The 141,460-nt window shown below is 48.3% G+C and overlaps 4 protein-coding genes across 4 annotated transcripts; 3 read left to right on the top strand and 1 right to left on the bottom strand.

Moving 5' to 3' along the window:
* Positions 1–14,208: 14,208 nt before the first annotated feature.
* On the top strand, positions 14,209–29,852 carry LOC148214529 (ceramide synthase 4-like). The gene is given in 12 exon segments (XM_088151041.1): positions 14,209–15,799; positions 16,957–17,130; positions 20,474–20,591; positions 22,258–22,376; positions 23,229–23,286; positions 23,527–23,577; positions 25,769–25,861; positions 26,197–26,325; positions 26,932–27,038; positions 27,688–27,844; positions 29,397–29,549; positions 29,551–29,852. Coding segments are annotated over 12 exon segments (1,248 nt in total). The 5' UTR covers positions 14,209–15,749; the 3' UTR covers positions 29,590–29,852.
* Positions 29,853–46,401: 16,549 nt separating this feature from the next.
* Positions 46,402–80,799, top strand: LOC148214528 (ceramide synthase 4-like). The gene is made up of 12 exons (XM_088151045.1): positions 46,402–46,688; positions 48,317–48,492; positions 58,079–58,252; positions 59,097–59,214; positions 60,919–61,037; positions 61,892–61,949; positions 62,260–62,310; positions 76,435–76,527; positions 76,859–76,987; positions 77,586–77,692; positions 78,858–79,014; positions 80,587–80,799. Exons 1-12 carry the CDS (start codon positions 46,614–46,616, stop codon positions 80,797–80,799), a joined length of 1,470 nt encoding a protein of 489 aa, XP_088007171.1. The 5' UTR covers positions 46,402–46,613.
* An 18,954-nt stretch (positions 80,800–99,753) lies between these two features.
* Positions 99,754–109,149, top strand: LOC148214527 (ceramide synthase 4-like). The gene is made up of 9 exons (XM_088151043.1): positions 99,754–100,223; positions 101,823–101,996; positions 102,867–102,984; positions 103,401–103,519; positions 105,029–105,086; positions 105,397–105,447; positions 107,840–108,034; positions 108,267–108,395; positions 109,003–109,149. Exons 2-9 carry the CDS (start codon positions 101,827–101,829, stop codon positions 109,147–109,149), a joined length of 987 nt encoding a protein of 328 aa, XP_088007169.1. The 5' UTR covers positions 99,754–100,223; positions 101,823–101,826.
* Positions 109,150–130,893: 21,744 nt separating this feature from the next.
* LOC148214526 (ceramide synthase 4-like) lies at positions 130,894–140,499 on the bottom strand. Its single transcript, XM_088151044.1, has 10 exons — positions 140,304–140,499; positions 139,317–139,434; positions 138,781–138,899; positions 137,870–137,927; positions 137,509–137,559; positions 135,438–135,530; positions 134,974–135,102; positions 134,261–134,367; positions 132,939–133,095; positions 130,894–131,367 (listed from the first exon to the last, which is right to left on the bottom strand). Exons 1-10 carry the CDS (start codon positions 140,471–140,473, stop codon positions 131,152–131,154), a joined length of 1,218 nt encoding a protein of 405 aa, XP_088007170.1. The 5' UTR covers positions 140,474–140,499; the 3' UTR covers positions 130,894–131,151.
* Between the last annotated feature and the right edge of the window lie 961 nt (positions 140,500–141,460).

Raw genomic sequence — 141,460 nt, 5'->3', positions numbered from 1 at the left:
ACTAAGTCTATGCTACTGCAAATAGTGGATATACCCTGGGAGATGCCATGGAGTGGCTACCCTGAACCTCTTCTGCTTCCCACGCTCCATCTCCGGACTGTGTTGTCTTCTGTCTCCTTGCCCTTCCTGGAATGCAGCCCTCCTTCCGACTGCAAGACACCACACTTGGCGACTTAGATCTACTGAGAATTTGGGCTGGTGTTGAACTGGGGGACGAGCGCAGCCCCCGCTTCTCCCTGGAGGACCCGTGATTGGTGCTGGACCTCTGTTTGGCCAATTCCCCACGTGGCGATTGGGAAGAGGCATCTGGCCGGTTGGGGCCTCCGGGGCAGGCGTGTGCATAGGCGGAAGGATGCGCTGCCACTTCGGCTTGATGGCAGAGGCCTGTGGCAAACGGCACGCTCGTGTTTCAGCCGCCAGGCGGCTGGCCGTCGCCAGGGCCTCTGCGTCGACCGCGGTCCCTCGCTGAGCTTCGGGTGGCCGCCATGTCTCGTTTTGCGGAGAGAGACAGGTGGTGGTGGGGCCGAGCCGGGACCTGCACCCGCGCCTCTCCTTGCCTTTCCTGCGGAAGGAAAAAGGGGAAGGAGCATTTCCGAGCGCAAGCAGAGCAGCTGCGCTGGGTGCTGAAGGCGCGTCAGCCGGGCCGGCGTGTTGCGCTGGGGCTCGGAGCCAGACGGGCTGGGAGCATCAGCCCTTTCGCGGCAGGGAGCCTTTTCTTCCAATGCTAGCGCTCCTCCTTTTGTCTAAAGATATTTTTATGGTTAGGATAACGAAACACAGAGGGAAAAACAGGTCAACACTGGATAGCAATGGTGGCATAACGCAACAGAAACAACTACGAAGCATAGTTAAGAGAGAAGTAAAAGCACGACAGGAAACCTTTGTGAGGCAGGTTCTTCCTGTTCCCTTCTGTTTATTTTCCCCAACACTGAGCAGACTTAGCTATTTGCACTTGACATTAAACATCAAAGATTGTGGCTGGTTGATTGATTATGTGCCAGAAGCCATTGTTGACTCTTAGCAACCACATAAATAGGCTTCAGTAGAAAAGAACACATGTAGCTCAGGGTTGAACTGTGGAGTCCTTGGGGTTCTCTGAGCTTGGTGGTTTGATTGCAGACGTTTTGTTACCCAGCTAGGTCACATCATCAGTGCTAGAAGGGAGTCTTGTTTGCTCCCTGTTTCTATACAGTCGCTTGCCCTGCCCGGGTGGGGGGGGGAGTTGTGTTTTCCTTGGCAGTTCCTAGATTGGGGTATTCTTTCCTGCTTGACTGATTGTCTGGTGTTGATCCCTGCTTATCTGGGTGGTGATTGCTGGCAAGGAGGTGTTCTGGTCTTTTCGTTTCCTTTTTAGCTTTTTATTGTCTCTATTGAACGACGTGTAAATGTTCTTTATCTCTGTGTGCCCGTTGATGGCTGATTTGTCTGAATGCTAAGTTTCCAGGAATTCCCTCCCAATTCTGGATTTGGCTTGGTCTAAGATGCTGGCGGTTTCCCAGCTGAAACGATGGTTGAGTCTGTCCGTGTGTGGTGACATGAGGGAGTTTTCATCGTGTCTTCTGACTGCCAGTTGGGGCTCGTGGATGCGCTCTGCCAGCCTTCTGCCTGTCGGCCCTACGTAGTCTTTGTTACAGTCCTTGCACCGTAGGTTGTAGATGGCTCCTCTTTTTCCTTCTTGGGCTACTGGGTCTTTTGGTTTGCTTCAGATGTTTGGGAGGGCCGTCGTTGGTTTGTGTGCTGCGGAGATGCCGTGTGGTTGTAATAGTCTGTCGGTGGTTTCTGAGACGTTTCTGATGTATGGCAGTGTGATCCTTTTCGTAGCTTGTGTTGGTTGTGCTGTAGTGGGTTGAGGGTCAGGCACTTTCTGACAAAGTCGCGTGGGTATCCATCTTGTTGGAAGATGTTGTATAGGTGGTCTGTTTCTTTTTCTGCTGCTCTGGGTTGCTGCGGCGCGTTGGTGCTCGTCTGAATAACGTTGCTACCCAGCTGTTCTTGTGGGAGGTTGGTTGTTACTCTGGTAATGGAGCGCTTGGTTAGTGTGGGTTGTTTTTCGATAGACCTGGGTTTCTAATTTGCTGTCGTTTCCCCTGCTGATGAGGATATCCAGGAAGGGTAGTGTGTTGTTGTTTTCTTCTTCCTTTGTGAATTTTATTCCTCTGAAGATGCTATTGATTCTTTCATGAGTCTTCTCTAGTTGTTCCTTTTTTATTATGACATCTTCGTGGTTGTTATCTGCGACCTTCCCTGCCAGCTTCCCACAAGCCATGTCAGTGGGGAAGCTGGCAGGAAGTCACAAGTTGTGGTCACATGAGGTCCTCGCTTAACAATGGCAACCAGGCCTGCCAGAATTGCCGTTGCTAAGCAACGTGGTCACGTGACACCGTGCTTTACAACCATGTCGCCTAGCAACAGAGTTGCCGGTCCCAATTGCTGTTGTTAAGCAAGGACTCCCTGTATTCCAAATGTCTCAATGTGCTTTGCTGTGCAATGTGTAATGCGGTGTATAGGGGAGCCATTCTTGCTGAAGTTTGGTTAGACTTGTGTTTTGGATCTATCCTGTCCATTTTGCCGTTGCTGCATTTTCTCCAACTTTGGTCTCCCCGTCTGAGACTGTCGGCAAATACCAAGGCCTTCATGGCTGCTCTGCCAAGTGCCAGTCTGTGGCGTATTTCTTGACTACTTTACTGTTGATGGTTAATCTTAAAAGGCAGAAGTTCTCCATCGTCTCAGTATCTTCATTATCAGTTCTGACGCTGGTGGTGTTCACAAATTGGTTATCTGCAGAACTCCAGATTACATCTGGTGCCAGCGCCTGACCAGCCAGGGGTTTGGCAGAGTGCTCCGGGCACCTCTTCTTTTCCAGAGCCTGAAAGGTGGGAAATGGGGTGGGGGCACGTGGATGGGTCCGTCTGGGGTCCCAAGCTCCAGAAGATCTCCCTCCGCTTCAGTTAGTTGTCCCATTCCTGAGACAAAGTGCAAAGTGAAGAAGGAGCCTCGTGTCTCGATGGGGACACAAAAGCCCCCTTGTGCATGGTGGGCGCACCTCCTCTTTGCAACGGGCTGCTTTTGGACACGTTCTCCTGAATCCTGATGGGGCTTCCCCCACCAGAGCGACCGGCTGAAGCCTCCTCGTCTTCTTGGCTTTGAAAGAAGCACCCTTTCCAGCTCCTCTGCATTTGTGGAGCTCAGCCAGGGAAGAAGCTACTTGGCTGCTGCTGACTGAACGTCATTAAATCGATGCTTTCTTCAAAGGAGATGTTATGGGTTGGCTGCTCGGAGGAAGAAAAAGTTGGCCAGGAGAACATCAAGCGGTTCAATCAAACATCCATCTGCAGAGGCATTTCAGCAGCTGCTGTTATACCCAACTGACATGGTCTAATCCAGCCTTGAAATGCTTAGTCCTCGCAAGGGCCCGGCCCTGTGTTGAGGACACCAGAAATATGGCCATCAGTTTAAGTCCCCGACTCCTCTCTTACAAAGGGCTCAACTGATCCCAGTGTTTGGCGTCTGGCAGCTGCAAGAAAGGAGGGTCCACTTTCTGGCTTGCAGGAATAGGACTGAGGGCGAGGAGGGGGAATGAAATGATCTTCTACCACACCCCCTCTTTTGATTTCGGTTCCAGTATTTTGGCTTCCGTCCATCAGTTGTGGCACCAAAAGGTCTCTAGCATCTCTTTCTTGCCCAATGTTTTGCTTCTCATAAAGGGACATTACTTTTTTGGGGGGAGGGGGAAGGTTCCATAGAAAGGATTTTGGTATGAAACTGTCCAGTCCTACGGACAGGATTAAACCAGGGAGAGGGCATTATAAACATTGCCGTCTTCTCTCTGTGATTGTCTCGGCTTCCCCATATTGATACCCTCTTGATGCATGGAGATCCAGTCCCAGCATTCCCAGCTTGCGTAGCCATAGCTGAGAATCCTGGGAGCTGGAATCCCTACACCTTGAGAGGGTCCTAACTTGGGCTTAAATCTAGGGAGGTGTGAAGTAGTCTTGACATGATCTTGAAGGAAGAGTGCAAGGCTGTCAAGGAACTCTCAGTTTAGCCCCGGGAAGGAAGAGCGGGTGAGAAAGAAACTCAAGATAATTCCTCCTTGATTCTCTTTGGTAGAAGAGGGGGTGGAGGGAAACTCTGGCAGGCTTTCAAGATTATGTTATACATGGTCACAGAAGAGTCCAGGAGTCCTTGCGCTGTCTATTCCCTGACCTGGCCTACCTCCAAGAGCTGCTGGGAGGTGGGGAAGATGGAGGAGCGCTGCTCCCCTGAGCCTCGGCTTGGAAGGGCTGAGAGAGGACCCTCCTTCCGGAAACACTTGTGCAGTGCTCCATCTCACCCCCTGTCTTTCTTCTCTCCTCCCCAGGGAGATGGCGCAGCTTTGGAGACAGGAGTACTGGCTACCCCCAGGGATCACCTGGGAGGACATGCAGGAGACGGAGGACGTCCACTATCCCCAACCCCGACACATCCTGCTCGGCCTCCCCTTCACTCTCCTGCTGGTCGCCCTCCGTTTGTTCTTCGAAAGGCAAGCTCTTGGCCAATGGAAACCAAGTCAGATCTGAAGATGGGAACCCCAACCATTTGGAGGGAGCTTCAAAAGCCCGGTGTCTCTTGAAACAGTGGAAGGTCCCCTTTTTATACCTTTAGCAACCATTTTTCACAAACTGAACTTGACAATTTGACAATAATGAGAAGCAAGGGAAATTGAAAATGTTGTTGTTGTTGTTTGACATTCCTTATTGATCCTATTCACCTCCTAGTCCAGGAAGGGCACTCAGCACCGGAGGTTTGGAACAGGTTTGAGCTGCTGGAGACTAAGACAGGCTTGTAAGCTAACCTATGGCCATGTTTCTCTTGGGCATTTACATATTCCCCAAACTACAATTCCCAGAATCCTTCGTGGGAGAGAGAAGATGGGCGCTGCAGTCTAAATGTAGAGAAAATTGTCCCCTGAATCCTGAAAGTCAAGTCCTTTCACAATAGGAACCTCAGCCGCTCAACAATTTCTGCTTTTTTCTTTCTCTTTTTCCCCAGTTCGCGAAGATGTTTAACTACCTGAAGTGGCAGAAGACTTGCAACACCCTCTTTTTCATATTCACAGCAGTATACCTGTTCTCTTTCCTGGTGATTTTTCCATTCAAGTACGTTTCGGGAATGCATGCAGAAAGGGGGGCGGGGTTTGATGGCACAGTTGCAGCGCCATCTTGACTTTTTTGACACCCCCACACACCTTGGGACACCTCAGCTTGTCATTGCTCTCTACAAGTAGCAGTTTGAACCTCCATGTAGCCCATCAAACCACCAGAAGTGGGAGGTGACATCAAGGCCAGGAAAACTCCTCAGGTTGCAGGAGTAGCAGTGATAATTTTCGGGAAATAAAAAGTCGGTGGTTGAGGGAGGGAGGGGGACTGAGGGACTAAACGGCCACAGAATGTCTCGTTTTGCAACTGCCTTGTTTCGCAACCATTCGCAGTTACGGTGGTGCACAACACGAAGTTGAGCAAAGGCTCTCCGAGCCACGATTGCCCCCTGCTCCTTCAGCAGCAGTCGTGAGTCCAGGAGGACCCCCAGATTGCGCATTGGGTCTGTCTGGGGTAGTGCAATCCCGTCCAGAACCAAAGACGGTAAAACCCCAGATACGGACGAGCCCCCAGCTCACAGCCACTCCGTCTTACCAGGGTTCAGCTGGAGCCTGTGGTGCCCCATCGAGACCCCCACAGCCTGCAGGCGCCGCAAAGGAACATCCACAGCATCACTTAATTCACCTGGGACAGAGACGTAGAATTATCACCGGCGTGCCGAGGATACCTCATCCCACAAAACTGCCCCCTGCCACCGACCCAAAAGGATACCATGATTATCCTGCCGCTGAGAGGTCAAGAAGAGCCAGGATGCAGGCGCTACCCCATCCCGGTCCCGCCGGAGATCATCTAGAGGTGCAATCAATGCCATTTGGGTTCCATATCCGGGCCTGAAACCCGACTCGAAGGCGTCCAGATAATCCGTTTCATCCAGGACGCCCGGGAGCCGCAGTGCCATCACAGGCTCAACCACCTTTCCCAAAAAGGGGAGGTGAGAGACTGGACAATATTTGTCCAGAACAGGGGGGTCAAGCAACGGCTTCCTGAGGAGAGGACGAACCAGCCCCTCTTTAAAAGGGGCTGGGAACACCCTTCTCAAGGATGAATGAACGATCTCTCGATTATCCCAGCCTTAAACAGTGCTGAGCAGCAACACAAGCGTAACCCTTTTCCTCCTCCTTTTTGCACCCCCAAAGGATTCTCTGCAACACGTGTTACTATTCCACGGAGCTCACCCAGACTTTTTTCGGCTACTACTTCTTCAATTGTTGTTGTTCAGTCGTTAAGTCGTGTCCGACTCTTCGTGACCCCATGAACCATATTGCACCAGGCCTTCTTGCCCTTCACTGCCTCCCTGAGTTTGCTCAGTTTCATGCTCAACATCTTCAATACCTTTCTGATAGTCCTGCAGCTCCTTGATCTCTTCTGGCTGTCCTTGATCATTGGCATGGTTTATAAGTTCCTGATCCATGGCAAGGTAAGGGCAGGAATTGGGGGCTGGGGAGGTGGGGGCTAAAGGCCCATGTTGGGGAGGGGGGAGAAGACCAGAAATTGCTTTCCTTTTACCCTGCTGCACTTTCAGTTCCTCTCCGCTGTCGCGCTGGATGCCCGATTCTTTGGTTCTGCAGATCCTCGCTCTGCCCGGCCTCACGTGCCTCTCCTCCTTGTCACCTCTCATTTCTCCCAGTCTGAACTGTAGATTGTAAGCTCTGCGGGGCAGAGATTTGCTCTGCTCTGCTCTGCAAAATGCCCGCTGCCCAGATGCTGATCATGCAGTCAGTTAAGAGGGGGGATGGGAGAGGGAAATTCAGTGGGGGGTTCCTGTGCTGTCGATCATCCGTCCTGATGCTTGTGCAAGGCTGGTGATGCTTGTGCAAGGCTGGTCTTCAGTGTACCTGGGGCTGTCCAAGGATGGCACCTTTCAGCGCGGATGGCCCTCCCGGCCAGGACAGGCATCTGTTTGGCTGCCCCATGAGCTTGGGAGACCCAGGTCAGCTCCCCCACCCCTCCCACCCCCGTTTGGGCCCTGAGGAAGCAACAGGAGGCTGGATACCCCTATCACTGTCCCTGCGAGATGTCTGAGGAGGCCACACGTGGCAGCACCCACCCACATGCAAGTGGCGTCGGAAAGGAGGCAACATTCTGCCAAACGTTTTCCACAACCTGCTTGACCTGCATTGCTGAATCAAATAATTTCTTCTTGTCTTCACAAGACATGGAATTGTGAACTAACCCAATTTTGCCATCAAAACACAATGAGAAATAAAGCTGACCACAAGTGACATTAATTCAGCTCCGCACACTGTGGGAATACAGCAATGAAGTTCATAACTGACCTGGCTTGGCATGTGGGGTGAAGAGAACCGATCCTAGCCGAACAAGATCGGAGGGAGACCACAGCTCTGTTCGTCTCTTGCAGCTGGAAAAGGATGCGCGGAGTGACTCAGAGGGCAGCGAGGATGAGGACGAGGACGAGGACAAGGCGGGCCAGAAGGCAGAGCAGAAAAACAGTGCCGTCGATCCCCAGTCCAACCGGCATCTCCCCTTCATCATCAAGCAAGCACCTTGCAGCTGAACAGGGGGGCTCCCCCTCCAGCGGCCACACCAAAGCCAGATAGCCCAGCCAGCTGAGTCCCTGATCACTGCTCCCTCCTGCCCTTCCCTGTAATGCTATGTGGGAATGACCTTGGGAGGCAGAGGAAGAGATGCTGCCTACCAAATCATCAGATAAGAGGGGGCATAGCCCACAGCTACATAAGGGGCTGAGAAAGAAAGGAACCTCCCTCACTGACCAGGCTGTAAATGAGACAGCAGGAGAACTGTACTTCCAGACTTGCAAGATTCTGTTAATGTAGCCTTACAATAAAGTAGAATTAGCTGATCTGGTCGTGGTTCCTGTCTGGTCTACCTGGGAAGGCTGACGTTCCCTCTGCTTGCCTGAGCTCCTCCTAGGCCTGGAAGGGCATCACTCGAGCCCCTGGCCGAAGCTGTGCGCCTGGTTCAGTCACTCTTGCTTGATCTTCTGAATGCCCCGAGAAGGCCCCACATCTAAGACAGGCTTCCGCCATTTGCCCCCCCCCCCCACAACCCTCAGGACAGCCCCGGTGAATCCCCCTCCCCCTCCCCCGCGCAACCGCCTGCCACTTTGCTGGGGGGAGGGGAGCCAAGGGAGCCGCGGGCTGTGAGGAGAACTGGCTTGTGGACCCCAGAACAGCAACGGGATATGGCCCTTGAGATGCGAAGTAACTCCGGCTCCGCATGGCCTCGGCTGGCCGCTGAGAGGCCCAGGCTCCCCATGCTGCGGCCTCGGCACGCTGGGCTGCGTCCCCCTGGACCGGTGACCCTGGCTGGCGAGGCTTCTCTCGGGGCACAGGGCAGGGGGCTAATGCTGCACGCCGGGCTTTGAGGCTTACGCGGGGCAGCCATGGCCAAGCCGGGGCTGGAGGGCCATTCGCAACCTAGGGCAGCGCCCCCCTTGTGGGCTGGCCAGGTGCTGAAGCAGGGCCGTCCGAAGCTCTGGAAGCAGCCGGGGACTTAGCCTGGACCAAGAAAAGACGGGGCTGGGCACTCGGGTGCCTTCGATCTAGCGGGCCATCGGTTGGGACTCAGCAGCACGCTTTCTCTGCCGCGGCACTGCCCTCTGGAGGGAAGCACCCCTGAGATCCGTACGCTTCCCACCCTGACGGCCTTCCAGAGGGCCCGGAAGACCTGACTGGCCTCCCGGGCCCTGGGGCAAGGTGGAGGGAGCACCTCCCCATCCTGTTCTTTATTTCCTATGTTTCTTTCTAATCCTGCTTGTCTTGGACTTTCTACCTGTTGGGTTTTTTCGTGAGCCACCTGGAGTCAGGCTGCTTCTCCAGCTCTTGCCCGCAGTGGGTCTCGCAAGGAAGGCTGCCGTGCCCCCACCGGTCCAGCCCTGCCCTTTTCCACGGTGCTCCGCCCCTTCCCTGGCAGATTCTCAGGGCCTGCAAGAAACAAGCGTGCTGGAGCCCTTTCAGAGCCCACCCAGGGTTTCCTCCCTTTCCACCAGTGTTGTTCCGACTTGGCCGCTTTAAGAGGTGTGGACTTCAACTCCCAGCAGTTTTCATGGCAAAACCCTCTATTTTTTAACAAATGAAAAGAGTGACATGGTTTTCAGGTTTTGCGAATATCTTGAATATCTGGCGAATAATTTTGATTTTGCGGACCGCTGGGAGGGCTTTGGGGGGCCCCGGGGGGCCCTCGGACCACACTAAGAAACGCTGCACCGCACCAATGAGCTCACTGGCTTTGATTGGGGGGAACATACGTATCAGTAACAAGCAGGTCCCTCGGCATTTCAGGAGGAGCCGCGTCTGCAGAACAACCAAAGCGTGATCAGCCACGTATACCAGCGTTTCTCCGACTTGGCAACTTTGAGATGTGTGGTTCCCCAGGCTGGCTGGGGAATTCTGGGAGCTGAAGGCTACCCGTGTTAATGCTGCCAAGTTTGAGAACCACCGAGCTAGACTCTGTGAACGTAGCCAAGCGTGTTGTGCACACCACTTTGTGGCTGTGTGTCTTGGGCAAATCCAAAAAACAGGTCAATGCAGTAGCCAAATTGAGGGGTGGGCACTGGATGTCGCACACCCATTTACATGCGCTGCACACACAAGGGCTGCACATCTGTGCTGCCAAAATCCAGACCACCGTCCGAAGGCAGGACAAATTTCCCGCCCCCTGGGCTGCCACCCAGGGATGGTCTGTTCTTCCTGACACATCGAAGGGCCCGTTCCCACACGACCCGGCAAACGCTGCTGTCGATGTGCTTTCCGTGGCTGGGGCTTTCTTGTTTTCACCTCAGGTGTCAGGAGTCATTGCTCGTGGCTGTGCTGTCAGACGGGCAGCCGTATCCCTCACTTAAAGGCATCCCTAAGGGAGAAACCACAGGGCCGTTGGGAGAGAGCAGAGACTCAGCCAGGCACTGCCCGCAATCCCATCGCAATCCCATCCTCGGGGCAGCGGGGAACGGCCATCTCTTCCCCACCGGCTGCTGCTGATCCGCTCCCTGGGGCAGCAAAGTTTGGGGAGGCGTGTAGCTGCGGGCGAGGGACGGGCGAGCCAGGGATCTGTCAAGAACCAGGAGATCATGAAAGGGAAACTGGATGCCTGGTGGGGCCATGGACACAACACCTTCTTGGCAGCAACACACAAGTGGTGTGTCTTCCTCTGCTCCAGGGACGTTTATGGGACTTCCCAGACTAGCCTCTGGCCCTGAGATCTCCTGCTGGTCTTCCATCCGAGCACTTGGCTGGCTGGACCCTGCTTGCCTTTTCTGAGATTGGCTGCGGCCCACACAGGTGCAGCAGGAAGAAATCGAAGACCTTTAGAGAAAGGGTGACATTCAGATGGAGCCAAGAAATCTCTGGAGCAGATGGGCAAGGGGCAACCCTCTGCCGTGCGCAGAAAGTTCAGCAACCCACCCTTGCCAGAAATCAGCGTCTTCCCTGGAACAGTGCCTCTGCGCAAGGGCAGAGTGCATCCCGCGTGGCCCAAGGCAGACAAAGGGTGGACCCAGGGCGGATTCTGGCCGAGGCTGGCCAGAGCCTGTGGCCGCCCTGCAGAGCATGGCCTAGGACTCGGGGCCTCTGTGAATCTGGGGTCTACGATTTCTGCTCAAGGGCCCCCCTTCGACCCCCCGCCTATAAGAGCCTGGAGCTGAGGGAGCTCTGATTGGCAGGAACCCCAGCCACTCTTCGTGTTCACACAACACAATGAGCTAGACAGACGCGATTGACGATCCTGAGTTGTATGAACAGAGTCCTTTTCTTGTGCCAACCCACTTGAGAGAATCAGGCCTATGGATGTTTTCTGAACACTCTCAGAACGACTGGCGCCTCAACTTACAGCTGCCCCACTTTACATCTTCCAGATCAAGTGCTCCAAAGGATGGACTATTTACAGGCCCTTGTTACTATATGAAAATCCTCCTGCACATGCCCAGGGGCACCTTTCAGGACGTTACCATTCGCTGAATGCAGAGCTGACGGGGGAGCAGGTTTTGGGGTGAGCCACTGGCTGGTCCAAAGGGCAAGTTGTGTTTTCAGTGGGGCAGGCACTCTGCATATGCTCGGGAGCCTTGTGCAAAGCATCCCACCCAGGTGTGGGGAATAACTTCCAGGGTCGCGTCCTTAGATGAACCACAACCAGCAGCTCCTGTTTCTCAGTGAGGTTGTGGGAAAGGGCTCTGCATGTGCCCAGGGTCTTCTTGACACTTTCCAGGGCCCCCTTGGGGGCTGCAAATAAAGCCCCAAAGGGGACTCCCTCCCTTAAACCCTAACGCGAAAATGAGACCCCACCACAGCCTGGCAAGACTTTTGATTGACCGATCGTGTGTCATCAAGTCATTTTAAACTCTTGGTGACCACACAGAGAGATTCCCTCCATGATGACCTGTCCCCACCCTGGTCTTTCAGGCCTTCTGACGGTGCCCCCATCGCCCCTGTCATGGAGCCCACTCGCTGGCTGCTGGTCATCCTCTTCGCCTCTTTCCTTCCGCCTCTCCCAGCACCAGAGCCTCCTCCAGAGAGCGGCTGGGCCTGCGCATCATGTGCCCGAAGTCGGACAGTTTGCGCCTCATCACTTGCGCCCCATAATTCTGGGTTGATCTGTTTGATGATCCACCGCTGGTTTTCTCGGCTGTCCACGGTCTCCTCGGGCATCTTCCCCAACAGCAAAGTTCGAAAGCGTCCCTGCTCTTCCTCTCCTGCCTTCAGAGTCCAACTTTTGCTTCCTGAGGGGGTCACGGGGAATCCCGTGGCTTGCACAACTCTGGTCTCTGCAGACACAGGCGCATCCGGGCATCTGGATCTCTTTTCCAAGGCCTGCACGGCTGCTCCGCCGAGGATTTCTCGACGGCTGGTTCCTTGATGCCGATGGTTGATCCTAAAGGCAGAAATTCTCCACCGCTTCCATATCCTGGTTCCCTGTGCCCAGGCTGGCTGCTGCTCCTCTTGTCCTTCGCCTTCATATTTGATTTTAGTCCCATATTTTCACCGGGCTCCCTCATTTTTCGTACTAGGGCTGGCGGACCCTTTGTGTTTTCAGCTGTCGGGTTCTTGCCACCAGCATGGCACAGGTTGTCCTCCAGTTCCAAGGCCAGGCTCGCCTTCTTCCGACCCAGCTTCCCCAAACGCACCTTCCGCCCGGAGGCTGGGGAGATCCGGGGAGAGGGTGCAGCCTCGTCGCCCCCCTTTGCCAGCCCGGAGCCGTCTCTTTTGCCGTGTCCTGCCCGTTCTGGGGGTCCTGGCCTGGCAGCGGATTTTGCAGTGAGACCAGGAGACCTTCTGCGATTCCCATTTTTCTAAGCACATTCCACGATGTGACACGATCAACATGATCCGAGGCTTTTCTGTGATTGATGAAGCACATTCTGTACTGACTCTTTTTGGCCCTGGAAAAGGTGAAAAGTTCTGCTCTGTGTGTTTCTGTGTGTGTGAATGTTTTGTGCCGGGGGGGGGGGGTGGCCTCAGGGCCCCACCCACTTGACTTGCTGTGGGATGGGGGGACCCTGTCTTCTCCCGGGGGAAATGGAATGGGGAGGCCTCTGCACACGTTCAGGAGCACTGTCTCCGTTAGGCGAGACAAAGCTCCCTCCAACACCTCTGTATTCTTACTCTTGCCTTTCACCCTCTGCACGCTCTCAGAGGACACAGATGTCTGAGCCCCATTTTGCAGAATGCATCCCCCACCCCGTGGGGCTCCTTGGTGCTTTGCCCACGCTCAGAGGCAGACCCGGTTCAGCCCTGCCATAGCCCGCCCCTGCAGAGCTCCACCCGCCCAAAGCCGCCCGTTTCCCTCCCCGGCCACTAGCAGCCAACAAGCAGTCCGAGGAGAGGCAGCGGCAGCGGTGGCAGGTCTGGCATTGCGATGGGGGGACGGAGAAGGCAGGCAGGCGGGCAGGCGGGGGCCGCTTGGGTACCCTGGAGGTCATCCGTCCAGGCCCACCGGAGCGGCCGTTCCCTTTTCCTCCTGGGGACGGGGGGGGTGCCGCCTGGGGCCATGAGGTGGGGGGCGAAGGTCCGGGAGCCTCTCGCTTCAGGGGTTGGAAACGGGACCCCCCGGCGCATCCTGAGGTAGCCGGGCACAGTGTCAGTGCAAGCGGGGAAATGGGGGGGAAGAGGGGGTCCCCCAGCCCGGTACCCTCCTCCTGAGTGGAGCTTCAACTCCCAGTGCCGCCTTCCCGGAGGGCCGGCTGGGGGTGATGGGGAAGGGGTGCAGCAGCGTGGGAGTGCCCTTCCGGGGGGCATCAGCAGTGTGTGTGTGGGGGGAGACCCTGCCGCGTCCCCCCAGCGCGCCGGGGCAGAGGCGGCCAAGCGCCGGAGGAGCGTCTCCAGTCCAGGGCTGAGCTGCGCTTCTTCGTCGGCTTCGGGCTTTTGCGGCGGGGCGGAGTGGGCTGTGGGTCGCCCCAGTCGGGCTTGTTCAGGTTCAGGGCGCCATGTGAACCCGGGCGGGGGTCAGTTCAGCCCGCAGGTTCCCTCGGTGGTGGGAATGCAGTTGCGATCCGAACAGGAGGTGGCAGCGGAGGCTCCCCGAGATCACCCAGAGGTCCTGCAGAAGCTCGCAGTTCTTGGAGGGGCGGCTGGTGGGAAGTGGCTGAGCTGGCCGGTCAGTGGGAGCGGAGGGGAACTCTGGGGTGGCCTGCAGGGTCTGAGGGGGGGGCTGGAGCTGGGAGGACGCAGAGGCCCTCCCCTCCCTCCCCCCCTCCCTGCCTTCCTCCAGGCTGGTTCTCTGGGTGGGCAGGAGGCTCCCGAGGGCAGTGTGCGGCATTGGGCCAAGGGGCGCCCTGGAAGGGCAGTCTTGCCCCCACCGGCTCTGCCCCAGGGGCAACCTGATGTACTCTGGGGGGCCCGGACGGGGCTCCAGGCTGCTTTCAACCGTCTCGCCCCTCTTTTGCTCTCTGGCTGAGCGTTGAGTTGCAGCCTGAAATCCAGCCCGGGAAGGTGGGCAGGAGCAGAGCCAATAGCACGCCCCCCCCACCCCCAACCTGGAGCCTGAGCTCAACCGAGGCTGGGCAGCCTGCAGCTGCAAAGGCAGAGGAGCAGGGACCGGTGGCGACCCTCCCAAGGTTGCCAAATCGCGGTGTCGCTTTGCCACTTCCAAAGGGGTGAGTTCTAGTCCTGGTTGTTTCAACGCATTTTTGTAGGAAAGAAAAACTGTTTTTGATATTGGTGTCAGGTTTAGCCCAAAGAACTCCAAGAGGCAATACAAATCCAGTTCTACTGTGTTTATTAGCCCTAGCCGCTATACAGAAAATCTCCCCAGACTCAAACCTAGATCCCAAGCGAGCCAGCCGCGACACCCTGAATTCCTCAGGGAGGTGCCAGCCTCATCCTCTTGATCTTCCCACACTCCTCCGGTGAACTAAGAACACGCTTATCTCCCTGAGCCTGGCCTCCATAATTCCATTCCATCACAACTGGCGATCTAACAAAACAAGGAACTTACAACAGCGTTCAGAGATATCTTTGAGCAATGGCACCGGGAACTTCACCGGGACTTGTGCAGCTTTTCCAGCCGTGTGGGGTCTTTTTGAGAACAGGCTGTTCTTCCCAGAAGATGTTGCAGAAAATGGTGCACGACAAAATCCCCCTGAGAACAACATGAACCAGAATTTGCGTAAGAACATGTCATCGGCTATAAAGAAAAAAATTGGGTGAGGCTTTAAAATTAAGAAGGAAAGAAAAATGAGAATCCCAGGGAGCAGTTGGAACAATTTCTTTTTGCTGGACTTACAAAAGAGGCTGCATAAAGTATTGAAGAACTTTGAAACAAGGATCAACCATCATCTGACTGGATGAAAGAGGAAGATGGTTTGGTGCAATAGGAAGGAAGCCAAAATCCATCTATTAGACTAGGGCTAAAATGGGAGAAGTTTCTTTTTGGATTTGTTAATATCTGGACTAGAAAAATGATGGATTTGCTTACATGTAACATGGTGTTTATACTTTTTTCCCCTATAGTTACTTTATCCTAATCTGTATTTAACTGTCTTTTTACTTAAAGTCTGGAAGGTTTTATCGTTTTTTTAGATATTTATCTCGCCTTTTTTCCCCATACCTAATACTCCTTCCTCCTCCTATTTTCCCCACAACAACAACCCTGTGAGGTGGGTTGTGCTAAGAGAGAGGGACTGGCCCAAATCACCCAGCCCATTTTTTATGCCTCAAGCAGGTCTAGAACCCTCCATCTCTTGGTTTCTAGGCCACCACCTTAACCACTACACCAAACTGCCTCTTCAACACCAAACTGGCTCACTCTCTCTCTCTCTCTCTTGGTGAACTTGTTCTTCTTAAAGGAGAAATTATCCCTCTTTGTTACATTAAATTTTAGTCTTTTGTTTCTATTGGGATACTGGGATTACTTCATATGTGCTAAATGTGGATTTGCTTATAGTTAAGGGTTGAGATGCAGAACGTTTATTTGAATGGGATATGTTGCTCTTTGGGGTGGATCTCTTTGGAACTGTTGGCACTTGGAGTGGGAAAATGTTCTGTATTGGGTTTGCTTAGACTTAACAGGGTGTTTAAGCTTTTTTCCCTACAGTTATGGTAGAAAAAGGGATATTTGTGAATGAGAAATGGCCCCTCTTTGTCACGTCAGACTTCAGTGTTTTTGTTTCCCCTAGATACGGGACCACTTTATGCCCTTTAAATGTGGCTTTGCTTACAGCCAAGAGCTGAGAGGTGGATGTGGAGTTTTAGGTATGTTAATTAATGCTGTGATTTTAGGGCTCTGTTTGGACTTCTTGCTGACACCTGGATTGGAGAAGACGTTACTTACTGGATTTGCCTACAGTTAAGAGATGAGTTCTGGGATGCAGAGTTTTTTATCTGTTAATGAAGAGGGGGTGACGAGATCACAAATTTGTTTATACTGATGATGAGGGTGGGAAGTTGCTTTCTTAGGGTCTTTTTTCTTTTCTTTTTAATTTGTATTAATGTTTATTGTTGTATCTAAAGCTTTTAATAAAAGTTAGTATATAAAAAAAAAGACTTCTAGCATCTCTCACCCAACGTTTTGCTTCTCATAAAGCTGCATTCCTTTTTTGGGGGGGGGGAGATTCCCTAGAAAGGATTTTTGGTATGCAACTGTCCAGTCCTATGGACAGGATTTAACCAGGGAGAGGGCAGTATAAACATTGCCGTCTTCTCTGTCTAACCCAGTCTCGGCTTCCCCATCCTGACACCCTCTCAATGCATGAAGTTCCAGTCCTGGCATTCCCAGCTTGCATGCCCATGCCTGAGGATCCTGGGAGTTCTCTCCACTCCTGCAGACAGAATTTAACCAGGGAGAGGGCATTATAAAGATTGCCATCTTCTCTCTGTAATTCTCTCGGCTTCCCCATACTGATACCCTCTCGATGCATGGAGTTCTGGTCCCAGCATTCCCAGCTTGCATGGCCATGGCTGAGAATCCCGGGAGTTGGAATCCGTACACTTTGAGGGGGTGCAAACCTGGGCTTCAATCTAGGGAGTTATGGAGGAGTATGGCGATAATCTTGAAGGAGGAGTGCAGGGCCATCAAGGAACTCTCAACGTAGCCCCGGGAAGGAAGAGCGGGTGAGAAAGAAACTCAAGATAATTTTTCCTTGATTCTCTTTGGTATAAGAGGAAGCTGAGGGAAACTCTGGCAGGCTTTCAAGCTTATGCTATGATACTAGGTCACAGAAGAGTCCAGTAGTCCTTGCACTGTCTGTTCCCTGACCTGGCCTACCTCCAAGAGCTGCTGGGAGGTGGGGAAGATGGAGGAGCGCTGCTCCCCTGAGCCTTGGCTTGGAAGGGCTGAGAGAGGACCCTCCTTCTGGAAACACTCTTGCAGCGCCCCATCTTACCCCCTGTCTTTCTTCTCTCCTCCCCAGGGAGATGGCGGAGCTCACACAGTGGCTTTGGAGACAGGAGTACTGGCTACCTCCAGGGTTCACCTGGGAGGACATGCAAGAAACGGAGGACGTCCATTATCCCCAACCCCAACACCTCCTGCTCGGCCTCCCCATCACTCTCCTGCTGGTCGCCCTCCAGTTCTTCTTCGAAAGGCAAGTTCTAGGCCAGATGAAACCGAGCCAGAGCTCGGGGACCCAAACTGTATGGGGATGGGGACTCCAACCGTTTGGAGGGAGCTTTCATTCCCTCCCCACCCAAAATCCGGTGCCTGTTGAAACAGTGGAAGGTCCCTATTTTATACCTTGCTTTTAGCAATCGTTTTTCACAAACTGAATTTGACAGATTGACAAAAATCAGAATGAAGGGAAATTTTCAATTTCCTCAGTGATATCATCACGATCATCATCACCATCACCATCATCATCATCATCATCATCATGGTGGACTCCTTGGGGTTCTCTGAGCTGGGTTCTTTTCTTGCAAACGCTTCATTACCCGGCTAGATAACATCTTCAGTACTAGAATGGGTGAGGTTTGCTCTGTTTATGTGCTGTGGCCTGCCTTGCCAGTGCTGCTGGGGGTGCAGGTTTTGTTTTGCTCCTCTGGTAGTTCCTTGATTAGCGTCTTGTTCACTGCTTGATTGTGTGCCTGGTGGTGACCTTTGCTTATCTGGGTGATGATTGCTGGGGAGAAGATGTTCTGGTCTTTCTATTGTCTCTTTTGAATGGTATGTAGATGCTCTTTATCTCTATCTGCCTGCTAATGGCTGCCTTGTCTGAATGCCAGGCTTCCAGGAATTCCCTTGCATTTTTGGATTTGGCTTGATCTAAAATGCTGACAGTTTCCCAGTTAAAACTATGGCTAAGTCTGTCCATGTGTTGTGAGATTAAGGAGTTTTCATCATGTCTTCTGACTGCTAGTCGGTGCTCGTGGACGCGCTCTGCCAGCCTTCTGCCTGTCTGTCCTACGTAGTCTTTGTTGTAGTCCTTACACTGTATGTTGTAGATGACTCCTGTTTGTTCTTCTTGTGCTACTGAGCCTTTTGGTTTACTTACGATATTTTGGAGGGCTTTAGTTGGCTTGTCTGCTATGGAGATGCCATGTGGTTGTAATAGTCTGTTGGTGGTTTCTGAGGCGTTTCTGATGTATGGCAGTGTGATCCTTTTCAGAGCTTGTGTTGGTTGTGTTGCAGTAGGTTGAGTGGTCAGGCACTTTTTGATAAAGTTTTTTGGATATCCATTTTGTTGCAAGATGTTGTATAGGTGGTCTGTGTGATGGAATGGTGTTATGAAGGCAACGCTCAGGGAGATAAGTGTTTCCTTAGCCCCCAGCAGGAGCGTGGGAAGTTCAAGAAGAGGAGGCTAGCACCTCCCCTACTGTCTCTTATTTGGGCTGAAGCTGACATCAATCTCTCCAGACTCTTTGATGTCAGGTTCAGCCCAAAGAACTCCGCGAGGCAGTGCAATACAGTTCTGCTGCGTTTATTAGCTTCCACCTCAAGACAGAATCTCTCCAGACTGAACCCAAGTTCCCAAGCCAGCCAGCCACAACACCGTGAATTCCTTAGGGTGGTGCCAGTCTCAAGTTCTCAAACTTCCCACGCTCCTCCTGGGGGCTAAGTAAACCCTTATCTCCCTGAGTGTGGCCTTCATAACACCATTCCATCACAGTCTGTTTCCTTTTTCTGCTGTTCTGGGTTGCTGCAATGCGTTCGTGCTCCTCCTGTGCAGGGTTGGGTTGTTACTTTGGTAATGGAGTACTTGATTAGTGTGGGTTGTCTTCCAATAGACTTGGGTTTCTAATTTACTGTTGTTTCCTTTGCTGATGAGGATATCCAGGAAGGGTAGCCTGTTGCTGTTTTCTTCCTCTTTGGTGACTTTTATTCCTCTGAAGATGTTCTTGATGGTTTCATGTGTCTTCTCTAGTTGTTCCTTTTTTATTATAACGGAGGGGTCATCTACATACCGGATCCATACTTTAGGTTGTACGTGAGGAAGTACTATAGTTTCTAGGTATTGCGTTACAATGTTTGCTATGAGTCCTGACAGTGGTGATCCCATGGGTGTGCCTCTGATTTGTTGGTAAACAAAATATCTTAAGTAAACAAACTAAAGAAACTAAAGCCCTCCAAAATATCGTAAGTAAACCAAAAGGCTCAGTAGCACAAGAAGAACAAACAGGAGTCATCTACAACATACAGTGTAAGGACTACAACAAAGACTACGTAGGACAGACAGGCAGAAGGCTGGCAGAGCGCGTCCACGAGCACCGACTAGCAGTCAGAAGACATGATGAAAACTCCTTAATCTCACAACACATGGACAGACTTAGCCATAGTTTTAACTGGGAAACTGTCAGCATTTTAGATCAAGCCAAATCCAAAAATGCAAGGGAATTCCTGGAAGCCTGGCATTCAGACAAGGCAGCCATTAGCAGGCAGATAGAGATAAACAGCATCTACATACCATTCCAAAGAGACAATAGAAAGACCAGAACATCTTCTCCCCAGCAATCATCACCCAGATAAGCAAAGGTCACCACCAGGCACACAATCAAGCAGTGAACAAGACGCTAATCAAGGAACTACCAGAGGAGCAAAACAAAACCCGCACGCCCAGCAGCACTGGCAAGGCAGGCCACAGCACATAACCAGAGCAAACCTCACCCATTCTAGTACTGAAGATGTTATCTAGCCGGGTAATGAAGCGTTTGCAAGAAAAGAACCCAGCTCAGAGAACCCCAAGGACTCCGCAGTTCAACCCTACACATATTCGCTTCTATTGGTATCATCATCATCGTCATCATCATCATCATCATCATCATCATCATCGTCGTCATCATTCCTGACATTCCTTATTGATCCTAATCACCTCCTAGTCCAGAAAGGGCACAATTGGGGCACAATGTGAAACTCGGTCAAGCCCCCCCCCACTCTTGGCTGCTACCAGTTCCTTGAACAGGAGCCACAAGTCCGGGAGGACCCCCAAATTGCTCACTGGTCCTGTTTGGGGCAGTGCAGCCCCGTCCAGAACAAGAGACGGAGAATGGCCGGAACCAGGGGGACCCAGAACCCAAAGCCACTCAGTCTTGCTAGGGTTAATCTCACGCCTGATGTTAAAGAATGAATTCAGGAAATATGTTCTCTATCCGTTTTTGAAATGTCTTTATATTGTAAAAGGGAGAAGACAGCAATATGCTTCTGTATGGTCTAGATTTAATAATATGTTAAGGGACTGAGCTCCTGCTATGTTCACATTATACTCCCTTAAGTGTGATCTTAATCACTATTATTCAAATACTACTTTATTCTGTCGCAGCCGTTGTATTCCTTATTATAGTTCACCAATTTTTTTGACAAGCAGCTGATGCTCAGGAGCCTTGTTTCCCTTGCTTTGGTTTCACGTGCCTGTTCCTGAGCGGAGCGTGAAACGAGGAAGCCAAGGGCCGGCTAACGTTAGCCAGCGTTTGTCTGACCCAAGCCGTTCCCTTTCCCAGGCACATCGGCGCGCCCCTGAGCAGAAAACTGGGCCTGCGAGAAAAGGCGCGGCAGAAACCTTCTCCAAACCCCATCCTGGAAGCCTTTTACAGGAAGCGGAGGAAACGTCCCCAAAAGGTGAGTTTCTTCCCACGTCTTGGAAGGTGTGGCAAAAGGGGCTAAACCTCTGGCCTCACCTCTGGGGAAAACCGCAGTTGCTAGAGATGTAAAGGTGATATTGAACGATACTCCCAAAATATGGAAAATATGGATGCAAGAGATCCATTCTTGGTTGCTGTTTAAACTGTCTTTATGCAGTATAAATGTTATGGAACAGTATCTTTCTATTTCATCTAGATTTAATAGCACGTAAAAGGGCTGTGTGTGGGTGGGTGTATTTTCTTATTCTTTTTGAATGTACCGTCCCCGTTGAATCAGTCCGCGAAAGAGAAAATGGCACTCTGTTGTTACAGAGTTTGAGCCTCCTCATGTCCCTTTATTGTGTCTTTTGGTTCCTCCCCCTCCATGAACAGTTCATTTCCTAGGCTTTTGGTCTGCCTAAGCTTTTGGTGCCCCCAACCTGCTCAAGCCACCAATTTTGTTCCGGTTGGGCTGTTTGGGCTGCAAATAGGATCCCTGTTTCTGGCCTGAGCTGGAGAGCGGCAGTTCCCGCGGCTCAGCCCTGCACATTCTCTAAATCCGAAGAAGGGGGAAAAGCAAAAAAGAGAGAGGAAAGTTGGTGGCCTTGCAAGCGTCCTGTAGCAGTGAGTTCCCCAGGCCAACGCGGATCGTCTAAGGCGATTCTGCTTCTGCTGCTGGAAAGAGCAAAGAAGGACGTCTTTCTAAGGCTGATCCCAGAGAGATCTGCTCCGTTTTCCTCGCAGTCAATGTCTTTAAAGGGTTGTTAGGGCAGCAAATCTTCTTGAACTCTGAGGCGCACACCCTGAAGCACTGAACCCAGTTAAAGTGCGCCTGTGTGTGCTTTTGTGTGTGTGTGTGTGCGCGCATAGAAGTGTGACAACCATGAAAGACCAGCAGTGGGGTTGAGGTGTTTTCGGTTTGACTCCTTTTAGCAAGCGGCATGTATTGCAAGGGTGCAAGACCTGGAATTTCTACCCTGGAAATTGGAGTTAAAACCCCAACACCCGAGAGGGGATCAGAGGGAGACCAATGGGCTTAAGGGATGCTCTGCCTCCTGGGAGTTTTCTGATGAGATGCCATCTGATGCCGTAAAGATCCCTCCCTCTCCCTTTCTCTCTCTGCATATAGCCCTGCGTGTGTACAGAGACAGATATAGAGAAGTTTAGGAAAAATTTACAAACCATTCAGCTAGGTGGGCTTCTGCCCTGAGCACGTAGATCTGTATGTTCTAAAAGGGATGCACCTCAACTCCCAGAATTCCCCGGCCAGCACTGAAGTAGATGATGCGGCTGAGCGATCCGGATGGGCAAGTGGTAGCGATTTAGTTTTTCCCTCCATGCCCTGGCAGGGCTTTCTCGACCGACTGGGGCCCCTGCTGATGGTGGGACCAACATAACCTCCCTTAACTCAGGCCAAAATTGCTGCTGAAGCTGCAAGTCACAGATCTGCCATCTGCACAGCATCCCCATTTTCCAGCTGGGGGGGAGAGAAGGCGTCAGACCTTTTTGCTCCCCAATATTGGGGGGAAGCTGCAGGGAGATTCTGCAAAGCAAACTGCTTCAGTTTCCCTTTTTAAAAAGGGGGGCTGTGCCTTATCCCAGCAAGGGGGTCTCGGGGTCGGATCTACAGCTCCTCTGACCTGCTTCTGCGTCCTGCGTTCCAGGGGGAAGTCAGCAGCTTGGCCAAGCAGTGCGACCTCCAGGCAAGGCAAGTAGAAAGGTGGTTTCGATGCCGCCTGAATCAGGACCGGCCCAGCTTGACGAAGAAATTCTGTGAAGCCGGGTGAGTGGGAGCTGTTGGGGCTGGGTGGTCAACGGGCAGCCCGTGGGCACCGGTGCACCCCTTAGTGCCCAGCAGGATCTCTGTCCCATCGGACCCTCCAAGAGGATTGTGAATGATTCCAGAAGGAAGTTTGTGTGATGCAAAGGGAAGTGTTATAATATGTGCAGCAGTGCCTTTGGCCCCCCAAGCAGTTGAGGGCCCCATTGGGTTGTTAGAGAGCACATCTGGTGGGTGGTTTGTGACTGGCCGTGCCAAGGAGGGCGGGCAGTTTGTGGACAGACAGGCGTGTCTCCTACTGCAACTGCTGAAGAATCCACCCCCCGTATCCCCAGTGCTCCATGTGTGATCCCCAACTGAACCAGGTGTCTAGCCCTGTTAGGATGTGGGATTGGGTTCTCATTTGGAAGGTAAACAGGGTCAAACCTGGTTAATACTTGGATGGGAAGAAATCCCAGGTCTGTGGGCTAGAGTGGAAATGGGAAAGTATCCGAGAAAAGAGCAGTGCTAGCCAAAAAATGAAAATCTGTAGAAGCCTCCATGACTTCACCAGGAGTTGACGAAATCTTCATTTTCAGTGTTTATGTAACAATCAGATTCAGGGAAGGGAAGAGGAATTTTGGATTGTTCTAGAGGTCAGAATTTGGACCAAGCGGCTCAAGTACAAGAAAAGCTAAGCATTGGAAAACTTCTTCACCGCTTCAGAGGGTGGAATGAGGGCCGTCGGAGCAGGAGATGTCTTGCACCCAGTCAGATGGACTAGATGACCTTTGCGTTCCCTTCTAGCTCTGCAATCCCTGGATCTCCCGGATTGCTGTCCAATGTGCCCTGATGTATTTTCTGATTGTTTTCCAGCTGGAGAGACACCTACCATTTTATTTCCTTCTGCACGGGGTTGGCCATCCTTTACGATGTGAGTTCCAACGCTTTCCCCACCTGTTGGTTGTCATCAAAAAAGATACTTGAACGCGTGTAATGTAGCTGACTCTTCTCTGCCTCCCAGCCCCCAACATTTGTGCTTCCCTTTTGGATTAGAAAAAGTAGGGAGTTTGAGAAAAAAAGTGTCCATTTTTCAACCTTTTTCAAACTAGCTCCAGGGAAGTGTTGGTGGGCTGGTATGACGTGATCCCTAATGAATTGTGTCTTCTTGCAGAAACCCTGGTTCTGGGATCTCCAGCAATGTTGGGTTGGGTACCCACAGCAGGTAAGGAGTCAGGGAGACATTTGAACGAACATTTCAGTGGAAAAGCGTTCATCAATTTACACCCCCCTCCATAAAAATGGCATGAAACTGCAATGTATCCTGCCTTTCCATACACAGCATTTATTCATGCCTTAAAAATTCAATCCTTTCCATCTCTTACAGCTAAAAAGCAACCCACCTAAGGGATTAAATAGTTATACAACCTTGTTTTACGCCGCCTAGAGTCACTTGGATAAAGGGAGATGGGAGGCTAATAAATTGAGTAAACAAGCACACAAACAAACAAATAAATGGAATATTACATGAGAACAAGTTCTACCAACATGTTATCCTAGGCAAAATCATAGGATGGTGTGCTCAGGAGGGGGAGAGATGAAAAATAGTGTATACCAGCCACCCCGAATGAACCTAGAGTAATTTGCAAAAGGTTATAGATGTCAGTGAATCCCTAAGTGAACAACAGCTGACACAGGGGCTACATGGTAGAAAGTTGAACACCACACCTTTCTGCAAATGTGGATGCCTCCTTACTATTGCGGTGCAGTTGTGTACAGATTCAAAGTAAGAAAAGGGTGAATGTGGTAGATGCGGAATTTTGGATGCTCTTCGCACCAGGACTTTGTTACATCACCATTAGCAGAAATAAGAGCTTCCAAATGTTTTTTTCTAGCCACCAAAGAGTCTTTCTATTCCTGGGTTGGAATTTTCCTACTCTTCCTTTCAGAACTCTCCTAGCTGAGAAAGATTTTCCTTCCGTGTACTGCATATTTAAGGTCTCCCCCCATATGTTCAGTGATATTTAGGTTTAAGGACCAAGAAGGCCACTGAGAGGTTTTCCTCTGCACACGTGAGACCATGGTTTTGCAAAGACATTGGAGACATCTTTCCTTCTGCGCAGTTGTATGAACAATTCTGTGCTGTGGACCAGCAGATAACCACTCCAGTGTCAGCTAACTTTTCAACAGATTGTCCATAGGCTCTATTTCCCAATCTGACCAGTTTGGAGCCAGTTTTAGCAAAGGCTTTCTTGCTGTTCCAGGTGTTGCCATGATTTGATCAAGTCTGTGTAACTTCCATTTCTGAACAATGGTTCTCATGGCTGAAATGGCTCACTGGGGGGTTTAGTTTTCTAAGTCTCTCTCATCTCTCTCTCATCTATCATCTCCCTCCCTCCCTTCCCAGCTTTGTAAGAGTGAATTACCCTCATTTTCAAACACTCAGACAACTGCTTAGAAGAGCTCATGGTTCTTGAAAGCACAAAAAACAATTATAATTTGAGACGTGGGAAGGGGCAGAGTAGCTGCAAACAATTCCAAAAGCAAGATTAGAAAAGGTCTTAGGAAGATCCTACAGGAAATGTTTGGACCCTGTGGTTTCTGCTCAAAGAGGTGCTACAAACTACTGGGCGAAATTACAGAATCACAGAGCTGGAAAGACTTGGAGTTTGTCTAGTTCAGCCCCTGCTCAGTGCACGAGCAAACGCTTTTCCAATTTGACAACTTTAAGATGTGTGGACTCCAACTCCCAGAATTCCCCAGCCAGCATCTTAAAGTTGCCAGGTTGGAAAAACACTGTACAGTAGTAGAGCAACTCGGACAGACGACCCTCCAGCCTTTCCTCCCAACAAAGCAGAACCCGTTCCTTCACGTGGCAGCCCACTCCTCTGACCGACATCTGGCACAGTCGCGGCATTCCTCCTAACCTCTAGCACAAGCTGTGATTTGACCAGGGTTGGCTCAACTTTTGCATGCAGCTAGAAAGGAGAAACCCTGCAGGTCTGCTCTGACCTCACAGCTTGACCAATTCAGAACTCATCGTTGTGCATCTACAATGTACCCGTGTGGAAGGTCTGGCCGGTTGCGTTGTTATGACCTCTTCCCAACCTCATGTCACTGCCTCGGACCTCCATCCTCATCCCCATTGCCCCCTTTCCTCTCTAGAGCATTGCACAAAAAGCAGGGGGAAGGGGCTGAAAAGTAAAAGGGGGATAGAAATGAAATGTCAAGGGAAGACCCTGCTTGTAGGGGCTCTCGAGGACAGTGTTTCTCACACCTGGGACCTTTAAGATGTGTGGACTCCAACTCCAAAGAATTCCCCAGCCAGGCCTGCTTTATCTTAGCTTGGGAAGCTGAGAGCTGGGATTGCATGACACCGTTTCTCTTCCTTCCACCCGTCCCCTTGTGCGTTGCAGCGTCTCCAGGCCAGCATTTGTGGCTACTACCTCACGCAGTTCTCCTTCTACTGCTCCTTGGCCGTCATGCTGCCTTTTCAAGTGAAACGGACGGTGAGTGGTCTCTGGCGGAAGAGATCAGTCCGGCTGGTCAGGAAGCCCCGTTCGGATCCAGGAGGGAACACGGTTTCTCCTTTTGGCCCACAACCAGCATTTGTGCCTTTCAGTCGATTTAAGTGGCTGCCCATCTCGCCAAGGAGACTCTGCGCGGCTAATTTTAAAACTGCAGAATCAATCAAATGAAGAGAAAAAGTGAAAAACGAGGGCACTAGCTGGGTGCATCTGCAGATGAAAAACATTCCTCTCTAAACCCCTTCCCCATAACGGGGTTGTCTGGCCCCGACGAGCAGCCACAAAATCCATCAGTTGAATCCTCTCTCTTGTTGCAGGACTTTCGTGAGGAAATTGTCCACCATGGGGCCACCCTCTTCCTCATCAGCTTCTCATACTGCGTCAATTACATCCGTATCGGTTCGCTTGTCATGATTCTACACGATGTTCCGGATTGTTTCATGTATGTAAGTTAATGCTCAGGAACACTCCTCCTCTACCCCAAGAAGGAAGAACAGATTCTTCCCCTTCTCTTTTTGAAAAAAAACTCTTTCATGTTCTTTGGAAAAAGGAAATAAATCAAGAAAGGAATTTATACTAGCCTTCTCCTTCCTGCAGGCCGTCGGAAGTGTTGGGACTGGCTAAATTATGGGTGCTGTAGTCCCAGTTTAAGGCTTGTTTGAAGGAAGAGAAATAATACGCCTAAGCAATTCAGAGATAGCATCAGCATGCAAAGCGATTCAAGCTGGAATTGTTTCATATTTCAGATGCCCAGTTTTCAGTCTGAAACAATGACTTTGCCCTTGGTCTCCATTCAGCACCGGAGGTTTGGAACAGGTTTGAGCTGCTGGAGACTAAGACAGGCTTGTAAGCTAACCTATGGCCATGTTTCTCTTGGGCATTTACATATTCCCCAAACTACAATTCCCAGCATCCTTCGTGGGAGAGAGAAGATGGGCGCTGCAGTCTAAATGTAGAGAAACCTGAACCCGAATCCTGAAAGTCAAGTCCTTTCACAATAGGAACCTCAGCCGCTCAACAATTTCTGCTTCTTTCTTTCTCTTTTTCCTCAGGCCACAAAGATGTTTAACTACCTGAAGTGGCAGAAGACTTGCAACACACTCTTTGTCACGTTCTCCGTAGTGTTCCTGTTCACTCGCCTGGTGATTTTTCCTTACAAGTACGTTTTGGGAGTGCATGCAAAAAGGGCAGGGCTTTGATGGTACAGTCGCAGCGCCATCTTGACTTTTTTGACACCCCCACACACCTTGGGACACCTCAGCTTGTCATTGCTCTCTACAAGTAGCAGTTTGAACTCCATGTAGCCCATCAAACCACCAGAAGTGGGAGGTGACATCAAGGCCAGGAAAACTCCTCAGGTTGCAGGAGTAGCAGTGATAATTTTCGGGAAATAAAAGGTTGGTGGTTGAGGGAGGGACGGGGGGCTGAAGGATAAAATAGCCACAGAATGTCACTGGAGGTCATCCTCTTTTAGCGACTGCCTCATTTAGTGACCATTCACAGTTACGACAGTGATGAGAAAGTAACTTTGGGACCTGTCTTTCCATTAATGAGCTTTCTTTCTTTAACGACCTAGTTGCTGGTCCTGATTGTTGTCGCTAAAGGCAGAGCATCTATTCTTCTCCATTAAATTATTTCAACATCAATTTTGGTTGAAGCCATTCAGATCATCAGTTCTCATTTTTGAAGCCCTAATACATACCGCCCTGCCAGAATTCCTGACCCGATTGATTATCCCAGCCTTAAACAGTGCTGAGCAGCATTACAAGCGTAACCCTTTTCCTCCTCCTTTTTGCAATCCCCCCAAGGATTCTCTACAACACGTGTTACTATTTCACGGAGCTCTTCCAGCCTTTTTTCGGCTACTACTTCTTCAACGCCCTTCTGATAATCCTGCAGCTCCTTGATCTCTTCTGGCTGTCCTTGATCATTCGCATGGTTTATAGGTTCCTGATCCATGGAAAGGTAAGGGCAGAAATTGGGCACTTGGGGAGGTGGGAGACCAGAAATTGCTTTCCTTTTACCCTGCTGCACTTTCAGGTCCTCTCCGCTGTCGCGCTGGATGCCCGATTCTTTGGTTCTGCAGATCCTCGCTCTCCCCGGCCTCACGTGCCTCTCCTCCTTGTCACCTCTCATTTCTCCCAGTCTGAACTGTAGACTGTAAGCTCTGCGGGGCAGAGATTTGCTCTGCTCTGCTCTTCAAAATGCCCGCTGCCCAGATGCTGATCATGCAGTCAGTTAAGAGGGGGGATGGGAGAGGGAAATTCAGTGGGGGGTTCCTGTGCTGTCGATCATCCGTCCTGATGCTTGTGCAAGGCTGGTGATGCTTGTGCAAGGCTGGTGTTCAGTGTACCTGGGGCTGTCCAAGGATGGCACCTTTCAGCGCGGATGGCCCTCCCGGCCAGGACAGGCATCTGTTTGGCTGCCCCATGAGCTTGGGAGACCCAGGTCAGCTCCCCCACCCCTCCCACCCCCGTTTGGGCCCTGAGGAAGCAACAGGAGGCTGGATACCCCTATCACTGTCCCTGCGAGATGTCTGAGGAGGCCACACGTGGCAGCACCCACCCACATGCGAGTGGCGTCGGAAAGGAGGCAACATTCTGCCAAACATTTTCCACAACCTGCTTGACCTGCATTGCTGAATCAAATAATTTCTTCTTGTCTTCACAAGACATGGAATTGTGAACTAACCCAATTTTGCCATCAAAACACAATGAGAAATAAAGCTGACCACAAGTGACATTAATTCAGCTCCACACACTGTGGGAATACAGCAATGAAATCGTAGCTGGCCTGGCTTGGCATGTGGGGTGAAGAGAACCGATCCTAGCGCTCTTTCTATTGCCAGCAGCCAGGCAGGAGTGTTGTGCTTGTAAGGTCCCAACAGCACCATGTACACATAAAAGGTGAGCTCGGTGGGTGTGGAAGGACTGGAAACTCTGCAGAGATGCAAAATACCTTCAGGAAATAACTAAAAGTAGGGATCCTCTGCTCCCCCACGACACCCAAGCAAGCACACTAAAACTGCTAAGAAACAGAATGGAGTCGCTGAAAAGGTGGACTGAACCGCTCCATGCTGCAGCATCTCAGTTGCAGGTCCCTCTTGTAATTTTCTAAGGAGTGCCACCATCTTTGTTTTCATCATACCAAATGGGTCCAAAAATGTGGACCAGAGACCAGCTGAGGTCCAGCAGGATCCCTACTGTGTCCCTCAGCCCCAGAGCCTCAGGAGAGGGGGATGACCATGGTGGCATTTTTGAGGGTTTGGAGAGATGCCAGAGGTGAAATGGATGTCTTAGCCTTGCAGGTTGTTAAAGCCCCCATGCCCCCTTAAACTTGTGAACCCCTCGCCCCAAAGAGCCCTGGGCTTTCCTGCAAGCCACGCAATGCCTGGTGTGGCCCTTGGGTTGTACAAAAGTTGTGCATCCCCAATGGAAAAGGCCAGTTCTGTGTCCCCCAAATGGACTCCAGCCGAGCAGGACCGAAGGGCGGCTGCGGCTCTGTTTCTCTCTTGCAGATGGAAAAGGATGTGCGGAGTGACTCAGAGGGCAGCGAGGATGAGGAAGAGGAAGAGGCGGGCCAGAAGGCAGAGCAGAAAAACAGCACAGTCAATCCCCAGGCCAACCCCCACCTGCCCTTCATCACCAAGAGAGCGCACTTGGAACTGAACAGGGGGCTCCCCCTCCAGCGGCCACACCAAAGCCAGATAGCCCAGCCAGCCGAGCCCCTGATCATTGCTCCCTCCTGCCCTTCCCTGTAATGCTATGTGGGAATGACCTTGGGAGGCAGAGGAAGAGATGCTGCCTACCAAATGATCAGATAAAAGGGGGCATAGCCCACAGCTACATAAGAGGCTGAGAAAGAAAGGAACCTCCCTCACTTATCAGGCTGTAAATGAGACAGCAGGAGAACTGTACTTCCAGACTTGCAAGATTCTGTTAATGTAGCCTTACAATAAAGTAGAATTAGCTCATCTGGTCGTGGTTCCTGTCTGGCCTACTTGGGAAGGCTGACGTTCCCTCTGCTTGCCTGAGCTCTTCCTAGGCCTGGAAGGGCATCACTCGAGCCCCCTGGCCGAAGCTGTGTGCTGCTTCAGTCACTCTTGCTTGATCTTCTGAAGACCCCAAGAGCAGCAGCAAGAAGGAGCAAAGCCTATCCAGATGATCGGCAAGATCACTGGAGCGCCCCTCTTGGGTGGCTCAAAAGCTGGCAAGGCGCTGTAGATTCCTGGCTCAGAAACCTTGCGGATGGGGAGAGCAAGGAATATGTAGATAGCCCAGTCCCAAGAGGGAGATAATGATCACCCAAGCAGTGGTGGAGTCTCCCGAGAGCCAGGGCCACGTGTTGGGCAGGGCAACAAAGGCAAGGAGAAGGTCTGCATGGGGCGTTGGCATCTTGGATTGTAGGAGAAGGTCCAAAGCCCTTTGTTTTTGGAGGATGTGGGCAGCAGGAAAAGAAGGCAAGGGGAGAAGGTGGCAGTTTGGAGGCATCTCTGAGAAGGACCAGCTGGAGCAGGAGCCAGTATCTGTGTATGCCTTCACCAACTAGGTGCCCTCCGAGGATGGCCTTGAGTGCCCACAATCTCTTGGGCCTGCTAGCTAGGAGTTGATGGGACTTGTAGCTCAAGAGATTTGGAGGGCACCAGCCTGGAGAATAAACTAGAGGAGATGTGGTCGCTGGTGAGTTAGGGCACAGAAAAGGAAGCACAGCCACGGAAACCAGGACCAGAAATCAATAGGATGAGTTGCAGCTACCTGATTTCCTTTAAAGACAAGGTTTGATCCCCGAGTCCATCCTCTGCTCTGGGCAGGGAGCCTCATTAAAGCATCCCCAAGAAATGGCCGTCCGTCGACCGCCTGAACGCGTCCCGTGAAGGGAGCCCATCTTTTCCTTGGTCTCACCCTCCAGGAGTTGCTCAGATTCTGCCTTCCTGTAGCTTAAATCTGTACGCTGGATTACGGGAGGAGAGAGAACAAGGCTTGTCCATACCGCCCCCCCACGTCTTCTGCCCTCCCCTAAGTACCTTCCAGCGATATCTGTAGGGGAGGGGTCAAAAAGGTCAAGATGGCAATGGCAACACATGTAAAAAAGGGGGTGAAGATCCTATCACCCCGTCTCAACTCTCTGACCCCCTTTGCACTAAGACCGCTGACTTCTTCCAAATTTCTTTTTTTTTAAAGTTTTTTATTTTGTACAACACAAACATACATAAACAAACAAGAACATAAAAAACATAAAAACCATCTTCCATCTTAAACCGTGTGTCAGCCAGTTACCAATCATTTGTGCCATCCTTTCATAGTCTTCACTCACCATTTATATAGATTCTCATATTATTTATCCAACATATATTTATATATTTATCAGTTATCAATTATTAATCATTTGTGACTAGTCTATAACACCAGCTTTCATTATAAGATTTGTATCATTTTTGTCCATTGATTATATATATAGTAATTTATATCAGTTTATCGAGTTTCTATTATATAATTTCCTAATCTATTACATTACTATATCTTTTCGTCCAACCATTGATAAAACAAATCCCATATCATATAAAATTGTTTGTCTTCTTGCTCTCTAATTTCAAATGTCAATTTACTCATCTCAGCACATTCCATAATTTTCTTAATAACTTCCTCCTGCATAGGTACTTTTTCATTCTTCCAATTCTTAGCAAATACAATTCTAGCCACTGTCAAAACATTTACAATCAGATATTTCAATTCTTTACTGTATGTTTCCGGTATAATTCCCAGTAAAAATGTCTTTGGTTTAAAGTCTATGTGTTGTTTTGTCATTTTTTTCCAGCCATGTGTGGATTTTAATCCAATATCTTTTGGCTTCTGAACATGTCCACATATGGTAATATGAGCCGGGTATCTGATGACACTTCCAACATTTATCGGACTTGTTCTTAACATTCTCGCGATCCTTGCTGGGGGTAAATGCCACCTGTAAAACATCTTATACAAGTTTTCTTTATATGCAGTTGACATTGTCATTTTATAGTTTTGAGACCATCGTTTTTGCCACTTCTCTAAATCAATTCCATATCCAAAAATTTTCCCCCATGCAATCATTGTTTCTTTGACCTGTTCTTCCTCCATTTTAAATTCTAGTAAATGTCCATAAAGTTTTTTAATCACCTTTTCATCAGTACCCATGAAAATTTTATCTAAAACAGTCAGCTTATCATAGATACCTTCTGCTTTAAAATCTTTATCAAATCTAGATTGTATTTGCAAATATGAAAACCAATTCATTTTTCTACCTTGTTCTTCCAACGCTTGCATAGTTTTAAGTTCACCCTTTTCATTCAATATCTCAGTATATCTAACTGTTTGTTCCTTTTTATATGTTATTGGATAAGAGAAGGCTTCAGTAGTGGATATCCATCGTGGAACTTTTAAGTAATATTGTCTTCTTGTCTTCTCCCAGTTTAAAAACAATGTCTCTCGAATATAATGGCTTCTAAAATAGCCCTGTGTTTTCGTTCCCTTATACCATAGGAAAGCATGCCAGCCCAACAACAGGTCATGTCCCTCTAAGGTCAATAATCTGTTATTTCTTAAAGTTATCCAATCCTTTACCCACATCAAATTTGTCACCTGGTAATATAATTCCCAGTTAGGCAAGGCAAACCCACCTCTTACTCTTGCGTCTTGTAGTAGTTTAAGCTTTATTCTTGCTTTTTTACCCTGCCAAATGTATTTCAATACAATTTTATTTAGGTCATCAAAGAACTCTTTCCCTAGACGAGTAGGAATTGTCTGGAATAGATATAATATCCTAGGCAATATATTCATCTTAATGGTGGATATTCTCCCAATCATTGATAATTGTAGGTTCTCCCATTTTATCAAGTCTGTTGCGACCTGTCATTTGAGTTTAACATAATTATCCTCCTTCAATGTACTACATCTTGGTGTAATATATATCCCTAGGTACTTAACCCTGTTTGTGACCTGTATTTCTAGGACTTCTTCCAGTTCTTTCTTTCGCCTTGCTAACATATTCTTTGTTAATATCTTTGTTTTATCTATTTATTTTTAAACCTGCTACTTTTCCATATTCTTCTGTCTTTTCAATTAATTTGGGTGCTGTTTCCAATGGATCCTCTAGTATAAATACTAGGTCATCCGCAAAAGCTTGCAATTTGTACTCTTCCTTTTTGATTTTCATTCCTTTTATTTCTTTCTCTTCTCTTATATTCCTATTCAACACTTCTAATGTTAAAACAAACAACAGAGGCGATAGTGGACAGCCTTGTCTCGTCCCTTTTGTTATGTCTATCTGTTCTGTTAAATCTCCGTTTATCATGACCTTTGCAGTCTGCTTATGGTATATTGTTTCAATGGCTTGAGTAAAATTTTTGCCAAAGCCCATTTGTGCCAATTGCAATAACATAAATCGCCAACTCACATTGTCAAAGGCTTTCTGTACGTCTAAAAATATCAAGGCCATTTGCTTTTCAGGATGTGCCTCATAATACTCCAAAGTGTCCAGAATTACTCTCATATTGTCTTTAATTTGTCTCTTTGGCAGAAATCCGTTTTGATCGGCATGGATAAAATTATTTAAATATCTTTTCAGTCTCTCTGCCAAAATTGAAGCAAAAATTTTATAATCTGAATTTAATAGAGATTATAAGGTCTATAATTTTTAACCTGTTGTGGGTCAGTGTCCTCCTTCGGTATACGTGTAATGTATGCTTCAGTCCATGTTTTAGGTATCCTCTTCTTTGTCATAACTTCATTCATGACTTCCAATAGTTGGAGGCTCAATATGTCCTGAAAGGTTTTGTAGAATTCCACTGGCAGCCCATCTGGACCTGGGGCTTTCCCAACATTCTGCTTTTTAAAAGCTTCTGTTAGTTCCATCATAGTTATATTCCCCTCTAACATTATTTCAATGTCTTTAGGTATCTGGGGTAATTTCGCTTTCTGTAAATATTGTCTTACTTCTTCTTGAACATTCTCTTGGTAGTACAATTTTCCATAGTAATCTTGTATAATTTTTTTCTTGCCCTCATTACCAAAGCAGATCTGTTCTTCTTCATTTATCAATTGATTAATCCTTTTTGATTCTCTCTCCTTTCTCAGTGTGTAAGCTAGCCACCTGCCTGGTTTATTTGCATCTTCAAAGTAGTTCTGTTTAGCGCTTCTGATTTTTTGTGCTAGTTCCTCCTTTTCCATTAGTCCCATTTTATGTTTAATTAAATCCATTTTAGCGTTAATGTCTTTTTTTGGCGGGGATTTCTGAAACTCTTCTTCAAGTTTTTTATGGTCATCCTCCAATAATTTAAAGGTCTTTTTCTGCATTATGTTTCTTTTCCTTGTATAATCTATTATCAAACCTCTTGTATAGGCCTTCATTGTGTCCCAAAGATTCTGTAATGATGTATCCTCTTTTTTATTTTCATTAAAAAAGAAGGCAAGTTCTTTCTCTATTTTCTGTTTAAAATCTTTTTCTTCTAGTATCCTGTTATTTAAGGTCCATCTAGATCTCTTCCGTTGTCCTTTCCAGATAACTACCATTGGGTTGTGGTCGGCCCAAGTACTTGTTTGTATTTCAATTTCTCGAATGTTGGCAAATAAATCCGCTGACATCCATACCATATCAATTCTAGACCAAGATGCATGTCTATTTGAATAAAAAGTGTATTGCTTATTTGCCAGATTTCTTTCTCTCCATGCATCTTTCAAATTTATTTCTTCTATCATTCGAAGGAAGGATTTTGGCAGTGTCTTCCTAGTTCTCTTTGTCGATTTCTGTGTTTTGTAATCCAATTGATCATTGATTATTCCTTTGAAATCTCCCATCATACAAATATTAGCATAGTCCAAGTCAACTATTTTCATATGTAATTTCCTGTAAAATTCTTCTTGGTTGTCATTGGGAGCATAAATTGCAATTAAAAGAGTTTTAACATTATTATCTATTATTTCAACCATCAGAATCCTTCCATCATCATCTGCATAAATTTGTTCTGCCAACATTGAATCTCTAATATATAAGACCACACCTCTTTTTTTACACTGTGTCAAAGAAGTGAATAATTTACCTAATTTTTTTTGCTGCAGCAAGTATTCATGTTGTTTTTTGATATGTACTTCCTGCAGACAAATTATATCAAACTTTAACTTCTCTAATTTATGGAATACTTTCCTTCTTTTAGTAGCTAAATTGAGTCCATTTATATTGATCGTAATCAATTTTCTTTCCTCCATGTTAAGCTTTGTACGAGGGTTTAATTGCTCTAGTAGATCTTACTTCTCGTTGCTCTCTGGGAACACCATCTACCACACTTCCTTCTTTTTCTTTTTCAATTACTGCCACACATTCTTCTTGAAACTCAATTAACGATTCTTCCTTTTGTGTGTCTTCTTCTTTTCCTCTGAAGAATTCTGAATAAAATAGCTCTGCTTTTTGGACTGTATCAACTCTTTGTCTTTGTTCCTGCCAGGTAAACTGGAGACCTTCTGGAATCAGCCATCTGTAGTTTACTCCTCTTTTGAGTAGCTCTTTAGTCAAGAATGAGTATTGCCTTCTTATCTCTCTTACTCTTCTTGGCACCTGCTTCAGGACTACAATTTCTTTGTCTTTGTACTTTAGTGTTTTCTCTCTTGCCACCTGAAGTATCTGTGCCTTAGTGGTTTTTTTGGTAAATCTTATATGTACTTCTCTTGGTAGCTTATTTCTCATTGCATATCTTGTGTAAACACGAAAAATTTCATCCATCCCATCCATCATCTTCTCTTTAGTTATCTCCAATGCTTCTGCCAATATTTCTGTCATTGTTTCTGCAAGATTTTCACCTTTTTCTTCCTCTATATTTTGAAATCTCAAATAGTATTCTGATTTATCAGTTTCCCATCCTAGTAGTTCACTCCTGCCTTTTTCGACTTCACTCAATCGAGTATCGATATCTCCAATTTTCTTATCTCTTTGTATTTCTTCATCTTCGATTTTCTTGAATCTCTCCTCATATTTTATCATCATCTGTTGTATACTTTCATCTGTCTTTTCAATTCTATGCTCAATATTCTCCATCCTCTTTCCAATCTTCTGGATTTCTTGCATAATTGCCTGCAATGTCACTTCCTTCTCTTTTTCCTGTTGTATCATTGTCTGGATTGAGCGTTGTCTCCCAGGTGATGAGGAGGAAACTACTGATGTTGATGAAGTTGGGGCTATTATTTTCCTGCTCATCTTGATGCTTGAAACTGCAGAAAAGAGAAAAGGAGGAAAGAAAAAAGGCAAGAACCACAGCTACTACTCCAAAAGATAAAAATAAAAAACAATAAAAAGGGAAAAAGGAAACAGGAAACAGGAAAAGAAGGGAAAAGGGAAAAAATCTTCAGGCACTTGTCTACCTTAATCCAATAATATACAAATAAAAAAGTAAAAAAAAAAAGGAAGGAAAAAAAAGCTAAGTCTCTCTAAAAATCCAGCTGAAGAGAGGGTAGAAAAAACCCCCAAAACTTCTAGCAAGAAATGAGCTACTGCCACTAAGTGTCCAAGGCTCTTTTGACTAGATCAAGCTTCCCATCTTAAACATTTTCAAAATCCACTTTCAACTCCGCTTTCTTATTTATAGTTGTTCGGATGGCACCTGTATAAACAGTTTATCATGCACGTCCCACTATCTTTTTAGAAAGCTCAAAGTCCTTGAATATAGATAAAACAAGTCACAGTAGAGAAAACAATATATCCAAGCCTCTAGATGGCAGTGCTACTTTCTTTCCTTAACTTTCTCTCCACTCCACTTTCCCTATTTCCCAAAGCCAAACATATATATATGTTTCTTAAGGCAGTAAAAGAAATTAGTCCTGAAGAAGAAGCTTGAAATCGAAAATTGTTAAATATCGAAAAGAAAAGCCAATCCAGTTGAATTTTTTTTAAGAAAGAAAAAAAAAAACACTTTCCCAAATTCAAGTCCAATAAAAAGGGAAAGTTGAAAAACTAAAAAAATTTTTTTTTTTAAAGCTCAATCTCGCCGCTTAGTCCCACTTTTCTTCAATTTTAAAAATTCTCTTTAAATTACTTAGGGTGTTCTCTAAGAAAAGTTAGATAGTAAAAGTCCATCTCACCCGGTTGACACACTTTGTCTTTCTTCTTCCGTTTTGGAGCTGTCCCGGCTTTTGCAGTCTTGATGGCTGCCGCTCCGTCGCTGGTTTTAGGGGCTTCTCCTGGATCAACCCGGGACTTTTCGGTGTCCCTGGGATCTACAGGACGTGCCCTATATAGTCGCCGTCTCTACGGGATGGCTTGGGTCCTTCAGGACCGTCCAGCACCGGAGATATCGGCTGCGATCTTGAGAGCTCAAGATCACACACCGTACCGCCGCGACGCCAGCTTACGTCGGCGTAATTGCTATTGTGACTGTTGTTACTGTTGTGTAATAACATTAAGAGATGACATGAAATATAAATATCAACCTTTACATCTATTTCAAAAGATACAAAAGAGAAAAATTAGGCATCACACACATCTTCAACTATACATAAAAGTAACAACAAACAAATACATAATACAATACAAATATACCAAGACAGCAGGGAATTAAGCCATGAGCCTACAAGGAAAAAGCAGAAAAGCAGAGCAAGGAAGAAGAAAAAGACTTCTCTTCTACAGAGTTCGCCACCTGATTCAGTTCTGTTCACAGCCAAAAAGCAACCTCTTGTTCACTCTGCAGGTAACTCTATGAAAGCTGTAGACCTTGCAAATATCCAACCCCCCTCCTCAAGATCTTAGCAGCATAATCATTGTTAACTAGAATTAAACATATTCAACATTTCACGAAAATGTACAAACTTTTCTCTTGTCCATGGCTTGATTGAAATGTCAGCGACCATTTCATTAGTCGGACAATATACAATATCTATAAGTCCCTTCTGGTATAAATCCTTTACAAATCAACACCTTAATCCAATCGCTCTTCTTCTCGCCTTAATACGTTCTCCTTTACATATAGTAATATAGGCTTGGTTGTCTTCAAACATCACAACTGGTGTAGGTTCATTAATACCAAAGTCCTTTAACAAGTGAAGAATCCATTCCAAATCGTTGCACGCATTCGCTGCTGATCTACATTCTGCTTCCGCTGAGGATTGAGCCACAACCGTCTGTTTCCTACTAGTCCAGTCAACAAGATTATTTCCAAAATAAAACAGATATCCACTAGTTGACCTATATTCCACGGACTCTTCTCCCCAGCTAGCATCCCTGTATGCAACTAATCTGGGATTTTCACAAGATGATTTCTTCCGTCTTAAGTCCTCAGTTCCTTTCAAGTATCTCGCCACTCTCTTCATAGCATTCCAATCACGATGGTTTGGTGAACTCACTTTTCTACTTAAAAGATTAACGGCTGCTGCAATATCAGGTCTCGTGGTGTTACTCAAATAAAGAGGTTTACCTATAGCTTCTTGGTATTTACCATGATCTGTAAATAACTGTTCGTCCTTCAATTTTAAATAAGTTAATTCTAATGGAGTACTTACAGCTTTACAATTTTTCATGCCAATAAATTCTATAAAGACCATGATCTTTTGCTTCTGACTTAAGAGAAAACTTCCATCATTCAGTTTTTCAATTTCCATTCCTAAATAATATTTTACTTCTCCAAGCTGTTTAATTTCTATTTCAGTCTTTAATTTATTAGCTATTTCATTAATATCCTCCTTGTGTTGACGACATCTTAAGAAATCATCTACATAGGTCAGGATATATTGATATTGTCCATTCTTAAGTCTCATATAGAAGCAGGGATCAGCCTTTCCTTGTTTAAATTCTTGAGGATATAAAAGGTTTGTTAACTTATCCTACCAACTTTTGGCTGATTGTTTAAGCCCATACATACGCTTATTAAGTTTACAAAGAAGATTTTCTTGTCCAATGTTTTGAAATCCTTCAGGTTGCACCATATACATTTCTTCTAAAAGATCTCCATTCAGAAAAGCTGTTTTAACATATAGATGTTCTACAAACATATTTCTTGAACAAGCAACATGAAGAAATGTCCTAAATGTTGTATCATTGACCACTGGTGCAAATGTATCAAAATGGTCAACTCCATATTTCTGGGAAAAACCTTTCGCAACCAAACGTGCCTTATATTTATCTATACAGTGGTACCTCAAGTTACGAACGCCCCTCCTTATGAATTTTTTGAGATACGACCAGCTCCAGCCCCAAAAATTTACCTCGACTTGCGAACTCTGCCTCGAGTTATGAACCAGATCCGCGGCCATTTTCTCTGCTGCCACACGGTCGCAGCTTCCTGTGGGTGAGATTGCGGTAGCAAGGAGACGTTCGGTGAGGCTTGTGGTGTGTTTTGTGGCGTTAGAAGGTGTTTGGTGTGCTTGTCAGCATCGCTCCAAAGAAAATGCAGAGCAGGCTTGGCAAGAATAAGGCTTTGAAGAAAAAAGTGACGATCGAACTTAAGAAGGACATTATAGAAAAGCACGATCGTGGTATTCGTGTGACTGATCTGGCCTTGGAGTACAAGATGGCGAAGTCGACCATCTCGACTATTTTCATGTTTTTGTTGTTCAAAAATAAAATGCATATGTTTCAGAACTGTTTAACCGTATGTATTTACATTGAACCTTATGGGGGAAATTTGCCTCATGGTGCGACCCAATTCGGAGGGCGGATTAGCCGTATTTACATTGAACCTTATGGGGAAATTTGCCTCGTGGTGCGACCAAATTCAGAGGGCAGAACGGATTAATCGTATTTACATTGAACCTTATGGGAAAATTTAACTCGAGTTGCGACCAACTCGAGTTGCAACCAGAGTCACGGAACGGATTAAGTTCATAACTAGAGGTACCACTGTACTTCCATCTGAATTATATTTGATATTATATACCCATTTATTTCCAATAGCCTGTCTATTAGGAGGTAATTCAGTAAGGGTCCAAACATGATTTTGTTGTAAAGACTGATATTCCTCCTCCATAGCTTCTATCCATTTTTCTCTTTCTAAGATCAGTAACTTACTAATTTCTTCCCAATTTACTGGTTCTTGCAAATTTTCACAAAATCCGTATCTTTCCGGAGGTTTACCTTTATTACTTCTCTCTGATCGTCTTACGTTAGTTGTTTGTTCTGTTCCTGTTTCACATGGTTTAATTCTTACTTCCCCTTCTCTTATAAGAACATCTCCCAAAGATGGACCTACCGATTGATCAATGATCTCCATAGGTTACCCAGTGACTTACCTGCTTTCGTGCACGATTTTCAGGTCTCGGCCGTTTTTGGTGGGAAAAATGCCAGTCAGGAATTCAGCCTAGTCCACATGCCCTTCCGAACCACTATTTCCAATCCGGTCCGGGGCAACGGGATCCGAAGGTTTCAGCTCCCCTTCGGCTGCTGAAATCAGCAGGGCGCCTCCCAAGAGAGGGCCTGCAGCCCCAGACCTACCGAACGCCGCTTCAGGATCCCGGACGAGCCCCCAGTTGTGTGGAACAAAGCTGCAGAAATAATCCTCCTTGCATTTGGAAAGGCAACGTTTCTTTCCAAGCGTTTGCAAAGGCTGACACTTCTCAGCTCGCAGGCTGCAAGAAGCGCACCATGAGAAAGTTCGGCAAGGTTTTTATGCACCCCTTCACACGTCGCGTTGGTCCTGCCTCGTTTTTGCCCTGGGGGGGAAATCCGAGTTCACAACCTATCCGAGACGCCTAAAATGAACACATTATTATTCAAGGCCCAGGACCATCCTGTCTCCGCTAAATCTCTGTCCTTTGTGTGGTTATCTTCCTTCCTTCCCTGATTCACACATTCTTACCAACAAAAGGCAACACTTGTTTCATTCTCTCTCATTCCCAGGTCTCCCCTTGGCGTGACCCCTTCCTTTTTGTAAGCACATTCAAATCCAAGCCTGATCACTTGAACCCTTAAGTATCAGAAAGCCTTGTGACCAGGAGGTTTTGTTAAAAGGAAATTTCCACTCCTTACACAATGCCTCCTCGCTGCGAATCGGCATATCTTACGGGCAGCTGGCCAACCTTGGCTGAACCTGAAAAGCCAGTCAGGATCAAGCCTGGTTAGTGCTTAGATGGGAGGCCACTAAGAGATCCCAGGATCGTAGGGGAGACCTGGAAATCAGGAGGACATCCATGTTGAAGGCAGGGAGAATGGGGGGTTTCAGGAGGGGCTGTGATCAAGCAAGAGGGGACAGGGCGATATGGCCGCATGATAATGAACGGGAATCAGATGCAAAACTGAGTAACCGGTACAAAAGGAAACCAGGATATGAAGAAGAGCGAACGGGTGGAGAGGAAGACGGAAAAAGCTGCCGGTGTGAGACTAGGCTGAAGCTGCCATAACCTAAAGTTGACGCAGGCATGTAAGCAGAGAGGACAAAAGCCAGGAAACTTATCTATGGGATCCCTTCGGGGAGGTAGATAAGAAGGAAGCAAGTCGTTAAGAAAAAAAACAAAGGACCTGAACCAGACAAAAGAAGTTGGGCCTGAGCACATGGAAACCCTCACTCCAATCCGATCCACTTGTAAATCAACCAAGCAAGGACTTTTGGGGATAAAAGGGGTCCCCTGCCCACTCTGAGTCGTCTGAGTCATCTGAGCTGAGTCATCTTTGGATCCAGACTTGGTGGCTTCCGTCCCTCTAGCTAGTGCCTGGAAGCCTAGTTGGGAAGGACATGGGTAAGTATGGATGACTGCATGTGTATATGAGAAAGAGCAAATGTACCTTGCAACCAGTAAAGTTTTGTTGTTCCTTTAAATTCACTGGGTCTCCATGTATTACAAAGAACCTCTTGTGCCTCAGTGTTCGGCTGAAAGTGCATGTCCCTGATTATTTCCTGGCTGTTGACCAGGGCTGAGTGTCTGTCTGCTCCAGCCGCACCTATCTGGAAAACCCAGGTAGAAAGCAAGGGGGGCTGACAAGATCCGTGTGCCTCAACAGGCTGTGAGTGTGTGTGTGAGTGACCATAAGCCGAACCTGGGAGCAGCCTGTGTAACATTCTTATTGGTGTTAGAAGTGGGATACATGGTTTGGACCCTTTGAATTTATTATTTGAGGGATTAGTTATGCCTTTGTGGAAATTTGGAGACGCCCAACAAAAGGGTGCTTTGTCACTGCCTGCCTCCCAGGCGACAGCTCCACTGGAGAATCCTGAGGAGGGGGAAATGGGTTTGGTATATTGTGAAGTGATGGAGAAACTTGTTAAGAAGTTGGGATTGCCTCTTGGTGACTTGCAGGAGAAAATGAAGTCAGTGTATTCAGGGAGGGATGTTAGGATAGAATTTGGAAAGCTGTACAAATTAAGAGGAGGGAAGAAACAGAAAGATTTACCTGGAGCGTTGGCAGTAATATTGGGAGTTGGCTTGTCCCAGATGGACCAGCTCCTCACATAGTTGCGGTTAGAGAACTGCTCTTTAGAAGGAGACTTGGAACAACTCAAAAATACCCACCATGTTTTGCAGGCTGATTACCAGCTGCAGAAGAGCCAAATGGTGGAACTAAGAGAGACCTTGGCTCAACTGAAGGATAGTGTAGAAAGGGAAGAGGAATGGCAACAAAAGCAGGCTGCACAAGAACTAAAAATTGAAGCTTTAGAGGACCTTGTGCAGACCTCTGCTAAGAATAAGGGCAGAGCATGTGGAGAATGTGGTAAGGTAGAGGAACTATGCAGACAAATAAGGGAGCAATCTTACCAAATTGCCTGCTTAACAGGCTCAGACCTAGATGAAACCCCAGACTTTCCCTTTGATGGGAAAGAGCCTTTTGAGGAATTAAGCCACAACCTCCCTGAGGCTTCAATAGCAGTAGTGGAAACCCAAGCACAAACAAGGCGCAGAAATGCCCAAAACCAGCAATGGGAAGAGTGGGAACAAGTAGTCACTCATACCCCTTTATCGGGAGGAGAGCTGAAACAGATTGTTACAGATCTGGGGGCCTTGAGCCCTGACCCCCTCAAATGGACCTGGAGGCTGCATCAACTCAGCCTCCAGTACAATCTGCCTGACCAAGAGATTGAGCGGGTTATATTAACATACCCTGAAGTTCGCACCAAGTGGCACACATACCGGCGACATCCTAATCCCCCCAATCCCGGTGGCCGCCTTAGCGTCTTACAGGGTCTCCAAAACATGGTGCAGGACTTAATGACTGGTACCCAATTACGGCTTAAAGCCATTGGGGATCGGCAGGGGAAAGAGGACCCTTTAGAATTTTGCCATCGCTATTTATGGTATCAATTCATAGCCAGAACAGACCACCTAATAACGGGGATGAAGGGCGAACGATGGGTGACATCATGCAGCGCCCTTGGAGCAATCTGTCTCTAAAAGGCGTGCTGGGTGCGCTGCAGCGCCCCGAGCGAGCTTGGATCAGGCGAGTGGATGCAGCTTACCCATTAGACTTGGCCACCTTGGAAACAGATCTGCAAGAAGCAAGGAAAGCTGTTGGAAATGTTGGAGAGGAAAGTAAAGACTGTGGGGGAGGTGCGAATAATAAAAGATAGGTGGGAAAGAAGTGAGGGAGACAGCAGGAATAGGAATTTGTGGAGTCATCCGGGGCAGAGAGTAGGGAATGGAGAGGAGCGTGTGCAAGTGTGGCGAAAGCTGAAAGACTTAGGAGAAAACATGGAGAGATGGGATGGGGCTCCTACTAGAAGCTTGAAGGAGCGGGTGGAGCAGTTACAGAGAAGTCAGGGAGGAAAGCATGGATCAGAAGAGGAAGATGAAGGGAAAGTTAAGGAGAAAGAGCAGTCTTTTTTGCTGCTCCAGCAGGAACTGAAACAATTAACAGAAGTGTTCAATGTATTGTCGAAGGCTTTCACGGCCGGCATACAATGGCTGGTGTGGGTCTTCCGGGCTGTGTGGCCATGGTCTTGAAGTTTTGTTTCCTAACGTTTCGCCAGCACCTGTGACCGGCATCTTCAGAGTGCAGGAGCACAGACAGGAGCAGTTCTCTCTGTGCCCAGGGTGAAGTGACCCTTCTGTGGGTATTTATAGAGATCTGGGGGGGGGGGGGGGAATCAACAAAACCTGGCTACCAATCCTGAAAAATACAGCCTGCAAAAGGTCAACGAACTCAGCTCAACCACCAGGACATGTGAACAGTTCACACAATGAACTTGCTAATCACCCCCAGCAGCCCCTCGTTAACAATTCAGTAGAAGAAAAAACCCTGCCTAATCCCCAGGAAGATACACACAGATGAAGACACCAAAACAAGCAGCCACTCAGTAACCCAACCCCCCACACCCCCCACACCCCCCAGATCTCTATAAATACCCACAGAAGGGTCACTTCACCCTGGGCACAGAGAGAACTGCTCCTGTCTGTGCTCTTGCACTCTGAAGATGCCGGTCATAGGTGCTGGCGAAACGTTAGGAAACAAAACTTCAAGACCACGGCCACACAGCCCGGAAGACCCACACCAGCCAATTAACAGAAGCTTTAAGGAAAGTTTCAGTCCTAGCTGGAAGGGGAGGGTATGTGAATTGGAATCCCGAATGACTTAAAAACCTAGCAGAAGTAAGAACAGACATGGCTAAAGCCTTGGAACAAGCTGATGCTGCTTCCAGAGAATCCAAAATTACATTAAACCAGGGGATCAAGTTATGGTGAAAAAAGGAAAACCAGGAGGAGCCCTGGGACCACGATGGAAGGGACCACATACAGTCCTTGATGTAATTTCACCCCATCTAGTGTACCTGGACACAAACAGATGGTGGCACCGCTCCCAAGTCAAGCCTGTGTAACCTGTGTAAATAGGCTAGGTTACTTTTGTCTTCCACTCCCTCTTTTGTCCCCCCTTTCTTTGTTTTCTTTTTTGTTGTTGTTGTTGTTTTTGTTTTGTCCCCCCCCCCCTTTTGATTTTATCCACAGGATCCAAGCATGAAGATCTACATCCAAATTCTCCTGCTGGGACAATGCCTAGAAGCTCTGCAGCACAGTTCTGACAACAATTTTTTTGTAGAACTGGCACAAACAGCTATGAACAGCTCAGCTTTTTGCGTAGGGCGACTTTTGACAGTGGGAGGGGTCACATCCACCTGTTTCTTTGGAATACCCTCAAGCCTAGAGACATTAAGAGATGCTACTGCTTTAAAGAATTTCACTAATGACTTGTGGGAGGGAATGTTCTTTCACTTTGGATCTTCTCCAGAACCTGAACCATGGACAAACCAGAGGAGAATGACCCTGAATCTTTTAGGTGTAACCAATGCAACTCAATGTGTATATTTCACTAATCTTGGGAATCATAAGCACCCACTGCCCTCCAATTCTCCTGTTTTTACTTGTGAAAAGGTCTACAATATCTCCTATGCCTCCACCCCTTTATTTTTACCTAAAGGTTTCTTTTTGTTATGTGGGCATGAGGCCTATACTCATGTCCCAGCCTACAGTTCAGGGGGGCCTTGTGCCATTGGGTGTTTGACCTCTCTATATGCCCTGCCTCCCATGCAAGTAAACCCATCAACCCGACTTAAAAGGGAACTATCATCTGATTGTGAGGCGATGTGACACTCTTATCCAAAACAGAAGTCATGGCTCTGGCCCTCTCCTTAGTGGGGGTCCCTGCCCTAAGCAAAAGAACATATATGGACCTAAGAAAAGTGGCCTGTATCCTAGCTAAAAGTGTCAGCCTCACATCCTCCCTTATTGCAGCTCTAACTGAAGAAGTGACTGATATCAGGGCTGCAGTCCTCCAAAACCGGGTAGCTAATGACTATCTACTATTAAGGGCAGGACAGGGCTGCGAATCCTTTCAAGGTCTTTGTTGTTTTAACCTAACCAGCAATGAGAACTACATTGAGGCAAAACTAGCCAAGCTTAAAATCCTAGCCTCTCACATCTCCCAAGATCCAGAGGGATGGAGCTGGTCATGGCTCACATCTTGGTTACCAGACTTTGGATCCTGGGGAAGGAAAATTGTTCAGACCTTGCTGTTTGTATTATTTGTCTTTATATTAATTTCCTCAATCTTTCAATGTGTTAAAATTGTTTTCCGGAAATATTGTATTTCCATGTCAACTGGACAGCAAACATATTGGCAAGAATACCTAAAAAAACCTGCAATGCTCTGAGTGGGTGATGAGTGAGCCCCATTTTGTGGCATCTCCTGTTTAACTCGATGCCAAGGGGAGGAATGTGTGAGACTAGGCTGCAGCTGCCATAACCTAAAGTTGACACAGGCACGTAAGCAGAGAGGACAAAAGCCAGGAAACTTATCTATGGGATCCCTTCAGGGAGGTAGATAAGAAGGAAGCAAGTCGTTAAGGGGAAAAACAAAGGACCTAAACCAGAAAAAAAAGTTGGGCCTGAGCACACGGAAACCCCAATCCCGTCAACAACTGCCAGACTTGTGAATCAACAAAGCAAGGACTTTTGGGGATAAAAGGGGTCCCAAAGCCCGCCCACTCTGAGTCATCTGAGTCACCTTTGGATCCAGACTTGGCGGCTTCCGTCCCTCTAGCTAGTGCCTGGCAGCCTAGTTGGGAAGGACGAGGGTAAGTGTGGAAGAGCGTGTGTGTGTGTGTGTATGAGAAAGAGCAAATGTACCTTGGAAACAAGATGGCAACGAGGCTGCAGCTTTAACAACGAGCTCCCGCAAAAAGGTTCTCTACTTCTAAATCCACATATCCTTTAAAACTTTAAGATCTACTTACAATATAAGACGGTACAACCCTCCCTTCTAGAGTATTTCTGGATAACAGCTAAAGCTGCAACTAACTCCTTGCGTTATGGGGAAAAGGAAGAAGCGACAAAGAATACCCTCCGCAACGCAACCTTCAGCAAAGCCGCTGAAGCAACAGAAGGTAGATAAATTTATAACCAATAAACGTGTCTCTTCGGCAAGTAATTCCTCCCTATTTCACTTATCGGACAGATATGATCCATTAGAGTGGGACTTACAAGCAGAGATAGAGAGTCAGCAACTGGTGGAGCTTACCCCTTCCCTGACAGAAAATGCCCCCTTGCCACAGGCTGTTGCTGTCAGCTCAGCTGCCGAACAGTTTACCCAGAAGGGAGTTGAGCTTCTGACCTCCAAAATTTGAAAGATCAAAACGCTGTAGATTTATTATCTAGATACAGTTTGTTGACGGCACAGACTGTTCTCTCAATTTTCGACTTACTGACCACAGTTAAAAACCAAGTAGACGCCTTAAAAGAATCCTTCACAGAATTTATTAAAAACCATCAGAAGCAATTTGAGTACCCCGACAAATCCAAGAATCCACCTCCAAAATGCCCTCTGCAAACACTCATCAGAGGAAAAGAAGACCCTTGTTTCAGAACAAACCCCTCAGTAGGACCAGCTAGGGAGGACAAGGTCAAGGTAAACAGCCTTGTACACTCAGGAGATAAGGGGGACAGACCAGTAATAAGTAATTGTTACTTACAAACCAACAAGATAACACTTCAAATCTTAAACATCGGTATGAATAGAGGCAAATGGGAGACCAAAAGGACAGTCACCCAATCATTAAGTTTGCTATTACGCTGTGAAAAACAGCTCCTGGACTTGCACAAGGTAGAATGGCTACCAGCCAGAGGCAGCTTTAAGCGGGTTTTGCTGACATTTGGGCAGCCAGTGATTCCTAGTATGCTCCTAAAAATGAAAGTTTTTTTGAAATCCTTTTCAATATTTCCAATCCGGGTCTTTCAGTCTGGGGCAATTAGCTCTCTAACAGCTCAGTGTAGCCGAGAGAACGATGGAGCTGTAATATGTGGAGGAAAGGTTACTTCAGATAACTTCAAGGCTATTCCACCAGTGGAGTCCGGGACAACAAATGATGAAAGCAAACAACCCAGTTGTCCTACGTATGCACAGCTGCCTGCTGACTCATTAGAAGAAAGTCTAATTAACTCCTTCGGTGCCCTTACCGATAGCAGACAAGTGGAAATACTTAAGAAATTAGATGATTTAAGGGGATCCTTGATGTCAATATGTCATGCAGCAAAGCCACTTATAAACCTAGAACTCTGCCAAATGCAGGCCAATCCCCCCCCCTCTTGAACATCAAAGTAAATGTGCAGATGGAGTGGAACTTCCCATCAGCATTGATAAAGATGCTGTAAAGACACACAAAACACGGTTATAACACTGGAGTCAGAAGTCCTTAGTACGCATAGTGCAAGCTTCAATTTCTTCCAGAAGCAACAGGAAACTACTAGAAAAAAATATTAACAGTGGCCCAGATTCATGAGCAATCCTCTGATACACCCAATCCTGGACTTGCAGAAGATAGATGTACTGATGAGATGGAGCAGATAGAGGACTCCGGCAGGGAAAGTCCTTTAACACAGATGGTTTAGCAGCACGTGGACCGGTACAAGGCAAAGCCCCTTAAAGATTATATCATGGAATTTAGCCGGTTGGCATCGCAATAATGGCCTCAACCATCTTGAGTTTTTGTCAGACATGGATGTTCTACTGCTGCAGGAAACTTGGACAGCTGATGATCTCCTATTTAATGGGTTCCAATCATATAAATTGGAAGCAACTGAAGGTAAAGGCCCAGGGCGACTAAAATGTCAAGTCCACGATGTCCAACTCTCAGTTCTGAAGCATTCTCACGCAACCAGGCTTGGATCAGATAAATACTTCTTTATTAAGAGGTACATGTAGCTTGTATACAGAACATTGCTAAAACTAACGCCTTGGGTAAACCTCCCTCTATTTATCCCCCCTCCCCTTATTGCCTGGCGTCGTGACTCCTCTTCACCTGTTGTTGACCTCTCTCCTTCCTCCCCGAGCTTCTTCCTGGTTCTTTGGGCCCCAGCTGCCTGGCCGCAATCAAGCCAGTCTAAATTGCCCGTATATGGTTAAGCTGCTTCCCAACTCCCCTTACAGCCATTAACAGCTACCCCCCCCCTCTTAGTTACAAGTGGCAGAAACAAATCAATCCAACTCCCAACGAATGCAATACAATGGAAAACAACAACAGTTGGGTGATGCAGGTTCTGACATGGGGATTTCTCCTATCCCATTCCACAATAGCTGCATGTCTAATGAATCCCCTCTCTTCTCCTCTGAACAGAATACTCATAAGAGACATCAACTAGGACCAAGTATATAATTTTGGTCCCAAAAACTGATCCAATGGTTCTGCCAATCCTACTGGATCCTCTGTGAGATTCTTCATTTCCTTTTTAAAATTCCTTACTTCTGCAGCACTTAAAGGGGCATTTACATATCCAATTTGCCCCTGTCCCATAGGTACTTCTCTTGAGGGACACATTTTATTTTTCTCAATGTTCTTACTTCCAGACCCCAGGGGGAAATTAATTAAATCCGTCTGGCATTGTCTTAACTCTTGTTGCAATCTTGGATACAAAGGGGCCATTGCTGTTTCAGGTCTATCCACACTCTGCCCCTGTTCCATAGGTACTTCTCTTAAGGGCCTTATAAGGGGAAGAGGTCCAGCCTCGTAGTAATTTTCCTAAAGGGCCCCCTGGATCAATCTTAAATTCAGGGTTTTTCTGGATCCTCTTAACACATTTTCCTTACTCCGGCCTCCTTCCACAGTGCTTTACCACAAACTACAGTTTGCTAGGCACACAGGTTGGTTACTGTGGACTGCTTTACCACAAACTACTAGGCACTCCCCCACAGTGATTTACCACAGTTTGCTAGGCACTTCCCGGACCTGAAATCACACCCTCTGTAGACCTTCTTCGTGTTGCCCTCCTGTCTGAGCACCTCCAACAGACGTTGGATTCGCCATCAGCGACTTTAAGGGCCCCACTTTTACGGTTGCCGTTCACTGTTAGTCTCCCAGCACGCGCTGGCTGCTTTTAAAGACCAACCATTCCACTTCTTCAGAGACTTACACACACACCGCTTCGCTTTCACGCTCTCTTTGCACTTTACCAGGATTTTCACCATCCTAGGTGCATCTCGCCATTCAGGTCCCTTCCCACAGGACTACCCAACCCCCAACCGCCCAGGAGGTACTTTCTTTTGCCATTCGCAATTTCTCACCTGGGTTTGTGCACAAAGTTGCCCGGTTGATTTCTCCGAGGCTCTCTTTTCCGGGGGTCCCTTTACTTGACTTCTTCACCAACCTCTATTTAGCATCCTGGGATTCTTCATGGGTACCGGACCTGGAGCAAAGCCTGTTGAAGGACTGCTGAACTCAGCAGGGCATGCCTTCCTTCTCTGGGGTGCCCCCAGGCTACCCGGAGACCGTTGGGATCCCGGACGAGCCCCCAGTTGTGTCAAACAAGCACCACAAATCTCTCTCTGGGTTAGTCAGAAGTAAAGTTTATTGGAAGCGTTTGCAAAGGCCGGTGGGCTTCGGTGCAAATAAGAAGCCACGCCCACATACACACTCCGGCCTCATTATATACCTTCCCGATCGCAAGTCCCTCCCCTTTTCCCCATTGGCTAAGGCACTCTGGGTGTACAGTCTTTCCGGCCGCTCTAGGATTTCTCCCTGGTCCCTCCCACCTCATCTATGGTAATTGCTCAAGGTTTCAGCTATTTGCATTATACTGATAAAGATTGCTCCAAATTAATTTGTATTTACATTGTCCCACACAAGGAGACAACTTCCTCTCCATCTGCCACTATTTGATAACCATAACACTTAACACTACTTCCTTCTCTCTCTCACAGCTGCACTCTTAGCATGCTCAAGCTACTATTTGTCAATAATAACATATTTTATCCATCTCTCACATGCCCGTTCTGGGGCTCCTGGCCTGGCAGCGGATTTTGCAGTGAGACCTGGAGACCTTCTGCGATTCCCATTTTCTAAGCACATTCCACGATGTGACACGATCAACATGATCCGAGGCTTTTCTGTGATCGATGAAGCACATTCTGTACTGACTCTTTTTGGCCCTGGAAAAGGCAAAAAGTTCTGCTCTGTGTGCTTGTGTTCGTGTGTGTGTGTGTGTGTGTGTACATGTTTTGTGCCGGGGAGTGGCCTCAGGGCCCCACCCACTTGACTTGCTGTGGGATGGGGGGACCCTGTCTTCTCCCGGGGGAAATGGAATGGGGAGGCCTCTGCACACGCTCAGGAGCACTGTCTCTGTCAGGCGAGACAAAGCTCCCTCCAACACCTCTCTATTCTTACTCTTGCCTTTCACCCTCTGCACGCTGTCAGAGGCCACGGATGTCTGAGCCCCATTTTGCAGCATACGCCCCCCACCCTGCTGGGCTCCTTGGTGCTCTGCCCACGCTCAGAGGCAGACCCGGTTCGGCCCCACCATAGCCTGCCCCTGCTGAGCTCCACCTGCCCAAGGCCACCCGTCTCCCTCCCTGGCAACCGCCAGCCAACGAGCAGTCCAAGGAGAGGCGGCGGGGACGGCGGCAGGTCTGGTGTTGTGACGGAGGGATGGAGCGGGCGGGCGCGCGCCGCTTGGGCACCCCGGAGGGCATCAGTCCGGGCCCCCTGGAGAGGCCGGTCCCTTTTCCTCCTGGGCACGTGGGGGCACTGCCTGAGGCCACGAGGCCGGGGGCAAAGGGCCAGGAGCCTCTCGCTTTGGGGGTCAGAAATGGGGGGGAGAGATGAGTCCCCCAGCCCAGCACCCTCCTCCCGTGTGGAGCTCCAACTCCCAGCGCCGCCTTCCCAGAGGGCCGGCTGGGGGTGATGGGGAAGAGGTGTGGCAGCGCGGGAGTGGGCGCTGGGCGGCCTTCTGGGGGGTGTCAGCGGTGTGTGTCTGGGAGGAAGACCCTGCCGCGTGCCCCCAGCGCGCCGGGCAGAGGCAGCCAAGCGCCGAAGGAGCGTTGCCGTCCCGGGCTGAGCTGTGCCTCTTCGTCGGCTTTGGGCTCTTGTGGAGGGGCGGGGCGGAGCGGAGCGGGCAGTGGGTCGCCCCGGTCGGGCTCGTTTATTTACTTTTTATTTATGTATTATTAAACTTGTATGCACCCCATCTCCCCCAACAGGTGACTCTGGGCAGCTCAGAATAATGAAAAAGGAAGAAACACCAATCCCTCCAACAATGGCTAAAATCCATAAATAATTACAATAGAAACATGCATTAAAAATGTCCTAACCCCCCTCTATAAATTTTAGCCCTAAAACCTTCAAGATGCTGGGGGGGGGGCAACCATCACCCCACCAGCCATCTCCAGAGATGGGAGCCCCCATCCGGCCCCCAGGCCTTCTGGCAAAGCCAGGACTTAACCCCTTTCCTGAAGGCCATGAGGGAGGGGGCACACCGGACCTCGGGAGCCAAGATGTTCCATAGGGCGGGAGCCACAGCAGAAAAGGCTCTCTGCCTAGACCCCACCAATTGAAATTCCTTGACCGGTGGGGTCTGCACCCTGCCCCTTCGGCTGGACCGAGTGGGGCGGACTGAAATAACCGGGGGAAGGAGGTTCAGGTTCAAGCGCCATGTGAACCCGGGAGGGGGTGAGTTCAGCCAGCAGGTTCCCTCGGTGGTGGCAGCGGAGTCTCCCTGAGATCGCCCAGATGTTCCTGCAGAGGCCCGCAGTTCTTGGAGGGGCGGCTGGTAGGAAGTGGCTGAGCTGGCCAGTCAGTGGCAGCGGAAGGGAACGCTGGGGTGGCCTGCAGCGTCTGGGGGGGGCTGGAGCTGGGAGGATGCAGAGGCCCTCCCCTCCCTCACCCCCTCCCTGCCTTCCTCCAGGCTGGTTCTCCGGGTGGGCAGGAGGCTCCCGAGGGCAGTGTGCGGCCAGGGCTAAAATGGGAGATCCCCTTCGTGGATCACTGCCTTGTCGTGGCGAAGGGGCTTGCGTGACTCAGTGGACAATATGTGGTCCACTGGAGAAGGGAATGGCAACCCACTCCAGGATCCTTGCCAAGAAAACCCCATGGACGATGTCAAAAGGCTAAAAGATATGACGCCGGAAGACGAGCCCCTCAGGTCGGAAGGTGCCCAACATGCTCCTGGGGAAGAGCGGAGGGCAGTTCCAAGTAGCTCCAGAAAGAGTGAAGCGGCTGGGCCAAAGCCGAAAGGACGTTCAGCTGTGGATGCATCTGGAAGCGAAAAGAAGGTCCGATGCTGCAAAGAACAATATTGCATAGGAACCTGGAATGTAAGATCTATGAACCAAGGCAAGCTGGATGTGGTCAGACATGAGATGACAAGACTGAACATCAACATCTTGGGAATCAGCGAACTGAAATGGATGGGAATGGGTGAATTTAATTCGGGTGACCATTATATCTACTACTGTGGGCAAGAAACCCTTAGAAGAAATGGAGTTGCACCCATAGTCAATAAGAGAGTGGGAAAGGCAGTAACGGGGGCAGTAACCTCAAAAATGACAGAGTGATCTCAGTGCGAATCCAAGGCAAACCATTCAGTATCACAGCCATCCAAGTCTATGCCCCAACCAGTGATGCCGAAGAAGCTGATGTTGACCGGTTCGATGAAGACCTACAACACCTTCTAGAACTAGAACCAAAAAAAGATGTCCTTTTCATCACAGGGGATTTGAATGCTAAAGTTGTCAGGTTCGGTCAGCACGGGGCTTCGGGGAAGCTCTCAGCCACACCACGCGAACTCCACCGGTGGCAGCTAGCGAGGGAAAGAGGAACTGAAAGCGCCGCTAATTAATGGGCCACCTGCGCCCAGCCAAACAGGAAAACCGCAGCGGAAGCTTTTAACTATACACTGATAACGGCGCGAGCCAACAATGAACGGGGCCGCAGGCAGCGAAACAAGATCACCGCGCAGCACAGAACCCTCGGGCTTGCACGTAACGGGGGGGGACCAACCCAAGCCGGAGGGGAACTGCCAATCAAGGACAATGGACCCTGACCGAACCTGCCATCATGGACAATCAAGAGGGATTATTGGGGGGCCGATAATCCGCAGCGGTAATGCGATCGCGGGGTGGAAAAAAGCGCGGGAAGGGGGGAATATAACGAGTGATGCAATTGTACCAAGCCAGTCCTGGCTTTGCTTGTGTCTGCTACGTTACGCATGAGTAAACCTCTTTTGTGAACCACACGTGTCACGAGAGTTTCTCTGTCGAACGGGGCAAACCTTACAAAAGTAGGAAGTCAAGGAGTAATCGGAATAATGGGCAAGATTGGCCTTGGAGTACAAAATGAAGCAGGGCAAAGGCTAATAGAGTTCTGTCAAGAGAACAAGCTGGTCACAGCAAACACTCTTTTCCAACAGCACAAGAGACGACTCTACACATGGACATCACCAGATGGTCAGTACCGGAACCAGATTGATTATGTACGTTGCAGCCAAAGAAGAAGAAGCTCTATACAGACAGCAAAAACAAGACCAGGAGCTGACTGTGGCTCAGATCATGAGCTTCTTACTGCAAAATTTAGGCTTAAATTGAAGAATGTAGGAAAACCACTAGACCACTCAGGTATGGTGACTTAGGTCATATTCCTTGTGAGTACACAGTGAAGGTGATGAATAGATTTAGGGGATTAGATTTGGTAGACAGAGTGCCTGAAGAACTATGGACGGAGGTCTGTAACATTGTACAGGAGGCAGCAACTAAAAGTATCCCAAAGAAAAAGAAATGCAAGAAAGCAAAATGGCTGTCTGAGGAGGCTTTACAAATAGCTGTGGAAAGAAGGAATGCGAAAAGCAAGGGTGAAAGAGGAAGATATCAGCAACTGAATGCAGATTTCCAGAGAATAGCAAGGAGAGATAAGAAGGCCTTCTTAAATGAACAATGCAAAGAAATCGAGGAAAACAATAGAATGGGGAAGACTAGAGATCTCTTCAAGAAAATTGGAGATATCAAAGGAACGTTTAGTGCAAAGATGGGCATGATAAAGGACAAAAAAGGCAGGGACCTAACAGAAGCAGAAGAGATTAAGAAGAGGTGGCAAGAATACAGAAAAGAGCTATACAAGAAAGATCTTAATGTCCCTGATGTCCACGCTGGTGTGATCACTGACCTTGGGCCAGACATCCTAGAGAGCAAAGTCGAGTGGGCCTTAGGAAGCCTTGCTAACAAGAAAGCTAGTGGAGATGACAGTATTCCTGCTGAGTTATTTAAAATGCTAAAAGATGATGCTGTTAAAGGGCTGCACTCAGTATGCCAGCAAGTTTGGAAAACGCAACAGTGGCCACAGGATTGGAAAAGGTCAGTTTATATTCCAATTCCAAAGAAGGGCAATGCCAAAGAATGCTCAAACTATTGCACAATTGCACTCATTTCACATGCTAGCAAGGTTATGCTCAAAATCCTACAAGCCAGGCTTCAGCAGTATGTAAACCGAGAACTACCGGATGCACAAGCTGGGTTTTGAAGAGGCAGAAGAACTAGAGATCAAATTGCCAATATTCGCTGGATCATGGAGAAAGCACGAGAGTTCCAGAAAAACATCTACTTCTGCTTCATTGACTATGCAAAAGCCTTCGATTGTGTGGATCACAACAAACCCTGGCAAATTCTTATAGAGGTGGGAATACCAGACCACCTTACCCGTCTCCTGAGAAATCTGTATGCAGGCCAAGAAGCAACAGTTAGAACGGGTCACGGAACAACCGATTCGTTCAAAATGGGGAAAGGAGTACGACGAGGCTGTATACTATCATCCTGCTTATTTAACTTATATGCAGAGTACATCATGAGAAATGCCGGGCTGGAAGAATCACAAGCCGGAATTAAGATTGCAGGGAGAATCATCAACAACCTCAGATATGCAGACGATACCACCCTAATGGCAGAAAGTGAAGAAGAACTAAAGAGCCTCTTGATGGGGGTGAAAGAGGAGAGTGTGAAAGCTTGCCTGAAACTCAACATTAAAAAAACTAAGATCATGGCATCCGGACCCACCAGTTCCTGGCAAATAGAAGGGGTGGAAATGGGAGCAGTAACAGACTTCATTTATTTGGACTCCAAGATCACTGCAGACGGAGACTGCAGCCATGAAATTAAAAGATGCTTGCTCCTTGGGAGGAAAGCTATGGCAAACCTAGACAGCATTATTAAAAGGCAGAGACGTCACCTTGCTGACGAAGATCTGCATAATCAGAGCTATGGTTTTTCCAGTAGCAATGTATGGCTGTGAGAGCTGGACCATAAAGAAGGCTGAGCGCCGAAGAATTGATGTCTTTGACCTGTGGTGCTGGAGAAGACTCTTAAGAGTCCCCTGGATTGCTAGGAGGTCAAACCAGTCAATCTTAAAGGAAATCAACCCTGACTGCGCATTGGAAGGATTGATACTGAACTTCAGGCTCAGATACTTTGGCCACCTAATGCGAAGAGAGGACGCCTTGTAAAAGACCCTGATGCTGGGAAAAATTGAAGGCAAAAGGAGAAGGGGACGGCAGAGACGAGATGGTTAGATAGCATCACTGAAGCAATGAACATGAAATTGAGCAAACTCCGGGAGTCAGCGAAGGGCAGGAAGGCCTGGCGCGATGCGGTTCATGGGGTCACAAAGAGTCGGACACGACTTAATGACTGAACAACAACAAAATGGAAGATGCTTCTTTTTGGATTTGTTAATATCTGGACTGGAAAAACGATGGATTTGCTTACATGTAACATGGTGTTTATACTTTTTCCCCCTATAGTTACTTTATCGTAATCTGTATTTAACTGTCTTTTTACTTAAAGTCTGGAAGGTTTTATGGTTTTTTTAGATATTTATCTCGCCTTTTTTTTTATACCAAATACTCCTTCCTCCTCCTATTTCCCCCAAAACAACAACCCTGTGAGGTGGGTTGTGCTGAGAGAGGGGGACTGGCCCAAAGTCACCCAGCCCATTTTTTATGCCTCAAGCAGGTCTAGAACCCTCCATCTCTTGGGGTCTAGGCCAGCACCTTAACCACTACACCAAACTGCCTCTTCAACACCAAACTGGCTCACTCTCTCTCTCTCTCTCTCTTGGTGAACTTGTTCTTCTTAAAGGAGAAATTATCCCTCCATGTTACATTAAATTTTAGCCTTTTGTTTCTATTGGGATACTGGGATTACTTCATATGTGCTAAATGTGGATTTGCTTATAGTTAAGGGTTGAGATACAGAACGTTTATTTGAATGGGATATGTTGCTCTTTGGGGTGGATCTCTTTGGAACTGTTGGCACTTGGAGTGGGAAAATGTTCTGTATTGGGTTTGCTTAGACTTAACAGGGTGTTTAAACTTTTTTCCCTACAGTTATGCTAGAAAAAGGGATATTTGTGAATGAGAAATGGCCCCTCTTTGTCACGTCAGACTTCAGTGTTTTTGTTTCCCCTAGATACGGGACCACTTTATGCCCTTTAAATGTGGCTTTGCTTACAGCCAAGAGCTGAGAGGTGGACGTGGAGTTTTAGGTATGTTCATTAATGCTGTGATTTTAGGGCTCTGTTTGGACTTCTTGCTGACACCTGGATTGGAGCAGACGTTACTTACTGGATTTGCCTATAGTTAAGAGATGAGTTCTGGGATGCAGAGTTTTTTATCTGTTAATGAAGAGGGGGTGAAGAGATCACAAATTTATTTATACTGATGATGAGGGTGGGAAGTTGCTTTCTTAGGGTCTTTTTTCTTTTTTTTTAAATTTGTATTAATGTTTATTGTTGTATCTAAAACCTTTAATAAAAGTTACTATATATAAAAAAAAGACCTCTAGCATCTCTCACCCAACGTTTTGCTTCTCATAAAGCTGCATTCCTTTTTTGGGGGGGGGGGGAGATTCCTTAGAAAGGATTTTTGGTATGCAACTGTCCAGTCCTATGGACAGGATTTAACCAGGGAGAGGGCAGTATAAACATTGCCGTCTTCTCTGTCTAACCCAGTCTCACCTTCCCCATCCTGACACCCTCAATGCATGAAGTTCCAGTCCTGGCATTCCCAGCTTGCATGCCCATGCCTGAGGATCCTGGGAGTTGGAATCCCTCCACCTTGAGGGAGTCCTAACCTGGGCTTAAATCTAGGGAGTTATGGAGGAGTCTGGAAATAATCTTGAAGTGCAAAGCCATCAAGGAACTCTCAACTTAGCCTGGGAGGGAAGAGCAGGTGAGAAAGAAACTCAAGATAATTCCTCCTTGATTCGCTTTAGTAAAAGAGGGGGTGGAGGGAAACTTTGGCGGGGTTTCAAGATTATGCTATAATACTAGGTCTCAGAAGAGTTCCGGTAGTCCTTGCGCGGTCTGTTCCCTGACCTGGCCTACCTCCAAGGGCTGCTGGGAGGTGAGGAAGATGGAGGAGCGCTGCTCCCCTGAGCCGCGGCTGGAAGGGCTGAGAGAGGACCCTCCTTCCGGAAACACTCCTGCAGCGCCCCGTCTCACCCCCTGCCTTTTTCTCTCCTCCCCAGGGAGATGGTGCAGCTCACGCGGTGGCTTTGGAGACAGGAGTACTGGCTACCTCCAGGGTTCACCTGGGAGGACATGCAGGAGACGGAGGACGTCCACTATCCCCAACCCCGACACCTCCTGCTCGGCCTCCCCATCGCTGTCCTGCTGGTCGCCCTCCAGTTCTTATTCGAAAGGCAAGCTCTTGGCCAATGGAAACTGTTTGGAGGGAGCTTTCCTTCCCTCCCCTCCCAAAAGCCTGATGTCTCTTGAAACAGTGAAAGGTCCGTTTTTTATACCTTGCTTTTCGCATCCATTTTTCACAAACTGAATTTGACAATAACAAGAAGCAAGGGAAATTGAAAATGACATCATCATCGTCATCATCATTCCTGACATTCCTTTTTGATCCTAATCACCTCCTAGTCCAGAAAGGGCACAATTGGGCACAATGTGAAACTCGGTCAAGCCCCCCCAGTCTTGGCTGCTACCAGTTCCTTGAACAGGAGCCACAAGTCCGGGAGGACCCCCAAATAGCTCACTGGTCCTGTTTGGGGTAGTGCAGCCCCGTCCAGAACAAGAGACGGAGAATGGCCGGAACCAGGGGGACCCAGAACCCAAAGCCACTCAGTCTTGCTAGGGTTAATCTCATGCCTGATGTTAAAGAATGAATTCAGGAAATATGTTCTCTATCCGTTTTTGAAATGTCTTTATATTGTAAAAGGGAGAAGACAGCAATATGCTTCTGTATGGTCTAGATTTAATAATATGTTAAGGGACTGAGCTCCTGCTATGTTCACATTATACTCCCTTAAGTGTGATCTTAATCACTATTATTCAAATACTACTTTATTCTGTCGCAGCCGTTGTATTCCTTATTATAGTTCACCAATTTTTTTGACAAGCAGCTGATGCTCAGGAGCCTTGTTTCCCTTGCTTTGGTTTCACGTGCCTGTTCCTGAGCGGAGCGTGAAACGAGGAAGCCAAGGGCCGGCTAACGTTAGCCAGCGTTCGTCTGACCCCAGCCGTTCCCTCTCCCAGGAACATCGGCGCGCCCCTGAGCAGAAAACTGGGCCTGCGAGAAAAGGCGCGGCGGAAACCTTCTCCAAACCCCATCCTGGAAGCCTTTTACAGGAAGCGGAGGAAACGTCCCCAAAAGGTGAGTTTCTTCCCACGTCTTGGAAGGTGTGGCAAAAGGGGCTAAACCTCTGGCCTCACCTCTGGGGAAAACCGCAGTTGCTAGAGATGTAAAGGTGATAATGAACGATACTCCCAAAATATGGAAAATATGGATGCAAGAGATCCATTCTTGGTTGCTGTTTAAACTGTCTTTATGCAGTATAAATGTTATGGAACAGTATCTTTCTATTTCATCTAGATTTAATAGCACGTAAAAGGGCTGTGTGTGGGTGGGTGTATTTTCTTATTCTTTTTGAATGTACCGTCCCCGTTGAATCAGTCCGCGAAAGAGAAAATGGCACTCTGTTGTTACAGAGTTTGAGCCTCCTCATGTCCCTTTATTGTGTCTTTTGGTTCCTCCCCCGCCATGAACAGTTCATTTCCTAGGCTTTTGGTCTGCCTAAGCTTTTGGTGCCCCCAACCTGTTCAAGCCACCAATTTTGTTCCGGTTGGGCTGTTTGGGCTGCAAATAGGATCCCTGTTTCTGGCCTGAGCTGGAGAGCGGCAGTTCCCGCGGCTCAGCCCTGCACATTCTCTAAATCCGAAGAAGGGGGAAAAGCAAAAAAGAGAGAGGAAAGTTGGTGGCCTTGCAAGCGTCCTGTAGCAGTGAGTTCCCCAGGCCAACGCGGATCGTCTAAGGCGATTCTGCTTCTGCTGCTGGAAAGAGCAAAGAAGGACTTCTTTCTAAGGCTGATCCCAGAGAGATCTGCTCCGTTTTCCTCGCAGTCAATGTCTTTAAAGGGTTGTTAGGGCAGCAAATCTTCTTGAACTCTGAGGCGCACACCCTGAAGCACTGAACCCAGTTAAAGTGCACCTGTGTGTGCTTTTGTGTGTGTGTGTGTGCGCGCATAGAAGTGTGACAACCATGAAAGACCAGCAGTGGGGTTGAGGTGTTTTCGGTTTGACTCCTTTTAGCAAGCGGCATGTATTGCAAGGGTGCAAGACCTGGAATTTCTACCCTGGAAATTGGAGTTAAAACCCCAACACCCGAGAGGGGATCAGAGGGAGACCAATGGGCTTAAGGGATGCTCTGCCTCCTGGGAGTTTTCTGATGAGATGCCATCTGATGCCGTAAAGATCCCTCCCTCTCCCTTTCTCTCTCTGCATATAGCCCTGCGTGTGTACAGAGACAGATATAGAGAAGTTTAGGAAAAATTTACAAACCATTCAGCTAGGTGGGCTTCTGCCCTGAGCACGTAGATCTGTATGTTCTAAAAGGGATGCACCTCAACTCCCAGAATTCCCTGGCCAGCACTGAAGTAGATGATGCGGCTGAGCAATCCGGATGGGCAAGTGGTAGCGATTTAGTTTTTCCCTCCATGCCCTGGCAGGGCTTTCTCGACCGACTGGGGCCCCTGCTGATGGTGGGACCAACATAACCTCCCTTAACTCAGGCCAAAATTGCTGCTGAAGCTGCAAGTCACAGATCTGCCATCTGCACAGCATCCCTGTTTTCCAGCTGGGGGGGAGAGAAGGCGTCAGACCTTTTTGCTCCCCAATATTGGGGGGAAGCTGCAGGGAGATTCTGCAAAGCAAACTGCTTCAGTTTCCCCTTACACTGCTCCCCAAAATGTGCCCCTGAAGGGCAGCCTTTTTAAAAAGGGGGGCTGTGGCTTTTCCAGCAAGGGGGTCTCGGGGTCGGATCTACAGCTCCTCTGACCTGCTTCTGCATCCTGCATTCCAGGAGGAAGTCAGCAGCTTGGCCAAGCAGTGCGACCTCCAACCAAGGCAGGTAGAGAGGTGGTTTCGATGCCGCCTGAATCAGGACCGGCCCAGCTTGACCCAGAAATTCTGTGAAGCCAGGTGAGTGGGATCTGTTGGGGCGGGGTGGTCAACGTGCAGCCCATGGGCACCGGTGCACCCCTTAGTGCCCAGCAGGATCTGTGTCCCATAGGACCCTCCAAGAGGATTGTGAACGATTCCAGAAGGAGGTTTGTGTGATGCAAAGGGAAGTGTTATAATATGTGCAGCAGTGCCTTTGGCCCCCCAAGCAGTTGAGGGCCCCATTGGGTTGTTAGAGAGCACATCTGGTGGGTGGTTTGTGACTGGCCGTGCCAAGGAGGGCGGGCAGTTTGTGGAGGGACAGGCGTGTCTCCTACTGCAACTGCTGAAGAATCCACCCACCGTATCCTCAGTGCTCCATGTGTGATCCCCAACTGAACCAGGTGTCTAGCCCTGTTAGGATGTGGGATTGGGTTCTCATTTGGAAGGTAAACAGGGTCAAACCTGGTTAATACTTGGATGGGAAGAAATCCCAGGTCTGTGGGCTAGAGTGGAAATGGGAAAGTATCCGAGAAAAGAGCAGTGCTAGCCAAAAAATGAAAATCTGTAGAAGCCACCATGACTTCACCAGGAGTTGACGAAATCTTCATTTTCAGTGTTTATGTAACAATCAGATTCAGGGAAGAGGAGAGGAATTTTGGATTGTTCTAGAGCTCAGAATTTGGACCAAGCGGCTCAAGTACAAGAAAAGCTAAGCATTGGAAAACTTCTTCCCTCCTTCAGAAGGTGGAAGTGAGGGCCGTTGGAGCAGGGAATGTCTTGCACCCAGTCAGCTGGACTAGATGACCTTTGCGTTCCCTTCTAGCTCTGCAATCCCTGGATCTCCCGGCTTGCTGTCCAATATGCCCTTATGGGTTTTTCTGATTGTTTTCTAGCTGGAGAGGCATCTACTGTTTTATTTCCTTCTGCACGGGGTTGGCCGTCCTTTACGATGTGAGTTCCAGCTCTTTCCCCACTTTCGTTGGTTGTTGTCAAACAAGAGCGTTTGCCGCGTGTAATGCAGCTGGTGACTCTTCCTCTGCCTCCCGGCCCCCAACATTTCGTGCTTCCCTTTTGGGTTAGAAAACGTTGGGAGTGCAGGAAAGTCTCCATTGTTCATCCTCTTTCAAACCTTTTAGTGACCACAGTTGCTTTTTCAAGCAGTGGTCTCCTTTCCCTCCCATCATCCCCTTAAAAGGCAGCTCCAGGGAAGTGTTGGTGGGCTGGTATGATGTGATCCCTAATACGTTGTGTCTTCTTGCAGAAACCCTGGTTCTGGGATCTCCGCCAATGTTGGGTTGGGTACCCGCAGCAGGTAAGGAGTCAGGGAGACATTTGAAGGAACATTTCGATGGAAATTGTTAATCAACTAGCGTCCCCCTTTGCAAAAATGGCATGAAACTGCAATGCATCCTGCCTTTCCATGCATAGCATTTATTCAAGCCTTAAAAATTCAATTATTTCCATTTCTTACAGCTACAAAGAAACACTCCTGAGTGATTAAACAGTTATAAGGAATACCACATGAGAACAAGTGCAAGCATAACAGGCACACGTTGTCCGGGGCAAAACCATGGGATGGTGTGGTCAGGAGGGGGAGCGATGAAAATTAGTGTATACTAGCCAGCCTGAACCTAGAGTTGTATGCAAAAGTTTATACATGTCAGTGAATCCCTAAGAGTACAACAGCTGAAACAGGTTCTACATGGTAAGAAGTTGAATACCACACCTTTCTGCAAATGTGGATGCCTGTTTACTATTTCTGAGCAGTTGTGTACAGATTCAGAGTAAGAAAATGGTGAATGTGGTAGATGTAGAATTTTGGATGCTCTTTGCACCAGGACTTTCTTCCTGGATGGAATTTTCCTACTGTTCCTTTTGTAAGGTTTGCCCCGTTCGACAGAGAAACTCCCGTGACACATGCAGTTCACAAAAGAGGTTTACTCATGCGTAACGTAGCAGTCACAAGCAAAGCCAGGACTGGCTTGGTACAATTGCATCACTCGTTATATTCACCCCTTCCCGCGCTTTTTTCCGCCCCGCGATCGCGTTACTGCTGCGGATTATCGGCCCCCCAATAATCCCTCTTGATTGTCCATGATGGCAGGTTCGGTCAGGGTCCATTGTCCTTGATTGGCAGTCCCCCTCTGGCTTGGGTTGGTCCCCCCCCGTTACGTGCAAGCCCGAGGGTTCTGTGTTGCGCGTGTAAGGTTTGCCCCGTTCGACAGAGAAACTCTCGTGACACGTGTGGTTCACAAAGAAGGTTTACTCATGCGTAACGTAGTAGTCACAAGCAAAGCCAGGACTGGCTTGGTACAATTGCATCACTTGTTATATTCCCCCCTTCCCGCGCTTTTTTCCCGCCCCACGATCACGTTGCAGCTGCGGATTATGGGCCCCCAATAATCCCCCTTGATTGTTCATGATGGCAGGATCGGTCAGGGTCTATTGTCCTTGATTGCCAGTCCCCCTCCGGCTGGGTTGGTTCCTCCCCGTTACGTGCAAGCCCGCGGGTTCTGTGCTGCGTTGCGATCTTGTTTCGCTGCCTGCGGCCCCGTTCATTGCTGGCTCGCGCCGTTATCAGTTTATAGTTAAAAGCTTCCGCTGCGGTTTTCCTGTTTGGCTGGGCGCAGGTGGCCCGTTAATTAGCGGTGCTTTCAGTTCCTCTTTTCCCCGCTAGCTACCGCCGGTGGATTCCGTGTGGTCTGGCTGTGAGCTTCCCTGAAGCCCCGTGCTTCCCTGAAGCCCCGTGCTGACCGAACCTGACATACCGCCCCCCTGAAGACAATCCCCCCCCCGGCTCTATTTCGGTTTCCCGGGGTATCTCTTGTAAAAGTCCCGCACTAGGTCCGGTGCCCTTATGTGGGTTTTACTCACCCATTTGCTGTGGGACTTGGGAAAATGTTTCCATTGCACTAGGAGCTGGGTCTGCCCCTTGTGCCTCCGGGCGTCCAGTATCTGGTTGATCTCGAAATGCTGCTCCCCCCCGACCATGATGGGTGGTGGCACTCCCTCTGTCTTGTGCCAGGCGTTCCCCGGCTGGTGCAGCTTTAGCAGGCTGCAATGGAATACCGGGTGGATCTTTCCGAGGCTTTTCGGGAGCGTCAGCCTGACGGTTACTGGATTGATGACCTCTGCAATGGGGAATGGCCCCACAAACCTCGGGCTGAGTTTTTTCGATGCCTGGTGCATTTTTAGGTTTTTGGTTGACAGATACACCTGGTCCCCCACTTTCCACTGCTCCTCGGGGAGCCTCTTGTGGTCCGTGTGTTTCTTGTAGTCGGCTTTGGCTCTTTGCAATGCCGCGTGCGCCGCTCGCCGGGTCGCGTCGATTTGGGCGAACCAGGCGTCCAGGGAGTTGATCTGGGATTCCGGCTGAGGCAACTCCGGCATGGGGACGAAGTCTCTCCCGGTGGCTACTTTGAACGGAGAGAACCCGGTACTCTTGTGGACGGCGTTGTTGTATGCCACTTCCGCGAATGGTAGTAGCTCCGCCCAATCGTCCTGTTGGTGCCCCACATAGCAGCGCAGGTACTGTTCGAGCCCCCCGTTCAGGCGTTCCGTGGCTCCGTCCGTCTGCGGGTGCGCCGCGGAAGAAAGGGCTTGTTTTGTCCCCACCCGCTTCAGGAACTCCCTCCAGAACCGCGCGATGAAGTTGCCGCCCCGATCGCTGACGACCCATCAGGGCGCGCCGTGCAGCCGGTAAACATGTTGCACGAACAGTCTCGCCAACCCCTCTGCCGTGGGGACTCGCCGGCACGCTACAAAGTGCGCTTGTTTAGAGAATAAGTCCGTAACCACCCAAATGGCGGTCTTCCCCTTACTCTCCGGGAGCTCTACTATGAAGTCCATGGCGACCTCTTGCCATGGGCCGTCGGGTTCCGCTACCGACTGGAGTAACCCCCTAGGTTTGCCTTTGGCCCCTTTCGCCGTCGCGCACACCGGGCAACCCCCCGAGTACGCCTCCACGTCCTTACGGAGCGTGGGACACCAAAATTGCCGCCGGATTAAGTGGAGCGTCTTTACGAAGCCGTAATGCCCCGCGCTCCGGCTGTTGTGGGCTCTTTCCATGACCTCCCGTCGGCAACCCTTGGGCACGTACAGCTTTCCTTCGTGCCACCACAAACCCTCTTGGCTGGTTAGCGCCTCTCGGTTCTGCTTGAGCCAAGCGTCCCGCTCCGCCGCCTCCGCGAACCCTTGCCTTACTTCAGGCGCCGCGTCCCGTCGCTCCCCCTTGGTCTGGCTTCGGGTCACCGCCTTTGCAGCCAGTCTGCTGGCAGGGATGATGGAGTCCACGATCTCCTCCCGTAGGCTGGCGTGCTGGGGCATGCGAGACAGTCCATCTGCTAGGAAGTTGCGCTTCCCGGGGATGTGTTTTAGTGTGAACCTGAACCTCCCGAATACTGGGACCACCGCGCCTGTTTGGGGGATAGCTTACGCGGGGTCTTCAGGGCCTCGAGGTTCTTATGGTCCGTCCACACCTCGAACGGTTCAGCTGCCCCCTCCAGTAGATGCCTCCACGTGGCCAGTGCCCACTTGACTGTGTACGCCTCTTTCTCCCACACCATCCACCTTCTCTCCGTCTCGGTGAATTTGCGGGAGGCGTAGGCGCATGGGTGGATGGCCCCCTCTGGGCTGGGCTGGAGCAGGACTGCCCCCGTTGCCACGTCTGACGCATCTACTTGGATTATAAACCGCCGATCTGGGTCAGGATGGCGCAGGATCGGCTCCGCTGTGAACCGCCGTTTTAGCTCCTCAAACGCCCCCTGGCATTCTGCAGTCCACGCAAGTGCCATGCTGGGCTTGGGGGGTTTTCCAGTGCCCTTGGTCTTCAGCAGGTCGGTTAGGGGAAGGGCGATTTGGGCGAAGTTCGGGATAAACTGTCTATAGAAGTTCGCAAACCCTAGGAAGCTTTGGAGTTGCCTCCGGGTTCGCGGTGCTTCCCAGCCCAGGACATCCTTTACTTTCGCACGGTCCATCTCAATTCCCCGGCTGGATATTCGGTAGCCGAGGTAGTCTAGTTGCTCTCGATGGAACTCGCATTTCGATAGCTTCGCTTACAGCTGTGCCTTCAGCAGTCTCTGGAGCACCGTGTGCACCAGGCTCACGTGCTCCGCCAGGGTTTCGGTGTAGACGAGGATGTCGTCCAGGTAGACCAGGACGCCCCGATAGAGTAGGTCGTGCAGCACCTCATTTATTAGCTGCATAAATACCCCTGGGGCCCCTTTTAATCCGAACAGCATCACGGAAAACTGGTAGCTTCCGAGCGGCGTGTTGAACGCCGTCTTCCACTCATCTTTTGCGCGGATCCTGACTCTGAAGTAAGCTTCGCGGAAGTCCAGTTTTGTGAACACCCTCCCCTTAGACAGATGCGACATCAAGTCCTTCATCAGGGGGAGGGGGTATTTGTACTCCGTGCTGATTGCGTTCAGCCCCCGGTAGTCCATGCAAATTCGAAGCGAGCCATCCTTCTTCTCCCGGAATAGTACCGGGGCCGCTAATGGTGACTTCGCGGGTTGGATGAATCCCCGCGCCAGGTTCTTGTCTATGAACTCCCGCAGAGCCCCCATCTCTCTCCTTGACAGGGAGTACATTTTCGGCTTAGGCAGGGTCGCCCCTGGCTCTAACTCGATGGCGCAATCACTGGGCCGGTGTGGTGGGAGCTGGTCAGACTCCTTCTCCCCGCACGCTGCCGCCAGGTCTCGATACTGCCTCGGGATTCCGCCGCCCGTCGTGGGTTCCCCGGGCCTGGCCTCTCTCTTTGCGGTTGTCTCGCCAGTCGCCGCTGCCTCCCCACGCCTCGGGATCGTTGCGGGTCTCCAGGGTCCCGGCGCTGCTGCTGCTGCTGTTGCCGGCCGGGTCTCAGGCTCCGTCTGCTCTCGCCCCGTCTCCTGGTGTCCCGGACCCTCCACTTGCCCGTCTGTGGTTGCGGCCGCACCCGTCTCCACGGCTCAGTCCCCTCGGCTTTCGCACTTCGCCGGCCTGTCGACCCCGAACCGCACTGCCTCCGCCGTCCAGTCGACCCGTGGGTTCCGTCGTCGCAGCCACGCCAAGCCGAGTACCACCGCGTAGTCGGCCACCGGGACCACCACAAATCTCAGTTCTTCCCGGTGACTCCCGATCGTCATCTGGACCGGCTCGGTGTAATACTGAGCTGGCCCCCCCCCTGCCAGCGTGCCGTCTAGCTGGCTGAATGCAATGGGCTCCCGGAGGCACCTCAGCTGTAGTCCGAGCCCCGAGACCACAGCTGGATGCATCAAGCAGTGGGTGCAGCCTGAATCCAGTAGCGCCCGCAGCTGTGCCTCCCCTCCGGATCTCACCCCCTGGATGTGTATTCTCACCCGGAACGGAGGGCAGTCCTCATCTCCTATTGGGTCCGCGCGCCTCGACTCCCCTGCTCGCACTGGGACACCGTTCAGTGCGAGCGTGCCTCGTTTCCCGCCGGCTTCGAGTCCTCTCCGGAGGACGCCGTCTCCGGGGTCGACCACCCCCCGCGTCCTTTCTCGGTCACCGCCGCCACTGCCCCCTTCCGCGGTCGGTCGCCGGCCCTTTTCCCGGTCGCATGCGGGGGCTTGACTTCAGGCCGTGGTGGGGCTCCTTCCCGCTCCGTCGGGCACTGCGCCGCTCGATGGCCTCTGCCTCCGCACCAGAAGCACAGGTTCGGGGCTCTGGTCGCCTCTCGCACCCCGGTGGGCTGCCGCCGACTGCTCTGCCTTTCCTCGGGGGTTCTCTCCCTCAGCTGGTCCCTCGTCTGGTCCCATCGCCTCGCACTCTGTTGGATCTGCCGCCATGCCGATTCCGCCGTTCCGGCCAGCCAGATCCAATCTTTCACTGTGGACGGGTCGTCCCGCCCCAGTGCCCGCTCCAGGATCTCTGGATTGAGCCCCCTCTTAAAATACTTCACCCTCAGGGACTCCGGCCAGTCCGTGAGCTTCTCTGCCAATCTCCGGAACTCCAGGGCGTACTCCGATACCGACTTGCCCCGCTGTCTGAACTGCAGGATGTCGTCCTCCGCCCGCTTGGCGCTCAATGTGTCCTCGAATCTGTCCCGGAGCACCTGCATGAAGTCAGGGAAACTCCGTAGTTCCGCCGCGTTGGCATCGTATAGTGCAATCACCCAGCTAGCTGCTTGACCATCTAGCAGCTCGGCCACGTAGGATACTCTATCCTCGTCCCTAGCGAATAGGTGACCACCCCTCTGCAAGAACCCCCTAACGTGCGTCAAAAAGTGCGGCAGCTGTTCAGGGTCCCCTGAGAACTTCCCAGTGATACCTCGAAGTCTCAGGGCGTCTGCCCCCCGTCGGTCCACCGACCGGGGCATCGTGGGCGGTGCCAGCTGAGGTGCCGGACCGCCACCCCTGTTGCTCGCCCCCTCGCTCACTGCAGGTGGTCCCACTCTCTGTAGCAGGGTCTGGAGCATCGCCTCCATGGCGTCTAGGCGCCGCTCGACTCTCTCCTCTAGTCGGGCGAACTTCTCGTCCCACTCGCGGTTCCGGGACCCTGAACCTCGCGTCATCGTGACGCCTGAACCGTCTGGCCCTTGGTTCACGCCCATCGACCACCGCTCGGCTGGAGGGCGCCCGGTCCTGGCCGCTGTCCTGTCGCTCCCGGGTGGCTCCGACCGTCCCTCCTCGAGCCTGGGTTCCTCGTGCTCCAGCTGACCCACGGATTCCTCGTCGCTGGTCATGCCTGTATTGGAAAAGGAAACGCTCCTCGGTGGTACCGGGTAGTGCTAACGGTGAGTCCTGGCTTTATGTAAGGTTTGCCCCGTTCGACAGAGAAACTCTCGTGACACGTGTGGTTCACAAAGAAGGTTTACTCATGCGTAACGTAGTAGTCACAAGCAAAGCCAGGACTGGCTTGGTACAATTGCATCACTTGTTATATTCCCCCCTTCCCGCGCTTTTTTCCCGCCCCACGATCACGTTGCAGCTGCGGATTATGGGCCCCCAATAATCCCCCTTGATTGTTCATGATGGCAGGATCGGTCAGGGTCTATTGTCCTTGATTGCCAGTCCCCCTCCGGCTGGGTTGGTTCCTCCCCGTTACGTGCAAGCCCGCGGGTTCTGTGCTGCGTTGCGATCTTGTTTCGCTGCCTGTGGCCCCGTTCATTGCTGGCTCGCGCCGTTATCAGTTTATAGTTAAAAGCTTCCGCTGCGGTTTTCCTGTTTGGCTGGGCACAGGTGGCCCGTTAAGTAGCGGCGCTTTCAGTTCCTCTTTTCCCCGCTAGCTACCGCCGGTGGATTCCGCGTGGTCTGGCTGCAAGCTTCCCTGAAGCCCCGTGCTGACCGAACCTGACAGCGCGGCGATCTTGTTTCGCTGCCTGCGGCCCCGTTCATTGTTGGCTCACGCCGTTATCAGCGTATAGTTAAAGCTTCCGCTGCGGTTTTCCTGTTTGGCTGGGCGCAGGTGGCCCACTAATTAGCGGCGCTTTCAGTTCCTCTTTCCCTCGCTAGCTGCTGCTGGTGGAGTTCGCGTGGTCTGGCTGCGAGCTTCCCCGAAGCCCCGTGCTGACCAAACCTGACATACCGCCCCACTGAAACAAGTCCCCCCCTTGACTTTATTTTGGTTTCCCGGGGTATTTGTTGTAAAAGTCCCGCACTAGGTCCGGCGCTCTTATGTGGGTTTTGCTTACCCATTCGCTGTGGGACTTGGGAAAATGTTTCCATTGCACTAGGAGCTGGACCTGCCCCTTGTGCCTCCTGGCGTCCAGTATCTGGTTTATCTCGAAATGCTGCTCCCCACTGACCATGATGGGTGGTGGCACCCCCCCTGCCTTGGGCCAGGCATTCCCCGGCTGGTCCAGCTTTAGCAGGCTGCAGTGGAACACCGGGTGGATCTTCCCGAGGCTTTTCGGGAGCGTCAGCCTGACGGTTACTGGATTGATGACCTCTTCAATGGGGAACGGCCCCACAAACCTCGGGCTGAGTTTTTTCGATGCCTGGTGTGTCTTTAGGTTTTTGGTTGACAAATACACCTGGTCCCCCACTTTCCACTGCCCCTCGGGGAGTCTCTTGCGGTCCACGTGTTTTTTGTAATCGGCTTTGGCTCTTTGCAATGCCGCGTGCGCCGCTCACCGTGTGGTGTCGATTTGGGTGAACCAGGCGTCCAGGGAGTTGATTTGGGATTCCGGCTGAGGCAACTCCGGCATGGGGACGAAGTCTCCCCCGGTGGCTACTTTGAATGGAGAAAAGCCGGTACTTTTGTTATTGTATGCTACTTCCGCGAATGGCAGTAGCTCCGCCCAATCGTCCTGTTGGTGTCCCACGTAGCAGCGCAGGTACTGTTCGAGCCCCCCGTTCAGGCATTCCGTGGCTCCGTCCGTCTGCGGATGCACCGCGGAGGAAAGGGCTTGCTTCATCCACACCCGCTTCAGGAACTCCCTCCAGAACCGCGCGATGAAGTTGCCGCCCCAATCGCTGACGACCCGTCGGGGCGCGCCGTGCAGCCGGTAAATATGTTGCACGAACAGCCTCGCCAACCTCTCTGCCGTGGGGACTCGCCGGCACGCTACAAAGTGCGCTTGTTTGGAGAATAAGTCCGCAACCACCCAAATGGCGGTCTTCCCCTTACTCTCCAGGAGCTCTACTATGAAGTCCATGGCGATCTCTTGCCATGGGCCATCGGGGTCCGCTACCAACTGGAGTAACCCCCTAGGCTTGCCTTTGGCCCCTTTCGCCGTTGCGCACACCGGGCAACCCCCCGAGTATGCCTCCAAGTTCTTCCGGAGCGTTGGCCACCAGAACTCCCGCCGAATTAAGTGGAGCGTCTTTACGAAGCCGTAATGCCCCGCGTTCCGGCTGTCGTGGGCTTTTTCCATGATCCCCCATCGGCACCCCTCGGGCACGTACAACTTCCCTTTGTGCCACCACAAACCCTCTTGGCTGGTTAGCGCTTCTCGGTTTTGCTTGAGCCAAGCGTCCCGCTCCGCCGCCTCCGCAAACCCTTGCTTTACCTCGGGCGCCGCGTCCCGTTGCTCCCCCTTGGTCTGGCTCCGGGTCACCGCCTTTGCAGCCAGCCTGCTGGTAGGGATGATGGAGTCCACGATCTCCTCTCGTAGGCTGGCGTGCTGGGGCATGCGAGACAACCTGTTTGCTAGGAAGTTGCGCTTCCCGGGAATGTGTTTTAGGGTTAACCTGAACCTCCCGAAGTATTGGGACCACCACGCCTGTTTGGGCGATAGCTTACGCGGGGCCTCCAATAGATGCCTCCACGTTGCTAGCGCCCACTTGACCGCGTACGCCTCTTTCTCCCACACCATCCACCTCCTCTCTGTCTCCGTGAATTTGCGGGAGGCGCAGGCACATGGGTGGATAGCCCCCTCCGGGCTGGGCTGGAGCAGGACTGCCCCCGTTGCCACGTCTGATGCATCTATTTGGATGATAAACCGCCGATCTGGGTCGGGATGGCGCAGGATCGGCTCCGCTGTGAACCGCCGTTTTAGCTCCTCAAACGCCCCCTGGCATTCCGCAGTCCACGCGAGTGTCATGCTGAGCTTGGGGGGTTTTCCAGTGCCCTTGGTTTTTAGTAAGACTGTCAGGGGAAGGGCGATTTGGGCGAAGTTCGGGATAAACTGTCTGTAGAAGTTCGCAAACCCCAAGAAGCTTTGAAGTTGACTCCGGGTTCGCGGCGCTTCCCAGCCCAGAACATCTTTTACTTTCGCCGGGTCCATCTCAATCCCCTGACTGGATATCCGGTAGCCAAGGTAGTCCAGCTGCTCCCGATGAAACTCGCATTTTGATAGCTTCAAGTACAGCTGCACCTTCAGCAGTCTCTGGAGCACCGTGCGCACCAGGCTCACGTGCTCTGCCAGGGTTTCGGTGTAGATGAGGATGTCGTCCAGGTAGACCAGGACGCCCCAGTAGAGTAGGTCGTGCAGCACCTCATTTATTAGCCACATAAACACCCCTGGGGCCCCTTTTAATCCGAATGGCATCACGGAAAACTGGTAGCTTCCGAGCGGCGTGTTGAACGCCGTTTTCCACTCATCTTTTGCGTGGATCCTGACCCTAAAGTAAGCTTCGCGCAAGTCCAGTTTTGTGAACACCCTCCCCTTGGATAGGTGCGACATTTAGTCCCTAATCAGGGGGAGGGAGTATTTGTACTCAGTGCTGATTGCGTTCACCCCTCGGTAGTCCACGCACATCCGGAGCGAGCCATCCTTCTTCTCCCGGAATAGTACCGGGGCCGCTAATGGTGACTTCGCGGGTTGGATGAATCCCCGTGCTAGGTTCTTTCTATGAACTCCCGCAGAGCCCCCATCTCCCTCATTGACAGGGAGTACATTTTCGGTTTGGGCAGCTTTGCCCCTGGCTCTAACTCGATGGCGCAATCACTGGGTCAGTGTGGAGGGAGCTGGTCGGACTCCTTTTCCCCGAACGCCACCGCCAGGTCTCGATATTGCCTCGGGATTCCGCCGCTCCTTGTGGGTTCCCCGGACTCTGTCCCTCGTTTTGCAGTTGTTCCGCCAGTCGCCGCTGCCTTCCCACGCCTTGGGATCGTAGCGAGTCTCTGGGGTTCCGGCGCTGCTCTTGCTGCTGTTGCCTGCTGGGTCTCAGGCTCCGTCTGCTCTCGTCTCGCCTCCCTGTGCCTTGGATCCTCCACTTGCCCATCTGTGGTTGCGGTCGCGCCCGTCGCCACGTCCCGGTCCCGTCTGCTCTCGCACTCCGCCGGCCTCTCGACCCCGAATCGCACTGCCTCCGCCGTGCAGTCGACCCGTGGGTTCCGTCGCCGCAGCCACGCCAAGCCGAGCACCACCGCATAGTCGGCCACCGGGACCACCACAAATCTTAGTTCTTCCCGGTGGCTCCCGATTGTCATCTGGACCGGCTCGGTGTAATACTGAGCTGCCCCCCCCCCCGCCAGCGAGCCGTCTAGCTGGCTGAATGCAATGGGTTCCCGGAGGTGCCTCAGCTGTAGTCCGAGTCCCGAGACCACAGCTGGGTGCATCAAGCAGTGGCTGCAGCCTGAATCCAGCAGCACCCGCAGCTGTGCCTCCCCTCCGGATCTCACCCCCCGAATGTGTATCCTCACCCGGAACGGAGGGCAGTCCTCATCCCCGATTGGGTCCGTGCGCCTCGGTTCCCCTGCTCGCACTGGGACGCCATTCAGTGCGAGCGCGCCTCGTTTCCCGCCGGCTCCGAGTCCTCTCCGGAGGACGCCATCTCCGGGGTCGACCACCCCATCAGTCCTCTTTTGGTCACGGCCGCCATTGCACTCTTCCACGGTCGGTCACCGCCCCTTTTCCCGGTAGGGCGCGGGGGCTTGACTCCGGGCCGTGGTGAGGCTCCTTCCTGCTCCGTCGGGCACTGCGCCGCTCGGTGGCCTCTGCCTTTGCACCGGAAGCACAGGTTCGGGGTTTTGCTTGCCTCTCGCCCCCCGGTGGACTGCCGCCGACTGCTCTGCCTTTCCTCTGGGGGTCTCTCCCTCGGCTGGTCACTCGTCTGGTCCTGTCGCCTTGCACTTTGTTGACTCTGCCGCCACGCTGATTCCGCCGTTCCGGCCAGCCAGATCCAATCTTTCACTGTGGACGGGTCATCCCGCCCCAGTGCCCGCTCCAGGATCTCCGGATTGAGCCCCCTCTTAAAATACTTCACCCTCAGGGAATCTGGCCAGTCCGTGAGCTTCTCTACCAACCTCTGGAACTCCAGGGCGTACTCCGATACCGACTTGTCCCGCTGTCTGAACTGCAGGATGTCCTCCTCAGCCCGCTTGGTGCTCAATGTGTCCTCGAATCTGTCCCGGAGCGCCTGCATGAAGTTCGGGAAACTCCGCAGTTCCTCCGCGTTGGCGTCGTATAGACCGATCACCCAGCTAGCCGCTTGGCCGTCTAACAGCTCGGCCACGTACGATCCTCTATCCTCGTCCCTAGCGAATAGGTGACCACCCCTCTGCATGAAACCCCTGACGTGCGTCAAGAAGTGCGGCAGCTGTTCAGGGTCCCCTGAGAACTTCCCGGTGATGCCTCGAAGTCTCAGGGCGTCCGCCGCCCGTCGGTCCACCGACCGGGGCATCGTGGGTGGTGCCGGCTGGGTTGCCGGGCTGCCACCCCTGTTGCTCGTGCCATCGCTCACCGCCGATGGTCCCGCTCTCTGTAGCAAGGTTTGGAGCATCGCCTCCACGGCGTCTAGGCGCCGCTCGATCGTCTCCTCTAGTCGGGCGAGCTTCTCGTCCCACTCGCGGTTCCGGGCCCCCAAACCCCGGGTCATCATGACACCTGAGCTGTCTGGCCCTTGGTTCACGCACATCGACCACCACTCCATTGGAGGGTCCCCGGCCCTGGCCGCTGTCCCGTCGCTCCCGGGTGGCTCTGACCGTCCCTCCTTGAGTCTGGGTCCCTTGTGCTCCAGCTGACCCACGGATTCCTCGTCGCTGGTCATGCCTGTATTAGAAAGGGAAACGCTCCTCGGTGGCACCGGGTACCGCTAACGGTGAGTCCTGGCTTTATGTAAGGTTTGCCCCGTTCGACAGAGAAACTCCCGTGACATGTGCGGTTCACAAAAGAGGTTTACTCATGCGTAATGTAGCAGTCACAAGCAAAGCCAGGACTGGCTTGGTACAATTGCATCACTCGTTATATTCACCCCTTCCCGCGCTTTTTTCCGCCCCGCGATCGCGTTACCGCTGCGGATTATCGGCCCCCCAATAATCCCTCTTGATTGTCCATGATGGCAGGTTCGGTCAGGGTCCATTGTCCTTGATTGGCAGTCCCCCTCTGGCTTGGGTTGGTCCCCCCCCGTTACGTGCAAGCCCGAGGGTGCTGTGTTGCGCGGCGATCTTGTTTCGCTGTTTGTGGCCCCATTCATTGTTGGCTCACGCCGTTATCAGTGTATAGTTAAAACTTCTGCTGCGGTTTTCCTGTTTGGCTGGGCGCAGGTGGCCCGTTAAGTAGCGGCGCTTTCAGTTCCTCTTTTCCCCGCTAGCTACCGCCGGTGGATTCCGCGTGGTCTGGCTGCAAGCTTCCCTGAAGCCCCGTGCTTCCCTGAAGCCCCGTGCTGACCGAACCTGACACCTTTCAGAACTCTCCTAGCTGAGAAAAATTTTTCAATCTGCTCGCCTGAATTGCATGTTTAAGGTCTCCCCCGATATTTTCAGTGATATTTAGGTTTAGGGACCAAGGTGGCCATTCAATACGCTCCCCCAACACCTTGCTCAAAGCTCTAGTGATAGAAAATTGGCTGTGCTGAAATGAAAGGTTTCTGCCGTTAGTCCCTCACAGCACTCCATCAAGTTTTCACGGAACCATAAAGTTCTGCAGGAGACAGTGGAAAAAAATGGTTCAGACCATTGTCTTGCTGAACTGTCTCTTTTCAGCTTCAGTTCCTTCCCTGGCTTTGGGACTGTTCCTTCTAAGATATGTTGATATTTTGTTGAATCCATTCTTCCTTGTAGCCACACAATGTTTTTCAGGCAATGTTTGTCATAGATGAAATTTCTCACTGGGGGTGTTTAGTTCTCTCTCTTTCTCTCCCCTCTCTCCTTATCTATCACTCTATCTCTCTCTATCAACTATCTATCTGTCTATCTCTCCATCCATCCGTTCACCCATACTTCCCGAGCTTTGCAAGAGTGAATTATCCTCATTTTCAAATGCTCAGACAATTGCTTTGAAGAGCTCATGGTTGCTGAAAACAGACAAAACAATAATTGTAATTTGAGAGGTGGGAAGGAGCAGAGTATTTGCAAAAATTTCCAAAAGCAAGATTAGAAAAGGTCTTAGGAAGATCCTACAGGAAATGTTTGGACCCTGTGGTTTATGGTCAAAGAGGTGTTACAAACTACTGGTTGAAGTCATAGGATCATAGAGTTGGAAGGACCGTAGAGTCTGTCTAGTCCAGCCCCTGCTCAGTGCATCATCCAATGTTTTTCCAGACCCTCCAGCCTTTGCTTCCAGCAGCCTGTTCCACTGCCTGACATCTGGTACAGTCATAGCATTCCTTCTAACTTCTAGCACAAGCTGACGGTTTGATCAGGGTTGGCTCAACTTTTCCATGCAGATAGAATAGAGAATCCCTTGAGGTCTGCTCTGACCTCACAGCTTGACCGATTCATAATTCATCTTTACATATCAAGAATGTACACGTGTGGAAGATCTGGCCGCTTGTGTTTCTGTGGCCTCTTCTCATGCTCACATCTCTGCCATGGACCTCCATCCCCGTCCTGGTGGCCCCCTTTCCTCTCTGGAGCATTGCGCCAAAAATGGGGGAGGGGGGAGGGGGCTGAAAAGGAAAAGGGAGATAGAAATGAAATGTCAAGGGAAGACCCTGCTTGTAGGGGCTCTCGGCGAAAGTGTTTCTCACACCTGGGACCTTTAAGATGTGTGGACTCCAACTCCCTGAATTCCCCAGCCAGCCCTGCTTTATCTTAGCTTGGGAAGCTGAGAGCTGGGATTGCATGACACTGTTTCTCTTCCTTCCACCCGTCCCCTTGTGCACTGCAGCCTCTCCAGCCCAGCATCTGTGGCTACTACCTCACGCAGTTCTCCTTCTACTGCTCCTTGGTCATCATGCTGCCTTTTCAAGTGAAACGGACGGTGAGTGGTCTCTGGCGGAAGAGATCGGTCCGGCTGGTCAGGAAGCCCCATTCGGATCCAGGAGGGAACACGGTTCCTCCTTTTGGCCCACAACCAGCATTTGTGCCTTTCAGTCGATTTAAGTGGCTGCCCATCTCACTAAGGAGACTCTGGGCGGCTAATTTTAAAACTGCAGAATCAATCAAATGAAGAGAAAAAGTGAAAAACAAGGGCACTAATTTGGTGTATCTGCAGATGCAAAACATTCCACGCTAAACCCCTTCCCCATAATGGGGGTGTCTGGCCCCCACGAGCAGCCGCAAAATCCATCAGTTGAATCCTCTCACTGCAGGACCTTCGTGAGCAAATTGTCCACCATGCAGCCACCGTCTTCCTCATCAGCTTCTCATACTGCACCAATTACATCCGTATCGGTTCGGTTGTCATGATTCTACACGATATTTCGGAATGTCTCCTACAAGTAAGTTAATGCTCAGGGACACTCTTCCCCAAGAAGGAAGAACAGATTATTCTCCTTCCTCTCTTTCTGAAAAATACTACTTCATTTTCCTTTGGAAAGAGGAAATAAATCTAGAAAGGAATTTATACCAGCCTTCCTGCAGCTCTCCAGGTGTGTTGGGACAGGCTAAATTATGGGTGCCGTAGTCCCAATTTGAAAGGCTTGTTTGAAGGAAGAGAAACAAATGCCTAAACAATTCAGAGATAGCATCAGCGTGCAAAGCGATTCAAGCTGGAATTGTTTCATATTTCAGATGCCCAGTTTTCAGTCTGAAACAATGACTTTGCACTTGTTCTCCATTCAGCACCGGAGGTTTGGAACAGGTTTGAGCTGCTGGAGACTAAGACAGGCTTGTAAGCTAACCTATGGCCATGTTTCTCTTGGGCATTTACATATTCCCCAAACTACAATTCCCAGCATCCTTCGTGGGAGAGAGAAGATGGGCGCTGCAGTTTAAATGTAGAGAAACCTGAACCCGAATCCTGAAAGTCAAGTCCTTTCACAATAGGAACCTCAGCCGCTCAACAATTTCTGCTTCTTTCTTTCTCTTTTTCCCCAGTTCGCGAAGACGTTTAACTACCTGAAGTGGCAGAAGACTTGCAACACCCTCTTTTTCATATTCACAGCATTATACCTCTTCAACTGCCTGGTGATTTTTCCATTCAAGTACGTTTCGGGAATGCATGCAGAAAGGGGGGCGGGGTTTGATGGCACAGTTGCAGCGCCATCTTGACTTTTTTGACACCCCCACACACCTTGGGACACCTCAGCTTGTCATTGCTCTCTACAAGTAGCAGTTTGAACCTCCATGTAGCCCATCAAACCACCAGAAGTGGGAGGTGACATCAAGGCCAGGAAAACTCCTCAGGTTGCAGGAGTAGCAGTGATAATTTTCGGGAAATAAAAAGTCGGTGGTTGAGGGAGGGAGGGGGACTGAGGGACTAAACGGCCACAGAATGTCTCGTTTTGCAACTGCCTTGTTTCGCCACCATTCGCAGTTACGGTGGTGATGAAAAAGTCACTTTGCCACCTGTCCTTACATTGATGACCTTCGCCGGTCTGTAAAGCGAAGGAAAGTTGAAGGAAGATCTTAAGCGCATAGGCGGTTTCACTTAGCGACTTCTTTGCTTACCGACCCAGTTGCCGGTCCCAATTCTGGCTCCTAAAGGAGGACAATCTGTGCTCGTTTGGTGTGAATGAAGTGGACGGATATGGCCAATGAGTCATCTGGAGCTCTAACCTGCAGCAAAGCGATGCTTTATTTTAAGTGCCCCGTGTTTCCCAAATCTCTCTGTGCTTACACAATTTTCCCCAGAGTACAATGTGAGGCAGAGGCAAAGGTCCCTGCTGCATATAGCTTACAGCCTAAACCTCGTTCCGCCGTATTTATTAACGGTAACGACCAGCCTGGGCCCTCAACTGCAGCAGAGGTTGGGATACAGGACTTCTTAAGTTAGGGCTGTCAGCGCTGGAAACGCCTGTATCTGCATCTGAGCAGCAGAAGGAGGCGAAAAAGAAAACAGACCAGAATCTGCACCTTTCCTGCCTCTTAGTGGCTGTGCAGATGTGCGCAGTCCCGATCGGGTAGCCCTGATTTAAGGAATGCCAGAAGCCTTGAGAAGCCATTGGACCAGGCAGAGCATCTATTATTCTCCGTTATTTCAACAACAATGTTGACTGAAGCCATTGAGATCATTAGTTCTCATTTTTGAAGCCCTAATACATACCGCCCTGCCAGAATTCCTGACCCGATTGATTATCCCAGCCTTAAACAGTGCTGAGAAGCAATACAAGCGTAACCCTTTTCCTCCTCCTTTTTGCACCCCCAAAGGATTTTCTACAACACGTGTTACTATTTCACGGAGCTCTTCCAGCCTTTTTTCGGCTACTACTTCTTCAACGCGCTTCTGATAGTCCTGTACCTCCTTGATCTCTTCTGGTTGTCCTTGGTCATTCGCATGGTTTATAGGTTCCTGATGCATGGCAAGGTAAGGGCAGAAATCGGGCACTTGGGAAGGGGGGAGACCAGAAATTGCTTTCCTTTTACCCTGCTGCACTTTCAGTTCCTCTCCGCTGTCGCGCTGGATGCCCGATTCTTTGGTTCTGCAGATCCTCGCTCTGCCCGGCCTCACGTGCCTCTCCTCCTTGTCACCTCTCATTTCTCCCAGTCTGAACTGTAGACTGTAAGCTCTGCGGGGCAGAGATTTGCTCTGCTCTGCTCTGCAAATTGCCCGCTGCCCAGATGCTGATCATGCAGTCAGTTAAGAGGGGGGATGGGAGAGGGAAATTCAGTGGGGGGTTCCTGTGCTGTCGATCATCCGTCCTGATGCTTGTGCAAGGCTGGTGATGCTTGTGCAAGGCTGTTGTTCAGTGTACCTGGGGCTGTCCAAGGATGGCACCTTTCAGCGCGGATGGCCCTCCCGGCCAGGACAGGCATCTGTTTGGCTGCCCCATGAGCTTGGGAAGAGCCAGGTCAGCTCCCCCACCCCTCCCACCCCCGTTTGGGCCCTGAGGAAGCAACAGGAGGCTGGATACCCCTATCACTGTCCCTGCGAGATGTCTGAGAAGGCCACACGTGGCAGCACCCACCCACATGTGAGTGGTGTCGGAAAGGAGGCAACATTCTGCCAAACGTTTTCCACAACCTGCTTGACCTGCATTGCTGAATCAAATAATTTCTTCTTGTCTTCACAAGACATGGAATTGTGAACTAACCCAATTTTGCCATCAAAACACAATGAGAAATAAAGCTGACCACAAGTGACATTAATTCAGCCCAGCACTCTGTGGGAATACCGCAATGAAGTTCGTAGCTGGCCTGGCTTGGCATGTGGGGTGAAGAGAACCTATCCTAGCGCTCTTTCTATTGCCAGCAGCCAGGCAGGAGTGTTGTGCTTGTAAGGTCCCAACAGCACCATGTACACATAAAAGGTGAGCTCGGTGGGTGTGGAAGGACTGGAAACTCTGCAGAGATGCAAAATACCTTCAGGAAATAACTAAAGGGAGGGATCCTCTGCTCCCCCACGACACCCAAGCAAGCACACTAAAACTGCTAAGAAACAGAATGGAGTCGCTGAAAAGGTGGACTGAACCGCTCCATGCTGCAGCATCTCAGTTGCAGGTCCCTCTTGCAATTTTCTAAGGAGTGCCACCATCTTTGTTTTCATCATACCAAATGGGTCCAAAAATGTACAATCCAGAGACCAGCTGAGGTCCAGCAGGATCCCTACTGTGTCCCTCAGCCCCAGAGCCTCAGGAGAGGGGGATGACCATGGTGGCATTTTTGAGGGTTTGGAGAGATGCCAGAGGTGAAATGGATGTCTTAGCCTTGCAGGTTGTTAAAGCCCCCATGCCCCCTTAAACTTGTGAACCCCTCGCCCCAAAGAGCCCTGGGCTTGCCTGCAAGCCACGCAACGCCTGGTGTGGCCCTCGGGTTGTACAAAAGTCACGCATCCCCAATGGAAGAGGCCAGTTCTGTGTCCCCCAAAGGTTTCCGCCCTCCAACGGACTCCAGCCGAGCAGGACCGAAGGGCGGCCACAGCTCTGTTTCTCTCTTGCAGCTGGAAAAGGATGTGCGGAGCGACTCAGAGGGCAGCGAGGATGAGGAAGAGGAAGAGGTGGACCAGAAGGCAGAGCAGAAAAACAGCAGTGTCGATCCCCAGCCCAACCCCCACCTGCCCTTCATCACCAAGCGAGCGCAGTTGGAACTGAACAGGGGGGCCCCTCCAGCAGCCACACCAAAGCCAGCCAGCCCCAGCCAGCTGAGCCCGTAATCACTGCTCCCTCCTGCCTTTCCCTTTAATGGTATGTGGGAATGACTTTGTGAGGTGGTGGTGGTGGTGGTGGTGTTGGGGTCGATGCTGGCTGGGGAATCATCAAAGAAGGGGGCATAGCGCAGAGCTGCATAACGGGCAGAGAAAGAAAGGAACCTCCCTCACTTATCAGGCTGTAAAAGAGATGGCGGGAGAATTGTACTTTCAGACTTGCAAGATTCTGTCAATGTAGCCTTACAATAAAATAGAATTAGCTGATCTGGTCGTGGTTCCTGTCTGGTCTACCTGGGAAGGCTGACGTTCCCTCTGCTTGCCTGAGCTCCTCCTAGGCCTAGAAGGGCATTGCTCAAGCCTCCCGGCCAAAGCTGTGTGCTTGGTTCAGTCACTCTTGCCTGATCTTCCGATGGCTGCGAGAGCAGCAGCGAGAAGATGCAAAGCCTCTCCAGATGATCGGCAGGATCTCTGGAGTGGTCCTCTTGGGTGGCTTGAAAGCTGTAGAATCCTAGCTCAGAACCCTTATGGGTGGGGTGAGTGAGGAAGATGTGGGTAGCCCAGTCCCAAGAGGGAGATAATGGTCACCCGAGTGATGGTGGAGTCTCCCGAGAGCCAGGGCCATGAGTTGGGCAGGGCAGCAAAGGCAGGGAGAAGGTCTGCATGGGGCGTTGGCATCTTGGATCATAGGCGAAGGCCCAAAGCCCCTTGTGTTTGGGGGATGTGGGCAGCAGGAGAAGAAGGCAAGGGGAGAAGGTGGCGGTTTGGAGGCATCTCTGAGAAGGACTACTGGAGCAGAGGCAGGTGGCTGTGGGCTTCCTCACCTGACTTGGGCCTGGAGGAGGCATCTGAACTTGGTTCTACCACGTGGGCCAGGCCACCTCCTCTCCAGGGGAGACGGACCCAATGAATCAAGATGGTATTTATTTATTTATTTATTTATTTATTTATTTATTTATTTATTTATTTATTTATTTATGGAGACCTGGGATGTAACGGTCACCTTCTTCTCCTGTAGCTGGAGCTGAGAATAACCTTTTTGTGTTGTTTTTTATAATTTAATTTTTTCAAAAGAAGCATAAAACACTAACCAAATTAAGATAAAAATAAAAAATAAGAAAAAGAAAATATTGAAAAAATTGAAAAAAGAAAAAACAGTAAAAGGCAAAAGTGCAGAAAAGAAAAAAAAATCACAAAAGAATTGACTTCTGACCCCCTCCACAAGGGATATAAGTAACAATATGGATCAAACTCTTGCTCTAATTTGCTACATAATTGCCATTATTTCGATTAATCCATTTTATTTCTAATAATCAAACCTATACAACATAATTTAATTTTTGTTTATCCCACAAAAAGTTTTTAAAAAATCAATCCAATTAACAGTAAAATTACCCAATGTCTTATCTCAGATCAAAACTATTAATTTCTCCATCTCGGCCAAGTCCTTCAAACTCACAAACCATTATTTCACTATAGATAATATCTTTTGTTTCCACCTCTATGCATTTAAAAACCTTGCTGCTCTCATATATAAAAAAAAAATTATAAATAATGTCATAGCCTTCCACCTTTATACATATCAAAACCTTACTACTATTGTCACGTCTAAGAACAAAAATTGCATAGATTTAATAACAAATATATCTTATCCTTAGTGAACTTTATACCAAAATCCTTAAAACATTGTCACTCAGCTCTGGTCATAAAAACAAATTCCATTAATAACTACTGAGAGCCTCAACATATTTGTCCAATAAATTCACTTTGTAAACCTTTGGTTTACTTTTAAAAAGCTTAAACTTCAGTCCTTTCTTTTAATGTCCCACCAGCTGGTTCCCCATCACCTGCTTGTCTTCTCCCAGAAGCATCTCCAATATTTTCTCTTCATCTCTTCCCAGGAACGGATGCAATACATTACATTTGCAAATCCAAAATAAAAAATCTTTCCAGATCACTCTTCTCCATTATTTGAATGTCCTCTTTGAACATTGTAACATCAATTGATTCCATTGGTGATTCCATTCTAACATCTTTTTCCATATCACCTTTTGGCCCTCTTAAGTCCATATTTAAACCCACAACTTCTTTATTCAGATCACCTTCATAATCCAACGTTTTTTTGAGCTCTAATTCCACATTTGGTTCAGTCTCCACCTTTCTTCCAAATTTAATCAACTTATCCACTTTTTCCTCTATCTTTTTCCAAGGGACTTAAATCCAGCTCCTACTGGAGCTAGACTTATTTTAGGAGGAGGTTATTTTATCTTCTAGCGGCTGCTGCAAGGGGCCTCTTTTAGCCATTTCTTCTTCTTCTTCTTTCCATTTAGACCACTAAAATGTATAGCCAGATATAGCTAATTGCAAGCGAAAGTGAACTGCAGTTCACCACGTCTGGTGCCTTTCAAGCTGAAATTGCAGGCGTGTGTGCTCACTTCAAAGGGATCACACAGGAATCAAGCTACAGTCTAGCTCAGTTTCTAAAGCCCCACCAATCAGCAGACAGAACTGAACAAACAAGAAACTTCCCCGGAGAAAAGACAAACCTGGTTGCTGCAGATGGAGTTTCATGAAAAAACAAACTTTTAACAAATAAATCTTCCTTTTCCACTACCCGTAAATTTTAAGTCTCTTTTGAATTACACTTTTCCTCCAGCCTTTTGCGAATTAATCAGCTCGATTTAAAACTCCATTTCTTCATTTAAGAATATAGTCCCAAAAATAAGGATAAGCCCCAAGAGATTTACTTATCTGTTGCGAAGGAAAGTCCGTCTGAAGCTCAAAAGGTTAGGAACCAAAGTCTTTAAGAAATGACAGTTGGTCAGCTCTAGTGTCCATTAAGGCTGCACCGCAGTGGCGAACAGAGACGGTTCCCTTTGCCTCCCAGCTGCTCGACAAGAGCTATTTGCAGAGGCTTCAGCCTCCGCGATTAGCTTTCAAGGAACAGCTGTCAGGAAACCAAATGGGTCGATTTCCTCCTTTATCCGGAGCATATTGGACGGCCGGCAATCCCGCTGCAGTGACATCTCTCCCTGTCATGGAGAGGTGTTTAAGCTGCCATGTTCCCACTGGAAGTCGAGAATAAACTCTTTTTGGACAAATGAAAGGGCTTCCCTTGCTCAGTTTCTTAACTCATTCTGCACTACTTTCCCCAAAGTGCAAAACAAACCTGAATGCCCTGTCATCCCAGTCGTAGCCTAGGATTGTGGGAAAGGTAGTCTTCTCCTCAAGGAGGCTCTCTTAATGATGTCACCAGGCTAAATCCTGCAAGCTGTCCTAAGCAGCAGCTTTGCAAAGATTTAGCTTCAGCACCCAATTTCATAAGGCATTCTTGGGATGAAGGAGAAATGAATTCAGTCTGCATTTTCAAGGGATGAAACTAATTTGCATTTCCCAAAATGAACGTCAACAGCAGTTTCACCACAGAGTTTGCAGGTCTCCAAATTCTATGCTGTAGTTGACCATTAAAAAAACAAAACAAAAATATTTATTTATTTATTTATTTATTTATTTATTTATTTATTTATTTATATTTCAAATTTGTCACCATCCATCTCACTACAGAGTGACTCTGACTGGTTTACAGTAAAAGCAGAATAGATATTCATTACAATAAAATAAATATTAATCAATTAATTAGAATACACTATAACAAGATTCCTTTATAATACTTCCAAGAGGGTGATGTTAATTACGTATTGATAAACTTGGGGAGCGTCTTCAAGGTGCCAGAAGCCCCCAGGGTTGGTTTTCTTTTCTCGCCCCACGCAAGTTGGCAGAGCCAGGTCTTCAATTCCTCCTGGAAAATTGGGAGGGTAGGGGCCCGCCTCACCTCTGGGGGGAGGGTATTCCATAGGGCAGAGAAGGCTCTCCTCCTGGGACCCGCCAGTCGACATTCTCTCACCGATGGGATCCGAAACATGCCGTCTCTGCCAGACCCGGTGGGATGGGTCGATGTAATGGGGGCGAGACGGTCTCTCAGGTACCTGGAAGCAAACTGGCACCCAATGCAGCTCCCACAGCAGAGGTGTTACATGTGACATCCTTGGGGCACCCAAAATTCCCCATGTGGCCACATTTTGAACCAGCTGTAGCTTCCGGATACTCTTCAAGGGTAGCCCCATGTAGACTGCGTTGCAATAGTCTAAATGAGAGATGACCAGCGTGTGAGTGACAGACCGGAGGGCCTCCGGATCCAGGAAGGGGCATAACTGGCGCACAACATGAAGTTGAACAAAGGCCCTCCTGGCCACGACTGCCACCTGCTCCTCGAGCAGGAGTCGTGAGTCCAGGAAGACCCCCAGATTACACACCGGGTCTGTCTGGGGAGTGCAACCCCATCGAGAACCAAAGATGTAAACCCCCAGATACAGAGGAGCCTCCAATCCACAGCCACTCCATCTTGCCAGCGTTCAGCTGAAGCCCATTGTTCCCCATCCAGACCTCCACAGCCTCCAGGCACCGCAAAAGGGTAGTCACAGCATCCCTCAGATCACCCGGGATGGAGATGTATATCCGGGTATCATCTGCATATCGACGATACCTCATCCCATGGTGGCGGATGATCTCACCCAGTGGTTTCACGTAGATGTTCTCTTCACGTAGTGGAGAGAGTACTGAACCCTGTGGTGCCCCACAACAGAAGGGCCGTGGGCTGGATCAACGCTGATTGGGACCGTCCTTGGAGGAAGGAGGTGAACCGGCACAAAACTCCCAAAGTCGGCCCAACAGGATATCATGGTTGATGGTATCGAAAGCTGCTGAGAGGTGAAGAAGAGCAAGGATGGACGCACTACCCCCATATCTGGGCCTGAAACCTGTCCAGATAATCCGTTTCCTCCAGGATCCTCTGGAGCTGCAACGCCACTACCTTCTCAACCACGTTCCCTAGAAAGGGGAGGTGGGAGACTGGACAAAAAGTGTCTAATATGGTGGGATCCAGCGATGGTTTCTTGAGGAGGAAAGATGGCTGGAAGCACCCCCTCCCTCAAGGATGAATTCGCCATCGCCTGGACCCACCCACACGTCACCTCCCAAGCGGCCTTGACCAGCCAGGAGGGCATGGGCGTAGTTGACAAGTGGTGGTACTGACAGTCCAGAGGACCTGTCCACTTCCTCGGGTCCAAATGTTCAAACTGTTCCCAGATAACAGGGTAAGTCCGTACCCTGGGCATCTCCATAGGCCATGCCACACGCTTGGTATCCAACTGGGAATGGATCTGAGCAATTTTATCCTCCAGATGCCCAGAAAACTCCTCTGTGCGGCCACTGGGCCCTCCTTTCCCAAGAGGGATCGGGTGATCTGAAACAGGGCCGTCGGGCGGCATTCTGCAGATGCAATAAGAGTGGAGAGATAATGACGTTTCATCACTCTTACCACCACAAGGTAGGCCTTAATAGCGGCTCTAGTCTGTGTTTGGTCGGGTTCGGTCCTTGTTTTCCTCCAGAGGTGCTCTAGATGCCTCTTAATCCTTTTCAAGACCCTCAACTCCTCCGTAAACCCAACTTCAGGAACAAGGTCTCACAACCGGCCACTTGTGGAGCAGTGCCCCTGAAGGCTCCTGGATGACAACTGCTACCCCTCCTCCCCCGCCCTGGGGTCTTGGCTGGTGCCACACTATGAACCTGGCTGGGCACATTTCCGAAAGGGGACCCCCACCTCAGGGCCCAGCCAGGTCTCACTGATGCATGCCAGGTCGGCCCGCTCCTCAGTGATCAAATCACATATAAGGGGGGCCTTGTTGTTGACTGCCCTGGCGTTAAGCAGCAGCAGCCGAAAGCCAGGGCCGCGGTGGGTCTGCTGCCCAGGGCCTGGATCTGAGTCCAGAGGGCCGGAAGATGCCACCAGTAATAAACACTGCGGGCGTCTCCCCTGAGAGCAGCCCGCCCTCTGACTCCTGCCATAACACCTATGACTGGCCCTAAATCCTCCAGGGCCTCCGATTCTCCCCAGTCTCGGACCTCCAGCTTCCCTAATTAGGGAATTAGGGAATCCCATCCAAACATACACTAACAAGCACTCAATCAATCGGGGTGGTTGTGTGCTCCCCGGCACTCCAACTCCTGCTCTCGGCACCGTAGGAGCCTTATCCCTCACCTTTACGCACTATGCCCTACGCACTGGCTTCCCTCACTGGTCAGTAGAGGGCAACACTCACCCACACATTCACACATCCACCGACGGATTGCCTCCCTGCCTGTCAGCCTAGGGAGGGAGGCCCAACTAACATCCACTGAAGGGACCCCAGCACTGTGCCTGGAATCGAACCCGTCGGCTTCCTAGTCGTTCGGGTGCCCTCAGGGGCCAAAGCCGCTGTTCGGGTGCCAGATTGCAAACCAGCTGTTAGGCCAATTTCCAGGCCTCGGGCCTTCGCCATCAGTCCCACTCAAACTGCTCCAGCCACCACTCCAGCTACAACTTGGGTCACCGGTAGTGCTCCAGTGCCAATCCAGCTGATTTTGGGGCCTGCGAAGAGGTCCAGCCTCAAGCTCAACTGACTTCTAGGCTGCCGTGGCCCAGACCTCTCGTCGGACTGTGCACTCACCGCATCGGCCGGCACAATTGCGGAGCTCTGCCCGGCCCCTGCCGAGCTCCGCCAACCTCTGGGCGTATGGGACCGAAGCATCAAGCACCCCCAAAGATCCCAGACTGGAGCAAAAAGTTCCTCCCTATAGCCAAGCGCTCTCCTTGAGCTCTTGCCGCTCCCCCCTTGCTGCTCCCCGTCTGACTCAACCACGGGGCTCTGCCCAGCCACACCGGTCCCGCCAAATTTTCCCAGGTACACAGGGCACGCCCAAAGTCTGCAGTTTGGTGTCCAAGCTTCAGGGCGCACAGGTAAGCTCTCAGGGCATTCGGGCATTCAGGTGAAGATCATAAAACCCGTAAAAGTATTCTTTTTGCCTAGATTAGTGCAGCGGCCCCTTCGTGGATCACTGCCTTGTCGTGGCGAAGGGGCTTGCGTGACTCAGTGGACAATATGTGGTCCACTGGAGAAGGGAATGGCAACCCACTCCAGGATCCTTGCCAAGAAAACCCCATGGACGATGTCAAAAGGCTAAAAGATATGACGCCGGAAGACGAGCCCCTCAGGTCGGAAGGTGCCCAACATGCTCCTGGGGAAGAGCGGAGGGCAATTCCGAGTAGCTCCAGAAAGAGTGAAGCGGCTGGGCCAAAGCCGAAAGGACACTCAGTCGTGGATGCATCTGGAAGCGAAAAGAAGGTCCGATGCTGCAAAGAACAATATTGCATAGGAACCTGGAATGTAAGATCTATGAACCAAGGCAAGCTGGATGTGGTCAGACATGAGATGACAAGACTGAACATCAACATCTTGGGAATCAGCGAACTGAAATGGACGGGAATGGGTGAATTTAATTCGGGTGACCATTATATCTACTACTGTGGGCACGAAACCCTTAGAAGAAATGGAGTTGCACTCATAGTCAATAAGAGAGTGGCAAAGGCAGTAACGGGGGCAGTAACCTCAAAAACGACAGAATGATCTCAGTGCGAATCCACGGCAAACCATTCAGTATCACAGCCATCCAAGTCTATGCCCCAACCAGTGATGCCGAAGAAGCTGATGTTGACCGGTTCTATGAAGACCTACAACACCTTCTAGAACTAGCACCAAAAAAAGATGTCCTTTTCATCACAGGGGATTGGAATACTAAAGTAGGAAGTCAAGGAGTAACCAGAATAACGGGCAAGTTTGGCCTTGGAGTACAAAATGAAGCAGGGCAAAGGCTAATAGAGTTCTGTCAAGAGAACAAGCTGGTCACAGCAAACACTCTTTTCCAACAGCACAAGAGATGACTCTACACATGGAAATCACCAGATGGTCAGTACCGAAACCAGATTGATTATATACTTTGCAGCCAAAGATGGAGAAGCTCTATACAGGCAGCAAAAACAAGACCAGGAGCTGACTGTGGCTCAGATCATGAGCTTCTTACTGCAAAATTTAGGCTTAAATTGAAGAACGTAGGGAAAACCACTAGACCACTCAGGTATGGTGACTTAGGTCATATTCCTTGTGAGGACACAGTGAAGGTGATGAATAGATTTAGAGGATTAGATTTGGTAGACAGAGTGCCTGAAGAACGAGGGACGGAGGTCTGTAACATTGTACAGGAGGCAGCAACTAAAACCATCCCAAAGAAAAGGAAATGCAAGAAAGCAAAATGGCTGTCTGAGGAGGCTTTACAAATAGCTGTGGAAAGAAGGAATGCGAAAAGCAAGGGTGAAAGAGGAAGATATCAGCAACTGAATGCAGATTTCCAGAGAATAGCAAGGAGAGATAAGAAGGCCTTCTTAAATGAACAATGCAAAGAAATCGAGGAAAACAATAGAATGGGGAAGACTAGAGATCTCTTCAAGAAAATTGGAGATATCAAAGGAACGTTTAGTGCAAAGATGGGCACGATAAAGGACAAAAAAGGCAGGGACCTAACAGAAGCAGAAGAGATTAAGAAGAGGTGGCAAGAATACACAGAAGAACTCTACAAGAAAGATCTTAATGTCCCTGATGTCCACGCTGGTGTGATCACTGACCTTGGGCCGGACATCCTAGAGAGTAAAGTCAAGTGGGCCTTAGGAAGCATTACAAACAACAAAGCTAGTGGAGATGACAGTATTCCTGCTGAGTTATTTAAAATGCTAAAAGATGATGCTGTTAAAGGGCTGCACTCAGTATGCCAGCAAGTTTGGAAAATGCAACAATGGCCATGGGATTGGAAAAGGTCAGTTTATATTCCAATTCCAAAGAAGGGCAGTGCCAAAGAATGCTCAAACTATTGCACAATTGCGCTCATTTCACATGCTAGCAAGGTTATGCTCAGAATCCTACAAGCCAGGCTTTAGCAGTATCTGAACTGAGAACTACCGGATGTACAAGCTGGGTTTCGAAGAGGCAGAGGAACTAGAGATCAAATTGCCAACATTCGCTGGATCATGGAGAAAGCACGAGAGTTCCAGAATGGGAGCAGGGGGGCAGGCCATCTTCGGGGAAGACGCCCTTGGTGTGTGTTACCGGTGGCTTGTTCTGGCCTTCCTTGCTCATTCCCAGGTCCTGGCCAGCAGGTTCACAGGGGCCCTGGCCTCCGGCTGCTGCTGCTTAATGCCAGGTCAGTTAAAAACAAGGCCCCAATCATAGGTGACTTGATCACTGAAGAGGGGGCAGACGTGGCATGTATCACCAAGACCTGGTTGGGGCCTGGGGGGGGTGCCCCTCTCGGAAATGTGCTGGGTTTACGGTGTGGCAGCAGGCAAGATACCAGGGCAGGGGAGGAGGTGTCAGGATCCACGCAAGCCAGAACCTTCATTTGTTTTTTATTGCTTTTACTTTTATTGCTAAGTATATATCAAAGGGTGAATAGTGGTATGGTGGGAATGTTATTTTGAACCGCTTGCTTGACCTGCCATAAACAGGGGGGAGAGGAGGCCAGGTGCCGTTATCTCTATCTTGAAACAGACATCCAAGGCCAGGAGGTGTGATTACCAAGGCAAGGCATGAAGAATTTCAAGCGGGAAAGAAAAGCTAGAAGGGGGGGAATTTGGGCTTAAAAGGACAAGGGTTTGCTTTGTAGAATTAGGCTCAACAAACTATGATGCTGTATGCTTCTCCTGAATAAAGAAATCTCTGATGGAACTCTTTGGACTCTAGAGGATTTACTGAAATTTGGGATTGAGTGTGCAGACTCTGACATTTTGTTGAGTCTCACCCCATTTTACAAGGGATTTACCGGGGAACCAAGCACCGTGGAAAACCCCCTCGAAAAACCTACCACGGCTGCGGAGATGGAGGAGGAGTGCCCCGTGGCCGGGGCAGTAGGGGGATCCGAGGAGGAAGAAACCCTAACAGGTACCTACCCTACCCTCCCGCCGCCGCAGAAACCTGACCGGCGCAAAACGAAGTTGTGGAGCATGGAAGAGCTGGCTGGGGAAATGTCATTCCTAGACATGGCCCCTGAGAAACATTGGGCCCTTATGACATGGAGACACCTCCTTGAAGGGGGATCACATCCTTTTGAGGTGTGGACGGACCACAAAAATTTAGAGGCCCTTACCACTCCGAGAAAGTTATCTCCCAAACAAGTACGCTGGGCCCAATTTTTCAGCCGGTTCAAGTTCACTTTAAAATTCATCCCTGGAGGGAAAAACTTTTTAGCCGATGCATTATCAAGGCTACCTCAGCATAACAGCCAAAGAGAACAGGTAGTGGCTCCGGTAATCCCTAAAGCACCACCTCAAGCAGAACCTGGCTCGGTAGCCCTGACCAGAACCCAAGCAAAACTACAAAGACAGAAACCTACCAATGAACTACTCCAAAAAATAAACGCTGCCTTAGATTCTGATGAATGGTTCCAGAATAATAAAAATACCCTAACCCATGAACACCAAGCTTGGTGGATGGCAGACAAACTGTATGTTCCACTTTCACTTCGTAAACAAATCCTAGAAAAGGGACATGATGATAAAACCTCGGGGCATTTTGGATTTATAAAAACCTTACATTTATTACGTAGACAATTTTGGTGGCCAACCATGAGAAAAGACATTTCTGAATATGTTTCTACATGTCCTGTATGTGCAATGTCAAAGAAAAGAGGAGGAAAAGTTTTGGGCCTTCTACAATCAGTGGCATCTCCAAAAAAACCTTGGGAAGAAGTTTCTATGGACTTTATTGTGGATTTACCTGTGAGCAATCACAACACAGCAATTTGGGTTGTAATTGATCTGTTTTCTAAACAAGCGCATTTTATTCCTTGCACATCAATTCCGAATGCTAAAAAATTAGCTAAATTGTTCATTGCACACGTCTACCGCCTCCATGGCGTCCCCAAGAGGGTGATTTCAGATCGCGGGCCACAGTTCACCTCCAAATTTTGGAGGGAATTTCTTACATTAATTGGATCTACTCAAGCTTTTTTTTTTTTTTTAATATTTTTTTATTTTTACAACAAACACAAAACATACATGGACAAACAAAACCATAGAAAGGCATAAAAAAAAGAGCATCTTCCATTTTATAGCGTGTGTCAACCAGTTACCAACTCGTTGGTGCCCCTTTCATAATCTTAAATTCTCATATCATCTATTCAAAATATACTTGTATACTTATCAATTAACAATTATTAATCATTCATAGCTAATCTATAAAATCATTTATTACAAGAAATTTTAACTTTCAATAGGATTAGTAATACATTTTCATCTATCGATTATATGTGTATATATATAATAATTAATATCAAATTTCTATTATAAAGTTTCCTAATCCATTACATTACTATATTTTCTCATCCAATCATTAATAAAAACAAGTTACTTATCTTCTTATTCTAATTTCAAATCTCAGTTTAACTCATCTCTGCACATTTCATAATTTTCAATAACTTCCTCCTGCATAAGTAATTTTTAATTTTTCCAATTCTTAAAAGTTACAGTTCTAACCAGTATCAGTTACAATATCAGTTACAGTTCTAACCGGGTTACAGTTCTAACCAGATTCTTCACTACATATTTCAACAAAAATATCTCTAGTTTAAAATCTATATGTTACTATATTCAACCATATGTAAATGTCTAATCTCTTAAAACATTTAGAATCAAATACAATTTTTAACTATATATCTCAGATTTATACTTTATTCCAGCGCTTGCATAATTTTGAGTTCACCCTTTTCATTCAATATCCCAAAATATCTAGCTGTTTATTCCTTTTTCTATATTATTGGATAAGAGAAAGCAATAATAAATGTCCTTTCAAACATTCTGCTTTTTGAAGCTTCTGTCAGTTCCATCATTGTTGTATTCCCCTCGTTTTTTCTTTAAACATCTGAAGTAGTTTCTTTCAATATTGTTTTACTTCTTCTTTTTGTGCATTCTTTTAGTACGATTTTCCATTATAATCTTGTATAATCTTTTTCTCACCCTCAGTGCCAAGAACAGGTCTGTCCCTCTTCATTTATCAGTTGATTAACCCTTTTAATTCTCAATTTATAAGCCTCACAATAATTCTGTTTAATGTTTCTGATTTCTTGTACTATTTCTTCCTTTTCCATTGATCCCGTTTTATGTTTAATTAAGTCCATTTTAGCTTTAGTATCTTTTTTCTTTTTTTTTTTTGCGGGAATTTCTGCAGCTCTTCTTCCAGTTTTTTATAGTCATCCTCAATAGTTTAAAGATCTTTTTCTGCATTGTGTTTCTCGTATAGTTTATTATCTTGATAAACCTTCATTGAGTCAAAGGATTCTTTATCTTTGTTCTTGCCAAAAATAAAAAAAAAATAAAAAAAACAAGAGGAGAAAAAAAAAAAGAAGAGGAGGGAAAAGACTAAGTCTCTTTAAAAAAAATCCAACTGAGGGGGGAATGGAGAGCAAAGCAGAGCTTCTAGCAGAAAGAAGAGCTACTGCCACTAATCAGGGCTCTTGTGACTAGCTCAAACTTTCCATCTTGATATTTTCAAAATTGCTTTCAACTCCACTTTCTTGTTTATAGTTACGGATGGCACCTGTATAAACATGCACATCCCACTATCTTTTTAGAAAGCACAGGGTCCTTGAGCATGCGTCACAATAGAAGAAAAAAAGCACTATGTTGAGCCTCTAGATGGTAGTGTAACTTTCTTTCATTTACTTTCTCTTAACTCCACTTTCCCCATTTCAAAATCAAAAAGTATAAATTTCTTACAACAATAAAGAAATCTTAGTCAAAAAAAAGGCTTAAGATAAAGAGTTATTGAGTATTAAAAAGAAAAAGCCAATCCAGTTAAAAATATATTTTTTTAAGAAAAAAACATCTTGCCAATTCCACTAAAAAGGGAAAGTTGAAAAGAAAAAAAAATTTCCCCCCTTTTTTTATAAGGCTCGATCTCGCCGCTTAATCCACTTTTCTTCACTTTTAAAAATCTCTTTAAGTTACTTAAGGTGTTCTCTAAGAATAGTTAAATAGTAAGAGTCCATCTCACCCAGTTGACACCCTTCTCTTCCTTCTTCCTTTGGAGCTGCCCCGGCTTTCGCAGCCATTTTGGCTGGCTCTCCTCCGCCGGCTTCAAGAGCTTCTCCCCGGATCAATCTGGGACTTGCGGCGTCCCTGAGATCCGCGGGACGCGCCCTTTGCGATCGCCATCTCTACGGGACGGCTTAGGTCCATCGGGACCATCCGGGGGAGGAGATATCGGCTGCCATCCTGGGAGCCCAGGATCGCCCGCCGTATCGCCGCGACGCCAGCTCCGCCCTCCGGATCTACTCAAGCTTTGAGTTCCAGTTTTCATCCAGAAATGGACGGATCTACAGAGAAAATTAACTCTTTATTGGAACAATATTTAAGATGTTTCACTAATCATCAACAAGATGATTGGTCTGAACTTCTCCCTTTCGATGAGGTGGCTTATAGCAACACAGTGCACCAAAGTACCGGGTTCACACCCTATAAAATAGCTTCTGGGCAAGACAGAACCATGCAAGCCAGAACCTTCATTTGTTTTTTATTGCTTTTACTTTTATTGCTAAGTATATATCAAAGAGTGAATAGTGGTATGGTGGGAATGTTATTTTAAACCGCTTGCTTGTCCTGCCATAAACAGGGGGGAGAGGAGGCCAGGTGTCGTTATCTTTATCTTGAAACAAGCATCCAAGGCCAAGAGGTGTGAGAACCGGGGCAAGGCGTGAAGAATTTCAAGAAAAGCTAGAAGGGAGGGAATTTGGGTTTAAAAGGACAAGGGTTTGCTTTGTAGAATTAGGCTCAACAAACTATGGTGCTGTACGCTTCTCCTGAATAAAGAAATCTCTGATGGAACTCTTTGGACTCCAGAGGATTTACTGAACTTTGGGATTGAATGTGCAGACTCTGACAGGAGGGGTGGCTGTTATCATCCGAGAGTCTCTAGTGGCCTTCAGGGGCATTGCTCCACAAGTTTCTGGCTGTGAGACACTGTTTCTTAGGTTGGGCACGCGCAAACAGTTGGGAGTGCTGCTACTGTACTGGCCTCCCTGCTGCGTGGCAGCCTCCCTGCCTGAGCTGCTGGAGGCTGTCTCGGGGCTGGCGGTGGAGTTCCCCAGGCTTATGGTTCTGGGGGACTTCAACCTGCCATCCCTGGGACCATGGCAGCCATGGGCCTGTCTCAAATTGTGCGGGACCCAACCCGAGATAGTGGCCACATGTCGGATTTAGTTTTCTTGTCTGAGCAATGGCAAAGTGATCTCAGGGGAGATGTACAGCTTTCCCCGCTGTCATGATCAGATCACGCCCTGGTGACCCTGAGTTTCTCCTATGCCACCCCCCTACACAAGGAGGCCGGACCCATGAGATTGGTCCACCCCCGGCGCCTGATGGACCCGTTGGGGTTTCAGAGGGAGCTGGGGGATATTCCTGTGGACCTGCTGCACGGTCCAGTGGAGGCCCTGGCTGCTGCCTGGAACAGGGAGGTGGCCGGGGCCTTGGACAGGATTGCGCCTTTGCGACCTCTCTTGCCACGTCGGCCCCGACACTCCCCGTGGTTTACAGAGGAGTTGAGGGTGCTGAAGAGGGTTAAGAGACGTCTAGAGCGCTGCTGGAGGAAGACACGGACTGTATCCGACCGAACACAGGTTAGAGGTGCTATTAAGGCCTACATTGTGGCGATAAGGGCGGCGAAGCGCCAATACTTCTCCGCCCTTATTGCATCTGCAGAGTGCCGCCCGGCGGTCCAGTTTGGGATCACCAGGTCCCTCCTTGGTAAAGGGGATGTGGTGGTTCATTTGCAGGGCTGCACGGAGGAATTTGCAGAGCACCTGCAGGATAAAATTGCTCGGATTCATTCCAAGTTGGACGAGTGTGGTGCAGGGTCTGGGGAGATACCGGGGGATCGTCCTTGCCCAGTTAGCTGGGAACAGTTTGATCCTGTTTTTCCTGAGGAAGTGGACAGGATCCTTCGGTCTGTGAGGGCCACCACTTGTCATCTGGACCCATGCCCCTCCTGGCTGGTGAAAGCAGCTCGGGAGGGGATATGTAGTTGGATCCAGGTGATGGTTAAGGCATCCTTGCAGGAGGGAGTGTTTCCGGCACCCTTTAAAGAGGCATTGGTGCACCCCCTCCTCAAGAAGCCCTCCCTGGATCCTACTATTGTTAGAAGGTTGGTGCATGTAGACATTTTTATATATTAAGACATTTAGATGTTTAAACATTTATCTTTATAATAAAAGCAGGCCTAGCAAAATGCCAATATTCCCTTTCCTGTATGTATGGTTAACTGTATTTTAGATTATCAAAAGGTTGCATTCTTGAGGATAAGACCTTTAACACTTTTCAAAATCTCAAGGATGTGTTAATTGCTGACATGGTTTGCCTCTTCCTGACTGGAAAGGCAGCAACTCATGTAAGCAGATAAACTGTCTTGACCTGATAGTCTCTTCTTGTTCAGATGACCCCTCACAAAGAAAGATAAGCGGTCCTGACCTTGTTTCTTAGGGATGTATGTTTACATATGGCTGTTAACACTCAAGGTGATAGAAATTAGTTTACATACAGAAAGGAAGAACCTTATTTGGCATCAGAGAAAGGGGTCCTGGGTAAGGGGAGGAGTATGGATCAAGGTAACTGGCTTTGATTGGATCAGAAAGTCATGACATCTTAACGTGGGTTTGAATGTAACAGAAGGTATATAAGGTACTGTGGGGAGGGGGCCCAGCGCGGCCGCCCACCTAACTGCCTGCTGTCATTGCTTCTGCACTTGGGTGAAGAATAAATCTCCTAACTTCATGCAATTTGTCAGTGTCTTTACTCCCGGCTCAGAAACAGACTTGGTAAGATAACTTTTTCTTCCAACACTATACTGGACAATTTTCGTCCAGTCTCCCACCTCCCCTTCTTGTGGAAGGAGGTTGAGAAAGTGGTGGCTTCACAGCTCCAAAGGGTCCTGGAGGAAACAGATTATCTGAACCCTTATCAGTCAGGTTTCAGGTCCAGCTGTGGAACGGAAACGGTATTGGTCGCACTTATGGATGATCTCTGGCGGGAGCGGGATGGTGGTAGTGCGACCATCCTTGCTCTCCTTGATCTCTCAGCGGCATTCGATACCATCGACCACGGTATCCTGTTGGGACGACTCAGGGAATTGAGGGTGGACGGCATGGTATTGTGCTGGTTCGCCTCCTTTCTCCAGGGCCGATCCCAATCGGTGGTGATGGGGGGTGAGGGGTCCCATCCTCGGCCCCTCCTTTGTGGGATGCCTCAGGGTTCGGTTCTCTCTCTGCTCCTTTTCAACATCTATATGAAGCCGCTGGGTGAGATCATCCGTCATCATGGGATGAGGTATCATCAGTATGCTGATGATACTCAACTATACATCTCCATTCCTGGTGAGGTAAGTGATGCTGTTTCCGCCCTCTCGCGGTGCCTGGAGGCTGTGAGGGTCTGGATGGGGAACAACAGGCTCCAGCTGAACCCTGGCAAGACGGAGTGGCTGTGGTTTAATGGCTCTTCTGTATCCGGGACGTTGTCATTGTTGGTTCTGGATGGGGTAGCACTGCCCCAGACAGACCCAGTGCGTAATTTGGGGGTCCTCCTGGACTCACGACTCCTGCTCAAAGAGAAGGTGGCAGCTGTGGCCAGGAGGGCTTTTGCACAGCTTCGGGTTGTCCACCAGTTACGCCCTTTCCTGGATCGGGATGCCCTATGAACAGTCACTCATGCCCTCGTTATCTCCCAGATAGACTACTACAATGTGCTCTACATGGGGCTACCCTTGAAGAATATCTGGAAGCTTCAGCTGGTCCAGAATGTGGCCACGTGAGCAATTTTGGGGGCCCGAAGAAGGACCCATATAACACCTTTGCTCTGTGAGCTGCATTGGGTACCAGTTTGCTTCCAGGTCCAATTCAAGGTGTTGGTTATCACCTTTAAAGCCCTACATGGCATGGGGCCAGGCTACATGAAGGACCGCCTCGACCCCACAATCTCAACCCGCCCCACCCGACCTCACAGAGAGGGCATGCTTCGGATGCCCGCGGTAAAAGAACTTTGTTTAGCGGGATCCAGAAGGTGGGCCTTCTCTGCTGTGGCCCCTGCCCTCTGGAACATCTTGCCCCTGGAGGTGAGACAGGCCCCCTCACTCCAGGCCTTTCGGAGGGATTTGAAGACCTGGCTCTGCCATCTGGCCTGCGGGGGGGAGGGAGGATATCAGAAATGGGGTTGGCTGGCCCCTTAGCGGCCTGGTGTGGCCCCCATCACCCTCTTGGATTTTTTAGCTTTTTTATTTTTTAATGGTTGGTTTTTATAACTTTTAATTGTATTTATGTTTTTAGTGTGTTGTAAGCTGCCCAGAGACCCCCATTGTGGGGAGATGGGCGGGGACAAGTTAAATAAATAAAAATAAATAAATAAAAACATCTACTTCTGCTTCATTGACTATGCAAAAGCCTTCGATTGTGTGGATCACAACAAACTGTGGCAAATTCTTATAGAGGTGGGGGTACCAGACCACCTTACCCGTCTCCTGAGAAATCTGTATGCGGGCCAAGAAGCAACAGTTAGAACCGGTCACGGAACAACCGAGTGGTTCAAAATGGGGAAAGGAGTACGACGAGGCTGTATACTGTCACCCTGCTTATTTAACCTATATGCAGGGTACATCATGAGAAATGCCGGGCTGGAAGAATCACAAGCCGGAATTAAGATTGCAGGGAGAAACATCAACAACCTCAGATATGCAGACGATACCACCCTAATGGCAGAAAGTGAAGAAGAACTAAAGAGCCTCTTGATGAGGGTGAAAGAGGAGAGTGCAAAAGCTTGCTTGAAACTCAACATTAAAAAAACTAAGATCATGGCATCTGCACCCATCAATTCCTGGCAAATAGAAGGGGTAGAAATGGAAGCAGTCTTCATTTATTTGGGCTCCAATATCACCCCAGACGGAGACTGCAGCCATGAAATTAAAAGATGCTTGCTCCTTGGGAGGAAAGCTATGGCAAACCTAGACAGGATTATTAAAAAGCAGAGACGTCACCTTGCCGACGAAGATCTGCATAATCAAAGATATGGTTTTTCCAGTAGCAATGTATGGCTGTGAGAGCTGGACCATAAAGAAGGCTGAGCGCCGAAGAATTGATGCCTTTGAACTGTGGTGCTGGAGAAGACTCTTGAGAGTCCCCTGGACTGCTAGGAGGTCAAAGTAGTCAATCTTAAAGGAAATCAACCCTGATTGCTCATTGGAAGGATCGATAATGAAGCTCAAGCTCAGATACTTTGGCTGCCTAATGCGAAGAGAGATCTCTTTGGAGAAGACCCTGATGCTGGGAAAGATTGAAGGCAAAAGGAGAAGGGGACAGCAGAGGATGAGATGGTTAGGTAGCATCACTGAAGCAATGAGCATGAAACTGAGCAAACTCAGGGAGGCAGTGAAGGACAGGAAGGCCTGGCGCAATATGGTTCATGGGGTCACGAAGAGTCGGACACGACTTAATCACTGAACAACAACAACAAAATGGGAGATGCTTCTTTTTGGATTTGTTAATATCTGGACTGGAAAAATGATGGATTTGCTTACATGTAACATGGTGTTTATACTTTTCCCCCCTATAGTTATATAAATGTTTAAGAAGCAAGAGAAAAGAAATTCTTTTTTATTATTTTTCCTGGCAAATCTGCACTTGGGTTTGTGATACTGGAATGTGGACATGGGAAGTGTGTGAACTCTGCTTTGTTTTCTTACTTAATTGGTGCTGATTGGAGAGGAACGTTAAATAAAATAAAGGGACTTTCTCCCTTTCACTCTTTACTTAGTTTGGAACATAATTTGTATTTCAGACACAAGAGAGTGCTAGTGCCCATGGCTACTAAGAGAGCAAACCGCAGGGATGAGTGTTTCAATATTAGGTTTCAAAACTTTGCAGAAAAAATAATTCAGTCCTGGAGGATAAATTTGATAATTTGAACAAGAAACTCGATGTGAAATTCAATGAGGCTGCTGTTGATGTGAGGCAAGTTGGACATAAGTTGGGTATCTTGGAGAACAATATGGATAATACAGATATGGAAGAAGAAAGAGAGATGGATATTTTACTGGACTTTAAAGAAAAAGAATCTTATTTTGGACTTTCAGTTATTTTGGATCAGCCCAATGATGACATTGTTTTGGATTTACAAAACGAACGTTTTAAATCACTGAGAGATAAAGAGAACTTCTTGAAGTGGTTCCTGAGAGAAGAAGACGAGGAGAAAATAGTAAAGATTCAACTTGTGGGCGCTGTTTGCTAGGTTCAAAGAGTTAACTCTTTCAAAGAGAAGAGAACTTGGATCAGTCTAATGTTGACATTATTTTGGATCTCCAAAAGGAAGGTCTTAAATTACTGAAAGATAAAGAGAGCGTACTGAAGTTGCTCCTGAAAGAATCAGCTAAGCAGAAAAAAATAAAGACTCAATCTGTGGGGTAGTACGTGCTAGGATGAAGGTATGACCACTTTCTTAAAAGTAAACAGAAAGTGTACAAAGTAAACCTGTTTGATCATGGTTAAAACATAGGCTGTGGCTTCTGACAGATTAATGGTAACTTCCTGGGACCAGGATTGTCTGACGATGCGGTCAGGATTACTGTTCTTTGATAGCAGGAAAGAGGAATATAGACTGCGACCCCTGAGAGTGGTTAGAGGGGTTTCTTGTTGATTCAGACTGAGTGAGGAAGTTGCTAGGGCTGTGTAAGCGGATGTTAGTGTGGGTGGGAAATACGAGTGAGATGGAAGTGCTTCCTATTGCCTTTGGGAAGGGAGGATGGTAGATGGTAACACTACTGAGCTTTTGCTACGCACCCAGAGGTCAAAACACGCAGATATTTACGGCTGGAAAATAATGGCAGTGGCGGAGAAGGTGACATAGTATATTGAGATTAAAAAATGGGGGGGGTTAGCCTTGTTTCTATTTGGAAATCGCTTTTCTTCTTCCTTTTTGCTCGGCATTATGCCCTAGTGCCATGTTGATTTGGGGATTTGTGTTAGGATTTTCTCATGGGAAGAAGTGCAGCTCGTTATCTTCAAAACGGATTGTTATGGCTAAGTAAGTCATGTGAAAATTGTTATTGCTGGTTTGCACGTCTACTGCTATTTACTTCCACCTATTGGCGTTTGTATGCTAGTTACTCAAGGGGTGATAATAAAACGGGAGGATTATATGCCCAGCCCCTCAGTAGAGTTTTCGCCACCATGTAGTCCGTTTTTATGGGTTATGTGGTAGTAACTAATAACCAAGTAGTGTACTTCTTCTCTGAGAGTTTGTTTAGCTAGAGACTTTGTTATACCTGGGTAGTTGTTAAGTCTTGGTTGCTAAATACATGAGAAGAAGTGTTTTTTTCCCTATATTTTGTATGAAACTTGTATTTTATGGAGTTTTGCATTTTTATCAATAAACAACCAGATATTTTATATTTTCTGGCTGGATGTCTTTGGAGAACGAGATACGGACATTGCATTTTGTAAATCTCTCATGCTGATGTGTATTTTTGGCAATTTCCTGGGTGTATTGCTGCACTCTGCGCAACATTTGATAATTATTCGGATTAGAGAAGTACTTTATATTGGCTCTATTCTTAGAGTAAAAGCGGTATGTATTCAATATTTGTATCTGCAACAGAGAAAGTGGGAACTCACCTATTCTTTCTCTCTTTTTCTTTTCCTTTTCTGCACGTTTAACTTCTTTTTTCTAAACTTTTCTCTCTTTGTTTTTTCTGTTTTCTTATGTTTCATTGTTTATTGAAAATCAATAAAGGTTAAGAAACAAGATAATTCCGCCGTGATTCTCTTTGGTAGAAGAGGGGGCCGAGGGAAACTCTGGCAGGCTTTCAAGATTATGTTGTGACACTTGGTCACAGAAGAGTCCAGTAGTCCTTGCGCGGTCTGTTCCCTGACCTGGCCTACCTCCAAGGGCTGCTGGGAGGTGAGGAAGATGGAGGAGCGCTGCTCCCCTGAGCCGCGGCTGGAAGGGCTGAGAGAGGACCCTCCTTCCGGAAACACTCCTGCAGTGTCCCATCTCACCCCCTGCCTTTTTCTCTCCTCCCCAGGGAGATGGCGCAGCTCACGCGGTGGCTTTGGAGACAGGAGTACTGGCTACCTCCAGGGATCACCTGGGAGGACATGCAGGAGACGGAGGACGTCCACTATCCCCAACCCCGACACCTCCTGCTCGGCCTCCCCATTGCTGTCCTGCTGGTCGCCCTCCAGTTCTTATTCGAAAGGCAAGCTCTTGGCCAATGGAAACTGTTTGGAGGGAGCTTTCCTTCCCTCCCCTCCCAAAAGCCCGATGTCTCTTGAAACAGTGGAAGGTCCCTTTTTTATACCTCGCTTTTCGCATCCATTTTTCACAAACTGAATTTGACAATAACGAGAAGCAAGGGAAATTGAAAATGACATCATCATCGTCATCATCATTCCTGACATTCCTTTTTGATCCTAATCACCTCCTAGTCCAGAAAGGGCACAATTGGGGCACAATGTGAAACTCGGTCAAGCCCCCCCCCCAGTCTTGGCTGCTACCAGTTCCTTGAAAAGGAGCCACAAGTCCAGGAGGACCCCCAAATTGCTCACTGGTCCTGTTTGGGGCAGTGCAGCCCTGTCCAGAACAAGAGACGGAGAATGGCCAGAACCAGGGGGACCCAGAACCGAAAGCCACTCAGTCTTGCTAGGGTTAATCTCACTCCCGATATTAAAGAATGCATTCAAGAAATATATTCTTTATCCATTTTTGAATCTGTTTATACTGTAAAAATGAGAGGACATAGCAATATGTTTCTGTATGGTCTAGATTTAATTCAGAATACAGAATACAGAATAATATGTTAAGGGACTGAGCTCCTGCTATGTTCACATCATACTCCCTTAAGTGTGATCTTAATCACTATTATTTAAATACTACTTTATTCTGTCGCAGCCGTTGTATTCCTTATTATAGTTCACCAATTTTTTTGACAAGCAGGTGATGCTCAGGAGCCTTGTTTTCCTTGCTTTGGCTTCACGTGCCTGTTCCTGAGCGGAGCGTGAAACGAGGAAGCCAAGGGCCGGCTAACGTTAGCCAGCGTTCGTCTGACCCCAGCCGTTCCCTTTCCCAGGAACATCGGCGCGCCCCTGAGCAGAAAACTGGGCCTGCGAGAAAAGGTGCGGCGGAAACCTTCTCCAAGCCCCATCCTGGAAGCCTTTTACAGGAAGCGGAGGAAACGTCCCCAAAAGGTGAGTTTCTTCCACACGTGTTGGAAGGTGTGGCTAAGGGAGCTAAAACTCTGGCCTTTGATAAAATACTCCTGATTTTCACTGGCCTTATAAAGTAGACACTGGCTGATTTGAAAGCTGAGTAGGGCCGGTCATTTGGAGAGACCTTGGATGGGAGGCCACTAGTGGATCCAAAGGCTGTACATCAGAGAGAAAATTTGGAAAACAACCCCGAAGAAGGGAATGTGGGAGAAGGAATTGGAGCATCTAAACCCGTTCCATTTTGGTATCAAGGGGGAAAAGGTGCAGGGAGATTCTGCAAAGCAAACTGCTTCAGTTTCCCTTTTTAAAAAGGGGGGCTGTGCCTTATCCCAGCAAGGGGGTCTCGGGGTCGGATCTACAGCTCCTCTGACCTGCTTCTGCGTCCTGCGTTCCAGGAGGAGGTCAGCAGCTTGGCCAAGCAGTGCGACCTCCAGCCAAGGCAGGTAGAGAGGTGGTTTCGATGCCGCCTGAATCAGGACCGGCCCAGCTTGACGAAGAAATTCTGTGAAGCCGGGTGAGTGGGAGCTGTTGGGGCGGGGTGGTCAACGGGCAGCCCATGGGCAGCGGTGCACCCCTCAGTGCCCAGCAGGATCTCTGTCCCATCGGACCCTCCAAGAGGATTGTGAACGATTCCAGAAGGAAGTTTATGTGATGCAAAGGGAAGTGTCACTTTCCAGTATCTTACGATTGCTGGTTAAGGACCCCACTGGGTTGTTAGAGAGTGCATCTGTCGGGTGGTTTGTGACTGGTTGTGCCAACCAGGGCTGGCATTTTGCGGACGAACAGGCATATCTCCTACTGCAACTGCTAACGGATCCACCCCCTGTACCATCAGCGCTCCATACCTGATCCCCAACTGAACCAGGTGCCTAGCCCTGCTGAGATGTGCAGTTGGGTTTTCGATAGCTCAGGGTTGAACCATGGAGTCCTTGCAGTTCTCTCAGCTTGGCTCTGTTCTTGCAAACGTTTCATTACCCAGCTAGGTAACATCTTCAGTGCTAGAGTGGGTGAGGTTTGCCCTCTTTTTATATGCTGTGGCATGCCCTGCCAGTGTTGGTGTGCGTGTGCGTGTGCGTGTGCGTGTGCGCTGTTTCCTTTTATTTTTTCCTTCTGGTAGTTCCTTGATTAGGGTACTGTTTGCTGCTGGATTGTGTGTCTGGTGATAATCTTGGTGTTAATCTCTGCTTATCTGGGTGATGATTGCTGGTGAGGAGATGTTTTGGTCTTTTCTTTTCTTTTCTATTGCCTCTTTTGAAGTGTGTAGATGCTGCTTATCTCTACGTGCCTGTTGATGGCTGACTTGTCTGAATGCCAAGCCTCCAGGAATTCCCTCACATTTTTGGATTTGGCTTGGTCTAAGATGCTGGTGGTTTCCCAGCTGAAACGATGGTTGAGTCTGTCCGTGTGTGGTGACATGAGGGAGTTTTCATCGTGTCTTCTGACTGCCAGTTGGGGCTCATGGATGCGCTCTGCCAGCCTTCTGCCTGTCGGCCCTACATAGTGTTGGTTTCAGTCCCTACAGTGTATGTTGTAGATGACTCCTGTTTTTTCTTCCTCTGCTACTGGGTCTTTTGGTTTACTTAAGATATTTTGGAGGGCAGTGAACAATTAGGTTTTTGTCTGGCAGATAAATAGGGTTGAGTGAGGTTAATCCTTGGCTGGGAGGAAATCCCAGGTCTGTGGGCTAAAGAGGGGAAATAGGAAAGTATCTGAGAAAACAGCAGTTGACGAAATCTTCATTTTCAGTATTTACGTAACAATCAGATTCAGGGAAGAGAAAAGGTATTTTGCATCATTCTAGAGATCAGAATCTGTGCCAAGGGGCTCAAGTACAAGAAAAGCTAAGCATTGGAAAACTTCTTCACCGCTTCAGAAGGTGGAATGAGGGCCGTTGGAGCAGGGGATATCTTGCACCCAGTCAGCTGGACTAGATGACCTTTGCGTTCCCTTCTAGCTCCGGAATCCCTGGATCTCCCGGATTGCTGTCCAATATGCCCTGATGTATTTTCTGATTGTTTTCCAGCTGGAGAGGCATCTACTGTGTTATTTCCTTCTGCACGGGGTTGGCCGTCCTTTACGAGGTGAGTTCCAACGCTTTCCCCACCTTTGTTGGTTGTCGTCAAAAAAGACACTTCAACACGTGTAATGTGGCTGACTCTTCTCTGCCTCCCAGCCCCCAATATTTAATGCTTCCCTTTTTTATTAGAAAACGTTGGGAGTGTAGGAAAGAAAGTGTTCATTTTCCAACCTCTTTCAAACTTCTTAGTGCCCAGAGTCGCTTTTTCATGCAGTGGTCTCCTTTCTCTCCCATCATCCCCTTAAAAGGGAGCTCCAGGGAAGTGTTGGTGGGCTGGTATGGTGTGATCCCTAATGAATTGTGTCTTCTTGCAGAAACCCTGGTTCTGGGATCTCCGCCAATGTTGGGTTGGGTACCCACAGCAGGTAAGGAGTGAGGGAGACATTTGAAGGAACATTTCGATGGAAATTGTTAATCAACTAGCATCCCCCTTTGCAAAAATGGCATGAAACTGAAATGCAACCTGCCTTTCCATGCATAGCATTTATTCAAGCCTTAAAAATTCAATCCTTTCCATCTCTTACAGCTAAAAAGCAACCCACCTAAGGGATTAAATAGTTATACAACCTTCTTGTATCCCGCCTAGAGTCACTTGGATAAAGGGAGATGGGAGGCTAATAAATTGAGTAAACAAACACACAAACAAACAAATAAATGGAAGATTACATGAGAACAAGTTCTACCAACATGTTATCCTAGGCAAAATCATAGGATGGTGTGCTCAGGAGGGAGAGAGATGAAAAATAGTGTATACCAGCCATCCCGAATGAACCTAGAGTAATTTGCAAAAGATTATAGATGTCAGTGAATCCCTAAGTGAACAACAGCTGACACAGGGGCTACATGGTAGAAAGTTGAACACCACACCTTTCTGCAAATGTGGATGCCTCCTTACTATTGCGGTGCAGTTGTATACAGATTCAAAGTAAGAAAAGGGTGAATGTGGTAGATGCAGAATTTTGGATGCTCTTTGCACCAGGACTTTGTAACACCACCATTAGCAGAAATAAGAGCTTCCAAAAGTTTTTTTCTAGTCACCAAATAGAGTCTTTCTATTCCTGGGTTGGAATTTTCCTACTCTTCCTTTCAGAACTCTCCTAGCTGAGAAAGATTCTCCTTCCATGCACTGCATATTTAAGGTCTCCCCCCATATGTTCAGAGATATTTAGGTTTAGGGACCAAGAAGGCCATTCAAAACCCTTCCCCAATGTCCTGCTCAAAACTGTAGTGATAGAAAATTGACTGTGCTGAAATGAACAGTTTTTCTGTCCTTTAGACCCTCACAGAACCCCATCAAGTTTTCACAGGACCATAGAGTTCTGCAGAAGACAGTGGAAAAAAAACGGTTCAGACCATTGTCTTGGTGAATGGTCTCTTTTCAGCTTCAATTCATTCACTGGCTCTGGGACAGTTCTAAAGATCTTTAGTTGGAGACGTCTTTCCTTCTGCGCAGTTGTATGAGCAATGCTGTGCTGTGGAGCAGCAGATAGCCACTCCAGCTTCAGCTAACATTAAAACAGATTGTCCATGGGCTCTATTTCCCAATCTGACCAGTTTGGAGCCAGTTTTAGCAAAGGCTTTCTTGCTGTTCCAGGTGTTGCCATGATTTGATCAAGTCTGTGTAACTTCCATTTCTGAACAATGTTTCTCATGGCTGAAATGGCTCACTGGGGGGTTTAGTTTTCTAAGTCTCTCTCATCTCTCTCTCATCTATCATCTCCCTCCCTCCCTCCCTCCCTGCCTTCCCAGCTTTGTAAGAGTGAATTACCATCATTTTCAAACACTCAGACAACTGCTTAGAAGAGCTCATGGTTCTTGAAAGCACAAAAAACAATTATAATTTGAGACGTGGGAAGGGGCAGAGTATCTGCAAACAATCCAAAAGCAAGATTAGAAAAGGTCTTAGGAAGATCCTACAGGAAATGTTTGGACCCTGTGGTTTCTGCTCAAAGAGGTGCTACAAACTACTGGGCGAAATTATAGAATCACAGAGCTGGAAAGACTTGGAGTTTGTCTAGTCCAGCCCCTGCTCAGTGCACAAGCCAATGCTTTTCCAATTTGGCAACTTTAAGATGTGTGGACTCCAACTCCCAAAATTCCCCAGCCAGTATCTTAAAGTTGCCAGGTTGGAAAAACACGGTACAGTAGTAGAGCAACTCGGACAGACGACCCTCCAGCCTTTCCTCCCAACAAAGCAGAACCCGTTCCTTCACGTGGCAGCCCACTCCGCTGCCCGACATCTGGCACAGTCGCGGCATTCCTCCTAACCTCTAGCACAAGCTGTGATTTGACCAGGGTTGGCTCAACTTTTGCATGCAGCTAGAAAGGAGAAACCCTGCAGGTCTGCTCTGACCTCACAGTTTGACAAATTCAGAACTCATCGTTGTGCATCTACAATGTACACGTGTGGAAGGTCTGGTCGGTTGCGTTATTATGACCTCTTCCCAACCTCATGTCACTGCCTCGGACCTTCATCCTCATCCCCATTGCCCCCTTTCCTCTCTAGAGCATTGCACAAAAAGCAGGGGGAGGGGGCTGAAAAGTTAAAGGGAGATAGAAATGAAATGTCAAGGGAAGACCCTGCTTGTAGGGCCTCTCGAGGACCCTGTTTCTCACACCTGGGACCTTTAAGATGTGTGGACTCCAACTCCAAAGAATTCCCCAGCCAGGCCTGCTTTATCTTCGCTTGGGAAGCTGAGAGCTGGGATTGTATGACGCCGTTTCTCTTCCTTCCACCCGTCCCCTTGTGCGTTGCAGCCTCTCCAGCCCAGCATCTGTGGCTACTACCTCACGCAGTTCTCCTTCTACTGCTCCTTGGTCGTCATGCTGCCTTTTAAGGTCAAACGGACGGTGAGTGGTCTCTGGCGGAAGAGATCAGTCCGGCTGGTCAGGAAGCCCCGTTCGGATCCACGAGGGAACATGGTTCCTCATTTTGGCCTACAACCAGCATTTGTGCCTTTCTGTCGATTTAAGTGGCTGCCCATCTCACTAAGGAGACTCTGGGTGGCTAATTTTAAAACTGCAGAATCAATCAAATGAAGAGAAAAAGTGAAAAACGAGGGCACTAGTTGGGTGTATCTGCAAATGCAAAACATTCCACTCTAAACCCCTTCCCCATAATGGGGGGTCTGGCCCCCATGAGCAGCTACAAAATCCATCATTTCAATCTTTCCTCTTGCTGCAGGACTTTTGTAAGGAAATTGTCCACCATGGGGCCGCCCTCCTCCTGATGAGCTTCTCATACTGCGCGAATTACATCCGTATCGGTTCGGTTGTCATGATTATACACGAACCTTCAGATGTTTTCCTGCACGTAAGTTAATGCTCAGGAACACTCCTCCTCTACCCCAAGAAGGAAGAACAGATTCTTCCCCTTCTCTTTTTGAAAAAAAACTCTTTCATGTTCTTTGGAAAAAGGAAATAAATCAAGAAAGGAATTTATACCAGCCTTCTCCTTCCTGCAAGCCGTCAGAAGTGTTGGGACTGGCTAAATTATGGGTGCTGTAGTCCCAGTTTAAAGGCTTGTTTGAAGGAAGAGAAATAATACGCCTAAGCACTTCAGAGATAGCAACGGCATGCAAAGCAATTCAAGCTGGAATTGTTTCATATTTCAGATGCCCAGTTTTCAGTCTGAAACAATGACTTTGCACTTGTTCTGCATTCAGCACCGGAGGTTTGGAACAGGTTTGAGCTGCTGGAGACTAAGACAGGCTTGTAAGCTAACCTATGGCCATGTTTCTCTTGGGCATTTACATATTCCCCAAACTACAATTCCCAGCATCCTTCGTGGGAGAGAGAAGATGGGCGCTGCAGTTTAAATGTAGAGAAACCTGAACCCGAATCCTGAAAGTCAAGTCCTTTCACAATAGGAACCTCAGCCGCTCAACAATTTCTGCTTCTTTCTTTCTCTTTTTCCCCAGTTCGCGAAGATGTTTAACTACCTGAAGTGGCAGAAGACTTGCAACACCCTCTTTGTCACGTTCTCCGTAGTGTTCCTGTTCACTCGCCTGGTGATTTTTCCATTCAAGTACGTTTTGGGAGTGCATGCAAAAAGGGCAGGGCTTTGATGGCACAGTTGCAGCGCCAACTTGACTTTTTTGACACCCCCACACACCTCGGGTCACCTCAGCTTGTCATTGCTATCTACAAGTAGCAGTTTTAACCTTCATGTAGCCCATCAAACCACCAGAAGTGGGAGGTGACATCAAGGCCAGGAAAACTCCTCAGGTTGCAGGAGTAGCAGTGATAATTTTCGGGAAATAAAAGGTTGGTGGTTGAGGGAGGGACGGGGGGCTGAAGGATAAAAAAGTTTTAATAGCCACAGAATGTCACTGGAGGTCGTCCTCTTTTAGCAACTGCCTCATTTAGTGACCATTCTGTCAGGGAAAAACCATGTTAAACACGGGAGGCAGACACACCATAAAACATGTCACTTCAAAGTTCTAAGTTCTACTTAAGCTTTATTGAAAATAAAATGCAGCATAAAAATAAATGCAATCACAACATACAAGGTACTTACACAATGCAATGCCGACCTGCTTGCCCGAGCCGTCAAACTGACAGCTTGTTCAAGCGGTGCCATTTACCTGGTTGCTATCCTTTTTATTCCGTTAAACCACAAACCACATTATGACGATCAGATCATTTATGTCGTTGTCCTCCCTTAAGGAAGCTTCCTTGCTTCCTGTGCCTGCTGATGGAGATCCTCACGACTGTGAGGCTCCCTGTTTGCTTCTTTCTAAGCCACATCAAGACCTTCTTGATGTTCCCCTCCAGAATTCTGATTTCATTCCTTTTGTCGATGGCTCCTGCTTCTGTGATTCCTCTGGGAAGCTGGTAGCGGGCTTTGCTGTCTGTTCTTCCTTTGAGCCCTTAACCTGTGCTCCCCTTATTGGAGTCCATTCAGCCCAAATTGCAGAACTTGTAGCACTCACTGAGGCCTGTTGTTTTGCATCTGGGAAGTCTGCCACCATTTACACTGACAGTCGTTATGCTTTTGGTGTTGTTCATGATTTTGGTCAATTATGGAAACTCCGTGGATATCCAACAGCCCAAGGGACTCCAATCAGGAATGGATAATATGTTTCTGATCTACTTTCAGCTCTTCCTTTGCCTTCTAAACTTGCTATTGTTAAATGCCTTGCTCACCAGTCCCCTACTTCTGAAATTGCTATGGGGAATGCCTTGGCAGATGCCACGGCTAAACGGGCAGCCCTTATGGCCCCGGGCTCAGGTCCTACTGTCCTTGCTTTTCATGCTTCCAGTACTGATGCAGCCTTGGCCCTAGCTGAATTTGACGATTTGGTTGCTATACAACAATCAGCTCCTCAATCAGAGCATCGTCATTGGGCCAGGTTAGGCTGTGCTCCTACTTCTGTTGGCCTTTGGAGCCATCCTAGTGGTCGCCCTGTGTGCCCACGTTCCTTGCTGCCCTTTCTTGTTCGTGTCCAATATGGGGTCCGGGGGGTATTGGTGCAGCTATTACTAAGGAATGGGTTGCACCCGGAGTGCATGCTATGGCACGGCAAATCTGTTCATCGTGCACTACCTGTCAGCAGCATAATGTTGGCCAGTCTACTCCAGTTGTTGCTGGATGTCATCCTCCCCCTTGGGGCCCAGTTGTACATGTGCAAATGGATTTTATTCAAATGCCTAAATGCTGTTCTTATGAATATGTACTTGTCCTGGTTTGCATGTACAGTGGGTGGATAGAGGCTTTTCCCTGTACAAAAGCTGATGCCATTACAGTAGCCAAAAGGTTGCTAAGGGATTTCTGTCCCAGGTTTGGTATCCCCCTTTATTTGGGGAGCAACAGAGGCTCGCATTTCGTAAACCAGGTGATAGCGGGATTGTGTAAAACCCTTAAGATTACACAGAAGCTACACTGTGCTCATCATCCAGAATCATTGGGTAAGGTGGAACGTTTTAACTCCACCTTAAAAAATAAACTTGCTAAAATTTGTGAAGAGACTGGTCTGAAATGGCCAGACTGTTTGCCCCTTGCTCTTATGTCAATTCGAGCAACTCCATCTAAATCTACTGGACTGTCGCCTCATGAAATCTTGATGGGACGACCAATGAGGGTACCAGCATCTCCCCCTTCGCTACTCCACCTGCAAGACATCCATATGCTGGACTCCCTTATGTTAGAATACTGTCGAGCTCTTATTTTTTCCCTCAGGAATTGTCACTCACGCGTTGCAGCTGCCTTGCTTAAGGAACCTTTGCATCCGTGTCACTCCTTGGACGTGGGCAATTGGGTTTTGATTAAAGTATTTCAACGGAAGAACTGTTTGGCTCCTCGTTGGAAGGGACCGTTCTAGATTTTGCTGACCACAAATACAGCAGTGAAGTATCAGAGTCTGGACTCTTGGGTGCATGCTTCGCACTGTAAGAAGATACGGCCCCCAGATGAGGAAGTCCCAGAAGAAAAAATTATAACATCCACAGAAGCAGTTGACAGAACGGAGCAGAAGAAACCTCTTCCTCTTTCTGCGGGCACTGAAGAAGTGGTCACTGATACGCTTAAGGAGGGTGCACGTGCTAGTAACCTCTGCACTCCTCTGGATCATCATAAGCGACCTATCAGTTACAATCTACATTCACCTCATAAGCAGCCTACAGCTCAATTGTCTTGAGGTGAAAATCCTGTAATTCCAAATGGAAGCTCGACTGCGGTTAAAAGAGACTTATTAGATTAGGAAATGCTTAATGCCTGCAGTATGGTTGATTGTTGTTTTATTGTTTATTGGAACTTGTCTCAATTTGTATCATGTATTACACCTTGTTACAGAGTCAAGGGATCTGGAGCTTGAGAGAATTACACCTACAGACCCACTACCAACACAGTCAGAGGAAGTGACAGAGTCTCCATGTAATACAGGGACCCGAGTGCGAAGGACTGTTCCAAGATTCCCTAGAGGTCTGTTGTTAATAAGAATCCTGGGAATCTGGAACATGATAATATGTATTTGCGTTTGGTAGATATGTATAGAGCTACTCATTCAATCACAAACTTAAGCAATTGTTGGATATGTAATTATAATTTGGGATCTAATCAGCATGTTATCCCTCTGTTTGCTAAGACAGTTCCTACTCATTGGTTTCTCAATACCTTATGGAGCACTAGCGGCTTAATATCTTTGACTCCATATGGGAAAGATAGTGATTGAAGTCAGTAGATGATTATAGGAGCATTCCCAAATGCAAAATAAATCCCAAATTGTGTTCTTTTCAATACCATCTGCTTCCAGAACCAGTCTTTAGGGATGTATGTATAAGTACTAGTGGTCCTAATTCCTCCCCTACACCAGTTTTGGTCCCCGAGTATTCTAAAAATGTTGGAACTAGCCAATGTAATATGACCATTTTATACAAATATCCCTGGAGTTACTATTTCCCTGATCGTCGTAGACCTTGCACTTATTCTGGGGATTATTGTGGTCCACTTACAATTGCTAGGGGTAAATGTTCCTATTCGCTTCCACCTCAAACTTGTTATGATTATTCACGAATCTTGGAGGGTCCTTTAGGACCGGCATGGGTACGGAAGGCTTCCATGTGTTGTCGGATAGCTCTTGAAGATATTTGCTCTCTCTCACTATGTTCTTTGTTAGTTAAAATGATGAAATATGATATTCCACCTATCTATAGACCTGCTATGGAGCTAATGAATGCTTCAGTGGCAGATAGATTGATTTTTGATCCAAATCAATGGGTCAATGGTATAGTTGCTCCCCAGGGCTTATCATTTATTTGTGGAATGCGAGCTTATAAGGCTTTACCTCCTGTATGGGATGGTTCTTGTCATTTAGGGGTGTTGGGCCCTGGCTTAATGCCTCTGAAGGAACCGATGGATTTAGTCCTTGAAGCTCGAATTCGTTCAATATCTTCTAACACGTCACATTCGACCCTTCTTAATAGGGTTCAACGATCCCTCCCAAAGCCCACTTTAGATAATGGATGGTATAGATTCTTTGGTCTTTTGTTTCCCAGAGCTGGCATATATATGCTCTGGGAGCAGAGTAAGAAGTTTTCCACCTTGTTAGAACAAGTTACTAATATTTCAACCACTCAGTTTTCACTTATTGCTACTGAGATGGCTGCCATCTGCCAGACTACATTACAAAATAGAATTGCCTTGGATTATGTTTTGGCAAAACAAGGTGGGGTATGTAAGCTTATAGGACATTCTTGTTGTGTCTTTATTCCAGATGGAAATAAGACATTATTTGATAATATTGGGGCACTGAAGAAGGCCGTGGCAAATTATAAAAAAGACACATTGACCCTGTTTGGCACATTCACAACAGAAGGTAGCTGGGATTTTCTTTCCTTCTTTTTTACTGGCCTAGGAGGAAAAATTATTATGTTTCTTCTTACAGTTTTTTGTATTCTTTTTTTAGTCTATTTGGTATTTATGATAATTCGGAAATGCATTTCAGCATATTCAGGGCCTTCTTCAGTTCCTTTGATGGTACAGACTATTAGTCAAAATATTAATTCTACCAGAATCACATGTCCCTTGCCTAATCCCGAGGCAACAGACCTTATATCTGAAATATCGCAGGTGCCTTCATGGACAGTCTCTTCCTTAGGTGTCCCTGAAAATGATGCTATTTATGCTACTATTCCGGATGATAGCATCGAGACTTTATATGCCACCATGAGACAAGGTGTATCCCCTAAACCTGTAGTTATGGAGGCAATAGAAGACCATTCCTATGTCTCCCAATATCCTTAATTTTGCATTGCTTGGTAATAATCATTCTAGTTAGCTAGCTTTTGCTAAAATAACTAAGTAGATTCCCTTCTTGATCTTAAATCATAAAGAGTAAGATTATGTACTACGTATTTACACCCCTGTCGATCATAAATCACAGGAGATGCTACAGCTCCTCTCGAATGTATGGAATTGTCCGTAGGACAAGAAGTGGGATTGTGAGGGGAAAATTATTAGTAGTTTTATAAAGTTTTATGTAAGCTAGAGTGCATTTAATAAGGCCTAGATAACTGATGTATAACCTGTGGGGGCATTTACGGGAAATAAGAGGAACTTACAAAGTGAAGGAAATTACAAATTTGTTGACAGGAACAGAAGGGCTAAAAGGCCAACCGACACGACACGTGTCGGCATCTGTAAATATGGGAAGAGGAGAGAAGTATAGCTTCATATATAGTTAAACGTGCAGTAGAAAGAAATTGATTGCGAGTGCGTGATAAAAGAGCGGATACAGAACGAGGAACAGGGACTATCAAATGATGTCCCGAGACTGAATCAGCAGAACCTTCTACTAACAGAGCAGCTGCAGCAACAGCACGCAAACAGGGGGGTAACCCTTTCGCAACTGGATCTAACACAAGGGAAAAATAAACAACAGGTTTTTTCAAAGGGCCATGAGATTGAGCAAGAACCCCAAGGGCAAAGCCCTCCCGTTCATGGCAATAAAGAAAGAAAGGTTTATCATAATCAGGTAGCCCCAAAGCAGGTGCAGAAGCCATAGCTTGTTTAAGAGCAGTGAATGAAGTTTCAGCTTCAGGAGACCAGGAAAGGGGTTCAGGAACATCATGCAAAGTTAAATTGTACAAGGGACGGGTAAGCTTAGCATAAGCAGGAATCCATTGGCGACAGAACCCAGTCATACCCAAGAAGGAACGCATGGCCTTCTGGGCAGTAGGCTTTGGATGATGCAAAACAGTTTCAATGCGAGAAGGCAAAATAGAGCGAGCACCCTGCTTGATTTGTACCCCCAAATAAACAACTTCAGGGAGACAAAGCTGCAATTTAGACTTTGAAGCCTTATGGCCTCGTTCAGCTAAACCAACTAACAATGCCAAAGAATCTGTTCGTGAAGCTTCTAAAGAGGGAGAAGCAAGCAACAAATCATCAGTATACTGCACTAGGGTTGAGCCTGCAGGAAAAGAAATTGTAGCAAGATCTTGGCGAAGGACTTGCGAAAAAATTGAAGGAGATTCACAGTATCCCTGGGGAAGACAATGCCAGGTGAACTGAAGACCTTCAAATTGAAAAGCAAAGAGGAACTGTGAGTCTGGGTGTATAGGAATAGAGAAAAAAGCAGAAGACAAATCAACAACTGTGAAAAAACAAGCATCAGATGGAATAGAAGAAAGAATTGTGGCAGGATTGGGAACAACTGGATAAGAAGGTATAACAATATCATTCAGACGGCGCATATCTTGCATAAAACGCCACCCAGTGGCCTTTTTGCAAATTGGAAAAATAGGAGTGTTGCAAGTGTGAGAAGGCAGGGAGAAGTGAGGGCCTCAAAGGAACCATGTTTGCTAGGGGAGAGCGCTGTGCACCATGGGGCAGCCTTGGGGGGGACGGCAGGAGGGAGGATGGGCAGAAGGCACACTCGCACCAGAATGAAGAGGGACGGCAGGGGGCGGCTGTCGGGTCAAGTGGGGATTGGAATGTGTATTGCGCTGACTGGATTCGGAAAGTGGAATGTCTGCGGTTTTGCGGTTAATTAGCGGCGCTCCGGGGCGGTAAAAAAGGTGAGATTGTGAGCCAAGCCCTCGTAGGAGGGGGAGGACAGATAGGGGGTATAAAAACCTGTCAGACCTTGCTTCGGGGTTCCTCCATTGCTGCGGGAGGGACCCACCTTTGCAAACGTGCCCAATAAAAACTTCTGTCTACTGGACAACCGAACCCGTGTCTGTCGTTTTCTGACACAAGGGCTCAGAGTAGGGACTAAAATGCCTTGATCAAGAAGAGCTTTAATAACAGGTCGAATTCCATCTTGGGCTTCCTTAGATAAAGGATATTGGGGAATTCGAGGAAGGGGCTTAGTGGGGTCAAGCTGGACACGAGCAGGTTCAGCAGAATTAATACGACCCACATCATTAGAATGAGTAGCCCAGAGAGAATCAGGAACTTGAGCGAGAATAGACGAAGTGGAAGAGGAAGTTATTTGATCTGACTCCAAGGAAAAATTGGAACATGCCGAAGAAGCAGAAGTATGCAAACATGCCAAAACAGCAAACTCATTAGCAGAAGGGATATCTAAATATAACCCATCAGTTGGCTGGTGTGGGTCTTCCGGGCTGTGTGGCCGTGTTCTGGAAGTTTTGTTTCCTAACGTTTCGCCAGCACCTGTGACCGGCATCTTCAGAGGGCAGGAGCACAGACAGGAGCAGTTGTCTCTGTGCCCAGGGTGATGTGACCCTTTTTGTGGGTACAGCCCGGAAGACCCACACCAGCCATCGTATGCCGGCCGTGAAAGCCTTCGACAATACATAACCCATCAGGCTGACAATAAATGGTGCAACCAAGCTTGCACAAAAGATCTCGGCCCAAAAGGTTTACTGGAGAACAAGGACTTAAGAGAAAGGCATGTTCCTGCTGCAGAGGCCCAAAAGAGACAGAAACAGGAAGTGAGACTGGGTGCGGAACAGAAGTATTTGCACAGAAGTATTTGCAATACCTATCGCATTTACCACTTGCTCAGAAGATTTTATCTGAGGAAAATCCTTACCCATTAAAGTAGAAAAAGCAGCTCCGGTATCTACCAAAAATTTAGCTGGCTGATCATTAATTGCAACCAGGAGCTCTGGATCAGAAGGATTAAGAGGAACAAGAGGACAAACAATAGAAGGACTGAAATTGCAGGACCCGGGCTGTCCTATTGTGGAATGGGCAAAAGAGCTGGCAGAGCCCCAGGGGTTTGCAGCCGTGGAAACCGCGATGGCCTCAGAGGAGGAAGAGGAACCATGGAAGGAAATCTACCTCTGGGACGTGGCAAAGTTTGAATCCCCGAAGCAAGGTAGGGACAAACATTGCGAAAATGTCCCTCCATCCCACAACTGTAACAACGATAGGAAGATTGTACTGAGTTATTAGCAGGTGGAAAAGAAGGATATGGAATTCTCTGCTGAGGAGGAGGGTAAGATGGGGGTGCTGGGCTTTCCAAAGCATGAAGCTGTAAAGCCATAAGCTGAACCTCCTTTTCCTCCTTTTGTTTCTTAAGGGAAGAGGAATAGTGGTCAGCTATATCAGCAATTTCACTTGGCCTTCCATCCAATAACATTAACTCGGATGGCCTCAGAAATTTTTGGACGTAAGCCATCAACAAAAAAGGGAACCATGCCTTCTCGAGCATTAGTTCGTGGCTCAGCCACTCCAGAATGCTGTTCAAAAACTACAGTGAGACGCTCCATGTATTCTGCCGGTGCTTCCCAATCAAGTTGACGACAGTTTTTAATTTTACTCCAGTCCGTTTTTACAGGACAAACCTCAGTAATATTAGCAAGTAAACGTGCACGAATATTGGCCAACTCACCAGGGGCTGGGGCCTGAGGGGGCCACGCAGCTTTCTCCTTCAGACGCTCCCATACCCCTTTAGGGCAAATTGCACGCATAAGATCTACCCAGGTTGGATTATAAGCCTCAATTATAGTTTCTAAATCCTCTTTAAATTTATTTGGTTCATCTCGAATATTAGGAAATGAAGTAGCCATATTACGAATCTCAGTCTGAGACCATGGCACATGAACCTGGATAACCTTTGGAACTGACTGTCCATTAACAGTTTCTGTTGACCCAGGCATAGCTCGAAGAGGAAACTGTCCCACTGGCTGCTCAGAGAAGTCTAAAGTCTGTGCAGCACGAGGGGAAAAACCAAATCAACCCCTTTTGGGGTAGATGAGAAAGGAGTTGCACCACGAGTCCGAAGTGCCACTTGATCTCGAGACTGTAGGTCAGAAAGAATAGATGCAAGGGCAGGAGAAAGTGGCTGAGTTGAGGAAGGAGATAAAGCCAAACTTGTGTCCAGACCCAACGTCTGGCTAACCCTATCCACCTCAGCCTTAAGGAATGACTGAGGACTAATAAGCAAATTGTCTGCTGCCTGCAAAGTCCTTTGCACCTCCTGAATAAGAGTAGAAAGGTCAGCAGGTAAGGGAGAAGATTCAGGTGCAGGAGAAGAAGATGAGGCCATTGATGCTGAGGCTAGAGGGGGTCCAGACACAGTAGCTGGAGGAGAAGAAGAAATGGAAGGAGCAGGTATTGCCATAGAAGGAGGCAATGGAGCTAGAGCCACGGGCAAGGGAGGAGGAGAAGGAGGAACATATGGGGGAGGACGAGAGGAAGAAAAACATGGCAAATCCATCAAAAGATCCTCCTCTGCCTCCTCATTAACGGGAACAGAGACAGTAGACAAAGGGCGCCATTTAGAAGTACTCAATCGATTACGGGCCTCCATCTCATCATCTTTCTGAATATCTTTAATTGAGGCTTGCAAATCAGCAATTGATTTTTCCATCTTCTCCTTAGAATGCTTAAAAGATTGCAAATGATGATCCCTACGTCTTTTCTCCATCTCTGCATACCAAATCATAAAGGCAGCCCAGTTTCCTGTCTTCAAGGAATCATCAGCACCCTCTAAACATGCTCGCAAAAAATTAATTCGGTCCCGATCAAAGGTACCTTCCACAGGAAACGGACGTTTAGAATCTTTAGCCGTAAGCAAGTGCCATTGTTTGAAAAAGGGGCAAAATCTGGGACCCCGTGAGTATAAATAAACCAAGCTGGAGTACCTTTCTCAGGAGCATCACTTATCTTAGACTTTCTATTCCCCATATCTTTCAAACAAAAACAACTCAAGCGTAATTGCAAAAACAACAATGTAATAAGGAAGTCAGGCTATTAACTCAAATAGCCAGGCAATAAATCATATGGTTACTTTATAACTTGTTCTCCTTATGTTCCTTTCTGAATTAAGTGCTTGTGGTTACTTTTATATTACTCATACACCTCATACGCTAGACTTTGGAGCTCCACATACACTGCGTACTTAATAGTGCGCCTCAGCCAACAACCCAGTTAGCATACAATCACACTCATTCATCCAGCACACTTCTGTGGGGGCACGAGAGGTCCGCCAATCACCCTTGCTTTCCAAACACCCTGGTCATTGACCATTGGCCTTGCAGAGAGTTGGGTGCGGCTGTAATTGGTTTCTCGCTCAGCCCTGGTCCACAGGGGGAAAATATAAGGAAAACAACACACCATCAACTACTACTTCTTCTATTTTTTTCCTGTTTTCTTCCTGTTTCTGGGTGCAGATCCAGAGGTTCAGGGAAGCGAGCCCCCGTCAATAAGACAGTCCTTATCTACAGAAAAGGGCCACTCCCACTATGCAAGCCTATAGTGGCAAGGGTCACTCTACCTCGGCAAGACAGCCGACCCTTATGTATGGGAAAGGTAGTGGAACCCAAAAAGGGCAAAAAAAAAAAAAAACCCAATTAGGGCAAATCAAACTAAAATGCTGTAAGTCCACGCCTGTCAGAGTCTGCACACTCAATCCCAAAATTCAGTAAATCCTCTGGAGACTAAAAGTTCCATCAGAGATTTCTTTATTCAGGAGAAGCGTACAGCACCATAGTTTGTTGAGCCTAATTCTACAAAGCAAACCCTTGTCCTTTTAAACCCAAATTCCCCCCCTTCTAGCTTTTCTTTCCCGCTTGAAATTCTTCACGCCTTGCCCCGGTTCTCACACCTCTTGGCCTTGGATGCTTGTTTCAAGATAAAGATAACGGCACCTGGCCTCCTCTTCCCCCCTTTTATGGCAGGCCAAGCAAACGGTTAGAATAACATTCCCAGTATTTCACTATTGATCTATGGTTAACAGTAAAAGCAAAAGTTTGGTTAGCAATAAAAGTGAAATAAAAACAATTGAAGGTTCTGGTTTGCGTAGATCCTGACATTCCGCCCTCCAATGGAACGAATGTTCCTACATTCGGAAGAAAATCTGGAAAAGAAGATAGAGATATTACAATGATCATTAATATGGTTACTTAGGTTTGTCAGGGTATTTTGAGGGAAAGTGAGCCAGTAGTTCAGGGGCTTTAACATTAATACTGTCTACCCATTCGTGATGGGTTTGGGGGAAATGTTTCCATTGAATCAAGTACTGGAGTTTGCCTTTATGTTTTCTAGAGTCCAAGATGTCTTTTACTTCAAAGTGGCTTTGTCCCTCAATCATGATGGGTGTTGGTGGAGTTGTTTCTGGATGCCAAGTTTCAGATTGCTTGAATGCTTTTAGTAAATTTGCATGGAAAACAGGATGAATGTTTCTATAATGTTTTGGCAAAGACAATCTAAATGCCACAGGATTTATAACTTTCTCAATTGGGAAAGGTCCCACATATTTTGGAGCAAGTTTTTTAGATGGTTGGGAAGATTTTAAATTTTTTGTAGAAAGCCAGACTAGGTCGCCTACCTTCCAAGGGGGGTTTGCAGTGCGTTTTCTATCGGCGAATTTTTTATGCTGGCTTTTTGCTTTTTCTAGAGATTTCACAATTAGTGGCCACAGACTTGTAATGTTATTTATCCATTGGTCTGTTGAGAGTTCAGGGAGGTTTTTAAGTGGTAATTCTGGAAAGGTGGGAAATCTTGGCCAGAGGCTATTTTGTATGGTGTAAATCCAGTGCTTTGGTGCACTGTGTTGTTATAAGCCACCTCAGCGAAAGGGAGAAGTTCAGACCAATCATCTTGTTGATGATTAGTGAAGCATCTTAAATATTATTCCAATAAGGAGTTAATTTTCTCCGTAGATCCATCCGTTTCCGGATGAAAACTGGAACTCAAAGCTTGAGTAGATCCAATTAATGTAAGAAATTTCCTCCAAAATTTGGAGGTGAACTGTGGCCCGCGATCTGAAATCACCCTCTTGGGGCACCATGGAGGCAGTAGATATGTGTTATGAACAATTTAGCTAATTTTTTAGCATTCGGAATTGATGTGTAAGGAATAAAATGCGCTTGTTTAGAAAACAGATCAATTACAACCCAAATTGCTGTGTTGTGATTGCTCACAGGTAAATCCACAATAAAGTCCATAGAAACTTCTTCCCAAGGTTTTTTTGGAGATGCCACTGATTGTAGAAGGCCCAAAACTTTTCCTCCTCTTTTCTTTGACATTGCACATACAGGACATGTAGAAACATATTCAGAAATGTCTTTTCTCATGGTTGGCCACCAAAATTGTCTACGTAATAAAAGTAAGGTTTTTATAAATCCAAAATGCCCCGAGGTTTTATCATTATGTCCCTTTTCTAGGATTTGTTTACGAAGTGAGAGTGGACATACAGTTTGTCTGCCATCCACCAAGCTTGGTGTTCATGGGTTAGGGTATTTTTATTATTCTGGAACCATTCATCAGAATCTAAGGCAGCGTTTATTTTTTGGAGCAGTTCATTGGTAGGTTTTTGTTTTTGCAGTTTTGCTTGGGATCTGGTTAGGGCCACCGAGCCAGGTTCTGTCTGAGGTGGTGCTTTAGGGATTACCGGGGCAACCACCTGTTCCCTTTGGCTGTTATGCTGAGGCAACCTTGATAATGCATCAGCTAAAAAGTTTTTCCTCCCGGTATGAATTTTAAAGTGAAGTTAAATCGACTGAAGAATTGGGCCCAGCATACTTGTTTAGGAGATAACTTACTTGGAGTTGTGAGAGATTCCAAATTCTTGTGGTCTGTCCACACCTCAAAAAGCTGGGCTCCCCCCTCCAGGAGATGCCTCCAGGTCATAAGGGCCCAGCGTACTGCAAAAGCCTCCTTTTCCCAAACCAGCCACCTTCTTTTTATCTCAGTAAATTTGCGAGAAATATAAGCACAGGGTTTGAGTACACCCTCTTCATCTTTCTGAAGCAGAACAGCCCCAATTGCTACGTCCGAGGCATCGGCTTGTATCACAAATGGCTTGTCAGGGTCTGGGTGTTTCAAAATAGGCTCTGCTGTAAATAAAGCTTTCAGAGCCTCAAAGGCTTTTTGGCACTCCTCTGTCCATGTTAACGGGGCCCCGGCTTTTGAGCTTCCGCTATGACTTTGCCTTTTGTTTTTAGTAAATCTGTTAACGGCAAAGCCACTTGTGCAAAGTTTGGAATGAATTGGCGATAGAAATTAGCAAAGCCCAAAAATCTTTGTAATTGCCTCTGAGTTTTAGGTGGTTCCCAACCCAAAACATCTTTCACTTTTGAGGGGTCCATTTCAATTCCTGCATTAGAAATGCGATATCCCAGGTAGTCTACTTGTGTTCTATGAAATTCGCATTTTGACAGTTTGGCATATAATTGAGCTTTCAACAATTTTTTTAGAACAGTCCACACCAATTTCACATGGTCCTTTAAGTTGTCTGAGTAAATCTGGATGTCATCTAAATAAACCAGCACTCCTTGATATAAATGCTCATGTAGCACTTCATTAATTAGTTGCATAAACACCCCGGGTGCTCCCGAAAGCCCGAATGGGAGGACCTTGTACTCATAGCATCCAAAAGGGGTCGAAAAAGCTGTTAAATGCTCGTCTCCTTCGCGAATTCTTACTCTGAAATATGCCTCCCTTAAGTCCAATTTAGTAAATATTTTCCCCTTTGACAGTTGAGCAAGCAGGTCCTTCATCAAAGGGAGGGGATATTTATTCTCTTTGCAAATTGCATTGAGAACCTATAGTCCGTACAAAGCCTCAAGCTTCCATCTTTTTCCCCCCGAAATAAAACAGGTGCCGCCATGTGTGATTTAGCTGGCTGTATAAATCCCCTTGCCAGATTGGTGTCAATAAATTCCCTCAGAGCGGCAAGCATTTTCTGGGTCATTGAATAAGTTTTCTTTTTTGAGAATTTAGCTCCTGGCTGAATCTCTATAGCACAGTCAGTGTCTCTGTGGGGAGGCAGTGTATCTGCTTCTTTTTTGCTGAATACCGCCTGTAAATCTCTGTAGGGCTCAGGAATGCTTTTAAGGTACTCTGGGTCCAAATCTAGTGTTTTGCCCATGCTGCTAGCTGTTGCCGCCGTTGCATTTTCTGTTTTTCCTGGCTGCTCCGGTCCAAAATAAATTCCATCTGCAAATTGCAATTGCCCCGTCTTCCAAAAAACTCGGGGATCCCACTTTTTCACCCAGTTTGCTCCAAGGATTAGGGCGTAATTCCCTAAAGGAGCCACTAAACATTTAAGAGTCTCTTTGTGGGTCCCTACTTGTAGCTCAAAAAGCTCCGTGCGATACAGCACAGCCCCTCCCCCTGCTTTTGACCCATCCAGCTGGGTGAACACTATGGGAGTCTTTATTTTCTTCACCCTTAGCTCCAACGCGTTAAGCAGTATGGGGCTGATCAAACAGCGTGAGCAGCCGGTATCCATGAGCTAAGAAGCTCATGATCTGAGCCACAGTCAGCTCCTGGTCTTGTTTTTGCTGTCTGTATAGAGCTTCTCCATCTTTGGCTGCAAAGTATATAATCAGTCTGGTTCTGGTACTCACCATCTGGTGATGTCCATGTGTAGAGTCGTCTCTTGTGTTGTTGGAAAAGAGTGTTTGCTGTGACCAGCTTGTTCTCTTGACAGAACTCTATTAGCCTTTGCCCTGCTTCATTTTGTACTCCAAGGCCAAACTTGCCCGTTATTCCGATTACTCCTTGACTTCCTACTTTAGCATTCCAATCCCCTGTGATGAAAAGGACATCTTTTTTTGGTGCTAGTTCTAGAAGGTCTTGTAGGTCTTCATAGAAGCGGTCAACATCAGCTTCTTCGGCATCAGTGGTTGGGGCATAGACTTGGATGGCTTTGATACTGAATGGTTTGCCTTGGATACGCACTGACATCACTCTGTCGTTTTGAGGTTGTACCCCGTTACTGCCTTTGCCACTCTCTTATTGACTATGAGTGCAACTCCATTTCTTCTAAGGGTTTCTTGCCCACAGTAGTAGATATAATGGTCACCCGAATTAAATTCACCCATTCCCGTCCATTTCAGTTCGCTGATTCCCAAGATGTCGATGTTCAATCTCGTCATCTCATGTCTGACCACATCCAGCTTGCCTTGGTTCATAGATCTTACATTCCAGGTTCCTATGCAATATTGTTCTTTGCAGCATCGGACCTTCTTTTCGCTTCCAGATGCATCCACGACTGAGTGTCCTTTCGGCTTTGGCCCAGCCGCTTCACTCTTTCTGGAGCTACTCGGAATTGCCCTCCGCTCTTCCCCAGGAGCATGTTGGGCACCTTCCGACCTGAGGGGCTCGTCTTCCAGCGTCATATCTTTTAGCCTTTTGACATCGTCCATGGGGTTTTCTTGGCAAGGATCCTGGAGTGGGTTGCCATTCCCTTCTCCAGTGGACCACATATTGTCCACTGAGTTATGCAAGCCCCTTCGCCACGACAAGGCAGTGATCCACGAAGGGGCCGCTGCACTAATCTAGGCAAAAAGAATACTTTTACGGGTTTTATGATCTTCACCTGAATGCCCGAATGCCCTGAGAGCTTACCTGTGCGCCCTGAAGCTTGGACACCAAACTGCAGACTTTGGGCGTGCCCTGTGTACCTGGGAAAATTTGGCGGGACCGGTGTGGCTGGGCAGAGCCCCGTGGTTGAGTCAGACGGGGAGCAGCAAGGGGGGAGCGGCAAGAGCTCAAGGAGAGCGCTTGGCTATAGGGAGGAACTTTTTGCTCCAGTCTGGGATCTTTGGGGGTGCTTGATGCTTCGGTCCCATACGCCCAGAGGTTGGCGGAGCTCGGCAGGGGCCGGGCAGAGCTCCGCAATTGTGCCGGCCGATGCGGTGAGTGCACAGTCCGACGAGAGGTCTGGGCCACGGCAGCCTAGAAGTCAGTTGAGCTTGAGGCTGGACCTCTTCGCAGGGCCCCAAAATCAGCTGGATTGGCACTGGAGCACTAGCGGTGACCCAAGTTGTAGCTGGAGTGGTGGCTGGAGCAGTTTGAGTGGGACTGATGGCGAAGGCCCGAGGCCTGGAAATCGGCCTAACAGCTGGTTTGCAATCTGGCACCCGAACAGCGGCTTTGGCCCCTGAGGGCACCCGAACGACTAGGAAGCCGACGGGTTCGATTCCAGGCACAGTGCTGGGGTCCCTTCAGTGGATGTTAGTTGGGCCTCCCTCCCTAGGCTGACAGGCAGGGAGGCAATCCGTCGGTGGATGTGTGAATGTGTGGGTGAGTGTTGCCCTCTACTGACCAGTGAGGGAAGCCAGTGCGTAGGGCATAGTGCGTAAAGGTGAGGGATAAGGCTCCTACGGTGCCGAGAGCAGGAGTTGGAGTGCCGGGGAGCACACAACCACCCCGATTGATTGAGTGCTTGTTAGTGTATGTTTGGATGGGATTCCCTAATTCCCTAATTAGGGAAGCTGGAGGTCCGAGACTGGGGAGAATCGGAGGCCCTGGAGGATTTAGGGCCAGTCATAGGTGTTATGGCAGGAGTCAGAGGGCGGGCTGCTCTCGGGGGAGACGCCCGCAGTGTTTATTACTGGTGGCATCTTCCGGCCCTCTGGACTCAGATCCAGGCCCTGGGCAGCAGACCCACCGCGGCCCTGGCTTTCGGCTGCTGCTGCTTAACGCCAGGGCAGTCAACAACAAGGCCCCCCTTATATGTGATTTGATCACTGAGGAGCGGGCCGACCTGGCATGCATCAGTGAGACCTGGCTGGGCCCTGAGGTGGGGGTCCCCTTTCGGAAATGTGCCCAGCCAGGTTCATAGTGTGGCACCAGCCAAGACCCCAGGGCGGGGGAGGAGGGGTAGCAGTTGTCATCCAGGAGCCTTCAGGGGCACTGCTCCACAAGTGGCCGGTTGTGAGACCCTCTTCCTGAAGTTGGGTTTACGGAGGAGTTGAGGGTCTTGAAAAGGATTAAGAGGCATCTAGAGCACCTCTGGAGGAAAACAAGGACCGAACCTGACCAAACACAGACTAGAGCCGCTATTAAGGCCTACCTTGTGGTGGTAAGAGTGATGAAACGTCATTATCTCTCCGCTCTTATTGCATCTGCAGAATGCCGCCCAACGGCCCTGTTTCAGATCACCCGATCCCTCTTGGGAAAGGAGGGCCCAGTGGCCGCACAGAGGAGTTTTCTGGGCATCTGGAGGATAAAATTGCTCAGATCCATTCCCAGTTGGATACCAAGCGTGTGGCATGGCCTATGGAGATGCCCAGGGTACAGACTTACCCTGTTATCTGGGAACAGTTTGAACATTTGGAACCGAGGAAGTGGACAGGTCCTCTGGACTGTCAGTACCACCACTTGTCAACTACGCCCATGCCTTCCTGGCTGGTCAAGGCCGCTTGGGAGGTGTCGTGTGGGTGGGTCCAGGCGATGGCGAATTCATCCTTGAGGGAGGGGGTGCTTCCAGCCATCTTTCCTCCTCAAGAAACCATCGCTGGATCCCACCATATTAGACACTTTTTGTCCAGTCTCCCACCTCCCCTTTCTAGGGAACGTGGTTGAGAAGGTAGTGGCGTTGCAGCTCCAGAGGATCCTGGAGGAAACAGATTATCTGGACAGGTTTCAGGCCCAGATATGGGGGTAGTGCGTCCATCCTTGCTCTTCTTCACCTCTCAGCAGCTTTCGATACCATCAACCATGATATCCTGTTGGGCCGACTTTGGGAGTTTTGTGCTGGTTCACCTCCTTCCTCCAAGGATGGTCCCAATCAGCGTTGATCCAGCCCACGGCCCTTCTGTTGTGGGGCACCACAGGGTTCAGTACTCTCTCCACTACGTGAAGAGAACATCTACGTGAAACCACTGGGTGAGATCATCCGCCACCATGGGATGAGGTATCGTCGATATGCAGATGATACCCGGATATACATCTCCATCCCGGGTGATCTGAGTGATGCTGTGACTACCCTTTTGCGGTGCCTGGAGGCTGTGGAGGTCTGGATGGGGAACAATGGGCTTCAGCTGAACGCTGGCAAGATGGAGTGGCTGTGGATTGGAGGCTCCTCTGTATCTGGGGGTTTACATCTTTGGTTCTCGATGGGGTTGCACTCCCCAGACAGACCCGGTGCGTAATCTGGGGGTCTTCCTGGACTCACGACTCCTGCTCGAGGAGCAGGTGGCAGTCGTGGCCAGGAGGGCCTTTGTTCAACTTCATGTTGTGCGCCAGTTATGCCCCTTCCTGGATCCGGAGGCCCTCCGGTCACTCACACGCTGGTCATCTCTCATTTAGACTATTGCAACGCAGTCTACATGGGGCTACCCTTGAAGAGTATCCGGAAGCTACAGCTGGTTCAAAATGTGGCCACATGGGGAATTTTGGGTGCCCCAAGGATGTCACATGTAACACCTCTGCTGTGGGAGCTGCATTGGGTGCCAGTTTGCTTCCAGGTACCTGAGAGACCGTCTCGCCCCCATTACATCGACCCATCCCACCCGGTCCGGCAGAGAAGGCATGTTACGGATCCCATCGGTGAGAGAATGTCGACTGGCGGGTCCCAGGAGGAGAGCCTTCTCTGCCCTATGGAATACCCTCCCCCCAGAGGTGAGGCGGGCCCCTACCCTCCCAATTTTCCAGGAGGAATTGAAGACCTGGCTCTGCGAACTTGCGTGGGGCGAGAAAAGAAAACCAACCCTGGGGGCTTCTGGCGCCTTGAAGACGCTCCCCAAGTTTATCAATACGTAATTAACATCACCCTCTTGGAAGTATTATAAAGGAATCTTGTTATAGTGTATTCTAATTAATTGATTAATATTTATTTTATTGTAATGAATATTTATTCTGCTTTTACTGTAAACCAGCCAGAGTCACTCTGTCGTGAGATGGATGGTTGCAAATTTGAAATATAAATAAATAAATAAATAAATAAATATTTTTGTTTTGTTTTTTTAATGGTCAACTACAGCATAGAATTTGGAGACCTGCAAACTCTGTGGTGAAACTGCTGTTGACGTTCATTTTGGGAAATGCAAATTAGTTTCATCCCTTGAAAATGCAGACTGAATTCATTTCTCCTTCATCCCAAGAATGCCTTATGAAATTGGGTGCTGAAGCTAAATCTTTGCAAAGCTGCTGCTTAGGACAGCTTGCAGGATTTAGCCTGGTGACATCATTAAGAGAGCCTCCTTGAGGAGAAGACTACCTTTCCCACAATCCTAGGCTACGACTGGGATGACAGGGCATTCAGGTTTGTTTTGCACTTTGGGGAAAGTAGTGCAGAATGAGTTAAGAAACTGAGCAAGGGAAGCCCTTTCATTTGTCCAAAAAGAGTTTATTCTCGACTTCCAGTGGGAACATGGCGGCTTAAACACCTCTCCATGACAGGGAGAGATGTCACTGCAGCGGGATTGCCGGCCGTCCAATATGCTCCGGATAAAGGAGGAAATCGACCCATTTGGTTTCCTGACAGCTGTTCCTTGAAAGCTAATCGCGGAGGCTGAAGCCTCTGCAAATAGCTCTTGTCGAGCAGCTGGGAGGCAAAGGGAACCGTCTCTGTTCGCCACTGCGGTGCAGCCTTAATGGACACTAGAGCTGACCAACTGTCATTTCTTAAAGACTTTGGTTCCTAACCTTTTGAGCTTCAGACGGACTTTCCTTCGCAACAGATAAGTAAATCTCTTGGGGCTTATCCTTATTTTGGGACTATATTCTTAAATGAAGAAATGGAGTTTTAAATCGAACTGATTAATTCGCAAAAGGCTGGAGGAAAAGTGTAATTCAAAAGAGACTTAAAATTTACGGGTAGTGGAAAAGGAAGATTTATTTGTTAAAAGTTTGTTTTTTCATGAAACTCCATCTGCAGCAACCAGGTTTGTCTTTTCTCCGGGGAAGTTTCTTGTTTGTTCAGTTCTGTCTGCTGATTGGTGGGGCTTTAGAAACTGAGCTAGACTGTAGCTTGATTCCTGTGTGATCCCTTTGAAGTGAGCACACACGCCTGCAATTTCAGCTTGAAAGGCACCAGAGGTGGTGAACTGCAGTTCACTTTCGCTTGCAATTAGCTATATCTGGCTATACATTTTAGTGGTCTAAATGGAAAGAAGAAGAAGAAGAAATGGCTAAAAGAGGCCCCTTGCAGCAGCCGCTAGAAGATAAAATAACTCCTTTAAGTCTAGCTCCAGTAGGAGCTGGATTTAAGTCCCTTGGAAAAAAGATAGAGGAAAAAGTGGATAAGTTGATTAAATTTGGAAGAAAGGTGGAGACTGAACCAAATGTGGAATTAGAGCTCAAAAAAACGTTGGATTATGAAGGTGATCTGAATAAAGAAGTTGTGGGTTTAAATATGGACTTAAGAGGGCCAAAAGGTGATATGGAAAAAGATGTTAGAATGGAATCACCAATGGAATCAATTGATGTTACAATGTTCAAAGAGGACATTCAAATAATGGAGAAGAGTGATCTGGAAAGATTTTTTATTTTGGATTTGCAAATGTAATGTATTGCATCCGTTCCTGGGAAGAGATGAAGAGAAAATATTGGAGATGCTTCTGGGAGAAGACAAGCAGGTGATGGGGAACCAGCTGGTGGGACATTAAAAGAAAGGACTGAAGTTTAAGCTTTTTAAAAGTAAACCAAAGGTTTACAAAGTGAATTTATTGGACAAATATGTTGAGGCTCTCAGTAGTTATTAATGGAATTTGTTTTTATGACCAGAGCTGAGTGACAATGTTTTAAGGATTTTGGTATAAAGTTCACTAAGGATAAGATATATTTGTTATTAAATCTATGCAATTTTTGTTCTTAGACGTGACAATAGTAGTAAGGTTTTGATATGTATAAAGGTGGAAGGCTATGACATTATCTATAATTTTATTTTTTATATATGAGAGCAGCAAGGTTTTTAAATGCGTAGAGGTGGAAACAAAAGATATTATCTATAGTGAAATAATGGTTTGTGAGTTTGAAGGACTTGGCCGAGATGGAGAAATTAATAGTTTTGATCTGAGATAAGACATTGGGTAATTTTACTGTTAATTGGATTGATTTTTTAAAAACTTTTTGTGGGATAAACAAAAATTAAATTATGTTGTATAGGTTTGATTATTAGAAATAAAATGGATTAATCGAAATAATGGCAATTATGTAGCAAATTAGAGCAAGAGTTTGATCCATATTGTTACTTATATCCCTTGTGGAGGGGGTCAGAAGTCAATTCTTTTGTGATTTTTTTTTCTTTTCTGCACTTTTGCCTTTTACTGTTTTTTCTTTTTTCAATTTTTTCAATATTTTCTTTTTCTTATTTTTTATTTTTATCTTAATTTGGTTAGTGTTTTATGCTTCTTTTGAAAAAATTAAATTATAAAAAACAACACAAAAAGGTTATTCTCAGCTCCAGCTACAGGAGAAGAAGGTGACCGTTACATCCCAGGTCTCAATAAATAAATAAATAAATAAATAAATAAATAAATAAATAAATAAATAAATAAATAAATACCATCTTGATTCATTGGGTCCGTCTCCCCTGGAGAGGAGGTGGCCTGGCCCACGTGGTAGAACCAAGTTCAGATGCCTCCTCCAGGCCCAAGTCAGGTGAGGAAGCCCACAGCCACCTGCCTCTGCTCCAGTAGTCCTTCTCAGAGATGCCTCCAAACCGCCACCTTCTCCCCTTGCCTTCTTCTCCTGCTGCCCACATCCCCCAAACACAAGGGGCTTTGGGCCTTCGCCTATGATCCAAGATGCCAACGCCCCATGCAGACCTTCTCCCTGCCTTTGCTGCCCTGCCCAACTCATGGCCCTGGCTCTCATGAGACTCCACCATCACTCGGGTGACCATTATCTCCCTCTTGGGACTGGGCTACCCACATCTTCCTCACTCACCCCACCCATAAGGGTTCTGAGCTAGGATTCTACAGCTTTCAAGCCACCCAAGAGGACCACTCCAGAGATCCTGCCGATCATCTGGAGAGGCTTTGCATCTTCTCGCTGCTGCTCTCGCAGCCATCGGAAGATCAGGCAAGAGTGACTGAACCAAGCACACAGCTTTGGCCGGGAGGCTTGAGCAATGCCCTTCTAGGCCTAGGAGGAGCTCAGGCAAGCAGAGGGAACGTCAGCCTTCCCAGGTAGACCAGACAGGAACCACGACCAGATCAGCTAATTCTATTTTATTGTAAGGCTACATTGACAGAATCTTGCAAGTCTGAAAGTACAATTCTCCCGCCATCTCTTTTACAGCCTGATAAGTGAGGGAGGTTCCTTTCTTTCTCTGCCCGTTATGCAGCTCTGCGCTATGCCCCCCCTTCTTTGATGATTCCCCAGCCAGCATCGACCCCAACACCACCACCACCACCACCACCTCACAAAGTCATTCCCACATACCATTAAAGGGAAAGGCAGGAGGGAGCAGTGATTACGGGCTCAGCTGGCTGGGGCTGGCTGGCTTTGGTGTGGCTGCTGGAGGGGGAGCCCCCCTGTTCAGTTCCAACTGCGCTCGCTTGGTGATGAAGGGCAGGTGGGGGTTGGGCTGGGGATCGACACTGCTGTTTTTCTGCTCTGCCTTCTGGTCCACCTCTTCCTCTTCCTCATCCTCGCTGCCCTCTGAGTCGCTCCGCACATCCTTTTCCAGCTGCAAGAGAGAAACAGAGCTGTGGCCGCCCTTCGGTCCTGCTCGGCTGGAGTCCGTTGGAGGGCGGAAACCTTTGGGGGACACAGAACTGGCCTCTTCCATTGGGGATGCGTGACTTTTGTACAACCCGAGGGCCACACCAGGCGTTGCGTGGCTTGCAGGCAAGCCCAGGGCTCTTTGGGGTGAGGGGTTCACAAGTTTAAGGGGGCATGGGGGCTTTAACAACCTGCAAGGCTAAGACATCCATTTCACCTCTGGCATCTCTCCAAACCCTCAACAATGCCACCATGGTCATCCCCCTCTCCTGAGGCTCTGGGGCTGAGGGACACAGTAGGGATCCTGCTGGACCTCAGCTGGTCTCTGGATTGTACATTTTTGGACCCATTTGGTATGATGAAAACAAAGATGGTGGCACTCCTTAGAAAATTGCAAGAGGGACCTGCAACTGAGATGCTGCAGCATGGAGCGGTTCAGTCCACCTTTTCAGCGACTCCATTCTGTTTCTTAGCAGTTTTAGTGTGCTTGCTTGGGTGTCGTGGGGGAGCAGAGGATCCCTCCTTTTAGTTATTTCCTGAAGGTATTTTGCATCTCTGCAGAGTTTCCAGTCCTTCCACACCCACCGAGCTCACCTTTTATGTGTACATGGTGCTGTTAGGACCTTACAAGCACAACACTCCTGCCTGGCTGCTGGCAATAGAAAGAGCGCTAGGATCGGTTCTCTTCACCCCACATGCCAAGCCAGGCCAGCTACGAACTTCATTGCGGTATTCCCACAGAGTGCTGGGCTGAATTAATGTCACTTGTGGTCAGCTTTATTTCTCATTGTGTTTTGATGGCAAAATTGGGTTAGTTCACAATTCCATGTCTTGTGAAGACAAGAAGAAATTATTTGATTCAGCAATGCAGGTCAAGCAGGTTGTGGAAAACGTTTGGCAGAATGTTGCCTCCTTTCCGACACCACTCACATGTGGGTGGGTGCTGCCACGTGTGGCCTTCTCAGACATCTCGCAGGGACAGTGATAGGGGTATCCAGCCTCCTGTTGCTTCCTCAGGGCCCAAACGGGGGTGGGAGGGGTGGGGGAGCTGACCTGGGTCTCCCAAGCTCATGGGGCAGCCAAACAGATGCCTGTCCTGGCCGGGAGGGCCAACCGCGCTGAAAGGTGCCATCCTTGGACAGCCCCAGGTACACTGAACAACAGCCTTGCACAAGCATCACCAGCCTTGCACAAGCATCAGGACGGATGATCGACAGCACAGGAACCCCCCACTGAATTTCCCTCTCCCATCCCCCCTCTTAACTGACTGCATGATCAGCATCTGGGCAGCGGGCAATTTGCAGAGCAGAGCAGAGCAAATCTCTGCCCTGCAGAGCTTACAATCTACAGTTCAGACTGGGAGAAATGAGAGGTGACAAGGAGGAGAGGCACGTGAGGCCGGGCAGAGCGAGGATCTGCAGAACCAAAGAATCGGGCATCCAGCGCGACAGCGGAGAGGAACTGAAAGTGCAGCAGGGTAAAAGGAAAGCAATTTCTGGTCTCCCCCCTTCCCAAGTGCCCGATTTCTGCCCTTACCTTGCCATGCATCAGGAACCTATAAACCATGCGAATGACCAAGGACAACCAGAAGAGATCAAGGAGGTACAGGACTATCAGAAGCGCGTTGAAGAAGTAGTAGCCGAAAAAAGGCTGGAAGAGCTCCGTGAAATAGTAACACGTGTTGTAGAGAATCCTTTGGGGGTGCAAAAAGGAGGAGGAAAAGGGTTACGCTTGTATTGCTTCTCAGCACTGTTTAAGGCTGGGATAATCAATCGGGTCAGGAATTCTGGCAGGGCGGTATGTATTAGGGCTTCAAAAATGAGAACTAATGATCTCAATGGCTTCAGTCAACATTGATGTTGAAATAATGGAGAATAATAGATGCTCTGCCTGGTCCAATGGCTTCTCAAGGCTTCTGGCATTCCTTAGGTCAGGGCTACCCGATCAGGACTGCGCACATCTGCACAGCCACTAAGAGGCAGGAAAGGTGCAGATTCTGGTCTGTTTTCTTTTTCGCCTCCTTCTGCTGCTCAGATGCAGATACAGGCGTTTCCAGCGCTGACAGCCCTAACTTAAGAAGTCCTGTATCCCAACCTCTGCTGCAGTTGAGGGCCCAGGCTGGTCGTTACCGTTAATAAATACGGCGGAACGAGGTTTAGGCTGTAAGCTATATGCAGCAGGGACCTTTGCCTCTGCCTCACATTGTACTCTGGGGAAAATTGTGTAAGCACAGAGAGATTTGGGAAACACGGGGCACTTAAAATAAAGCATCGCTTTGCTGCAGGTTAGAGCTCCAGATGACTCATTGGCCATATCCGTCCACTTCATTCACACCAAACGAGCACAGATTGTCCTCCTTTAGGAGCCAGAATTGGGACCGGCAACTGGGTCGGTAAGCAAAGAAATCGCTAAGTGAAACCGCCTATGCGCTTAAGATCTTCCTTCAACTTTCCTTCGCTTTACAGACCGGCGAAGGTCATCAATGTAAGGACAGGTGGCAAAGTGACTTTTTCATCACCACCGTAACTGCGAATGGTTGCGAAACAAGGCAGTTGCAAAACGAGACATTCTGTGGCCGTTTAGTCCCTCAGTCCCCCTCCCTCCCTCAACCACCGACTTTTTATTTCCCGAAAATTATCACTGCTACTCCTGCAACCTGAGGAGTTTTCCTGGCCTTGATGTCACCTCCCACTTCTGGTGGTTTGATGGGCTACATGGAGGTTCAAACTGCTACTTGTAGAGAGCAATGACAAGCTGAGGTGTCCCAAGGTGTGTGGGGGTGTCAAAAAAGTCAAGATGGCGCTGCAACTGTGCCATCAAACCCCGCCCCCCTTTCTGCATGCATTCCCGAAACGTACTTGAATGGAAAAAACACCAGGCAGTTGAAGAGGTATAATGCTGTGAATATGAAAAAGAGGGTGTTGCAAGTCTTCTGCCACTTCAGGTAGTTAAACATCTTCGCGAACTGGGGAAAAAGAGAAAGAAAGAAGCAGAAATTGTTGAGCGGCTGAGGTTCCTATTGTGAAAGGACTTGACTTTCAGGATTCGGGTTCAGGTTTCTCTACATTTAAACTGCAGCGCCCATCTTCTCTCTCCCACGAAGGATGCTGGGAATTGTAGTTTGGGGAATATGTAAATGCCCAAGAGAAACATGGCCATAGGTTAGCTTACAAGCCTGTCTTAGTCTCCAGCAGCTCAAACCTGTTCCAAACCTCCGGTGCTGAATGCAGAACAAGTGCAAAGTCATTGTTTCAGACTGAAAACTGGGCATCTGAAATATGAAACAATTCCAGCTTGAATCGCTTTGCACGCTGATGCTATCTCTGAATTGTTTAGGCATTTGTTTCTCTTCCTTCAAACAAGCCTTTAAATTGGGACTACGGCACCAACAATTTAGCCAGTCTCAACACACCTGGAGGGCTACAGGAAAGAGAAGGCTAGTATAAATTCCTTTCTTGATTTATTTCCTTTTTCCAAAGAACATGAAAGAGGTTTTTTTCAAAAAGAGAAGGGGAAGAATCTGTTCTTCCTTCTTGGGGTAGAGGAGGAGTGTTCCTGAGCATTAACTTACGTGCAGGAAAACATCTTGAGGTTCGTGTATAATCATGACAACCAAACCGATACGGATGTAATTGGCGCAGTATGAGAAACTCATCAGGAGGAGGGCGGCCCCATGGTGGACAATTTCCTTACAAAAGTCCTGCAGCAAGAGAGAGGATTCAACTGATGGATTTTGTAGCTGCTCATGGGGGCCAGACACCCCCATTATGGGGAAGGGGTTTAGAGAGGAATGTTTTGCATCTGCAGATATACCCAACTAGTGCCCTCGTTTTTCACTTTTTCTCTTCATTTGATTGATTCTGCAGTTTTAAAATTAGCCGCCCAGAGTCTCCTTGGCGAGATGGGCAGCCACTTAAATCGACTGAAAGGCACAAATGCTGGTTGTGGGCCAAAAGGAGGAACCGTGTTACCTCCTGGATCCGAATGGGGCTTCCTGACCAGCCGGACCGATCTCTTCCGCCAGAGACCACTCACCGTCCATTTGACTTGAAAAGGCGGCATAATGACCAAGGAGCAGTAGAAGGAGAACTGCGTGAGGTAGTAGCCACAGATGCTGGGCTGGAGAGGCTGCAACGCACAAGGGGACGGGTGGAAGGAAGAGAAACGGCGTCATGCAATCCCAGCTCTCAGCTTCCCAAGCTAAGATAAAGCAGGGCTGGCTGGGGAATTCAGGGAGTTGGAGTCCACACATCTTAAAGGTCCCAGGTGTGAGAAACACTGTCCTCGAGAGCCCCTACAAGCAGGGTCTTCCCTTGACATTTCATTTCTATCTCCCTTTTCCTTTTCAGCCCCCTCCCCCTTTTTTGGTGCAATGCTCCAGACAGGAAAGGGGGCCACCGGGACGGGGATGGAGGTCCGTGGCAGAGATGTGAGCGTGAGAAGAGGCCACAGCAACACAAGCGGCCAGATCTTCCACACGTGTACATTCTTGATATGTAAAGATGAATTATGAATCGGTCAAGCTGTGAGGTCAGAGCAGACCTCAAGGGATTCTCTATTCTATCTGCATGGAAAAGTTGAGCCAACCCTGATCAAACCGTCAGCTTGTGCTAGAAGTTAGAAGGAATGCTGTGACTGTACCAGATGTCAGGCAGTGGAACAGGCTGCTGGAAGCAAAGGCTGGAGGGTCTGGAAAAACATTGAATGATGCACTGAGCAGGGGCTGGACTAGACAGACTCTACGGTCCTTCCAACTCTATGATCCTATGACTTCAACCAGTAGTTTGTAACACCTCTTTGACCATAAACCACAGGGTCCAAACATTTCCTGTAGGATCTTCCTAAGACCTTTTCTAATCTTGCTTTTGAAAATTTTTGCAAATACTCTGCTCCTTCCCACCTCTCAAATTACAATTATTGTTTTGTCTGTTTTCAGCAACCATGAGCTCTTCAAAGCAATTGTCTGAGCATTTGAAAATGAGGATAATTCACTCTTGCAAAGCTCGGGAAGTATGGGTGAACGGATGGATGGAGAGATAGACAGATAGATAGTTGATAGAGAGAGATAGAGTGATAGATAAGGAGAGAGGGGAGAGAAAGAGAGAGAACTAAACACCCCCAGTGAGAAATTTCATCTATGACAAACATTGCCTGAAAAACATTGTGTGGCTACAAGGAAGAATGGATTCAACAAAATATCAACATATCTTAGAAGGAACAGTCCCAAAGCCAGGGAAGGAACTGAAGCTGAAAAGAGACAGTTCAGCAAGACAATGGTCCAAACCATTTTTTTCCACTGTCTCCTGCAGAACTTTATGGTTCCGTGAAAACTTGATGGAGTGCTGTGAGGGACTAACGGCAGAAACCTTTCATTTCAGCACAGCCAATTTTCTATCACTAGAGCTTTGAGCAAGGTGTTGGGGGAGCATATTGAATGGCCACCTTGGTCCCTAAACCTAAATATCACTGAAAATATTGGGGGAGACCTTAAACAATGCAGGCGAGCAGATTGAAAACTTTTTCTCAGCTAGGAGAGTTCTGAAAGGAACAGTAGGAAAATTCCAAACCAGGAAGAAAGTCCTGGTGCAAAGAACATCCAAAATTCTACATCTACCACATTCACCATTTTCTTACTCTGAATCTGTACACAACTGCTCAGAAATAGTAAACAGGCATCCACATTTGCAGAAAGGTGTGGTATTCAACTTCGTACCATGTAGAACCTGTTTCAGCTGTTGTACTCTTAGGGATTCACTGACATGTATAAACTTTTGCATACAACTCTAGGTTCAGGCTGGCTAGTATACACTAATTTTCATCGCTCCCCCTCCTGACCACACCATCCCATGGTTTTGCCCCGGACAACGTGTGCCTGTTATGCTTGCACTTGTTCTCATGTGGTATTCCTTATAACTGTTTAATCACTCAGGAGTGTTTCTTTGTAGCTGTAAGAAATGGAAATAATTGAATTTTTAAGGCTTGAATAAATGCTATGAATGGAAAGGCAGGATGCATTGCAGTTTCATGCCATTTTTGCAAAGGGGGATGCTAGTTGATTAACAATTTCCATCGAAATGTTCCTTCAAATGTCTCCCTGACTCCTTACCTGCTGCGGGTACCCAACCCAACATTGGCGGAGATCCCAGAACCAGGGTTTCTGCAAGAAGACACAACGTATTAGGAATCACGTCATACCAGCCCACCAACACTTCCCTGGAGCTGCCTTTTAAGGGGATGATGGGAGGGAAAGGAGACCACTGCTTGAAAAAGCAACTGTGGTCACTAAAAGGTTTGAAAGAGGATGAACAATGGAGACTTTCCTGCACTCCCAACGTTTTCTAACCCAAAAGGGAAGCACGAAATGTTGGGGGCCGGGAGGCAGAGGAAGAGTCACCAGCTGAATTACACACGGCAAACTCTCTTGTTTGACAACAACCAATGAAAGTGGGGAAAGAGCTGGAACTCACATCGTAAAGGACGGCCAACCCCGTGCAGAAGGAAATAAAACAGTAGATGCCTCTCCAGCTGGAAAACAATCAGAAAATACATCAGGGCATATTGGACAGCAAGCCGGGAGATCCAGGGATTCCAGAGCTAGAAGGGAACGCAAAGGTCATCTAGTCCAGCTGACTGGGTGCAAGACATTCCCTGCTCCAACGGCCCTCACTTCCACCTTCTGAAGGAGGGAAGAAGTTTTCCAATGCTTAGCTTTTCTTGTACTTGAGCCGCTTGGTCCAAATTCTGACCTCTAGAACAATCCAAAATTCCTCTTCCCTTCCCTGAATCTGATTGTTACATAAACACTGAAAATGAAGATTTCGTCAACTCCTGGTGAAGTCATGGTGGCTTCTACAGATTTTCATTTTTTGGCTAGCACTGCTCTTTTCTCGGATACTTTCCCATTTCCACTCTAGCCCACAGACCTGGGATTTCTTCCCATCCAAGTATTAACCAGGTTTGACCCTGTTTACCTTCCAAATGAGAACCCAATCCCACATCCTAACAGGGCTAGACACCTGGTTCAGTTGGGGATCACACATGGAGCACTGGGGATACGGGGGGTGGATTCTTCAGCAGTTGCAGTAGGAGACACGCCTGTCCGTCCACAAACTGCCCGCCCTCCTTGGCACGGCCAGTCACAAACCACCCACCAGATGTGCTCTCTAACAACCCAATGGGGCCCTCAACTGCTTGGGGGGCCAAAGGCACTGCTGCACATATTATAACACTTCCCTTTGCATCACACAAACCTCCTTCTGGAATCATTCACAATCCTCTTGGAGGGTCCGATGGGACAGAGATCCTGCTGGGCACTAAGGGGTGCACCGGTGCCCACGGGCTGCACGTTGACCACCCCGCCCCAACAGCTCCCACTCACCTGGCTTCAGAGAATTTCTTCGTCAAGCTGGGCCGGTCCTGATTCAGGCGGCATCGAAACCACCTCTCTACCTGCCTTGGCTGGAGGTCGCACTGCTTGGCCAAGCTGCTGACCTCCTCCTGGAACGCAGGACGCAGAAGCAGGTCAGAGGAGCTGTAGATCCGACCCCGAGACCCCCTTGCTGGGATAAGGCACAGCCCCCCTTTTTAAAAAGGGAAACTGAAGCAGTTTGCTTTGCAGAATCTCCCTGCACCTTTTCCCCCTTGATACCAAAATGGAACGGGTTTAGATGCTCCAATTCCTTATCCCACATTCCCTTCTTCGGGGTTGTTTTTCCAAATTTTCTCTCTGATGTACAGCCTTTGGATCCACTAGTGGCCTCCCATCCAAGGTCTCTCCAAATGACCGGCCCTACTCAGCTTTTAAATCAGCCAGTGTCTACTTTATAAGGCCAGTGAAAATCAGGAGTATTTTATCAAAGGCCAGAGTTTTAGCTCCCTTAGCCACACCTTCCAACACGTGTGGAAGAAACTCACCTTTTGGGGACGTTTCCTCCGCTTCCTGTAAAAGGCTTCCAGGATGGGGTTTGGAGAAGGTTTCCGCCGCACCTTTTCTCGCAGGCCCAGTTTTCTGCTCAGGGGCGCGCCGATGTGCCTGGGAAAGGGAACGGCTGGGGTCAGACGAACGCTGGCTAACGTTAGCCGGCCCTTGGCTTCCACGTTTCACGCTCTGCTCAGGAACAGGCACGTGAAACCAAAGCAAGGAAAACAAGGCTCCTGAGCATCAGCTGCTTGTCAAAAAAATTGGTGAACTATAATAAGGAATACAACGGCTGCGACAGAATAAAGTAGTATTTGAATAATAGTGATTAAGATCACACTTAAGGGAGTATAATGTGAACATAGCAGGAGCTCAGTCCCTTAACATATTATTCTGTATTCTGTATTCTGAATTAAATCTAGAACATACACAAACATATTGCTCTGTCTTCTCATTTTTACAGTATAAACACATTCAAAAATGGATAAGGAATATATTTCTTGAATGCATTCTTTAATATCGGGAGTGAGATTAACCCTAGCAAGACTGAGTGGCTTTGGGTTCTGGGTCCCCCTGGTTCCGGCCATTCTCCGTCTCTTGTTCTGGACAGGGCTGCACTGCCCCAAACAGGACCAGTGCGCAATTTGGGGGTCCTCCCGGACTTGTGGCTCCTGTTCAAGGAACTGGTAGCAGCCAAGACTGGGGGGGGGCTTGACCGAGTTTCACATTGTGCCCCAATTCTGCCCTTTCTGGACTAGGAGGTGATTAGGATCAATAAGGAATGTCAGGAATGATGATGACGATGATGATGTCATTTTCAATTTCCCTTGCTTCTCGTTATTGTCAAATTCAGTTTGTGAAAAATGGATGCGAAAAGCGAGGTATAAAAAAGGGATCGTCCACTGTTTCAAGAGACGTCAGGCTTTTGGGTGGGGAGGGAAGGAAAGCTCGCTCCAAACAGTTTCCGTTGGCCAAGAGCTTGCCTTTCGAAGAACAAACGGAGGGCGACCAGCAGGACAGCGATGGGGAGGCCGAGCAGGAGGTGTCGGGGTTGGGGATAGTGGATGTTCTCCGTCTCCTGCATGTCCTCCCAGGTGATCCCTGGAGGTAGCCAGTACTCCTGTCTCCAAAGCCACCGCGTGAGCTGCGCCATCTCCCTGGGGAGGAGAGAAAAAGGCAGGGGGTGAGATGGGGCGCTGCAGGAGTGTTTCCGGAAGGAGGGTCCTCTCTCAGCCCTTCCAGCCGAGGCTCAGGGGAGCAGCGCTCCTCCATCTTCCTTACCTCCCAGCAGCCCTTGGAGGTAGGCCAGGTCAGGGAACAGACCACGCAAGGACTACTGGACTCTGCTGTGACGAAGTGTCACAACATAATCTTGAAAGCCTGCCAGAGTTTCCCTCGGCCCCCTCTTCTACCAAAGAGAATCACGGCAGAATTATCTTGTTTCTTAACCTTTATTGATTTTCGATAAACAATGAAACATAAGATAACAGAAAAAACAAAGAGAGAAAAGTTTAGAAAAAAGAAGTTAAACGTGCAGAAAAGGAAAAGAAAAAGAGAGAAAAAATAGGTGAGTTCCCACTTTCTCTGTTGCAGATACAAATATTGAATACATACCGCTTTTACTCTAAGAATAGAACCAATATAAAGTACTTCTCTAATCCGAATAATTATCAAATGTTGCGCAGAGTGCAGCAATACACCCAGGAAATTGCCAAAAATACACATCAGCATGAGAGATTTACAAAATGCAATGTCCGTATCTCGTTCTCCAAAGACATCCAGCCAGAAAATATAAAATATCTGGTTGTTTATTGATAAAAATGCAAAACTCCATAAAATACAAGTTTCATACAAAATATAGGGAAAAAAACACTTCTTCTCATGTATTTAGCAACCAAGACTTAACAACTACCCAGGTATAACAAAGTCTCTAGCTAAACAAACTCTCAGAGAAGAAGTACACTACTTGGTTATTAGTTACTACCACATAACCCATAAAAACGGACTACATGGTGGCGAAAACTCTACTGAGGGGCTGGGCATATAATCCTCCCGTTTTATTATCACCCCTTGAGTAACTAGCATACAAACGCCAATAGGTGGAAGTAAATAGCAGTAGACGTGCAAACCAGCAATAACA

This window comes from Python bivittatus, unplaced genomic scaffold (assembly GCF_059951505.1).
Source record: "Python bivittatus isolate LINGU-HERP-01145 unplaced genomic scaffold, Pbiv_v1 ctg000630_np1212, whole genome shotgun sequence".
In the NCBI taxonomy this organism is placed as follows: domain Eukaryota; kingdom Metazoa; phylum Chordata; class Lepidosauria; order Squamata; family Pythonidae; genus Python; species Python bivittatus.
The sequence above is the reverse complement of the archived record's forward strand: the minus strand, read 5'-3'. Positions and strand labels throughout refer to the sequence as shown.

Excerpts from the sequence above, each read along its gene's own strand:
- LOC148214528 (XM_088151045.1), top strand. The coding sequence starts at position 46,614 with ATGGGGAAAAGGAAGAAGCGACAAAGAATACCCTCCGCAACGCAACCT. Across the intron at positions 61,038-61,891 it reads CAGAAATTCTGTGAAGCCAG|CTGGAGAGGCATCTACTGTT; the intron begins GTGAGTGGGATC and ends ATTGTTTTCTAG. Across the intron at positions 76,528-76,858 it reads CTTTTCAAGTGAAACGGACG|GACCTTCGTGAGCAAATTGT; the intron begins GTGAGTGGTCTC and ends CTCTCACTGCAG.
- LOC148214527 (XM_088151043.1), top strand. The coding sequence starts at position 101,827 with ATGGCGCAGCTCACGCGGTGGCTTTGGAGACAGGAGTACTGGCTACCT. Across the intron at positions 103,520-105,028 it reads AAGAAATTCTGTGAAGCCGG|CTGGAGAGGCATCTACTGTG; the intron begins GTGAGTGGGAGC and ends ATTGTTTTCCAG. Across the intron at positions 105,448-107,839 it reads GGGTTGGGTACCCACAGCAG|CCTCTCCAGCCCAGCATCTG; the intron begins GTAAGGAGTGAG and ends TGTGCGTTGCAG.
- LOC148214526 (XM_088151044.1), bottom strand. The coding sequence starts at position 140,473 with ATGGCGCAGCTCACGCGGTGGCTTTGGAGACAGGAGTACTGGCTACCT. Across the intron at positions 139,435-140,303 it reads CTCCGTTTGTTCTTCGAAAG|GCACATCGGCGCGCCCCTGA; the intron begins GCAAGCTCTTGG and ends TCCCTTTCCCAG. Across the intron at positions 131,368-132,938 it reads GGTTCCTGATGCATGGCAAG|CTGGAAAAGGATGTGCGGAG; the intron begins GTAAGGGCAGAA and ends TCTCTCTTGCAG.